This window comes from Trachemys scripta, chromosome 13 (genome assembly GCF_013100865.1).
Source record: "Trachemys scripta elegans isolate TJP31775 chromosome 13, CAS_Tse_1.0, whole genome shotgun sequence".
Classification (NCBI taxonomy): domain Eukaryota; kingdom Metazoa; phylum Chordata; order Testudines; family Emydidae; genus Trachemys; species Trachemys scripta.
Window position 1 is genome coordinate 41,219,211 of NC_048310.1, and position 126,900 is coordinate 41,346,110.

The 126,900-nt window shown below is 52.3% G+C and overlaps 3 protein-coding genes and 2 non-coding genes across 8 annotated transcripts; 1 reads left to right on the top strand and 4 right to left on the bottom strand.

Moving 5' to 3' along the window:
* Positions 1-7,569: 7,569 nt before the first annotated feature.
* On the bottom strand, positions 7,570-62,962 carry SF3B3 (splicing factor 3b subunit 3). Of its 2 annotated transcripts, none has more exons than XM_034788924.1 (26): positions 62,817-62,962; positions 59,540-59,655; positions 57,980-58,306; positions 56,663-56,835; positions 55,471-55,612; positions 54,187-54,299; positions 52,646-52,783; positions 51,266-51,369; positions 47,537-47,702; positions 46,613-46,708; positions 45,438-45,510; positions 39,412-39,563; positions 38,737-38,892; positions 38,151-38,306; positions 34,106-34,249; positions 33,106-33,228; positions 31,265-31,419; positions 27,157-27,331; positions 26,013-26,218; positions 24,977-25,133; positions 22,856-22,981; positions 20,844-21,056; positions 18,663-18,761; positions 17,490-17,633; positions 16,612-16,716; positions 7,570-8,606 (listed from the first exon to the last, which is right to left on the bottom strand). In XM_034788924.1, exons 2-26 carry the CDS (start codon positions 59,607-59,609, stop codon positions 8,466-8,468), a joined length of 3,654 nt encoding a protein of 1,217 aa, XP_034644815.1. In that variant the 5' UTR covers positions 59,610-59,655; positions 62,817-62,962; the 3' UTR covers positions 7,570-8,465. The 2 variants fall into 2 exon arrangements, with proteins under 2 accessions (XP_034644815.1, XP_034644816.1); XM_034788925.1 differs by having other exon boundaries at positions 62,851-62,950.
* LOC117886876 lies at positions 55,203-55,279 on the bottom strand. The gene has a single exon (XR_004648080.1). It is a non-coding gene; the product is annotated as a small nucleolar RNA SNORD111 (small nucleolar RNA).
* LOC117886875 lies at positions 57,513-57,592 on the bottom strand. Its single transcript, XR_004648079.1, has one exon. It is a non-coding gene; the product is annotated as a small nucleolar RNA SNORD111 (small nucleolar RNA).
* A 222-nt stretch (positions 62,963-63,184) lies between the features above and the next one.
* Positions 63,185-94,047, top strand: COG4 (component of oligomeric golgi complex 4). 2 transcript variants are annotated; one of them, XM_034788926.1, is made up of 19 exons: positions 63,185-63,366; positions 64,267-64,349; positions 65,471-65,585; positions 66,822-66,996; positions 69,930-70,123; positions 72,372-72,477; positions 74,159-74,316; positions 75,171-75,229; positions 78,647-78,780; positions 80,252-80,370; positions 81,817-81,983; positions 83,513-83,678; positions 85,149-85,211; positions 87,958-88,074; positions 89,509-89,601; positions 91,467-91,550; positions 91,953-92,054; positions 92,556-92,684; positions 93,009-94,047. In XM_034788926.1, the coding sequence occupies exons 1-19, from the start codon at positions 63,226-63,228 to the stop codon at positions 93,141-93,143; spliced, it is 2,340 nt and encodes a 779-aa protein (XP_034644817.1). In that variant the 5' UTR covers positions 63,185-63,225; the 3' UTR covers positions 93,144-94,047. The 2 variants fall into 2 exon arrangements, with proteins under 2 accessions (XP_034644817.1, XP_034644818.1); XM_034788927.1 differs by lacking the exon at positions 63,185-63,366 and adding an exon at positions 63,404-63,707.
* Positions 94,048-95,663: 1,616 nt separating this feature from the next.
* On the bottom strand, positions 95,664-121,309 carry FCSK (fucose kinase). Of its 2 annotated transcripts, XM_034788323.1 has the most exons (23): positions 120,695-121,308; positions 120,154-120,305; positions 119,517-119,567; positions 117,591-117,716; positions 117,120-117,192; positions 115,552-115,649; positions 113,551-113,631; positions 111,503-111,622; positions 110,378-110,549; positions 109,202-109,329; positions 108,594-108,695; positions 107,874-108,044; positions 107,406-107,476; positions 106,188-106,552; positions 104,836-105,046; positions 103,851-104,017; positions 103,325-103,552; positions 102,633-102,776; positions 101,851-101,970; positions 100,197-100,384; positions 98,455-98,554; positions 96,799-97,022; positions 95,664-96,545 (listed from the first exon to the last, which is right to left on the bottom strand). In XM_034788323.1, the coding sequence occupies exons 1-23, from the start codon at positions 120,771-120,773 to the stop codon at positions 96,420-96,422; spliced, it is 3,297 nt and encodes a 1,098-aa protein (XP_034644214.1). In that variant the 5' UTR covers positions 120,774-121,308; the 3' UTR covers positions 95,664-96,419. The 2 variants fall into 2 exon arrangements, with proteins under 2 accessions (XP_034644214.1, XP_034644215.1); XM_034788324.1 differs by lacking the exons at positions 95,664-96,545; positions 98,455-98,554 and having other exon boundaries at positions 96,845-97,022; positions 120,695-121,309.
* Between the last annotated feature and the right edge of the window lie 5,591 nt (positions 121,310-126,900).

Sequence of the window (126,900 nt, forward strand, 5' to 3'; positions counted from 1 at the left end):
TGCAAACCCAGGCTCCAGTGCTTTAACCCACTTAACAGAATGGGGGGATACAAGACCCCAACCCCACTTCCAGCTCAGGTGCTCCACAGATGTGCAAGTCAGAGCTCAACCAGCTGAGATGGGCAGTTGCCATGGCCTGGGCAGGACATGCAGAGTCGGCAGGTTAAAGATGCCTCCCTCCCGTTTTCTACAGGGGGTGCAACTCATGGGGCAAATGCCAGCAGAAAGAGCCACATTTACGCTGTGACGTCACCCCTTTCCTGCGGGGTGACGCCGGGGTAACGGGAAGAGAACCGAATACAAGAGAGCATCAAGCACCGGGATGCATTAGACACCGGTGGAGAGGGGGAGTGGGGGGGACGGACAGCAGTGGAATCAGGTGTGCAAATAAGGCAGGGAAAATTCCTTCCCCTGTCCTTGTAGCAACAGCCAGATGATAAAGGAGAGTCACCAGCCAGATGTGCTGGGTCTGAGTTGGTTCTATTAATTCCTTGTGGAGATGGGGTGTGGTGTGGTGCATTCTGCTTGCAGGCCAGACAGCCTCCTAGTTACCCTAATTGTTGCTAACAGCAATGATCAATGTGTAGTGTTGGGGAGGAGCCGGTGGTCGTGGTACATGTAGGTACCAATGACATAGGGAAGGGTAGGAGAGATGTCCTGGAGGCCAAATTTCCTAGACTGCTAGGGAAGAGACTGAAATCCAGGACCTCTATGTTGGCATTCTCAGAAATGCTCCCAGTTCCACGCGTAGGGCCAGGTAGGCAGGCAGAGCTTCAGAGTCTCCATGCGTGGATGAGACGATGGTGTAGAGAGGAGGGGTTTACATTCATTAGGAACTGGGGAAACTTTTGGGATGGGGGGAGCCTATACAGGAGAGATGGGCTCCACCTAAACCAAAGTGGAACCAGACTGCTGGCACTAAACATTAAAAAAGGTTGTAGAGCAGTTTTTAAACTAGGAGATGGGGGAAAGCCGATTGCTGCAGAGGAGCACGTGGATCGGACAGAGACTTCTCTTAGAGGAGAGTCTATTGATCGAGATTCTCTAGGTTCTAGTCAGGAGCAGAGGATGGAGGAAGATAAAGGATGGGCCAGATCAGATGAGAAACATTCACATAAAAAAGAATCTGACACATCAGAAAAGGGCAGACAAATTAACAGTGACAAGTTTTTAAAGTGCTTGTACACAAATGCTAGAAGTCTAAATAATAAGATGTGTGAACTAGAGTGCCTCATGTTGAAGGAGGATATTGATATAATAGGCATCACAGAAACCTGGTGAAGGGGGGACAATCAATGGGACACAATCATTCCGAGGTACAAAATATATCGGAAGGACAGAACAGGTCGTGCAGGGGGGGAGTGGCACTATATGTGAAAGAAAATGTAGAATCAAATGAAGTAAAAATCTTAAGTGAATCCACATGTTCCATAGAATCTCTATGGATAGAAATTTCATGCTCTAATAAGAATATAACATTAGGGATCTATTATTGACCACCTGACCAGGACGGTGATAGTGATGATGAAATGCTAAGGGAAATTAGAGAGGCTATCAAAATTAAGAATCCAATAATAGTGGAGGATTTCAATTATCCACATATTGACTGGGAACATTTCATTTTAGGACGAAATGCAGAGATAAAATTTCTCGATACTTTAAATGACTGCTTCATGGAGCAGCTGGTACAGGAACCCACAAGGGGAGAGGCTACTCTAGATTTAGTCCTGAGTGGAGTGCAGGAGCTGGTCCAAGAGGTAACTATAACAGGACCGCTTGGAAATAGTGACCATAATACAATAACATTCAACATCCCTGTGGTGGGAAGAACATCTCAATAGCCCAACACTGGCATTTAATTTCAAAAGGGGGAACTATGCAAAAATGAGGTGGTTAGTTAAACAGAAGTTAAAAAGTACAGTGACTAAAGTGAAATCCCTGCAAGCTGCATGGGTGCTTTTTAAAAAGACACCGTAATAGAGGCCCAACTTCAATGTATCCTCCAAATTAAGAAACACAGTAAAAGAACTAAAAAAGAGCCACTGTGGCTTAACAACCATGTAAAAGAAGCAGCGAGAGATAAAAAGACTTCCTTTAAAAAGTGGAAGTCAAATCCTAGTGAGGCAAACAGAAAGGAGCATAAACACTGCCAAATTAAGTGCAAGAATGTAATAAGACAAGCCAAAGAGGAGTTTGAAGAACGGCTAGCCAAAAACTCCAAAGGTAATAACAAAATGTTTTTTAAGTACATCAGAAGCAGGAAGCCTACTAAACAACCAGTGGGGCCCCTGGATGACCAAGATACAAAAGGAGCGCTTAAAGACGATAAAGTTATTGCGGAGAAATTAAATGAATTCTTTGCTTCAGTCTTCATGGCTGAGAATGTTAGGGAGATTCCCAAATCTGAGGAACTGTCACAGATTGAAGTGTCACTAGAGAAGGTTTTGGAATTAATTGATAAACTGAACATTAACAAGTCACCGGGACCAGATGGCATTCACCCAAGAGTTCTGAAAGAACTCAAATGTGAAGTTGCGGAACTATTAACTAAGGTTTGTAACCTGTCCTTTAAATCAGCTTCTGTACCCAATGACTGGAAGTTAGCTAATGTAACGCCAATATTTACTCTAGAGGTGATCCCGGCAATTACAGCCCGGTAAGTCTAACGTCGGTACCGGGCAAATTAGTCGAAACAATAGTTAAGAATCAAATTGTCAGACACATAGAAAAACAAACTGTTGAGCAATAGTCAACATGGTTTCTGTAAAGGGAAATCGTGTCTTACTAATCTATTAGAGTTCTTTGAAGGGGTCAACAAACATGTGGACAAGGAGGATCCAATGGACATAGTGTACTTAGATTTCCAGAAAGCCTTTGACAAGGTCCCTCACCAAAGCCTCTTACGTAAATTAAGCTGTCATGGTATAAAAGGGAAGGGCCTTTCATGGATTGAGAATTGGTTAAAAGACAGGGAACAAAGGGTAGGAATTAATGGTAAATTCTCAGAATGGAGAGGGGTAACTAGTGCTGTTCCACAAGGGTCAGTTCTCGGACCAATCCTATTGAACTTATTCATAAATGATTTGGAGAAAGGGATAAACAGTGAGGTGGCAAAGTTTGCAGATGATACTAAACTGCTCAAGATAGTTAAGACCAAAGCAGACTGTGACGAACTTCAAAAAGATCTCACAAAACTAAGTGATTGGGCAACAAAATGGCAAATGAAATTTAATGTGGATAAATGTAAAGTAATGCACATTGGAAAAAATAATCCCAGCTATACATACAATATGAAGGGGGCTAATTTAGCTACAAGTCAGGAAAAAGATCTTGGAGTCATCGTGGATAGTTCTCTGAAGATGTCCACGCAGCGTGCAGAGGCGGTCAAAAAAGCAAACAGGATGTTAGGGATCATTAAAAAGGGGATAGAGAATAAGACTGAGAATATATTATTGCCCTTATATAAATCGATGGTACGCCCTCATCTCGAATACTGCGTACAGATGTGGTCTCCTCGTCTCAAAATAGATATACTGGCACAAGAAAAGGTTCAGAAAAGGGCAACTAAAATGATTAGGGGTTTGGAACAGGTCCCATATGAGGAGAGATTAAAGAGGTAGGACTCTTCAGCTTGGAAAAGAGGAGACTAAGGGGGGATATGATAGAGGTATATAAAATCATGAGTGATGTGGAGAAAGTGGATAAGGAAAAGTTATCTTGTATGATGGGAATATTACTTATTCCCATAATACAAGAACTAGGGGTCACCAAATTAAATTAATAGGCAGCAGGTTTAAAACAAATACAAGGAAGTTCTTCTTCACGCAGCGCACAGTCAACTTGTGGAACTCCTTACCTGAGGAGGTTGTGAAGGCTAGGACTATAACAGCGTTTAAAAGAGAACTGGATAAATTCATGGTGGTGAAGTCCATTAATGGCTATTAGCCAGGATGGGTAAGGAATGGTGTCCCTAGCCCGTTTATCAGAGGATGGAGATGGATGGCAGGAGAAAGATCACTTGATCATTGCCTGTTAGGTCCACTCCCTCTGAGGCACCTGGCATTGGCCACTGTCAGTAGACAGGATACTGGGCTAGATGGACCTTTGGTCTGACCTGGTCCGGCCGTTCTTATGTTCTTACGGCATCTGAGACCCTGTTCCAGAGAAGAGAACGAGGGTATGGTAAAACAGATGCTGGATTCAACAGCTCATGAGGACCACAAGGGGTTTGATCCAGCTCCCAAAGTGCGCCCTCCTTTGTACCCGCACTGCAAACACATTCCTCACCTGTCTGAGTTCCCTTCGGCCGCCCAGTTCTTTACCCCAGTGCATTGCGAACATGCTCTGGCTGCCAGCCTCGGGGCGCTGGAGATCTTCCATGCACATGTCACAGGAGGGTGCAGCCTGGCTGACCTACAGCGCTGGATTAGATGAAGCAACAGAAGAAATGGACTGGGACGGGTCTGGCTTTGGACATGGGTAGCAAGAGAAGATAGTTCAGCTATCTGCTTTGGCACAGTAGGGAGTTTGTACCACTGTTCTACAGTGATGAAGTGTAGAAACCCCCCAGGGAGGTCAAACCCTTCCCTAGGGTAAGACATCTCCAGTCTATCCACTGCCTTCCCCCATCACCAGAGCCTTCCAGCAACAGCATCGCTGTTGTGATGTGTTCTCTCCCCAGCCAGTCCACGGGGAGATTGGCTGAGCAGTTCGTTTATTCCATGTGCTTTCTGCTAGGTGGAAGGAGAGCACCTCACATCCATCCTGTTTCCCTCCCCACTGGGGACAGAGACCAGTCCCAGAGGCAAAGGAGCGCAGCAGCGAGGGGATCTGCTGGGAATCACTAAGGCAGAGGTGGAGGTAGTTTCCCGTCTCTCCTCAGTGCTTCACCACATGGCAGGTCCCCCAAGGACGTCCAGATGGAGCATGGGCGCTCTGGCTCCCGGTCCATCACTCATGTTTGTTGTGTTGGATTTGATATGGATTTTTGTTTGTTTATAGTGGGGGGAGGCGGCATTTGGGGGTGTCAGTCTCAGTGCCTGGGCCATGCGTTTGTTGAAAAGGCTGGTTGGATGCTACCCTCCAATCCTCTGCCTGGGTAGTGGCTGAATTTCAGCAGTGCTGCACGCCTAGTTTGGGGGACCCTCCAGCACAAGCTGTAATTTCTACCTGCCAAGGGAGCTCTCGGCCCCAGAATCACCACCTGCTCGCAGAGGAGAGGTAAGTACCGAGCCCTGACAGGAGGTCAGACCAATGCTCCTGGGAGGAGAATCCTAAGGCTGGAGGAGGGGTGAGGAAACAGACAGCATACAGTGCCGCAGCCAGAGGTCTGACTGCTCTCCACATCCAATTCTGAAGGATAAGCAACGTTCAAGCCCTCAGCTAATGAGGATAATGCAGCTGGGGCTGCAGCGATCCTACAGGAATCCTTCTGGCCGAAAGGCATCCCAGGGAAATCAGAACAGCTGCCGATCTCTGCTCCATCTCAGCCTCCAAACATCCTCATGCCAGATCCTGATGTCCCTCTCAAACCCATTCCCATCAGCCAGGAGCACTGAGCCCGCTTCCAGCTGCAGGAGCGTGGCAGAAGCAGCCATCACACCCAGAGCTCCCAGAAAAACAGGAGACCCCCTGGAAGCAATGTTGTCAAATGGTCCTTGTTCAGATGGGAGCCTAACGGGGCTGTGGCCAAGCCAAGCCCCACAGCCAAGGTGAGACAGGCCTCAGCAGCCATGCTTTCAATTCCTGTGCAGCGCAATCGAACCGAGGGCCCACTGCAAAGTGCAGAGGTCAGGGTATCGTGTCACTAGCCACAGCTTTGTCCTACTAGCAGAGGGGGAGTCGTGTTAGTCTGGATCTGTAAAAGCAGCAAAGAGTCCTGTGGCACCTTATAGACTAACAGACGTATTGGAGCATGAGCTTTCCACCTCATTTCATCTGATGAAGTGGGTATTCACCCACGAAAGCTTATGCTCCAATACGTCTGTTAGTCTCTAAGGTGCCACAGGACTCTCTGCAGCTTTGTCCTAGTTGACCTGCCAACTCTCCTTTTACGGACTAGACTCCCAGGCCCTTCACCCGGGCCAACAAGAGTGGGAGGGATTTGCTACTGTGATAAAGAACATCTGTAGCACAGAACAAAGTCCTTGCGGCCCTGACCAAGAGCCTAGCAGTGTCAGCAGCAAACCTGAGCCTGCTGGAAGAAGTTGTTGCTCAGTTCTGAAGCAGAGCAAAGCATTCACCCCTCAGCCTTGATCCGCTGCTTCCCCCCGGCTTGCCACTAGGAGAAATCCTGGAAATGGGATGAAGGAATCAGGAAAACTGAAGGGGCACAAGAGGGGTGATCTACCTCAGTACTCACCACCAGAGCACCTCCCAGCCGTGACCAGTTCACCCTCGCTACGCTCCAGTGAGGTCAGGAAGTAATACCCCTCTTTAGCAGGTAGAGGGCTGGGGCATGACATGGATTGTGACTTGCCCAAGGTGATGGAAGAATCAAACTCAAAATGCTGGTCTAGTGCCATATCCACTAATCATCTTTCTGACTCTGGAATACAGATCAGGAGATAGTCCGGGGACTCTGCAGAGAGTGTCCCCGTCACAATACTGCATCGATACCCGAGATGCAGATCCATACATCCGCTACTGATGGCTGAGGCTATGATTTCGTCACGGATTCCATGATTTTAAGAGATGTCCATGAGTTCGGGCTTCTGCCCCGGGTGGTGGGGCTCAGGAAGGGAATGCCCCTTTCATCCCGTGACTCCCTCAGAGGGTCACGCAGCCTGTGGGTCACTGTCAATGCCGCCGCGTCACACAGCAATACTTCATTGCTAAACTGTTACACGTTTTTTCGTTGCCACGACCGCCCCGATTTTGTACATTTTCAATGTGACGGTTCCGTGAATTCTGCCTAGTTTTACTGTGACAAAATCAGATCCATGCTGATGGCTGACTAGGGCTCTGCTGGCCTCTGCTTTAGCCCTCCAAAGCTGGAGTGGAAGCCAGGGAGCAAGAAGTTGTGCTTCGGCAAAACAGGCAAGAACTTTATTTGTAAATCCTGGGAAGCATCTAACTCCACACCCGGCAGCTGGCTGCAGAGCAAGGCAGCTTACAAAATAAAGCTGCGAAAAGGAGCCCGGGAGGTGTTTAGCTCTACTGACAAACCAGCACAGCCAATCAGCAAGCAGATGGGAGGCAGCCCGTCTCATTTCTCCAGTCTGTTCTCTCACCTTTCCTCTACTCATTTCTGCCATTTCACAAGCTTTTGCTGACATCCACCCCAGCTCCTTGTTGGTAGCTGGGGATTGCGGCACCGTAGGAGAAGCATAGGCTGGTGGCCAACTGCCTGAACCTGCAGCCCTGTGGATGCAAGTGGCCCCTGTTGCCAACTATATCAGGGCCAAAGGAGAAGCCGGGAGGGTGGCTGGCTTTCAGGTGTAGGGGAGGTAGATCTAGGACATGCCGCATTCCCCATGTTCAATGACCCTGTCCCCTGCCCTGGGCCTGGCCCCCCCCGGCTGGGAGACACTGTTTGGGAGTAAAGACCAGAGGTGGTCAGCACTCAAATCAATTTAAAAACCAGGTTTTTATTCTTTCTGTGCTGCTCCCAATCACAGCTCAGAGACAGGGCACCGCTCGTGCAAAAGCTGTTACAAAACAAATATAGCCCCAGCTCAACCTCTGCCCACGCCCCACCAGAGTCAACATTGTACAAAACTATATTTACAGGGAAACCAGTTAAAAACGAAGAGTGCAGGAATCCAGGCTGGCCCCAGCCTTTCCAGTGGGGGTTCAGGCCATGTCCCCTTTGCAGAGCTTCATGTGCTGGGACTTCCACACACTGGCCATGGGGCTCCTGGAACCCCAATCCCTAGCACGGGGTATGTGTATGTGGGGGCAGGGCTATTTCAATTAGCATCTCAGAGTCACAGCCCAGCAAAGGGCTGGGCAGCTCCAGACCCCCATCTGAGCGCTCCTGACCCAGCTGCCATCAGTGGGGAGAGGGCTCTGCCAAGCACGGCCTTGCCCAGCTCGCTTCATGAGGCCATTCGGGGTCTAGCCCCAACGGGCCTCAGAAAATGGGTCTGGGCTCTGGTCTTAGACAAAGAGAGGGGCAGCAAGGCAGGGACAACTGACAGCCATGTGCCCCTGACCCCAGGGATGGAGGGCAGGCCTGGAGAGCTTCCCTGCTCTTCTCGCAGGCAGTTACGAACACTAGATGGGTTTACAGGGTGTCCAGGCCTCCAGCAGCACCTTGCCATGTTGGAAAGCCCAACTGCTGGTACCGAGTTTATGGGAAATGCTCGTGACTTTGGATTTTAAGTTTACAAACCCAGCCCCAGGGGGCAGAGCAAGACGAGCAAACTGAAGTAAAAAAGGGGGAAAAAAAAAAAGCACACATTCTTCCTTCCAACCCAGCTGGGAGCAGCGTCCTTGGCATGTCCCAGGAGGGGCTCTGCTGCTCAGAAGGCGTAGCGTGTGCGGATATCCTCCAGCTTCTTGGACACCTCGGGGGGGGTCCTGTCCAGCTCTTCCGAGACGTTCTTCTGTTTGTTGGGTTCCATGGAGTTGAACTGTTCACAAAGGTCCCCGTCAATCACGTTCTAGTGAGAGGACATGGGAACACGTTAGAATCTGGGCATCAAACGGGCTCGAACAGACGAAAAGGACAAAAGGGCAGCACGGCAAATAGCTCTTTGCCAGGAGTTTCTTAATCCCGCTTTGGAAACAGGCCCACGCTCAGTAACCTCATCTGCTGGAAAACAGCTGCTGGAGTCAAAGTAATTAACAACAAGCAAACCCAGACCACGTGAGGGAAGGACAAGGCTGATCTCACTTCAGCCGACAAGTTCTGGCTGGCACGGGGTCTCTAGATGGTATGTGCTGGAGGCGGTTGAAGGAGAAGATTCTGAGTGAGGAATCGGAGAAGGGGAAAGTCTCCAGTCAGGTTTCAAAGGTCTCTGAGGTCTTGGGACTCAGCCCCAAGCCATCAATAATAGGTCTGACTTATCTCTAGGCAATTCCTCAGTACCTGGAACATGTATCTGCTTATATGCCCTCTTAACAGCTCCAGGGACACTACAAGAGCTGCAGCGATAAACATCCTGCAAGCTGTAAAAATGCTTTGTGGCACAGCGACTGCTCACAGCTAACACGACGGCCAGAACAGCAAGGCAAAGCCATGCAGGCACCCAAGGGTGGGGGACAAAGCAGGACCGGGGGAGGGTGCAACAGGCAGGCGCCTGTGCAGGGTGTAGATCCAACACTCTGCGCCACGGCCTAGTTTTAGATCTTCCTAATTGTTAATATGGGGCTCTGGGGAGACAGCAGTGTCACCTAGTGGAGAGAGCACTGGGCTGGAACTCAGGAGACCTGGGTTCTGTTCCCGACTCCACCACTGGCCTGCTGGGTGACCTTGGGCAAATCACTGCACCACTCTGTGCCTCAGCTTCCCCACCTGTAATGATACTGATCTCCTCTGCAAAGCGGAGGATGAAAAGTACTAGACAGAAGCCAGGTATTACAGGACAGTCCCATTTATCTGAAACCCTGTTATCCAAACCTCCGCATTACCCTAATCCCTTCTTTGTCCCACAGCAGGCAGTACATGGCTCATGCTGGGGGACCAGGGTTTGGTTCAGCTAACAGAGCACAGACTCATGGCCAGAACTACGAGAAGGACGAGCCCCTGGCTATGGGGGATGCCCCGCTGCTGCTGAATGGCTCCTACGGCCGCGCAGGGAGCCCTTTGCAGCCCCGCTGTCACGGGAGTGAGTGAGCGGGGCCAGGACAGCAGGCTTGCTGTGCTGCTGCAGGGCTGGGGACACGTGATCCCTGCAGGCACAAGGTGCAGGGAAGGCTGCAGTCCTGGCTGGGGAGGGTGTGTGCGGGGTGTCTCTGCTCTGCCAGGACCGCAGCCTCCCCGTCCATACCTTGAGCCTGCAGGGATGGGCTGTCCCCGGCCCTGCGCCAGTGCAGGGAACCCTCTGCGGCCCCGCAGTCTTGGGAGGGAATGAATGAGGTGAAGCGAGACCCCGGGACCGGACTATGAGGAGACCCCAGCCACGGGGAGGCCACCCCACTGGTGAATGCCGCCTGCCCTATTGATTATCTGAAAAAACAATTACTCACCTTTGTAACTGTTGTTCTCCGAGATGTGTTGCTCATATCCATTCCAATTAGGTGTGCGCGCGCCGCGTGCACGATCGTCGGAGAATTTTCTACCCTAGCAACACCCAGTGGGTTGGCTGTGGAGCCCCCTGGAGTGGCGCCTTCACGGCGCTGGATATATACCCCAGCCGACCCAGCGCCCCCTCAGTACCTTCTTGCCGGCTACTCCGAAAGTGGGGAAGGGGGGGCGGGTTTGGAATGGATATGAGCAACACATCTCGAAGAACAACAGTTACAAAGGTGAGTAACCGTTTTTTCTTCTTCGAGTGCTTGCTCATATCGATTCCAATTAGGTGACTACCAAGCCTTACCTAGGCGGTGGGGTCGGAGTGAGACATCGCTGTGTGCAAAACCGCTGATCCGAATGCAGCATCATCTCTGGACTGCTGTACAAGCGCATAGTGAGTGGCGAAGGTGCGAACCGATGACCAAACTGCCGCTCTACAAATGTCCTGGATCGGGACGTGAGCCAGGAAGGCAGTTGAGGAGGCTTGGGCCCTCGTGGAGTGGGTGGTGAGGCGTGGCGTCGGGGCACCGGCCAGGTCGTAGCAAGCACGAATGCAGGACGTGATCCAAGAGGAGAGACGTTGCGAGGAGACTGGTAAACCTTTCATCCGGTCGGCCACTGCAACGAAGAGTTGCGTCGTCTTCCCTAAACAGTTTCATACTCTCAATATAGAAAGCAAGGGCCCTGCGTACGTCCAAGGAATTTATACGCTGGTCTTGACGGGTGGCGTGCGGCTTAGGATGGAAGACCGGGAGAAATATATCTTGGTTCACATGAAAAGCTGATACCACCTTGGGAAGAAAGGCAGGGTGAGGGCGAAGCTGCACCTTGTCTTTATGGAAGACTGTGTATGGAGGCTCAGATGTGAGCGCCCTGATTTCAGAAACATGCCTCGCTGAAGTGATGGCTATCAGGAAGGCTGTCTTCCAAGATAGGTACAGGAGTGAGCAGGTAGCCAAGGGCTCGAACGGGGGCCCTGTGAGCTTGGAGAGAACCAGGTTAAGATCCCATGCCGGAACGGGTTGACGTTGCTGTGGGTAGGTCCGGTCTAAGCCCTTGAGGAATCTAACGACCACTGGGTTAGAAAAGACCGAGGAAGTGAGTTCTCCGGGGTGGAACGCCGATATAGTGGCCAGGTGAACCTTGATTGAAGATATCGCCAAGCCCTGCTGTTTCAGGGATAGGAGATATTCGAGTATAAAGGGAATTGACGCCTGCAAGGGGAGCGTAGCCCGCTGTGCGCACCAACAGGAGAACTGTTTCCACTTGGCTAAGTAAGTGGTCCATGTAGAGGGCTTTCTACTTCCCAGTAGAATCTGTTGCACGGGATGTGAGCATTGTAGCTCTGTCTGATTCAGCCATGGAGCATCCACACTGTAAGGTGGAGCGATTGCAGGTCGGGGTGACAGAGTTGGCCGGGGTCCTGAGAGATCAAGTCTGGGCACAAGGGAAGCATGATCGGAGTTTGAACCCATAGCTCCAGAAGCGTGGTGTACCAGTGCTGTCTTGGCCAAGCTGGAGCGACTAGAATCACATGTGCCTTGTCTCTGCGTAGCTTGAGCAGTACCCTATGGACCAGTGGAAATGGAGGGAAAGCGTAGAACAGCTGGTCTCTCCATGATAGGAGGAAAGCGTCCGACAGGGAACCCGGAAAATGCCCTTGGAGGGAGCAGAACACGTGGCACTTCCTGTTGGCTCATGAGGCGAACAGGTCGACCTGGGGAAATCCCCACCTCTGGAAGATGGAATGGATGATATCCGGGCGAATCGACCACTCGTGCGTCTGGATGGATCTGCTGAGACGGTCTGCTAGAGTGTTCTGGACTCCAGGGAGGAACGATGCCATGAGATGTATCGAGTGGGCAATGCAGAACTCCCACAGGCGAATGGCCTCTTGGCATAGGAGAGACGACCGGGCTCCTCCTTGCTTGTTGGATGTAGAACATGGCCGTGGTGTTGTCTGTGAGGACTGACACGCAACGGCCATGTAGGAGACCGAGAAATGCTAGGCGCACGGCCATCAGCTCTCGAACATTGATGTGCAGAGCTAGTTGGGATGCGGTCCACAGGCCCTGGGTGTGGTGTTCTCCGAGGTGAGCGCCCCAACCTAGAGATGAAGCGTCCGTGACCAGGTGCAGGGAGGGTTGTGGGGCGTGAAACGGCACTCCTGCACAAACCGCCTTGTGATCCAGCCACCAGGTGAGAGACGTCAAGACCGAGTTCGGAACCGTGACCACCATGTTCAGGTTGTCCCGATAAGGATGGTACACCGATGATACCCAGGCCTGAAGTGGGCGAAGTCTGGCATGCCTGGTTACGTAAGTGCAAGAGGTCATGTGTCCCAACAGGCTGAGGCACGTACTTATTGTAGTGATCGGGAAGATCTGGAGTCCGTGGATAATGTTTGTGATGGTGTGAAACCGAGCATCTGGCAGAAGAGCTCGGGCGAGTCTGGAGTCTAAGACTGCCCCAATAACTCTATTCTCTGGGTTGGCTCCAGAGTGGACTTTTCTTTGTTGAGTAAAATGCCTAACTCGTGGAATGTTTGTAGTATTATCTGGACGTGAGTTTGAACTTGCTCCCTGGTGCGGCCGCGCACCAGCCAGTCGTCTAGATACGGGAACACCTGTATCCTTTGTCGACGAAGGTATGCTGCCACGACAACCATACATTTGGTGAACACTCTCGGAGCCACGGACAAGCCGAAGGGAAGGATGGCAAATTGGTAGTGCACATTGTCTACTACAAATCAAAGGAAGCGCCTGTGTGGGGGGTAGATTGCTATATGAAAATATGCATCCTTCATGTCGAGGGCGGTGTACCAGTCTCCAGGAAAGGGATGATGGTCCCCAAGGAGACCATGCGGAACTTCAACTTTACTATGAATTTGTTGAGTCCGCGTAAATCTAAAATGAGTCGCAGACCCCCTTTTGCTTTGGGGATCAGGAAGTAGCGGGAGTAAAACCCCCTGCCCCTTAACTCTGACGGAATCTCCTCTATGGCCCCCATAGAGAGAAGCCCAAAAACCTCCTGTATAAGGAGATGCTCGTGAGAAGGGTCCCTGAAGAGGGACGGGGAGGGATGGTGGGAGGGGGGAACGAAGAAAACTGGAGAGCGTATCCCCTCTCCACCGTGCGAACGACCCAACGGTCCGAGGTTATAAGAGACTAAGCATGGTGGAAACGGGAGAGGCGCTCCCGAAAGAAAGGGAATGGATCCTGGGTAGTGGCTGGCACGCCGTCCTCGAGCGCACCTTCAAAAATTTTGCCTAGATCCTGAAGGTGATCTAGGAGGGCCTTGGTTCTGACCGGGCTGGGGGCCGGTCGACCTCCGTCTACTACCTCGCCCCCGCCTTCTGGGGAAGTCCTGTCTTGGACGAGGAGGAGGGTAGAACCTTTGTGGCTGGGGCCTAAAGGGCCTGTGCTGGGGTCCTGGGACATGCATCCCCAGGGAGCGCATGATGGTTTTGGAGTCCTTGAGGCTCTTCAACAGAGAGTCTGTCTTGTCCAAGAACAACCCCTGGCCCTCGAGTGGCAGATCCTGCAGAGTCTGCTGCAGTTCTGGCGGTAACCCCGATATCTGGAGCCAGGAGACGCGTCCAGGTGCTATCCCAGATGCTAGTGTCCTGGCGGCAGAGTCCGCTATGTCCAGGGAGGCCTGCAAGGAGGTCCTAACCACCTTTTTACCTTCCTCCACTAGGGCCCCGAACTCTTCTCTTGAGTTCTGGGGGACCAACTCTTTAAATTTACCCATGGAATTCCATGAGTTGTAATCGTACCGACTCAAGAGCGCCTGTTGGTTTGCGGCTCTGAGCTGCAGACCCCCCACCAAGTACACCTTACGCCCAAACAAATCGAAGCGTTTGGCGTCCTTCGATTTGGGCACTGCCGCCTGCTGACCATGACGCTCTCTTGCGTTCACTGAGGAGACTACTAGTGAACATGGCGGAGGGTGTGTATAGAGGTACTCATGGTCTTTAGAGGGGACAAAGTACTTCCTCTCTACACCTCTGGCAGTGGGAGGGATGGAGGCCAGGGTTTGCCATATGGCATTAGGGTTAGCCTGGATCGTACGAATAATGGGCAACGCCACCCGGGATGGGGCATCAGCTGAGAGGATGCTCACCACCGGGTCCTCCACCTCCACTATCTCCTCAGCCTGTAGGTCCGTGTTCCGTGCCACCCTACGCAACAAGTCTTGGTGGGCACGGAGATCTATTGGAGGTGGGCTTGTGGCTGTTGTACCCGCCACCGCCTCATCTGGGGAGGATGAGGAGGACGCCTCAGGGGGTAAAGGATCCAGATGAGGGTCCGGCTCCAAGGGTCCCTGATGTGCAGGATCCCCTGCATCGGGGTCTGGGGCCTGCGTGGGTGTCAGCACTGGAGCCTCCATGCCCCCTGGGGGAGGACGGGAGATGGTGGCCTCAGGAACCCTGGGCTCAGAGTGTGCCGAGCGAGAGGCCGCTGGTGGAGCCCCTTGAGCTTGGTGATATGCCCACGGGGTCCAGAAAGACCAATGTGCAGGGTCCTGTCTAGGGTCCTCTGCCCCCTCCTGCCAATGACGCAAGTCATCTGCAGCTGACCCTGAGCAGGGTATGCTGATCGGGAAGCCCCTTCCAACGAGCGAGACGCCGATCTTGAGGGCAAGGGCAGTGCCGAGCGTGATTGCAGGGGCTCGTCCTCGTACGGTGCCGAGCAGCGCCGGTCCACAGGCAAGCAGTCTCTGCGTGGTGCCGGTGAGCAGTACCGGGATCGAGAATGGTGCCGATGACCATGCCGGTGCCGGGATCCAGATCCGGATCGCAAAGACGAAGACCGTCTGTAGACTCGGTGCCGGGAGCGGCCTCGCGAACGGGAGCGGCGTTCATACCGGTGCCAGGAACTGCGTCTGGACTCCGACCGGTACCGATGCTCAGGTCGATGGCGAGAAGTAGACCGGTGCCGGGAGGAAGATCTGTGCCGCGAGTACGACTGGTGCTGAGATGAAGATCGGTGCCGGGACTGCGAGCGGCGTCGGGACCTGCTCCGAGACCGGGAGCGGTGCCGCGAGTCCACGCTCGGAGATGGAGGGCATATCAGGGCAGGCTTGCCCCTGGATTGCACCGTGTGAAGGGGATGCGGTGCCGCGGGCTGAGATGGCGCCAGCTCCGTGAGGACGATAAGGTCTTTCGCCGTTGCAAAAGTCTCCGGCGTAGAAGGGAAACAGGGCTCAACCACAGGATGAGGCAGTGAGCCAGTCCGCACCGGACTCAAGGGCCCTACACCCGGTGCCGGAGTCAATGGTGTTGACGATGCCTGCACCCTCTGGCGCTCCGAAGCCGGACGCGGCTTTACCACCGGTGCAGGGGGAGCCGGTGCCTGTTGGACGGCAACGTCCTGGGTCTTGCGGGGTCTTTTACGGCCCGGAGACAGGGAACCGCGCCGAGGGGCTTGCGGCGGACGCGGTGCCGAGGGAGGACGGTGCCGTGGGGCCTTATCCGTGTCTGTTCGCAGTGCAGTACCGGAGGGTGCCGCTGGGGCGCTGCGCACCGAGGCGCTCGGTGCCGGAACTTGGCGCGCCGAATGGAGATCTGGGCTAAGTGCCGCCTCCATAAGGAGCTGCTTAAGTCTAAAGTCCCGCTCCTTTTTGGTCCTGGGCCTGAAAGCCTTGCAGATCTTACACTTGTCCGTCTGGTGAGACTCCCCTAAACACTTCAGACAAGAGTCGTGAGGGTCTCCTGTTGGCATAGGCTTAGCACAGGTCCCACACAGCTTAAAGCCAGGAGCCTTGGGCATGAGCCCGGCTGCGCGCCGGGGGGGAAAAGGGGGGATAATAGCCCCCTTAACCCCCGCTAACTATTAATAACTACTCTACAAAACTATTAACAACAAACTACTAATCTAAAAGTATATAACCAACAACTACCTACAAGAATGAACAAGTAAAGCTAGGGAGAGTGGAGAACAGCTATTTCGCGGTCCACAGTTCCAACGACCGTCACGGGCGGTAAGAAGGAACTGAGGGGGCGCTGGGTCGGCTGGGGTATATATCCAGCACCATGACGGCGCCACTCCAGGGGGCTCCACAGCCGACCCACTGGGTGTTGCTAGGGTAGAAAATTCTCTGACGATCGTGCATGCGGTGCGTGCACACCTAATTGGAATCGATATGAGCAAGCACTCGAAGAAGCACTCTCCATTAGTTGAATAAAATCCATGTCCCCCCACTACTCGTATAACTGGGAGTATTCTGTATTATGCCATTCAATAGTGGCTCTGTGACATCAGCTTCACACTCTCGTAGTTTATGCTGTCACAAGCTCCCTGGAGGGAGTTGTGGGCCTGTTATTCCATGACACGCTCACATGATATATTGGAACAGTTAACGTGTCCGGTGTCAGACCTGCCAACCTTGGCTACCACTGCCAGGGCGGATCTAGACTCCTGACCTACCTTAACTGGGAAGTAGTAGGAGCGGAAGCTCAAGTGGTCCCGTCCACAGAGAGGGGGATGCTCCGATCTCAGATGCATCTCCACGTGCTGGAAGAAGTCATGATCCTGAAGGGACAGAAGTAGTTGAGAGGTAGAACAATTTGCTCCTCCCACCCACGTGACGCTGGAGTAACATCAGGACATGGTCACACTATATTAGCAGCCTGTGCCCTGCACAGCGCAGTTAATTCCTGGCCACAAAGGCCCCCCACCACTTCCAGACACTGATTTTCTTTTTCACTGGGACAGGAGCATCCAAAACTGGCCTACCCAGGGCCATGCTGCCAGCCTGCCACAAACACAACGGGCTCCCCAAACTTGCGTAAATCCAAACAAGTGGCAGCTGCTCTCACGTGTAGGATGGAAGTGTGGCCAAAGTAGTACAGCTCCCAGCATGCAATGCTCCAGCAGCCTCTGCTTGAATCAAGATGGAGCATCAAGCACTGGAGCTAGCTGCTACAAGCTGCACGTTCCTATTACCATATAGGGCTTCAGGTTGTCCCAAGCCATATAACTCAGTGGGCCACACTTTAGCTAACCCTTTAACATGTGCACCACTATTTAAATCCATCCCAGACAGCAAAGCACCTGTGATTCATTCCTAAGGAAGCAGTCACAGGGAAGACCAGTTAGTGGGCTCTGTCTCTTCCCACCCTCCTTCCATATGCCCTGATCTCACCAGCTCCCTTTCGCAGGAGCTTTGTTGCACACTTAACTTTCACAAACTGCAGTCCCCTATAGTCTACGACCAACACACACAAGCCAATAGAGGAGGCTGACACAGGAGCTGGGTGTGGCTGGGCAGTCATGCAGTGCTTCTGCAGCAGGATGGCTCTTACCTCGTGGGACGTGAAGGGGACCAGGATACCAATGCCCCCTGACAAGGTGGTGTACACGAGAGACTCAGACCCTCCAGGAATCAGCGTGGTCTTCTGTAACGACAGCACCGTCTCTCCCACGTGGTAATTCATAATCACTTCAGCCTGCAAACAAGTCACGGGTCAGTATTTTCCTCTGGAGTTCATCCACAACAGACGGACTCACAAAAGGGGCCGGCAGCTAGTGCCCTGCGTGAATACACAAATGTGTATCCGCATCTGAGCCGCAAACCCCGCGGATCTGCAGGGCTCTACACCAGGGGTTGGACTGAGACTCCGAGACGGCACCCCCGTCCCCACTCTGAGCCTGGTCGGGGAGAGACGTGCTGGCAGCTGTGGGGAGCCGCGGCAGACCTTCCACCTGCCCTGGGTGGGGGGCCCGAGCAGCCCCTCTCCCAGTGTCCCAGCCCCACACCCAGGGCAGCTGGAGGGACCCAGGCTCCCCACTGCTGCCAGCACGGCTCTCCCCGACCCAGCTCTGGCTGGGGAGGGGGGCAGCTCAGAGCCGCAGCCTGGCCACAGTAAGAGCTGGGCGGGCAGCTGTGTGGAGCAGTGGCGGACCCTCCACCTGCCCTGGGCATGGGGCCCGAGCAGCCCCCGGCCCCTGTCCCTACCCCCAGGCTCTCTGCCCAGGGCAGGTGGAGGATCCGCGCCGCAGTTCCTCACAGCTGCCTGCCCGCTCTTACCAGCAGAGCTCTGTGCAGATCCAAAATTTGTATCCGCGTCAATGGTCCACACATATCAAGCGGATACCGGCGGATTTGCATGGCTCTACCGGCAGGAGCAGGAGTGGGGAATGGAACAAGCTCTTCCACCGGAGAGTATGTGGCAAAATCCAGCACTTTACCCAATGGCTTAGAGCTCTTCACACACATGGATGTGGCTGATAAGAGGGCAGGGGAATGAAGGAGAAATGTAACCTGGGGGCCCCTGCCCCATTCCCAGAGACTCACTTCTCTGTAGGTGTTCGCCAGTGCTCTCAGAACTGGAAGGTGCTTGGCTGTGGTCATTCTGCTTACAGACCTTTACCCGGCAGGATTCATCTCCCCCGCAGGATGGATCCCCAAAGATGCACTCGCATTCACTCTGCACAGCTCCACAGAGGAGCTGATTGCCTCCCCCCCCAAAGGTTACCTTCTGCGACGCTCCATTGAGAAGCCCTCTGTCCCACAAAGCCTTGTTGCCTGTCGGATCCTCGTCTACCTCATCGTTTGTGTTGGGAGGCAGCCTCACCTGTATTGACAAAGCAGGACACAGTCAGCGTGCTGGTCTGTTGCCAGCACCGTACGGAGAAGAGAAGGACACTGCCAGCACTGGGGCATTGAGTTTGCATTACATCAAGTGCTCTGGTCTGGTGGGAATGCAACACAGACCCTCGCTGGCATGCGTGTGGGGCACTAGGAAGGCTGGATGCGTGAGTGTTTGGGGAAATCCTTAGGCCCCTGGAATGACCCATCTCTTGTCATTCACAGCAGCGGGTCTGGCTACACCAGAAACGCTGCTGCAGCTGTGGCCCTGTAGCATGGGCACTTATTACAGCGACAGAAGAGGGTTTTCCACCACTGCAGTGAATCCACCTCTCTGAGAGGCAGTAGCCAGGGTGAGGGATCTGGCGGTGTCGACACTGGGGTTTAGGTTGGCTTTGTTACGTCACACAGGGCAAGACATTTTTCACAGCCCTGAGTGATGTAGTTAAGGCAGTCTAACTTCCTAGAGTAGAGCAGTGTTAACTGGCTGTACAGGAACAGGAAGATAGAAAGGGGACTAATAATGCAGCTCCTTCACCAAAGAGGCCAGCCTGGAGGTTTATCCTCACCCTAAACTAAATGCATCTCTTGGCACCAGTGTAATTAAAAACAGCGTGCACCATTTTATACTGTCAAGTCCAGAAAGTGGCCAGTGCCAGGATATAAAGGGAAGAATGTATGCATCAGTGCAGAGAGTAAGAACACAGGATACAGCACCCACAACATAAGAACAGTCGTATTGGGTCAGACCAAAGGTCCATCTAGCCCAATATCCTGTCTACTGACAGTGGCCAATGCCAGGTGCCCCAGAGGGAGTGAACCTGACAGGTAATGATCAAGTGAGCTCTCTCCTGCCATCCATCTCCACCCTCTGACAAACAGAGGCTAGGGACACCATTCCTTACCCATCCTGGCTAATAGCCATTAATGGACTTAACCTCCATGAATTTAGCTAGTTGTCTTTTAAACCCTGTTATAGACCTAGCCTTCACAACTTCCTCAGGCAAGGAGTTCCACAGGTTGACTGTGCGCATTAATTTTATTTCGTGGCCCCTAGTTCTTGTATTATGGGAATAAGTAAATAACTTTTCCTTATTCACTTTCTCCACACCACTCATGATTTTATAGACCTCTATCATATCCCCCCTTAGTCTCCTCTTTTCCAAGCTGAAGAGTCCTAGCCTCTTTAATCTCTCCTCATATGGGACCCGTTCCAAACCCCTAATCATTTTAGTTGCCCTTCTCTGAACCTTTCCTCTGAACATACGGGGAAATAAGATAAAACTCATGATAATTAAGAGTTAAGTCCCCAGGGCGGAACTGGTCACATGGCACAGGTCTCTGGCTGCCTTAGCACCGGCATTCACAGAGTGCGTTCACAGAGGTGAAGCTAGGCTGGTCTGGCACAACTTGACAGAGGCTGGGGCGTAATGACAGACAAGGACGGGCTTGTGCCTCAGCCAAATACTAGCTGAGTAACATTAGACACGTCTAGAACTCAGGCTTCGAAACCCGCACCGTGTGCACTTTAGAAACTGATCAGACTACCACCAGGAGACACTGTCCACGTGCCACTGAAATTCAGCCCCCCGTGGGGGGAAGAACAGGTCAGGAAGCAGCATGGAATTCTGTAACCAACCCAAACTGCGCAGGGAATTTCTGGAGGCAGAGCTAAACACCAGAGCTGGGATTTGGCCAATACAAAGGGTAAACACCCTTGCTCTTGACAAAAGCATCAGGGAATGCTCAGTGGCTACCAAAGGTCAAGAGCACATCTGCCCTGAAAGTTTTTATTTTTAAGTAAGTTCAGTGAACTTTTGAGTATGGTGGTTTCTGATGCCAATGCTTTAACTTGTTTGCTTTGAATAATATGCTGTGAAACTACAACAGCCAGCCATCTCACTGACGAATAACTGTCCCAAGGGGCACTTGTAACAAGTGAACGCTAGCGATAGGGCGTTGGCTCTAACTAACATACATTTTCTCATTTCTGTAGACACACGTGGCTGTTCCCAGTGAGTACTTGCGGTCTCTGGGGTGTCCTGACGGTTCAGACACACGTACTCACCACACAGATGTTGCCAAACTTGTCTGCTCCGGCCACAGTGTCATAGTCAAGGAGGGTGGCGGTGGTGACCCACCGGGGGTAGGTGTCATCGGCAAAGATGATCAGCTGGTTCTCATTCCTCTTGTAGCGCACCCAAATGAAGCTCTCCTGGACGTCCGACACGATCACTCTGTGCCCAATGGTTTGGATGCCGGAGATGTAGTTGGCAATGTGCTTTTAGAAAGGGAATTACAACAGTAAGTTGCCCTGATAAAGAACTCAAATGGGCTTCATTCCAACTCAGAAAATCCACCCGACTCAATTCATTTTAAATGCCTTTTCTTCCTTGCTCCATCGACTAGTCCCCAATTTTACACCCTGGCTCCGACACCACAGCTGCAGTTCTGACCCACCATGGCTCCAGAACACGGACAATGGAAGTGGTGTTAGTGCATATCTGAACTACAGTGGCCGCTGTGCACAGTTCTTGACCCCATAAATAACCCTGTCTGGAGCAGAACTAGCCTGACCGGGGTGTGTGTAGGGGCACAGATGCCAGCTCTATATCTACAGATGTGTGGACTATGCCCCCTGACCTCCAGGCCAGGCAATGCCCCTTCACAGCTCCGGTCACAAAGCATCCGAGAAGAAAACTTTGCAAGTTGTGATGGGAGCCAAAACCTAGGCAAAATCTGTCCTCTCCATGTTCCCTTTTTACCCTGTGGATTTCTGGTGTGTCTATGTGCAGTGGACAACCAGAGGTTGGCCTAAGACCTGCAGCTTGCAGGGGAAGGAAATGGGAAGAGAAGCAGCCAGCTAAAGCACTAGAAAAAGTGCTTTGCAGTTTCTTTAACTGCTTTCGTGCTGTATAACGTATCAGCCATGCAGAGCAAAACACCCCCCACCATATGCCTAGAGCTTAAAGGAATGCAGTTTCCTCGGCAGTCCTAATGGAACCTAATGAGCCTCTCTAGGTATGTGTACACTGCACACTAAGGCTGGGCTCTGACTCAGGTCTGAGCCCAACTCTTTCTAATGTCCACACACAAGTCAGTCTGACTCGGGTCAGCAAGCACTCAGGACCCAGGTCCTAGGACACTAATACGGCGGTGGCTCAGAGCCCAAGTCCCACTGAGACTTGGGTCTGAGGCCTCTCATTTTGCAGTGTGGATGCAGCTCAAGCCGCAGGCCTGAGTCAGAAGATCTGCGTAGTGCAGTACGGACCCATCAGCATGGCTGAGACACCCAGGCCCAGCAATTGTAAACCCAGGTTTACAACACAGTGTGGCTGCTCAAGCGCAAACTTGGAAACACCGAGTCCACAAGCCCAGGTCCCACAGACCCGGGCTTAGTGTGCAGTGTAGACACAGCCTTTGACTTCTGTCCTGGCACACAGCACCTTCTCTGGCCGTAAAAGAGTGACGAGTTTAACACCTGCCCACTGTAGCTCTCCAGTGTGTCCAGATCAAATGGCACTTCAGAGTCTCATCATTCCGTTGTTTCTGCCTATGCTCTGCTGGGCTGCTGGAAGAATCTACTGTCCTCTAGTGTAAGCGGTGAAAGTGTCTCCCATATAGTCAAATGAGAAATGTTACCAGACCCTCAATTTGTATTTAGAGGAGAGGTGACCCACATATCATACAGCAGTACTGGAGGGACTGTGCATTTCATTAGAACAAGTGTGTGAAAAAACCACTGACATTTCTGTCTAGAAGCGAAGCGTGGCAGAGTTTTAAAGTGTATTGCTCACATGACTGGTGATCAAATGATAGACGTGGCATGGGAGAGAAGCAGTTGCTGCTGTGGTTGATTTTTACTTGGTATTTCCTATGTTATTCTGTTTTGGGGTGTATGTACAGGGCACCCAGAACTTTGGATGGGGCCCTCTGGTGTGGAGTTTATATAGGACAAACACACTCACACTGAACGCACCACACCTAAAACCCTGCTTTGAAAACGTATCCCCAAGCGTTACTCTTTACTCGTACCCCTCACCCCAAGAAATGGCACCCATCAAGAACCAAAGCCAATACCTTGTTCTCACACTTCCGAAGCAGCTTCTTCTTGCCCAGGTCGTATACACGTAAAAGTTTTCCAACTCCAATTAAGACTCGGCCTTGGAATGGGGCAATGGCTGCAGGTACCTCCTCCACAGGGGTCTACGCAGGGAGGTGAAAGGAACCCACATTAGAAAGTCCAGTGAGACAAACAAACCCCCCCCGAAGACAACTGACTGTACTTGCACCTTTACTGAAAAATAAAGCAGAGCTGGAGAATGGACTTTATCCAGTGGTTCTGCTGAAGCTTTAAAGCCTTGATACTGGCAATGGAGTTCTCAATGCCAAGGTTAATCAGAGTCCTTGATGTGTCCTGCAGAATTCCTAACCCCCATGCCAGCAGTACTCTATATGCTGGAACACCATGTTTTATTGGTGCTATTGCACTCCTGGATAGGATTCTCCCACGCCACTGAATATCAGACATAGCACTTAAATGAGAGTTGGAGTTGAGTGTGGAGATCATTCTACGAGCAATTGAGCAGAATATGCAGCAAGGCAGAAAAGGCACTGTCACCCCAATCAGGGGCTTTACTGTTTCCCCAGCATGAACAAGATTTTACTTTTTGCTAAATCCAGTTCAGATTACAATCAGCAATCCTTCGGTCTCAGAAATCTCGATCCGATTCAGTGCTTGCAGTAAGAGTTCTGGATCAGCCAGTGGAGAAGACGTTAAATCTGAAAGAGCTCAAGATGTCCTTGGCAGCTCTAATGCAGGCAAATTTTCCTAAGGATAATGCCATGTTCTTGTTAATCCAAAAGGACCCATCAGCCATCACAATGGAAAAAATTAATTCCACTGGCGTTTTTGGTGCTGACAGTCATCAGCACATTTTTCCAGGTTTGGTCACACTGGCTAACAAGAGCCAGTCCACCCAGCTAGCTCTGTGAGCTACACGGGGGGCGTTAAAACGCATCATAGCGGCCCTCGCCCAGGACAGAACCCTCTTGATGAACTTGGAAATGTGGGAAGAGAGAAGAAAGCCACTACGTTCTTTAGCACATCCCCATTTCTCAACTATACTTGGTGCTGCTGAAACCCTGGAGGTCCATCAAGTGATCTATGCTACTATGAGCAGTCAAATCACTTATGCATGTAACCAAAGGAAGGTGCACAGGGTCATGCTACTAAACCTGGGTATCAGGGAACCTTCATCATCAAGACAAGTGACCTGAGTGCAGGTCAGCTTTGTAGAGAAATAGCCACCATGAAAACTCAAGCGTGGAAATACTGCATTTTAAAATGGCAGCATTTCCCCCTTCTAACCTCACTAACTGTTCTCTGGGAGTGGGAATAGAGTCCTTACCTGTCAATCCGGCACATGGCAATGCAGACATGGCACTGGCCTGGCCTCAGGAGACCCAGGGTCAATCTCCAGTTCTATCACTGACTTCCCAGGTGACCTTGGGCAGGTCAATTTCTCTGAGTCTCAGCTCCCCACCGGTAAGGGGGGATAATCCTTCCCTGTCGCCTACGGGGGTTGCGAGAATAAACATGCTGATATTTGTGAGGGGCTGATACTATGGGGTTGGGGCCAAACAAGCAGCTAGATAGACAATAACTCTGGATGCAGAATTTTCCTGCCAGTTCCTCCTGGAAAGCAGCCAGACTTCTCCCTCCTTCAAAGTTTCCAGAGCAGGAGAAAAATGATGGTTAGTCTACAGTCTCCCCAAATATCTAGTCACTTTGCCAGAGCCCAACCAGTGCCAGTGAGGTGCCCTGGAAAATTAGTAGTGAGATTTGGAGCTACTGCCAGTTGTGCAAAGTTCCTGCATCTGCATTGACTATCACCTGCCTGGGACAGCTCAGGGCTTGTCCATTTACCTATACTGGCAGTAGCCACACGAAGGAATGTGGGGCTGACAGCTGACACAGTCTATCTGGTATATGCTTTGGAACAAGATTCTCTCAAGGGGACTCAAAGTGTAGTTTAGTGTGGTCAGTTTTCCAAACCCATCTGAAGATTGTCTGGGCCTCTCATGCACTCAGTGAGCTTCAATGTGGATTTGCCTGGTTCCCTTCCTCCTCTCTTGGTCTGTACCTCCCCCAACGTTAGCACAAGAGAGGTCAGCCCACTCCACGCAGGGCACGCTCACCTTGTGTAGGAACTCCAGCTTCTCGCCATTATTCACCAGCTTGTATGTGTAGATAAACCCACCAGCCACCGACCGGGGGTTCAGAATCAGGTCCTTGGCCACTCCCACCAGCACATGCCAGTCGTCACTGGCGTTGGCGAATCGGCACACTGCCACACTGGGGACAACACAGACAGGTGCCCAGAGGCTAGTGTGAGCAAAGCACAGAAACCAAAGCCAGAGCTGCCTCGGGATAGGCTCTGCATGTCACACCCGGATGGTAAAGCTGGGTGACAGCTTTGGAAGCCTGACTTCACATTGCTGATTTTATTCATCTATCCCCTCCACTCAGCTCCCCCCAAACACACCCTGAGTTGTCCTTTTTAGACAGCAATATAGGCAGGGAATAGTCACTGTGCCCAGACAGGAAGTGAGAATCTGGGCTGCTGCTTTTTCTTTTGAGAGGGAATTTACGTTTTGGACATTTATAAGCAACTGCTTCTCTCTCCTTTCATCTTTCTCCTCCCCCGAGTGATGCTCAGCCCATCAGCACAAGGGTCAGGCGGCTCGAGGACCGATTACACAAAGCAAAATGGACAGTCTGCGGGTCAGTCGGCTGGACTCATCTTCCTTGCTGTGATTTCTCTCTGATACACAGTAACTGCCCTTTTAAATGCACCCACAACACTGCTTGGCAGTTTAATCTATGCAGAAAGGATGCTAAGGAAGGGAGGGGGAAAGAAGGGAGGGGAACACAAGGACAACTGCTCCTATCATCTGCACCCCATAGGGCCTTTTTAGAATACTGTCCTTCAACTGCTTGTTTAAAGGTCCAGTGAACATGTTGGCATTCAGAGCTAGTGCCTATGCCCACCTTGCATGACTGGGCTGGGCGATGGGAAGATAAGAGCTTCGGCGTGCAGGGAGGCGTCTACTGGGGTTTAGTAGCCAGCCTCCCAACAATGTGGCCTTTCAACTCAATCGATGTCTGGGCAAAATAAGCAGCAATGTATTAAGCACAAGACAGCCAGAAACTGTGTCTGGCACTGTTCCTTACCTGAAGGCAGCTTCGTTCTGCTCTAGTTGGACCAGATCTAAAGTATTGCCCTGGATGGGGTTCATCACTCGGACAACAGAGGCCCACTGGCCATTGCCTGCCTTGGGAGCACCGAAGATGGACTCGGGAAGGTTCTCATTCAGAAAGGCGGCTGCCATCTCTGCGGCCAGTTCCCTCTCGTCCTCACCTGCAGCCTCCACCATTTCCTGCAGCACACATTACAGCAGGAAGAGAAAGAACTCAGCACAAGAGGGGTTCATTTCGAGACAGGCCGATACCCAAGCTGCTTGGCGTGGTGGTGATTTAGAAGATGAGCTTCAATGGAGAGAGATCCCCAAGGCAAAGTGCTACTAATATGAAAGCCAAGTGAATGTTAAAGCCTCTGTTTTACAAAGTCAGAGAGCCAAGAGCTCAACACCTACAAGAAACCTACAAGGCCATGATGCCGCTCGCCTTGCTACAATACAGCCTGTTGCTATGGAGCTCAAAAGCATGGCACCGTTGATTCCTCACTGCCCATGGGGCCATTGCTTTGGGGAGACAGCCTCCAAAACACCAGCTGATGCCACAGAGAAATCTTTGAGGAAAACAATCTATTCAACTCCAAGTAACCTCCGCAATAACAACAACAAATTCTAGAGAACGTGTGATACACAAGCAGGATCATTGCTCAGCGGAAAGGTCTGCAATGTCTGTCAAGGCACCAGGGTAGTGCATGCTGTGAACGGCAGCACTTGGACTGCGATTTATCTGCTGAAATTATGATTATGTGGAAGCGCCTCAACTGAACTAGAAAACCAACCACTAGTCATTTGGCAATGTGGAGTCTGAGGCCGCTATTAAGAAAACAACAGCAGCAAACCGTAAAGAACAATTTGTCCTTATACAGGCTCCTTCAGAGGAGCTCAAGTGGATTTTCAAACATTCAGTGTCACAGGGTCACCTGCTGAGCATTAAGTTTTACACGTGGAGACTGAGGAAGAGGTGAAGTGACTAGCCCAAGCCCAAACCGTAAGTGGAATGCAGTTCTCAATGCAGGACTCTGAGCAACCTCTCCTGCCATCCCCACAGGCCTGCACTGCACTCCATCCATCCCGCCCTTCGTGCTCAGGACACATGTGCATGTATGAGCTGTCCTGATTACCTCAGCCATCTGCTGCTTCCTCTGGGCCTTCGTGGCCTCGGTGTAAGCATTGTGGTCTGTCTCGATGATGATCAGGTTGCTGCTCTCAGGGTGAATGACGAACCTCCTGGGGGTGTACTGCAGCGGGAAGGCAACCTGGTTGAAGACTGCCCCCAGCTTTTCCAACGCCAAAATCCTACATGGACAGAGAAAGGCCACATTTAGCAACTCCCAACACAAGCCACTCCCCAGAGACAGCGAGGATGGAGCTCAGTCTTCAGCTATCATCTCATGAATCAATGTTCTCTCAGCAGCCCAGGCCAGATGCGAGAGCGCTAATCGCTCTTTCCCAACCCTCAGAGCAATGTCCTTTCTTCAGAGCACAAACCCAAGGAGTTCTCAATAGCACTGTAGCTTTTTGGAGTGGATGCTGTATCGGAGCTACGTGAGAGATCAGCAATGGACTGGGTAATAGTTTCCTGGCAGAGGCCAATATCTGATGCCTCAGAGGAAAGTGAATGTTCCTGCCTCCAAGACACCCGGCCAACTGTGCAGTGTTGTGTGCGAGGGGGAAGAAGGGAACTTTCTTTGTAATCCCTTACAGGTGATCACACTAATCTCATGCATTTGGTTTGATGACCCCACTCTGCAGGCTGGAAACTGAACTACAGGGAAGGGATGAGACTGGCTCAATCAGTGGGTGAACTGAGCACGGAATTCAAGTCTCCTATGACTCCCACTTCCGTGTTTTATATATGAGACCATGCTATATCTATGCCAGAGATGACCGAATGAGTGGTGGGTGATCAACAGCCTTTTGCAAATGGTGCAGTTATGCAAAAGAAATCATATTTCATGAGGGGGGAAAAAGGTTAACAAATGGAATTGGGGAATCTTGTGAATACGGCATCTGAGTCCAAATGTGGTTTAGAGGCTACAGCTGGCCCCAAAAGTTTCTTCGATGAAAATCAGGCCAGTCACAAGACAAGAAAAATATCAGTGTCTGAATGACTGGTCTTTCTGTAGCTCGCCTGCTCAAATGCCAGTTCATCTGGAGCCAGAATAACCATGAGTCCCTTCAGAAAGATTCCTTTAAAAAACCATCGAATGCTTTAATATGCCAAAAAGGACAGACAAGAAGAAAGTGCCTGTTTGTAGTCACATAAAGCAGGGCTCCTGAATTTAAGCTTCCCCTTTATTTTCACTTATCTTCCTAATTATCCCCCCACTGCCCCGGGCTGAGAGATGAACAGGCAACACAAAAAACATGGTCATTCCTCTGATTTTCAAGCCAAAAACTTACTCCATTTCCTACAGAGCAGCCTTTTCAGTTCATGAAGCACTTTCCCTTTTCTGTATTTTTACAGCATACAGCCAAATTACAATAGGCCAGCCACAGAACTCCCCATACTGAGAAAAACTAAATTCCTTCTCTCTCCTGGTAAGAGCCAGAGTCATTTTTAAATCTGTTTGTAGTTGAATTACTTTACTTTTGTTATAAAATACATCTAACTGTACAGCAATTCATGGACCACTAATGGACCTTTCTGGTGGCCTACAGAATGAGGTATTTTGGGAACCAAGCAATGGGGGACTGAGGAAAGACATTCCATGAGAAAACGTTTGGCATTGGCCAGGGCAAACAATGGCTCAGAACAAAATCACAGTGGTGAGCTAGAAGTGGAGTTGCATTTTCTAAACAGAGGCCTATAAAACAGCTTTGCACTATCGTTGTGGATCAGTAGTTGTATTTTCGACCACTTGGTTGGACTTTTTTTTGGGCACATATTAGAAATGTCATCTCCTAGCTATAAGGGGATTGTATACGATACTCCTACAGTGTCTGATCCCAGACCTGAAATACTCCAAATGCTGAAACCACCATAGATGTACTCATTTCCCCAGGGCCCCATTGCTGGGGCCAGCCTACCTGAGCTAGCTTGAATCCAGGTAACAATAGCAATGAAGACAGCACAGCATGGGCTTCAAAGCAGGCAGTACAAAGCTAGCACAGAGCCTGAATACACAGTCAGCTCGTGAGTCTGCTGCAAAGCCCATGCTGCCTTCACTGCTATTGTTACCCAGCTAGCTGGATTTAAGCTAGGTCAGGGAGGCCAGCCCATGCACAGCTCTTGCTGGGTAGACCAGCCTTCACATGTAGTAGTTCATTGCCTTTTCGTAATACACAAACGAGCCACACCATGAGCAAAACCCAAACCAAACATTAAAGCCGTCCTACCTAGTGCTCTGAAAGCTGCTAAACAAACTCTGGGAGCCCTGCTAAAAAGGGCAGCATGGCTGTTCCACCGAATGGGGAGCTGTCCCCATCGTGGCCCTTTTCACAATGTTGCTATCCCACGCTGCACTTTCCAGTGATGAAATCCAAGAGAGCTACTCGACATGCCCTTCAATCACTCCTCCTGCAGCTTGGCCAGATGCATTTAAATTCCCCTATTTCCAGTTTATTGTGTACTTTCCCACTCAACGACTGTGTATCCTGTTTCTCAGTGGTGTTTCAGAGTAGCAGCCGTGTTAGTCTGTATCCTCAAAAAGAACAGGAGTACCTGTGGCACCTTAGAGACTAACAAATTTGTTAGTCTCTAAGGTGCCACAAGTACTCCTGTTCTTTTTCAGTGGTCTTGTAATCTCCTCTCATTTAGAGGCATGAGAATCAGAACTATTGCAAATAATGCCTCTCAACTACAACTTGCTGAAATACAAGCACAGTATGCAGGGGACAAGTTCCTGTAATAAACATTTCCGCTGTGCATTCTTGTGCATTTCCAAATAAACCAATTGCTCAGTCTGTCTGTGTTCCTATTGGTCTAACACAGCTACCGACCTTGAGAACCGTATACAATTCTAAAATCTTGAGGTGACCAAGCTGGACGCTAAGAACAAATGTTTTGAAACATGCACAAGAACTCAGCCTTGTTAGAAAAGTACTGCTCTGTAAATAAAACTGATCTGTGATTATAATTGCCCAAATATGGTTATCTTCCACCTCACCTTAATATAGTGCCACTAAAAGCATACAAGGTGCTTTCAGGCTTAAGTATTCTTATGTCCTGCCCTGATGAGCTTACAATCTAATCAGAACAGAGAAACCATACCTGAATACGGTAGGTATGGAGAAAGGAACAGGATTATAGACAATGTTACTTGGTAGCTCTACTTGATTCTTGTAGAACAAAAGGAAGCTGTTATCTCCTTTTTCTATTCCTCCACACTCCTGCCCCCAAAACTTCTCCATTGGGAGTGTGGCTATTAGCTTAAATAATATCAGACTGTTACTGAACAAAATACACCTAAAACTACACCCATTTTATTCAATGACCTAAAAACTCAAGGTCAGAAGCACCAATCACCATAAAAAATTTTCCTTTTACAAATTAACTACAAGTTGCATTTTATGAGCCTAGTGCTGGAGTCTGCATCTTGCTATCAGCTGATAGACACTGTTGCAATGGATTTTAAAATATATTAATAAGAATATGAATTGGTAAACCAGTTCCAAAGTTGAAAACTATCCCAATTATTACAAACATGGAGCAACCCTGCCCCACGGGAACGCCATGGATTACTAATCTTGGTAGGAGAAGAATTAACAACATTTGGACAATTTAATAAAACAGAATATCTGGAGCAAAACTGGCTTCTAGTCATGGCTTGAAACCCTAAATGGGGCTGTTGAGTATATTGCAGAATTCCCTTTGTAGGCCGAGCGGCAGATCCACTGGTAGAAACAGATTAAAAATGATGAGGTGGTGAAATATTTGAACCAACTGTGCATCCAACTGGCTTGTGCTCAAAGATGCCTGACCATCATCTCCCAGTGGGGGACAAAGCTCAAAGATCTTTTGATCCCAATGAGGTGGGATTTTTACTGCAAATTCTCCCAAACACTATAAATTAGCTTGGTGCAAAACTGCCAGATGTTGAATATGAACAAATGTGTCTGCAGTGAAAGAGTGCTTTTAGGGAGAGGCAGGTGATGTTAAAAACTTTCTTTATCCAGGCATCATACCAGGAGATCCCAACAAACTGAAACGTCTCTACAGCCCTCTCCTCCCTCCTGAGAGCTACCAGCACCTCTGGTTCAGAAGCATGAGAGTTTCATCAACCTTACCTCAATGTGTTTGTGGAAATAGCAACAATGCCCTCAGGACACTGCTCAGAAGCGAAGCCGGATGCAAACTCTAGAGTCTCATAGGACAGGGGGGTTAGATGAAAGCGGGACTGATAAGAATAACTCAGCCATGAGCGACTGGACATGGCCAGCACCTGGGGAAGGAAGAGAGACAGCAATTTCACCAATCTGGACATGAGGGGCAAGTTAATTCCCTGCAGCATTAAACAGAGTGTGCACATTCCAGCAATTACACTCTTAGTCACTGGAAAATCCAATCAATCACTGTGGGCATAATTTCACTCTGCCCAGAGACTGACTTCAAAACCACGCCCCCTCTAAGGAGCAACTTCCAAGGGAGCAACCTCCTGGTTCAGACATCACTGATTACAAGAACGGTGTCATGGCAACCTGGTCCCAAACGGAGTTTTGGAAAATCCAATTTTCTCTACAAAAGCCAATATCAACAGAAATGCTTACATGGCTTTTCTTTTTAAACAACTTTGTTTTTCAAAGGAAGTAGGTTTCTTTAAACAAACATTCCCTGTCATGTTGCAAGCTGAATATTGCAGTATTGTGCTAGTGCATGAAAAGTGACACTGATTAGAAACATAAATGGAGCTAATTAGTGTATTTGCAGTCAACCTAAGAGGAGTGCAGAAAGCAAACAAATGGCATAAACAGTGCAAAGTAAAAAGAACAGGAGTACTTGTGGCACCTTAGAGACTAACAAATTTATTAGAGCATAAAAATTAGACTTAAAACTCCTTCAGCTTTAACCTAAAGGATTATTTATATCTCAATTATTAGTTAAAATGATTTGGAGATGACCATGTTCTTGGCTGGGCAGCCAGCCAGAGTTATACTAAATAATGTACATTAGACTCAGGGGGTGTCACTTGATCTCAGAACAGAGGGGAATGCAAGAGTTTGGCCTCTAAATAGAAAATGTATTGCTCTATTTTAACACTTCTCTTTCAAGGATCTAAAAGAGCTTTACAGGTATTAATGAATTAAGCCTCAAATCCTCCATAATACACGTTATCCCCATTTTACAGATGAGGGGACTGTGTACAGCAAGATGAGACTTACCCAATGTACCACAACCTAGAGCAGAATCCAGACCCCCCTCACCCCGTCCCCTGCACTGGCCATCACTAACCCAGCACTTCTCAACCCATGAGGTGTGATCCAAAAACGGGTGAACCCAAGGCTGGCTGCTTTCCCCAGTGCCACAACAGAAGGGCTGCAAATACGATTCTAAAGGACTGGATCCTCAACTCCAAATGTTTTGCTTCAGCCACAGATGAAGGCAGCTGACTAGTCCCTGGCTAAACACCTCCAGCCCTCTTAACACAGACGGGAGGAGACCGTAACTTGCTTTGGGTCAAAGCAAAATAAATGCCACTACACATCAGGCAGCCGGAGACTGTGTGGATGCTCATGCAGAGCTTTCAGCCTTCGTATCCGGGCAGGAGAGGTCAGCTAAGAGACACTGAACGTGCCTAACAGAATCTGCTTAGAGCTTTTACACGTACAGCAGTGGAGTGGCCTGCCAGTTAGCACAGTCCCAGCACAAAGAGGGCAGTCCAACAAGCATTGCAGTGCATCATCGCTTAAGAACCAAGGCAAGACTGACCCAAACCAGGGTGGTTATGTCAAGCACGAGCTATGTCCCAAGCAGCTCCAGAATGAAGCCACCCGGCTCTTCCTCCTGTACAGTAAGCTGGTCCTGTTGTGCAGCAGAGGCTTGTTCTCCACCCTTCCCACCAACGCAGGGAGCTGGCACACTGCACAGTGACCAATACTGACACTACACCGTGACATCTTGCTTTACTTACCGCCTCTTGGCCTTGCATTCGGACTCTGAAGAGTTTCACGGGGCGTGAGCCAAGGTACCTGGTTCTGGTATCAGAAAGATCTCCAGTGACTGGATCCAGGACAGTTCGCAGCAGCACACCGTTCTTTCATTTAGGCGAGAGAGAAAACTCACTTAGTTCATGATCACAGAGACAATACTGGCCGAGGCAATTATACTTAATGAAAGAAGATGCAGTTTTTAACTAATTAGTCTTTTTTTCCCCTCTCTCTTTTTTTAAGAACTGAGGCACAAAGCGACTTCCAAAGTCACAAGGGCAGTCTATGGTAGAACTGGTCATTGACCCCAGATTCCAAGTGCAGTGCCTTACAGTTCCTCTCACCCAAACCCTCTTCCCTAATGATCAAAGAGTTTACAGTCTGGCAACAAACAAGATGCCCAAGTAAAGATCCTGGGCTAGACTATTTAGAAGAGCCCGATAATTTTTACCCCACGTAGGACTTATCAAAACAACATTTCTATCACACCATCACCTAGCTCTGCTCGTACAAAAGGCTGGACAACAGGGAGATTACTGGAGCAGACCCTGGGGTGACATGCATGCTGCACCCGGGCTCTGTCCTCAAGGCGCTCTCTGCACAGCTGCCCAAGAACATTTCATGGAGGGAATAGTTTCTTTATAATCATCCTCTTCTCAAAAGGGAGCCAAAGCATAAAAATGCAGGATTAGTGCTAGGCAACGTCTCAAAGAATTTGCTTTCTTTTGATCAGTGGGGGTAATTCACTTAAAATCTAATTACATATGGGGACTTGCTTAACAGCTGGAGCAACTGGGGTATTCCAGACAGGCCCATATACAAAGGGGAATTAACTGCATGACTCAGACGTTATATCCTGACAGGGGATGTCCACATGGAAAGTCTCAGGATGCTGCAATGGACAATATAATGAGCATTTAATAAAGTCTTTCAGGCTGAATGTCTCTCGGAAGGCCTTGTAGGAACCAGGCAAGTACGCCTCACCTGTAATCCAATGTTCAGGTACAGGAAGCCAATGGAGCCCCTCTCGCCCAGCTCATCCTGTTTTTCTGCCCCACCCATCTCCACGATACACAGTGATTCTGGCTGTGCAGGGAGGGCCTGCATACTCAAGGGCTGTAAGCAATCCTGTAAGAGACAGAAAGGGACACGAACATGCAATTACCACAAGAGATCCAGCTTTCTATCTAAGGAGCCTAAAGGTCACCTTTCAAAATTTGTAAAGAACAGTGTTCAATCACATAGGAAACCCTAAGAGAATTATTTATGGTTTCCTAGTGCACAAGAGTTTTGGATCCATCTGCCTCACCTCCTGGCTTTCCCCAAATGATGTTGCATTTGCACTTGAGCAGTCTGGCACAATGGGTAGTGGTCCTGAACTTAACTGCTGAGCACTCTAGCTAGAGGCTGGTGGCCTAATGTAAGCAGTCAGAAGTGTCAGAAAAAGTTAGCAATCAGTTCAGGCACAAAACCTATGGGTCTAATATTTACTGGGGCTGTCAAGCGACTAAAAAAATGTATCGCGATTAATAGCACTGCTAAACAATAACAGAATATCATTTATTTAAATATTTTTGGATGTTGTCTACATTTTCAAATATATTGATTTAAATTACCACACAGAATACGAAGTGCACAGTGCTCACTTCATATTTAGTTTTGATTACAAATATTTGCACTGTAAAAAAACAGAAGAAATAGTATTTTTCAATTTACCTCATACAGGTACTGTAGTGAAATCCCTGTCATGAAAGTTGAACTTACACATGTAGAATTATGTACAAAAATAGCTGCACTCAAAAACAAAACAATGTAAAACTTTAGCGCCTACAAGTCCACTCAGTCCTGCTTCTTGTTCAGCCAATCGCTAAGACAGACGAGTTTGTTTACATTTACAGGAGATAATGCTGCCCCCTTCTTGTTTACAATGTCACCTGAAAGTGAGGACAGGCGTTCACATGGCATTGTTGTAGCTTGTGTCGCAAGATATTTACGTGCCAGATGCACTAAATATTCTTATGTCCCTTCATGTGTCAACCACCATTCCAAAGGACATGCTTCCATGCCTATGATGGGTTCTGTTCAACAACGATCCAATGCAGTGTGGAGCAATGCAGGTTCATTTCCATCACCTGAGTCAGATGCCACCAGCAGAAGGTTGATTTTTTTTGGTGGTGGTTCGGGTTCTGTAGTTTCCGCATCGGAATGTTGCTCTTTTAAGACATCTGAAAGCATTTTCAACACCTCGTCCCTCTCAGATTTTGGAAGGCACTTCAGATTCTTAAACCTTAAATTGAGTGTTGTCACTATCGTGAGAAATCTCACATTGGTACCTTCTTTGCGTTTTGTCAAATCTGCAGTAAAAGTGTTTTTGAAAAGAACATGTGCTGGGCCATCATCTGAGACTGTCATAAAATTAAATATATGGCAGAATGCGGGTAACACAGAGCTGGAGACATACAATTCTCCCCCAAGGAATTCATTCACAAATTTCATTAAAGCTGGATTTTTTTCAACGAGCATCATCAGCATGGAAGCATGTCCTCTGGAATGATGGTTGAAGCATGAAGGGGCATACAAATCTTTAGCATATCTGGCATGTAAATACCTTGCAATGCCTGCTACAAAAGTGCCACGTGAATGCCTGTTCTCACGTTCAGCTGACATTGTAAATAAGAAGCAGGCAGCATTATCTACTGCCAATGTAAACAAACCTGTTTGTCTGAGCGATTTGCTGAACAAGAAGTAGGACTGAGTGGATTTGTAGGCTCTAAAGTTTTACATTGTTTTGTTTTTGAGTGCAGTTATGTAACAAAAAAAATTCTACATTGGTAAGTTGCACTTTCATGATAAAGAGATTGCACTACAGTATTTGTATGAGATGAACTGAAAAATACTATTTCTTTTGTTGTTCACTTTTACAGTGCAAATATTTGTAATAAAAATAACAATATAAAATACACTTTGTATTGTGTTGTAATTGAAATCAATATATTTGAAAATATAGAAAAACACCCAACAAGATTTAATAAATTTCAGTTGGTATTCTACTGTTTAGCAGTGCAATTAAAACTGCGATTAATCGCTATTAATCTTTTTGAGTTAATCTCATGAGTTAACTGCGATTGACAGCCCTAATATTTACCATGAAAAGGTAACGCAAAACCAAGCCTATTTTAACTATCCATTAAAAAAAGGCTCTCTTTGCCTCAGGTAAATGGATGAGTAGAAGTCTGCAAGGGGACCATCAGCAACCATGCTTGAGAAACCAGTCTGTGCCTACTGGAAACTGAGAGTTTATGATGGAGGCAGGGTGTAGCCTCCTATGCCTTTAGACCAGGGGTGGCCAACTTGAGCCTGAGAAGGAGCCAGAATTTACCAATGTACATTGCCAAAGAGCCACAGTAATATGGCAGCAGCCCCGCATCAGCTCCACCCCCACTCCCAGTGCCTCCCACCCACTGGCAGCCCCACCCATCAGCGCCTCCCCCTCCCTCCCCACACCTCCCGATCAGCTGTTTTGTGGCATGCAGGAGGCTTGGGGGGGGGGCATTGGTAGGCTCAGAGAAGGGGGTGGGAAGGGGTGGAGTGGGGGCAGGGCCTGTGGCAGAGCCAGGGGTTGAGCAATGATCACTGCCCGGCACATTGGAAAGGTGGCACCTGTAGCTCCAGCCCCGGAGTCGGTGTCTATACAAGGAACCGCATATTAACTTCTGAAGAGCCGCATGTGGCTCCGGAGCCACAGGTTGGCCACCCTTGCTTTAGACCCTACTGATTGTGGACATCAAGGGGTAGCTGTGATGGGGGAGTCTGCCAAGGGTTCAACATCAAACACTGCACTCAGTCCTGATTCAGCAGGGGGACAAAACACACTCAATTTTACTCATTCCCCATCACTGGCTAAAAACTCTGGTTTGTATTGGACCATCAAACTTTCCTTGTAAAGGAAATTCTGGAACTCACAGGAAGAGCGTTCACAGGCTGCACTATGTTTAGCTGAAGAAACAGACTGTTCTAATTACAAGGGTGCAGTAGCAAAGAATGACAAACTTTAATTTTACAGACTTCTATGTCTGCAGCGTGTTGGTGCCGTACCACTGATGGGCAACTTTCCCAAAGAACCCCAAAGCAGAAGCAAACTCCCCAAACATCCAATCCTGAGCTCCATTCTATAGCTGCTCCCACTAGATTCAACAGCAGCTCTCTGGGTGGAGTGGCTTGAGAATCAGGCCCAAAGTAAACAGAGTAAGGAGTTTACTAAAGGCACACCACAAGTGTCTTCCCTAAAGGCACACCACAAGTTTTACCCTCAGAGCTAGGGCGGGCGACAGCAGTGCAGCTGGGAGGTGTACGTCCCAGCATCGGTAAACAGACACGTGTTAGCTCGGCTTGGGCTAGTGTCTAAATACAGCAGCGTGGCTGCAGCGGCACGGGCGGTGGCTCGGGCTAGCTGTCCAAATATGTATCCAGAGAGCCTGGTGGGATTGTCCTCAGGTGGCTAGCCCGAGCTGCCATGACCATACTGTTATTTTTAAGCGCTAACTCAAGCGTGTGCACGTCTACCTGTGCTGGGGGATTACACCACCCAGCTGCTGTGCAGAAACACCCTAATCTTAATTTCACAGAATGCCTGGATAAACCTAGGACCATTGGTACAGCCAAATCTGAGGCAGAAGAAAATATGGCAACACTATTGTACTGTCTGCAACGGATGACTATATGGAAGGTATCTTGGTATTGGTTCGATAACACGACACAATCCCAAATGAAGCATTCATGTAATAAGGACATGGCAGCACAGGAAGCAAACAAAGCTGGATGTTCTTCTAAAACATCTGCTCTAGGAATTATTTAGGGAAAGTTCTCTGGCCTGTGTTCTACATGAGGCCAGACTAGATGATCACAATGGTTCTTTCTGGTCTTAAGCCTCTACAAAAGCTCTAAAGCCAAAGTGTCTGAAGACTTTAGACCAGTTGCAAGGAGCAAAGAAAAAGCACAAAGAAAAAAGCAGATCTCAGGATGTGCTCACCGAAGGGTCAAGGGAAATAATTCTGACAGTGTTGTCCACCAACCCGACAGCAAGAAAGCGGGAACGCTGCTCCCCAGGAGGAACGTTGGCCAAGCTCATGCACACCACATCGGCCGACATCTCCTTCCTCTCCGTGTATTCATTCAGCTGTCCTGACTGAGAAGAAAGGCACAAAAGGATTATCAACTAGGCAATGGGCAAACTAGGTCAGACACAACCACCCACCTCAACCTTCAACCATTGCTCAAGACAAGGCTCTGGATTTCAAATTTAGTTCACATAACACTGGAAGCACCAGAACACAAGACAGAACTAAGAGAAAGCACATAATTTTGAGCCTGAGATCCAGACTTGGGGGGTTGGGTTGCTCCATCCAAAACAAGCCTTTGAAGATTTGTCCATTTGTATTATCTCATCCAATGACATTCTACGGGCTTTATGGAGTCCCGCCCAGGGCCCAATCTAAAAGGCCACTTCCCTACTGAATCTTACTCTGAGGACACGTCAGAGGTTCAATCCTCACTGAGGCTGTAACCCAGCCTCAGGTCCCTACATCAAAACTCTCTGCAGTTTTAAATCCACGTACTGGGTCCATCTCAAAGTAGACTAATTCTCCTCCAGTCAGTGCTATCACCACTTGTCTCTGGTTCACAGCACACTTTACGATGGTTTTCTTTCCTGGTGTCTTCCATTCATTAACCCTTTTGTCTGCTCGGATGTGCCGAATGCCGTCTGGATAAACCTAAAGCAGAAAAATAAAACAGAAATAAAATTCAACTTATCCACCCATTACGGGACCCAGTTCCCTTGTTTTTCTGACACAGGAGCTCCAGTGGCTCTAGACAGTGTCCAGTACCAGAGGTCATTCTAGGCAATTCTCGACCTATTGACTATACAATACACAGACTTGTACAACAAAGCAACCTACAAGCTGGAGACTTCTCTCCAGTGGGCTCATGGCAGGGACCCTCTGAAAACCTCTGTGGGCACAGGACTGGGAGCCTGTCATCCCTGAGTTTTAACCAGCTCTGGAGGAACTTGGGACAACAGATTCCAGTAGGTCCAACCTTACTGATAAGGCGAACAAGGAGAGAAGCCTGGATAACAGGGTCATGTTCCCAGAAGTCCACACTGGCCAAGCTTGTGGAACTTCTGGCAGAGCCTTTTCAGCATGGACATCAGGAGAGCGAAGAAGCCATGGTCCTGCACCAAGTAGAGAATGGCAGATACAGGTGGACAGGATGTCTGAGGGTAACCTTACCTGTACCAAAGCATCATCCCCCAACAAGGAACAGGACAAAGTGGGGGTGGTACCCAGGAATCCAGAGTCAGTCACTTCCTCTACAGTCTCTCCGATAGACAGCACCAGCGTGGCATTTACGAAGGACACGATAATATAGGCATCAAATTCATCTGGTCAGGAAGAGAGAGAGAGAGGGAAAAGGGCTGCTGATTAGATACAAGGTCTCTAAACAAAAGGGAGGAGACTGTCAAATGACTAACAGTTATTCCTCAAAAATATTACAACAGTAGCTCCTTCATCCACTAGCAGCACTACGCAGAAGTTCGTTTCAGGAAACACCACAGAAGAGAATTAGCCAGCACTGTACCTCAGACCCTCTAAGGTTCAAGATCTAGCCAGTGATTCAGGTGATGGCTCAGAATACAAAGTCAACTTGTGATATGCTGGGTTCTAGAAGACCGTACCACCTACAGCTGCCCTTTAACTGAAAAGAAGAGAGGCAGAAACCTTGAAGTCTATGCTTGCTCCACTCAACTCTGGAAATTTAAGGGCCCAATGCAACTCCCACTGAAGGCACTGGAAAGACTCCGCTTCAGTGGCCCCATCCTAGAGACCTTTACGCACCCAAGCAATTCTGTCGACTTCACTAGGATTACTCACATGAATAAGGGCTTCTAATGGACTTGGGCGGATGGAGTTATTTAGTATTAATGCAAAAGGAAGTTTGAATATAGACAATGTCAGAAGAGCATTGTCTTGGAGGCCCTTATCACTACCCCTCGCTCCAGCCTTGTCCAGGAGTTGCTAAACAACCTTACATTTATGTAGCCATCTTTATGGGCTCTATGGGTGAATGAGTGGTGGCTGTTAAGGGCTCTCGATAAACACCTGCCTCTGCTCTCACTAGAACACGGTAGGAATGTTGCATTTAGCCTTCATTGCCCGCCTCTTCCACTGGGTGCAGCTGCAGGCACAGTGCTTTGGAGGTGGAGGAGCTACATCATTCCCAGCCTCTGCTAGTAGGACTCAGAAGAAAAAGCAAGGGAGTGCAGGCAGGAGGTTTGGATGGGGAGAAGAGGAAGCTCACATCTGCTCCAGTCCCAGGCTTTCCCAGCACTTGTCATGGTAGGAAACTAACAGGAAGTTTTTAAACAAATGTATTAAATAAAACAAGAAATCTTCCTACAATGAAATACAGCTGGATAAATATAAAACTCATCAATCCCACCAGGGAAATGGAGCCAGGAGCTTTGATGTAGAAACCAGACTGTCCCAGATAAACAACTCAACTCCTCTAGAGTGCTGACACTGCTGGTAGTAAGTGCCATTTCTTACCTATGAAAAATCTGTTTCGCTCAGCACACTGCAAAGTGTTTACAGACCTATTTATCACAGTATGACACAAGAACACTTCGAGAGAGCCAAGAGTTTTCTCTCTGTTCTGATCTTTATCCATTGATCAGTATTTCCCATGATTAGCATGTGAACAGGAGATGGATAAGTAGCAGGTCAATTCTTAAACATGCAATAAAATACAGGACACTGCCATTCTTAGATTTAATTCAGGATGCCAGCAAATGCTGGGCAGTGGCTTACAGGGGCCAGTCCCGAACATGTTGTCAATCTACAGCTAGGCCACATGTTATTTTTGAAGGCCCGACTGGTTAGTTGAAATGGTTCAGCAAGTGGTCACTCCTCCCCCCATCTGTTCAGACAGACAGGTGTTGCAAAACCTGTTGTATCGCACTTGGGGGAGAAAAGTCTCTTACATACAGCTTAAAATATGCACATTTTACTGGCCAATACCCGGCACAGAGACCACAGCCTTGTCATCACCATACTGAAGGTCTTAATAGAACTAAAGCCATCCCATCTTGGGCTGCAAGATTACTAACATCAATTACTAGTCTATTAGGTGACTCTGGCTCTGATCCTGCAATGTGACTCCCGGAGGTAGACTCTGCAGATCTCCACTGCCTTCAGGGAGACTCCGTGTGTGTATAAGTCCCCACTGGGATAGATCACATTGCAGGGTCAGACCCTAAGGATGGAATTCTTTGACAGTGAATGGCAATTAAAAGATTAAAATCCTTTTCAGGTATGCAATGGTCTAATAATAGCACTGTTATTCTGATCTTTAAAAGTAGACGTTACTGGTTTTACAGAACCCTCGTTAGTATATGCTGGTTACTTCCACTAGAGTGGACACCATCACCTGAAAGTCTTATTCATTCTTAATCACTGGAAACCTAGACCAACTTCCTTCAAAGGAAGTTCCAGAAGCCAGCCATCATTCAGACTGCTGAATAGTTACCGATCTATACAAACACTGTCAAAGGATAAACTGAAACATGCATTTTCAAGAGCAAATTTTGAAAATCCCTGTCACTTTTTAGCCACCTACAGGGCTGTTGCTTTTTGCAAGGGGGCTACCAGTGAGACACATGACTATCTCCCAGCAGCTGTGTGATTAGGAGCAAGACAGAAAGAACTCTGCTCCCATCTGAAAGCAACAGCTGAAAGAGAGTCCTGTTCGAAATCGAATTCCTGTTTGATCATTATTACTTACTTATAGATTTTTCTGTGTACTTATTTACTCTATAATTTGATGAAGTAACTAGAATCTCACATTATACTGGAGTGTTCAATGAATTCATATTCCATTACAGCCAAAATGTTTTTGCCTGAACTTTTGTATGGCTGTTTATTATCCCTCCATTGGAACCTTTGAAATAAAGGGCATGATTTAGCAGCATGAAATAAATGAATAAAATGCATTCATCAGGATTCCTGCTGATCAATTTTGCTTTAGACTGTACAGAAGTTAACTGAAACTAGGTTTCTGAGGCACATGGAAAAATACAGTATTAGAATAAAGGGCTTTTTTTTCCCCCCATAAGAAAAATTTCTATTTAACACAGTACAATCCAGTGTAGAGAAAATCCTACTGGCTGGAGTTCTAACTGGAGAAGTATTATTCTGTATGCATATATAAAAGGTCAGAGATGCCTACTACTGCTATAATTATCTCAGTTGCCTCCTTTCAAGAACAGGACTAGTAAACAGAGAAAAATATTTTGATATTTCAGAAGAGTCACAGCTGGAGTCCATCTCCAGTTTCCAGATAGCATATTTTCTGTAGCTTCATGAATCTGACTTATAAAAAATGGCAGACTTTAGGCACAGTACTTTCTACTACGATCTTATACATTATTAATAAAATATTCTATTTGAGTTTGTCTATTAAAATTCCTTCCTAGCAAACCAATCTGTGCCTTTAATCTAACTTCTACACACTGCCACTAAGCTCAGTATAAACGCTAGAAGGAAGTGGGGAGATCAGCGAGCGTGTGAATGGATGAGCACAACAACACAGCACAGCAGTACGCCGATTTTTAGGAGGTGCAGATGGAACAGTAGTAAAAAGGAAGCCCCAGAGTACATGCAATTTCATGGAGACTCTGGGATCAAGTCCCAATACACCACATTTCCCTGGGAAGCCCCACTCATAGGTTAGAGATCAGGGATATTTCTGTGGTAGGAATTATAGGCTACCTTGTTCTCTGAATCCCTGGACCTTCATATTGATTCAGTTAAAAAGGAGTGTCCAGTTTGCCTCAGGTCTACCTCGCCATTCAAATACATAGATACACTCCCTTATTTACATGGCAACTCCTGTGTCAAAGCAGTCTCTAAATATACACACTCAACGTTGCTCATCTTTCACTGGCCTCCTCTTGGGGTTTAGAAGGCCTGAAGTGATTAGATTTAGTGAAAGCTGACAAAGATTTTAAAGTTACAGTCACTACTTGTTCCCAAAGGATCCTGGGAGGGGACGGGGATTCAAAGAGCTGCTTTCTGATCCCCAGCCATACAATGAAGGTTTGGGGCAGACAGTACAAATATAAAGATTTCCAACTGCACAAATACTTCTGGAATTCATTTACTGTAAAGCTCAGCATAAAAGTAGCCTCAAGACTGCATTTCTCTCTGGGTAACCTGCGAGACAGCACAGTAGCCCCTAGCAGTAGGTACACACCTGTGGTGATCAGCACCTCCACCACCAGCCACCTGTGGAAGAGAAAAAGAGGCTTGGTATTGGTAGTGTGTATCACCACGTACCAGCCAGGGTTAGTATTTGCCTTGAAGGCTGCAAACCAGTATGTGCTTGCAGAAACCTCCCAGCATGTGCATGTTGTGGCAGAGAGATTCAATTTGGTACCTGGTCAAAGCCAGATAACAGGCATTACAGACAAACCGAAAGCCCTCAGACAGCGACACTTCTGTACAGTTTCAAGAGAAGATGCACATTTTAAAGGGTGCTGCGTTCTCTTTGGTTAAACCCAGTAAAACTAGCTGAAAAGACAAATTGCTACAATTTGGGGATCCGTTTTATAGACTGTTGAACGAACAATTGTGCCCAAATGTGGCTGCTCTCATCTTTAAAAGAGAAATGCTGCTCATGGAGCCCACAGAGTCCAGCCTTGTTTGCATGGATCAAGAGGAATTATTGTAAACTGGAACCGGCAGGATCTCTGGCCTACAGTTCTGGAGTAAGAGTGGGGGCTGGGGTGGGGTGGGTGGTATTCTGGTCCATTGTATGTAAACGTAGCCATGACCCATAGTCTCCTGACAAGTAGCTAACGTGATCCTCTGGTTGCCCCAGATACGGAAGATGCATTCAAGAGCAGTCAACGTGGTAGGATGAGGCACCAGCTATCCATTACTCTGTGGAGTGTTTGTGCATTCTAGAGACACCTAATTTGCTAGAGCATCCAGTAGCTTGGGTTTGTGGTAGCCAAACTGGAATCTTTCTTGGTTTCCAATTTCTGAGGATGAGCAAGACCGGTATCAACAGCACTCTGGAGACCTGAAATGCTCTATCCTTGACCTGATTATCACTGGGAAGCTTGCAGGCATTTCCTGTTTAGTTCTTTTCATGTTGCTCAACTTAAGCTGTATTCCAAAGTCCTGAAGAGTCGGGGAAATAAACTGGAACCAGTTCCAACAGGAAGTGAATTCCATAGCCAGGGCAGAAGTTCCTAAAGAACGACGAGCCCAATGCAAGAGACATGCCACTCACTAAGGCTGCTTACATGAGAGGCTGTGTCACAGCAGCAGAGTGATGCCTCCATTCCAGCATGCTGGCTCTGCTAGGCACTGCAACACAGAACTCATGTAAGCAGCGCTAGTGAAATCCTCTACAAATAATCTAGAAGGGAGTCTATCAGCACTTGCAATAGCTTCACTTCAGGCCTTCAAGGGGGTAGTGCTAGCAACCTAGGTATTTCTGAAGAGCTCTAATCTCATCCCAAAGAGGGGGTTGTATTCCTCTGCTTTAATAAAATGAGTCCATTGTTTCAGCTGAATGAAAAACTTATGCTTTGTGCTGCTGTTTGCATCTAGCCCTCCCTTGGCACTGGTCCCCCTGCACACTCTGCTGGGTGTCTGGCTGGGAAATGCTGCCTACCCCAGAGCATTAGCCACCTTTTGCAGATTAGCAGGTGCAGAAGTATTACAAATCAAAGCCTTAGGCAGGTGTATTCTTATCTGCCTTTTTCTGGATAGGCTTCCTACAGAGACAAACCTACTGCAGTTACCACTAAATGTGTGTAAAACACAACTGTGCACCACACCCCTCTCTCCACCACGAGCAGGTGTGCTGCCATTGACACTAATTAAAGCCAGAACCCCTGGAACTCAGATTGGTTTCATTTGCACCTGGCACTGAGTCCAGCTGCATCCTACTGGGAATGCATACCAGGAGCAGCACGCTGGAGATGGATGCTGCTGCCTACCACACATATTGGATGCTTCCTTTCCAATGAAATGGGAAGAGTAATGATTTTGGGGAAGCCAAAGGTAGTTTCTAGACACGGAGCATGTCTGGGTCTTTGCACACACCTTGCACCATGCAGACAGAGCAGCTGGATCAGAACAGCTAGCTGTTATGGAGAGCACACTGCAGCATTACTTAGCACCCTTTCCGTGCCCTTGGACAATACAGATTATTTTAGTCTGTGCTTGAGGGAAGGATGATGTACCTTCAATGTGTCTCCTCACAGTCCAAACAGCATTGGGGTTACCAGGCAGCTCTGAGACGGCCATTTCAGACACCTAATAGGAAATAAGAGCAGGGTTCCTTTGAAAACAGGTTCAGATGAACAGATGTTTACCCCAGTCAAACACTGAAGCATTACAGTGACTAGCGGTTAATGGTCTGCACAGCTACCCAGGGCAGTTCTCAGTTCCCACTCTCACTCCCTGGACTAGAAATGTTGTTGAGGCAAAGTCTTCAGCACACCAGACACAGAGAGAAAAGTGACTCATGTCATCTCATGGAGTGATACCGCAGGCTGAGCGGCTTGGTCCATCCATTCTTGGCCAGGACAGCGGCTGTGACCTGGGTTCCACCAGATGGGGAGTTAGGGATCAGAGAAGGACCCAGAGAATCTCTGGGGAAGAATATCAATTCCATACATTGTTTGCATGCTAGGGTAGCTGGGTTGGTCCCAAGATACGGGAGACACAAGGTGGGTATGTTGGTGAGAAAGGCTTTCGAGCTACACAGAGCAATTCTTCAACTCTGCGAAAGGTGCTCAGAGCGTCACAGCTACATACAAGGTGGGAGTTAAGACATGTTGCACCTTACAACACTCTGTAACCCACTAACTCTCCTTTGTCCTAGGTCTGCAGAGATGTTAATTGCCTACTTCATTTTAAATAGTTGCCAGCAAAAAGCGTTAACCCCTTATGCTTAACAGTCTGTCCCACTTTGTATATAGCTGTGGCACTCTGAGCACCTCTCTCAGACCTAAAGAACGCTGCAAAGCTCGAAAGCTTCTCTCTCTCACCAGCCGAAGTTGGTCCCCCACCTAGCTTGACTCTCTTAATTCCATTTGTTCACACACCTAAAATGATCACATTCAGGGATTACAGGGTAGCAGGTCAATGGAAAACCTATGGGTATCACTCCTGTACATTCCAGCACCACAACCCTCATGACTGGACAACAGGGACTGATTGTAGAGTCTGAAGAAGAAATTATATTTACACAGGGACTTTGGTAGAAAAGGGTAAAAGAACAAAGCCCTTCAAGAGTTGCACCAAGGACAGATTGTTTAATTACAGTGCCATCATGAGCACCCCGCCATAAATTCAAGAAGGGCAACTCCACATTCCTGTTGTGGATTTCTGGAGCTGCCTCTGGGGATCTTACCTCAAGTCCGTGCCTTAGGACCCTCAGAGATGACCGAGGTCCCCGTCCACAGGCCACATATAACTGGGGCGTATCTTCGTTCGCCAGATCCGCTATCTGCACAGAGGAACGGTGGGTCACACAACATGTACAAGGAGACAAACTAAAACCCTCAAACGTTTGCCCTGTAATCTGCTTTCTGAACGAAGTTTCAGCAGTTTAACGTAACTGACGCTGCCACAGAACATCCCGTCTGCTGCACTGGAGAACCACAAAATTTAGGTCAAGTTTGCTGCAGAATACACAAGGCCTTGTTTAACAGTCATGCTAGAGGGCAAGCACTGGGCTGGTGCATTGCACCCCATTTCCAAACACCAGGTACACCTCTACCCCGATATAACGCTGTCCTTGGGAGCCAAAAAATCTTACCGCGTTATAGGTGAAACCGCGTTATATCGAACTTGCTTTGATCCGACGGAGTGCGCAGCCCCCCGGAGCACTGCTTTACCACGTTCTATCCAAACGCGTGTTCTAGCGGGGTTGAGGTGTATATATGTACCCGATGGAGCTGATGAATGGTAATAACCCTTTCAGCAAACACCCGTATCCTGAGATTTAGCTTTACACCTTGTCATTTTCCCCCAGGGTTCAGGATTTAGCGAACCCACCTTTCTGTCAGTGCTTGCAGCACTGTCACACCCAGGCAAATAACCAGAGCAAGACTGAAATGAGATCATTACTTGTGCTTTTCTTTCTCCATTTTAAGCGGATTCTCTGAAAAGAGTTTCCACTTCTGTAAGGCACCTCAAAGACCAACTGACTTAGCAGCACAATGGATGATACACTGATCTGCTTCTGTGGTTACACAATTGTAACGGCCCTACATCTCCAGAGGGCAGGTTGGTGGGAAAGGGGAGGACCATGTGTTCACAGATGATGACATACCTGACAAAACAAGATAGGAGACAGACTGTCCAGCTCATCCACCAACACCAGGTTCTTGAGTGGTCGTGGCTGGAAAAAGAAAGTGTCTCCTTCCTCCAGGGGCATGGCGGAGGAGAACTCCGGCTCCTCGTCATCATCTCCCAGATGGGCTATCTGGTACAGGTAACTTCAGACACAAGGCAAGAACAACAGCATAGTCAGAGCAAACTACAGCTACAGTTCAGCCATGCATTCAGTGTGGGTGAAGGGTGAGTGAGAATTAGTACTGTTTCCACAGAACACTTAGCTATTTCAACTCTCACCTGGAGGGATTGTTTTCTTGGGGAGAGGAAGGAGTGGCAAAGAGTTAGGGGCTATTTTTAAAGCTCTTGCCCGGTTCTGACTTCCTGACTTTATCATTGTTTTTGGCAGAAGACTCTGGACAGCTCAGTGCTCACCCCACTCCTGGCTCCTAGATTTTCCTGTCTCATAGCAAGAAGAGCTAAATGATTAAATCTTTGAAGACCAAGACCCCTGGCTAACACCGGAGTCTGAATGTTTTAGGGAGGAACAAATGCTATTTTCTAGGTGTTCAAAAATCACCTGCTACCCTGTCTTATAAGCTAGAGTATTAAAATAAGCAAGTTTTGCACACATAAGGAAAACAGATCCATAAAGACAGATTGAATTGTTTCTTGTGTTCTTTTTACTCTGGTTTGCTCTGTTCAGAGCTAACGGCTAGACTTTTGTTAGTTGCCTAGAGCTCCACCTGCTGGCTGGCTCTACAGGAGCTTGCAAGACATGTTTGGAAACTCAGGTACTAAACTACATGAACGCTAACCCCAAATTTGCATACACAACTCTGGTAACTGTGTGGAAATGCACAGAATTTTGTGTGTGCAACTTAGGATCACTTGTAAAACTCTGGACCAAGAGAGGTTACAGCAAACGAAACTTTGAAACAAAACCTTTAATCGGCCACACAGAGAAACAAAACCTAAATACTCAAGACATCAGAGAACATGCCCCTACAGGTTATAACATCTGTAAAGGCTGATCAAAACATGAAACAAAAGTGCTTGACAGCACTTCTACTATGCAAGAATAACTAGTGTCGTTATTGAAAAAGAAAACCAGTCATGGTAAAATGTCACATTTGCTTCTGAGAGTGGGCCACAAAGACACTAGAGACTATTTCCAAGCTCACATGGTTTGGTCCTTTGACAGGCGTACACTGGTCTAACAAATAGGATTGCCGGGTGTCTGATTTTCGATGGAAAGCCCGGACGAAAAGGGACCCTGGCGACTCCGATAAGCACCACTGACCGGGCCATTAAAAGTCCGGTTGGCGGGGCTGGCAGGCTCCATACCTGGCTCAGTATGGCTGCCGGAAGTGGTGACACGTCCCTCTGGCTCTGAGTCAGAGGGACGGCCAGGGGACTCCGTGTGCTGGCCCCGCCCTGAGTGCTGGTTCTGCAGCTCCCATTGGATGGGAACCGCGGTCAATGGGAGCTGAAGGGGCAGTGCGCGCACTGCACAGAGCTGCCTGGCCGCCCCCATGTCTAGGAGCCGAGGGAGATGTCGCTGCTTCCAGGGAGCCCCCCCAAGGTAAGCGCCGTCTGAAGCCCGCTGCCCGCACCCCCTCCTGCATCCCAACCTCCTGCCCCATCCCAGAGCCTGCACTCCAACCCCCTGCCCCAAACTCCCTCCTGGAGCCCGCATGCCACACACCTCCGCACCCCAACTCCCTGCCCCAGCCCAGAGCCTCCTCCCACACCCTGAACACATCATTACTAGCCCCACCTTGGAACCTACACCCCGAGTCCAGAGCCCACACTCCCTTCCACAGCTGAACCCCCTGCCTCAGCCTGGAGCCCCCTCCCACACTTCGAACCCCTCGGCTCCACCCCCCAGCTCAGAGCCCCCTCCTGCATTCCAAACCCCTCATCCCTGGGCCCACCCCAGAGACCACACCCAGCCCTCTGCCCCAGCCCAGTGAACATGAGTGAGGCTGGGGGAGAGTGAGCGACAGAGGGAAGGGGGATGGAGTGGGCAGGGACTGGGCCTCGGAGAAGGAGCAGGGAAAGGGTGTTCAGTTTTTGTGCGATTAGAAAGTAGACAAACCTAAACACCAATGAAAGGGAGTTAAGGTAAAAATTCACTACCATGAGCAATGACAAAAACAGTTAATTGATGGACACGTGTCTGATGGTAGCATCTGGTAGCAGCAAAATCTAAACTGATCAGACACCTGCTTAAACAAGCTTCCAATTCCCTTCACTGTCTGCCCAGGCATTTGCTCTTGGCAATACATGTGGAACAGCTTCTCACTTCCTATGCACCAACATCCATCCTTCAAAATCCCCAATTGGTCCAGGAACCCATGGCACTGGGTGCTCTACAGACAGTCCCTGCCTGTGATCTCTTGGTGTCAACTGGCTGAGGGTATAGAGGGGATGCATAGGGGGTACAGGACCCCCACCCCCCTGGTCTGGTATGTGCAAATTCATTCACCAAAGGGTGGCACGTACGGTGTCTACCAAAAGCCAATAGCTCAGTAGTCATCATCATCATCACAGTGAAATGCCTGAAGGGATAATATTTAAGGAGTTTTGTACAGATGCTGGAAATTCTGTTCTTAAGATCTGAGAGTTAGGATAAAGAGGTTCCTTTCAAGCAAGATGAAAGAGACACTTCTCTCTCGGTCTGGCGATGTGTATGTATGCCTCACAATGCAAATCTATTTGCATACTGAGCCTCCAGGCTAATCAAGATTGCAAAATCTCAAGAGAGGAAAAGCTGCAGGAAAACAAGAACAGTATGGGTGTGTGTGTGTGCGTGTCTCCTGTCTAGGAGTGAAGACAATGGACTTTAGGGGTCTATGTGGGGGTACTAAGGTATGCCTTGGATCCTTCACCAAGGGGACATGCTGCCAAGTGCATGTCTTACGAATGGAGGATCATAGCCAACCAGGGCTGTGAAGCGCTGTGACAAAGACATGGGGTGAGCTAAACTTTATTAGACAGGAAAGTACCTTATTCACTAACTCTAGGTTCCAGAATGCAGGTTGATTTTATTTGATGTGTAACCAATTGTTTCCAATACTTCTATTCCCTTAACCTCTGTTCTTTCTTAAATAAACTTATCCTTCTTTCCGCTATAACAAAATCTAAGTGCTGTGAATTAAGCAGAACAGTCTAAAGTGAAGTTGGGGTGTACTGTTCCTTTGGGAACAGTGGATCTGGTAATTGCACGAGTGCCCAGTGGCTGGACACTCTAGGGAGACGCGCAGAGGGCTCAGGGGGTGGAGTTTGCCTATTGCTAATCTGCCGAGAGACAGTGGAGTCTGTGTAGGCTGAGAGGAGAGTGATTATGTTGCCTGTGGAAGGTGGAGTCAGGGAGCTGACCCCTGGCATGCACAGACAAGGCTCCCTGGTGCTAAAGGCAGGTGGTAGAGAGAGGCCTCACAATCCTGGGTATCCTGGGGTAGCACCACAACACTGCCCCAAAGATCTGACAATCTACGAGTACTTCCACAAAGCCGATCAATACCGAGGAGGTTCTCCGGGATACATGAATGGGCTTAAAAGCTGTGGTCAATGCACTTGGACAAGTTAGACCATCAACTCGTTAAGGGAGAGCCCCTGTCTTTTTACACAGCCTACCAACGGCCACAGCACTCTGTCATGCTAATGAGAGTACCAGTAACATTCAGCAGGGCACATGAAGGAAATGAAATGATTTACTCACTGGTTTCCAAACTCAGATGCCACAAAGAGGAACCCTGTTTTCAGCACACACATGGCAGCAGCCCCAGGAACAGTATCAAAATACTTCAGTCGGATCTCTGTCACCTGAAAGCACCGGAGAGGTAGGAGTAACGGTGAGTGAGACAGCTCAGTTCAGTCCCTCTCTGGAGATGGGCTATGTCCCCTCACACACAAAAGCGCAGCCCACTTTCCCATTCAGAGATACAGGAACTGATGCATTTGGGATTGTAGTTTATTACAAGACTGCCTTGGAGTTACCTTCAGAGGAAGGAAATGAGCAGTGACTGAGCACAGTCAAGAGCGCTCGCCTTATCGATAGTTTAGGGCAGCTGCCTTCACTCCCCAAGTTCAGACTGGATGGCATTCTGAGCGTAAACACAACCCAGGCTTTCTGCTTTACTCTTGAGGCTATTTTGCATGGGAATCTGAGTTCAAGGCTTACGAGAGACATGAAAAAGTTCAGCAGTCCTACCGAGAAAGAGAGAACTCCCACCTGGCATCCACGTCATTCACTCAGAGGATTGGGGAGATGTCTCTTAGAATGGCCACTTACAGTTTGGACAGACCTGAAGTTGCCGTAATGGTTCCTATGAAAGGCCTGAGGCCAGTCTTAAACTACTAAACCAACACAGTCTTCTATCATGACACTTTTGGGAAGAGTTTGTCACGTTAAAGGCAATGGGGGTTAGTGACATTTCAGACGTTTTTTCCCCGAGACCACAAATGGGATCACTGCAGCACAGAGATGCGGCGGGATGGCCAGGGGAGCAGTGACTGGCAGCACAAAGCAATTCTCATTTTTTCCTATTAGTTTCAGAAGGAGAGTTTGTTATCTCAGCTGAAAAAGCTGTGTGACATGGGATGGCCAAACTCTGCCCAACTGACTGCACCTAGTTTGCATAAAACTGAACAGATTGCAGGCACCCCCATATTCAATCCATAGGTGCAGCCAAGTATGGCTGCTCAGATCAAGACGGATCATTGCACTCTGGAATCTGTTGTCCTAGGGAACTGTGTGGTAGAATCTCCCGGGCCATGTTTTGGAATAAGCCATTTGGAGCAGGGACCACGGGTAACATTTTTAAAAGTGCCCATGTGACTTAGCAACCTAAGTCTTGTCACCTTCTGTCTGTGTGTTGCGCACGTGGTAACTAGCAAGTTACGGCAGCTGTCAGCTAATAGGATAGATGCAGAGTCATTCGTCTCTACACACAGCTAGAGACTAACTTAAAAATCATTTGAATTAGGGGAAAATGCTTTAAACTAAGTATCATCACAGTGGGAAAATGCAGCATGATGGGAAAGCTTCTCAAGGACATATTTCAAGAAGTAAAAGTAGCTTCCTCCTCAATCAACCTACCATGTCTTCATCAGTCTCTAGGGTGATTTTGAAGATATCTCCCTGCTCTGTCTGGGCCAGGAAGAAGAACATGGATTTGGTCTTGTGTGTAGCAGAGCAGACAAAAATCATACCCCTCTCTGGGTCATCCAAGTCATTCTGTCACAGGGAAGATAAATCAGAGGTTTATAAATGTTGGAGGTGGAAAGATCACCTTTCAGCAAAGCCATTCCCCTGCAAGGCAGGATATACTCCCCTTGATCAATGGTCCTAGCAAAAGGGAAAGCTTGAGGGACTATAGCATCTGGAAAGGGTTTTGTGCATAGCATACCCCTTCCCAATGTTCTCCTGACTCATCCGTAATGCTCTCAGGAAAGCTGATTCTTCCTGACAGACGTTTTTCAGAAGAGCCAAAACTGTGAGGTATTCTCCCTCCTACCCCTTTCCCCCCCAGATGGACAATCTCACACATTGCAAAACCAATTGTGGTACACAAGGGTCACTAGCCATATAGAACTGACCTGTGGCATCTGCTGTGTGTGGGCTTTGGTCATACTTGCCCAATGCGACACAGTGTCAGCTAGCTACAGCCTACTTTGTTTAAAACAGTGGTTCTCAAACTTGTGTCCTGGTGACCCCTTTCACATAGCAAGCCTCTCAGTGCAACCCCCCCTAATAAATTAAAAACACTTTTTTATATACTTAACACCATTATGGATGCTGGAGAACAAGCGGGGTTTGGGGTGGAGGCTGACAGCACGCGACCCCCCCTGAGGGGTCCCAACCCCCAGTTTGAGAACCCGTGGTTTAAAACAAACAAAAGGAAGTACTTCTTCATACAACGCACAGTTAAACTGGGGATCTCGTTGCCAGGGATATTGTGAAGGCCAAAAGAATAACGGGTTCAAAAAAAGAATTAGTAAGTTCATGGAGGACAGGTCCATCAGTGGCTATTAGCCGAGATGGTGAGGGATGGAACCCCATTCTCTGGGTGTCCCAAAACCTCCAACTGCGAGAATCTGGGACTGGATAACAAGGGATGGATCACTTTATAATTGCCCTGTTCTGTTCATTCCCTCTGAAGTAACTGGCACTGGCCACTGTCAGAAGACAGGACACTGGGCTAGATGGACCTTTGGTCTGACCCAGTATGGCTATTTTTATGCACTCCTCTAAAAGGAAACAGCACAAAGTGGAACAGAGCAGCTGTGGAATTCATCTTCATGTACTAGGGTGAATATTTCCCACCATGCCATATAAATCATGGTTCATACTACCAGTGCTGCCATCTCAGAGCCTGGTAAGAGAGAAAGGACTATCTCAAGGGTAAACCTCAGAGACAAGATGAACTCAACCCATCACGTCAGACTACAGGCAAACTCCAAAACCTTCCCGTACAGATGACATGACTGGCTGGTAAGGCAGGCTTTCCCTCCACAGCTTTTCAATCACTACGTACCGCCTTCCTCAAAAGTGTCCCTCCAAATAAGCTGATATTAAGTGTCCATGTGGAACATTTAAAGAAAAGGCCTATAAAGCAGGGCATGAGATGAAATTCTCACCCTTCTCCTAGGAATGGGACATCTGATATCAGGCTGGTCACCGAAGTTTTTGTAGGTGATGTAGTTTTCAGAACAGATCAGCACCCCGCTGGGACCATCGGAGCCACCAGGAACTAAGGGATGAGATGGAAACTTCATTAAGAGAAGAGAAAAAGCCCTGTTGCTCAAAAGAAATCTGGATAATCTCCACTCCATATTCTCAGATGTATCTACACCTGCTTCAGTTTATGGTGGAGAAGACCCAGGGTTGCAAGCATAGGCTTCTCTATCTGCATAAGGCAGAGTTTGGGATGGAGAATGAAACTTTGGGGGTCATAAACAACTGCCTAATATTTCGTTTTTACACCTCTCACCCAGTCCCATAAATGAACCCAAACCTTTGAGATGCTCAGGCACCATACTGGCAACCCCAGTCACCCCATGTATCTGACATGCATTTATCTGCTATTGCAAATCACAAGAAGCAGGTTCCCACATGATCTCCTGGTACTTCCTTCTCAGAAACTGAAATTACCAGCAATAAAAACCACAAACTGAGTGTTCAGAGCCCTGGAGCCCACTAGCCTACAGTATCCACAGGACACATATAAGATACAGTGAACTGCAGAATAGCCCAGTCAGCATTAAGCCTTTGGGACACCCTTTGGGTATCTGTACCATAAATCACGGTCTTCAAATGAATCTGGATTCTAAAACTCCAAACTAACCTCTGCAATGAGCAGAGCAGGCCAAAGTCCCACCCCCAAAATCAAACCTTAAGGTTAGCCCATAACTGCTCTTGAAATCAAGTTGTGATCACATGGAGCTACCACTCTGTTTGTATTTCCATTTGTTTATTTTGTCAGCTGGCAAACTCATTCTCCAGCTTTTTTTTTTTTTTTTTTTTAAACCACACCCTTTCCCAATGGAAGCCTTCAAATACTTCCATCTCAGAGCCCAATCAGAGTGAAATGCTATCTCCAGGATCCACCTCAGAGCCCAATCAGAGTGAAATGCTATCTCCAGGATCCACCTCAGAGCCCAATCAGAGTGAAATGCTATCTCCAGGATACATCTCAGAGAAGAGACATGAAAAACTCATCACTTCAGGCTGCAAGAAAATCAAACTCTTCAAAATTCCATGTAGCACATGAGAATTTTTAGTTTTCACCTGACTTCCAGGCCCAACGAAGAGCAGGAAAACAGCTCAGGTTATGACACCCCCCTCCCCAAATGTGCAATATGTTCTCCCCTGTCTTTTTGCTGGGAGAACGGGCAGTGACTTGGCAATGGGGAGGGTAGTACCTGTTATAAGGAAGTTGCCATGCTCCTCCAAAGGTTCACTGTATTTCCTAACTACGTGGTTCAAACCCAGGTCTAACTCATAAAATGTCAGGGTCTGTTGGGTGTTAGCTGCTGCTTCTCCCGTTGGATCGTTGTCAGCTTCCTGGAAAAATAGTGCACAAATATTTTGTCTACAGCCAGCAACATTATCTGTACATTTAAAGGAAAAGAAATCTTATGAAGTCTCTGGAATGGTGTTATACTCATTAACAACCACAACAGCAATTCAAAGATAACACAGGACTCGATCTTGAAAAGCATTCAGCATCCACCACTGCCACTGAAGTCAATGGAAGCTGAAGGCACAGCACCTCAAAGGATCAAGACCACAGGCAGCAAATGGGAAGTAACTGGGTAGAATTATTGTCAGAGGCAGACACATAGGCAGCGCTGGTTAGTTGCAACACGTAACTGTAAAAACAGCTGCCTTTGCAGCTAGATATGCTGAGAAACACCTTACACTGATTTTCAATGTTCCCCTAGCTGCCAGCTATGGTATCACTAGCCCCCTGGCGGGACGGAAGAGATTCTAGGGCACATTTGAAACCACAATGCATAGTTGTTACACTATGACACGCAATTTTATTTTGCATAAAATCATTCATGCACATTCTCTCCCAAAATGCACCACCATTATTAATTTCCTGAACACCAGAAATATGCTCAGTGCTGTAACAACTTAAAGAGAGAGGACTCCCGATTCAATGAGTTTACAGACAATGCCGCTATACCTGGGGCGGTAATTCTGGTGGATCGCTAACTGAAAGCTTGAGAGGGGAAGTGTGTTTGGAAGAGAAATGCGAGTGAAGGGCGGGGTACTGCTGCAGCAGAGGGAGGCAGTTCTAAACATGAACAGTAGCACTGGAATGAAGTGCAAAGGCCAGAGTGAGACGAAAATACAAAACGAGCATTGAGGGCTGTAGTTCACAGTTTAGTAACAGAAGGACCAAGCAATTAAGAGGATTTCAGCTAATACTGGCACTGAGACTGACAGTCAATGCGCAGAGACCCAGGGAGGTTGTCCCAGACAGCTAGCACGGCAGAGAAGGCTTGACATAAGTGGACACACTAGGTGAAGGGACAGAGAGGAAGGAGACCGAACTAGCTGAGCAGAGAGAGTAGGGTAAGAGACAAGAACCTCGTCCCTGGTTACCTCATAGTCCATCTCCAGACAAGCAAACATTGGGTTTTCAAACCCCACATCTACTCCCACCACGTGGTAGACCAAGGTGTTGGCCTTGTGGGCTTCCAGTGGGGAAGAAATGGTGAGCCGGGCAGCTGCATCTCTGTTCAGGATGTATACCAGCTTCTGTTTCTCAATGGCACCTGCAGGGAACAACAATGCATAAAATACCTAGATTGGGGACGCAAAGCTGAAGACAACTGCACCGGCACCAGCCTTTGCACAAAAACTGCCAACTGACAGCCTTGCAGGGTTACAGAAACGTAACATCTTGTCCCATAATTTCCCTATCACACTTAAGTTTATGTCAACTTCCTAACTGCAGTATTTAAAATCTTTCAGAATGACTCAGTGACTCAGGCACAGGTTAACCGTGCAGGTGACCTTCTTAAGCTCCACTCACGCAAACCGCAACTCAAGGTATGTTCAGTTCGCAGGCGAAAATCTGCAGCAGTATCTGCCTGAGGAGCCCAACTCCTTGGCAAAACATGCAGCCACAGTAGCTAACAGATGAGGAAAGAGTAGCAGCTATGAAACGAAAGGGAAACAGTCCCATGGAAACCCTCCCAAATTGCACTGTAATTGAGGTATGCGTTTCTTTGCTGATACACAGCGCACACAGTCATTTACTGAGCAAGTCCTGCTCTCAGCTGTCACCCTGAATAACAGGTGAATTGTACTATGCTACCTTCAGGTTAAAAGGAAGCAAGCAGCTTCCGTCCAAGCCAGTCTTGTCATTATTTTCACTAGAATAGAGTTGTTGAGCTGCCTGGTAATGCAAACCCTGAAAGGTGGAATAATCTAAGCGTTTATACCTGTAGGGCCTGATCAGAAATGCACAGCTGTCTCCATAGGTAATCTCAGAGAAGAGACATGAATTCATATCATCATTTCAGGCAGAGGACGCTGGCTGCACCATGACTGGGCTGTCTGCATCCCAACTTCCCTTTTTCCAATCATCGTCCTCAAATGGGTTCTTTGCTGACCACTACCTGAGCAGGTTTCTTTCCAACACTGTTTTGGCCCAATTTTTGGTACTCATTTGTGCAATCATGACAATAGGTAGGAACAATTCCAAACACCTGGACGTTTCATTCCAAAGGCTGGAATTGAATGAAATGCCTGCATGAAAAGCACTTGAGACTACAGCTGAGAAGCAGGCTGCAAAAACGGTCATCCTTGAAGTAAGGAAAAGGCAAAGCAACAATTCCAAGGAGAATCAGCTTCCCCCACTCATTTCTTTAACTGCTACAACTAAGGGGCCAGTACAGATCCCCACTGACTTACTGATCATGACAGCACGGCCCTTTGGGTCCACAGCCAAGAACTGGCCAGGAACGATTCTGCGACAGCCACTCTTGCCAAAGGTTTCCTGGTGAATCTTCTCAAACATGTTCTTGGAAGGCTGGTACTCCAGGATAACGATGCGACCCGAATCACTACCCACCACGATATAATCTTTGGTTCCACCTGTCAGTCTGAAGGCCATGAGGGAACGAATGACTCCAAACACTTCCACTGTCAGCAAGGTGTGTACTTTCCCTGTGTTTGGATCAGGGCGGAGCAACTCCAGGATCTTCCCCCGGGAAACAACAATTTCCTGTTGTTTGGTTCCTAAGAAGCCAAAGTCATGAGAAACTTATCACCAACTATAAGTTAGGAGATGTAAAAACCAGGAAATTCAAAGTGCCTTTCAAACATTAATCACCAAAGCAAGTCTCACAACCTCCAGAGTATTCCAAGTATCCAGTTTATAGATCAGAAAACTGAGGCACAGAGAACATAAGAACGGCCGTACTGGGTTCATCTAGCCCAGTATCCTGTGACAGTGGCCAATGCCAGGTGCCCCAGAGGGAGTGAACCTGACAGGTAATGATCAAGTGATCTCTCTCCTGCCATCCATCTTCACCCTCTGACAAACAGAGGCTAGGGACACCATTCCTTACCCATCCTGGCTAATAGCCATTAATGGACTTAACCTCCATGAATTTATACAGTTCTCTTTTAAACCCTGTTATAGTCCTAGCCTTCACAACCTCCTCAGGCAAGGAGTTCCACAGGTTGACTGTGCGCTGTGTGAAGAAGAACTTCCTTGTATTTGTTTTAAACCTGCAGCCTATTCATTTCATTTGGTGGCCCCTAGTTCTTGTATTATGGGAATAAGTAAATAACTTTTCCTTATCTACTTTCTCCACATCGCTCATGATTTTATAGACCTCTATCATATCCCCCTTAGTCTCCTCTTTTCCAAGCTGAAAAGTCCTACCTCTAATCTCTCCTCATATGGGACCCGTTCCAAACCCCTAATCATTTTAGTTGCCCTTCTCTGAAGCTTTTCTAGTGCCAGATGAGGAGACAACTGTACGCAGTATTCGAGATGTGGGCGTACCATCGATTTATATAAGGGCAATAATATATTCTCCATCTTATTCTCTATCTCCTTTTTAATGATTCCTAACATTCTGTTTGCTTTTTTGACTGCCTCTGTACACTGCGTGGACATCTTCAGAGAACTATCCACGATGACTCCAAGATCTTTTTCCTGATTCGTTGTAGCTAAATTAGCCCCCATCATATATATATGGGGTTATTTTTTTTAATGGTTTAATTAAGGCCCCACAAATTCAGTGAGAAAACCAGGATCTGAACTTGTAAGTTCCTGGATCCAAGTTCTTTCTCAAGACCAAATCTTTCCTTCAAATTGCAGCTTCTTAGTCAACCCAGGTAGCAGCACTAATAGGAGCGGAACCTCGATGAAAAACTAATACTGTAGCTAAGTAGCTTATAACTGAAAAGATCTTCTTTGCTTCAGCCTGAAAGTCCCCTAGTCAGGGGAGCAGAGATTACCTGAGAAATTGCCATGGATGGCATAGCTGATGCCAGTGGCTCGCTGCAACGTTAAATTGTAAAGGAACATGGTGGCGACAGATCACTTCACTCATGCGTCTCACTTATTGAGTCGGCTGTGAACAAAACAGCAACAAAAATTAAGAATATGCCTTATGCAAAACAGGATCTACATTAAAAAAGTACATTGTGTCAGCCCAAAGGAACAGCATTAACAGCCTGTGTTTCTGTGCCCCAGACACAATTTTGAGATTGCATGAATCATCTTATTCTAACTGGCCAACATTCACGGACCTTACAAACACTGATGAATCAGGACTCCCCCCTCCGCCCAGCCTTCTCTGTACTCATGAGATTATCCCTATTTTAACAATAGGAAAACTTGCTCAAAGCCACAAACTTCCAAGTCAGAGCCAAGATTAGAACTTGGGTGTTCCTGGTTCTTCATTCCATGGCTCAGTCCACTAGATCAAGTCAGCTATTCACTGAAAGCCCTAGCTTCCTACTCTAGTTATTTAGGGATTTCACTTTAAAAGACATTTAGTTCCTTTTTAAACAAAGATAGCAGGTCAGCTTTTTTTTTTTTTTTTTGGTCCTTTAGGCTGACTCTGACGTTTCCATCCATGTCACACTCATTTAGAAGGAACGAAGGATAAACCTGGTAATTTGTTGCAGAAATTATTAGCCTAAAGTGATTTTTTAATGCAATTTACAATCTAAGTTTAGGACAGACTAGGAGCTGCATAAAAACTGACATACTAGCTTTGTTTGATTCTGCAGGCACCTGACTTGAGTGACAAGCACAAATTGCACAGGCCCTTGGCTACGCTCTTGCAAGGACAAGCTGTCAAAAGTGACTTCAGTCCTGGTTCCCTGTGTATTTTTACTCCATTCCTGCTTCTGGGGATTTAATAATACCACTAATAATGCCACATCAGTAGCAATCCAAGCACTTTACAGAGGAAGCAAGTGTTATTCTCATGTTACACGTGGAGAAACTAAGACACAGAGAGGTGAAGTGACTTGTCCAAGATCAAGAGATAAGGAAAGAACCCAGGCCTCCTGACTTTCAGTTCAGTGCTCCATTCTCTAGGTCCCTGGGTTTATAGGTAATGGACAAGAATACTGCAGCTCTTGTTTGGAAGTGCTGACAGGAAGGAAAGACTAAATCTGGGCTTCATTTAAAAAAAATTAAAAATAGGTTAGGTTTAATGTTAAGCTCATCAACCTCGATGGCATCATTTTAAATGAGACACTGGTTACAGATCACAGCCATCAGTGGCCAGCTGGCAATACAACACAAACTCCTAGCATAGACAAGCAAAGCTGCTATGTTCATCAGTGGAGTTCACCCTTTGCTTGAAACTGGGGTAAGCTGTACCAGTGAAAATTGTGGCTTAGAGCAGTTTACCCTGGCTGCCCTGTACTGTAGAAACCCAGCCTGAAATTCTTATTTCTACCGGTAGATAAGGGGAAAGGGGCAGCAGCTTCCATCTAAATTAAAGAGACAACATAAAGATTGTGGATGGCTCTGTGGATATGGGGAAAGTGGTGGATGTGATATATCTTGACTTGAGCAAAGCTTCTGATATTGTCTCCCACAGTATTCTTGCCAGCAAGTTAAAGTATGGATTGGATGAATGGACTATAAGGTGGATAGAAAGCTGGCTAGATTGTCAGGCTCAACGGGTAGGGATCAATGGCTCGATGTCTAGTTGGCAGCCGGTATCAAGCGGAGTGCCCCAGGGCTCAGTCCTGGGGCCAGTTTTGTTCAACATATTTATTAATGATCTGGATGACAGGATTAATTGCACTCTCAACAAGTTCGCAGATGACACTAAACTGGGAGGAGAAGTAGATACGCTGGAGGGTAGGGACAGGGTCCAGAGTGACCTAGACAAATTGGAGGATTGGGCCAAAAGAAATCGGATGAGGTTCAACAAGGACAAGTGCAGAGTCCTGCACTTTGGAAGGAAGAATCCCATGCACTGCTACAGACTAGGGACCGAGTGACTATTGGAATGGGTTACCTAGGGAGATGGTGGAATCTCCTTCTTTAGAGGTTTTTAAGTCCCAGCTTGACAAAGCCCTGGCTGGGATGATTTATTTGGTGTTGGTTCTACTTTGAGCAGGGGGTGGGACTAGATGACCTCCTGAGGTATCTTCCAACCCTAATATTCTATGATTCTATGATTACAATCTTGTTGGGAAGTCTGTAACCTATGATAGTTACAAGCAGCACCTAAGACATTACAACTAAAAACACAGAGATTTTTAAAAATTATTTTCCGGTTGTGCATTTCAGCACCCTTTGTGTGGTCAGTTCCACTTCCCCAGGGGAGACCAAGATTCCACTGTGTGTGGGTCTTTCACACAGCAACAGAGGAAAGAAAAACGTTTAGAACAACAACAAAATAGTTCCCAGCGATAATAAAACCACAAAACACAGCAGTGACTCAGCGCCTGCAGCTATTCTTAAAAGCAGACTCGATTTTCAAGCTACTAGGGACCCTTTAATAAAGCCCTGGAGGAACAAGGGCACCCTCCCACGGAAATATTTGTCTTCAGGCACCTCCAGGGAGTCACCCTGTTTATGGAGGAGGCCTGGCTTCTCCCGGGGAACACAAAAGTCAGGCAAGATTGGTCACCTCTTCACTGTGAGGCAGCACACACAGGAACAGCACCAGGCAGACACATGCAATCAAAGCACCCAAAGGCCATTCAAAAAGGGAGGGAGGGAAGGAAGGAAGGAAGGGGGGAGGGATAGCGCAGGAAGGTTTGAGCATTGGCCTGCTAAACCCAGGGTTGTGAGTTCAATCCTTGAGGGGGCCACTTAGGGATCTGGGGCAAAATCAGTACTTGGTCCTGCTAGTGAAGGCAGGGGGCTGGACTCGATGACCTTTCGGGGTCCCTTCCAGCTCTAGGACAGAGGTATCTCTCCATATATTTAAGGCTCGCCGCTTCCCCACCCCAGCCCCGTCTTGCTTCCTTTCCCCACCGGTGTTCAATGCTCAGCTCCCCTCTTCCCCATTGTTCCGCGCGCACTCCCCCCACTTGCCCCCTCCCCTTCCCACGTGCGGCTCCCGCCGGTACAGCCTGCGCTCACCTCCGTCTGCACGACCTGACCTCCCCTCCCCTCCCGCGAGGGCTCCCCGCGCTCCCCTCCCCCGCCCGGAGCGGAAGGGGCCGCAGAACCAGGACGGTTACAGGGCGCGCTCGCGGAGCCCAGCGCGGCCGATACCCCGCCCCACAGTCACCGCACGTCGCGCTCCCCTACCCGGCGCTACGGCGCAGGCTGCGGCGGCTCTCACCGCGCGGGATGGCGGCGGATTCGCTCGCTCCCCCTAGGCCGCCAGCCTGCCAACCCGCTCCGCCATCGATCCAGCGCGCGCCCTGCCGTGCCCCGCCCCCAGGGGCTTCCGACGGGCCCGGCGCGCGCGACGCGAGGCTGTCCGCTCAACGCCTGAACGAACCCAACACAAGGACGAAGCAATTCCAGCCGGGCTCCTATCCCGCCGCTTTCGGCCCCCCGGAGACCTTCGCTCCGCGTCGCCAACCCAAACCGAGAGGCCTCGCGAGCATGCGCCACTCAGGCACCAATTAGGACAGCCCTAACCGCCGAACGGACCGCACCGCCGGGGCCTCGGCGGCTCTTCCGGAAGTGACGGTGTCACCCGGAACCAAAGATGGCGGCGGCTGGCTCGGGCCTGAGGTTGCCAGTGGGGGAAGGAGGCGGCGGCGCCTCGTCACTGTCTATGGAGCGGATCCGCTCGCTCACCGACCTGCCAGAGCTGGAGGCCGCCTACAGCCGCCTGTGCGGGGAGGAGGTGGGGCAGCTCCGCCCAGCGCCGGGTCCCGGGTCTGCCCCGCGCCCCCTCCGGGAGTCGGGTCCCTGGGACAGGAGAAGAGGTCCCGATCTGATTCCTTTTCCTTTGCGGGAGAACCGCGAGGTGTTCTTCGAAACGCTCGCGAGAAGTGCAGCTCGGTGTCCTGGCTGCCTCGCCCTGTCACTGACCTCCTCTGACGGCGCTTTGAGATCTGCTGAGACGCCTCGCTAAAGCGCTGCAGGGAATCACCTGCATCTCGTTTGGAGGGAAAACATCAGTGTCTCTGGCTTACCTGAGGGGGGGGAGGTGACTTTCCAAAATTAACACACAGCCGTTTCTATGTAGGTGACTTTAGTGCCGCTGTCGTCATGTTATTCAAGTATTCCCACTCCCTCTGCCCCCGATGTGGTGGTGATGTAGCCTCTGACCAGAAAGACTGGATGTCTCTTTGCCAGAACTTCATTAGATGGCCAGGAAAGATTGCTACAATGTTAACTGCTTCTTTGACCACCTGTTACAGCCCTGACAGGCTGATTCTATTGCCTCTGCAGCAATCACATCCTCTAAGCCCCGGAGCACATTGCTGAACTCTGATTCCCTCATGTAGGCAGCTTGGTCACCTGTACCTTGGGCAGAGGTGATCTTTTTTTAAAAGTTGTATGATAGAGACCCCCCCGCCTGCCCCAGAATTGGCCTTGGAAAAGAGACTGGGGTGTAAGCGTAGTCCGATGAGGATGGATTGCTGGGCTTTTGAAGGATTGCACTGTGAGTTGAACTCTCAGAAGCTTTAGTGCCCTGCTCGGCTCATGCTCCTGGTTTGAGAGTTTGGTTCTTAGCTAGTGGCGTTGATGATCGGTCTGAAAGGGGCATGAAGTGACGTGGGGCTGCTTTCTTTTTCAGAAAGGGGTGGAGGAAGAGCTGGAGGCACTCCTGGAACAACAGAGTACCATAGAGAGCAAGATAGTCGCCCTTCATCGCCTGGGGTGAGTAGTTCACCACTTTAATCCTGCTTGTGTGAAGCTAGTACCATGTGATCTGATGCTTTGATTTGAAAAGAAAAAGAAAGTAAGCAAGCTGTAGTGTCAACTGGATCTCAAATTCTTCCTTGTAGTGTTACCTTACGCTGTTCAGCAGCTGCTTCGTTCTACCACAGATGAAGCTGCATGTCAGTGTGGGGAAGTATCAGGGGTTTCTCCTCCCTTGGTGTTCACACCTCAACGGCTAGCAGAGCACCTCGCCCTCCCTGACTGAACTAACCTCGTTATCTCCACACTGATTTATACCTGCCTCTGAAAATTTCCATTACATGCATCTAACAAAGTGGGTATTCACCCATGAAAGTTTATGCTCCAATACATCGGTTAGTCTTAAAGGTGCCACAGGACCCTCTGTTGCTTTTTAGTGTGGGGAAGCAATTTCTGTCTGGAAAGCACTTTGAAATGAAAGGTACATGAAAAAGAATTATACAGCATTAGTTTGGGGTGAGAAAAAATAGTGATACTCTCTTGTGATGTGACCACAAAATGAGCTGCCAATTCACAATAGATTGTGAAGTTCTTCATAATCATCTAACTCTTCTTTGATCAGTAGTGAAATGGTAAACAAAGATTACATTCAGATTGTTAACAGTAGGCTTAAGAGTTAACCATCAATTTATCTGAATGGAAATAGCATGCCTCTTGAGCTCTGTTGTTTCAGGCTGTCTGTAGACATGTGCAGACTTCACTGCATCTACTTACCTCTAGTTCATTTTGTAAGTTATTTTTATGACCATAAGAGCTAGATTCTCAATTCTATTTAATAAAAGCTTGGATTCTGGAATACGAGATGGCAGTTCCACAAAACACAAGGCCAGCACATCAATCCGACTCCACACACCCTTTTACTGCAAGGGAGACGGCCATTGGTCAGGCCTGGATGTGCTGCTGTCTTCTAGATCTCACTCTTGGATTTGGCCTCTTGCCTCAGTGAAAGTACGCAGCAGTTCATGAGGGGTGGTGCTGGCAGATGCAAGTGCCTGTGTGGGGAGATACATTGCAGAATGTACTGCTACTTCATATCCGCTTTCATATGTATGACCAATGTTCCCTGCATCTGTTTCCAGTCCTAACCTGCAGCTGATTGAGGGGGATGCCAGACAGTTATCTGGGATGATCACCTTCACTTGTAACCTGGCTGAGAACGTCAGCAGTAAAGTTCGGCAGCTTGATCTTGCCAAGGTAACGAGACAATGTGGGAGCTCTGTGCTGAGCTCTCTTTCTGCTGTGTGTGGGTGAGCAGATGAGCAAGTACTGCATTTAACAGATAGCGGAGCATGTGACGAACTGGGACTGTTCTTAATGTGGTCTTTGAATGCTGAGTGGGGAGTGTTGGCCTGGGAAGGCAGGGGGGTTTGGCTGGGACGGTCTGCATTGGGGGATGGGAGACTGGCCTTGAAGGAAGATACCTGAGCATGTAATGTGAGAACCCAGGAAGGGGGTTGGAGGCGAGGTGACACCTTTGCCTGGGAAACTGGACAAAGGCTGGAGAAGGAGCTGGGGGGTGGCTGGGTGAGAGACGCTGGAGGGAGTTGGAGTTTCAGGAGCTGGCTGGTGTAATGGAGGGGAGACCGGACGGGGCTCTGACCCCCCAATGGGGCGGTGGTTCCCCTGGGACTCCAAGGTGGACCTAATTGGGGGGGATCCTGTTGTCTGTGCCTGCAAGACCTGTCTTGGACGTGTTCCTGTGATCTAAATAAACCTGCTGCTTTACTGGCTGGCTGAGAGTCATGGTGAATCGCAGGAAACCGGGGGTGCAGGGCCTTGCATCCCCCACACTCCGTGACAGAGCATGAGCTCTTCACCTGCATGTGGGAAGAGAGGAGCCGAAGCTGAGCCCTGATTTGTTCTGGGTTTGTACTGCACCTAGCATTGCAGGGTCCTGGTACCTCCTTTGGGCTCCTAGGCAGTACCAATGTACAAGTAATATAATAGGAAAACTGTTTATCAGAGCTGGTCAGATATCGTTCCTCCCTTTCTCACTCCTCATAGGTTGAGACAATGGAGGTAGACATGGACCTCAGAGGTCCATGCTGTAGTCTGGACCTGCCATATTCTTTGTACAGAGGTAGATTTAAAGATTGCACGCTGACACCTGTAATCTGCAGATCAGCCTCTCGGCTAAAGGTGTGTGAGCTGTCATCTGCTCTGTTCTGTGCAAATTAGGGGTGGCTCTTGAGTACAATCCAGATTTTGGGTGGACAGACTTGGGGCCCTTCTTCCTTTAAGGTCATCCATCACAATTCTCCAAGCAGCTCAAGCTTCTCATCCAACTAGTTGCTGACCTGATAGCGAAGTAGCCCCTCCATCTCTGGCAGCCGTCTCTCCTTCCCCTCCTGCTGTACTCTCTCCTCTCTCGAGTTCTGTTTCTCTGGCCCAGTCACGGAAGGGGAGTCTTAACTGCTGTTTGTCTTGCAGAACCGCCTCTATCAGGCCATCCAGAGAGCTGATGATATCTTGGACTTGAAGTTCTGCATGGATGGGGTTCAAACAGCATTGAGAAATGAAGACTATGAACAAGCAGCTGCTCATATCCACCGCTACTTGTCTTTGGACAAATCGGTCATTGAGCTGAGCCGGCAGGGCCAGGAAGGTAGGTGCTGTCCAGGTGTAGCTGTTTAGTAAAATAACCTGAGTACTCTTGCTTTTTGAGGCTCTAACTTTGTCCAGTGCTAAAGAAACTTTGAAGCCAACGGGTGTGTTGGCAGCTCCTGCAGGTAGCTGTTTACATGGAAATGTCTGAATACTTCTGAGATATAGTTAGGTTAAAATATTACCGGGGGGAAAGCTGACGTGCTGAGGCGGCTAGTTACTGAAAAGGCCACTGAAGTCAGACTAGATAATCATAATGGCCCCTTCTGGCCCTAAATCTATGCAGACTGCCACACACGTAGAGTTACTGACTTGGGGCTTGACGAGCTTGGCAGCCACTTACTAACCAGCGGGCTAAATGCACTAATCAGTGGTGCATGAGAGAAAAGAGGGGAGGAAGGATGCTCATCAGTGAGGGCCCAGTGCAGCATCATGGTGTGATGCCCTGGGGCTGCTGGAATACCTGTTAGGAGCTTGTCCCTGAATTCTGCTCTATAGTTTAATTTCTTATGTTAAATCACTGGTTTGTAGGTGTCTGATAAAGTTGAATTGTGTGCGGTGACCCAGCTAGGCTATGCTAACAGTGAGGCAAGGCAGATGCAAACCAAGACAAAAGGGATCATTTAAAATGTTTAGAACTTAATAAAGGAAAACCCCCCAAATTGTCCCAAGTACTTACTACATATAGTAATAACTTATAGGTTACCAGCATGTTAATCTTTGTGAGCTTGTACATGCTACTCTTCCTTACTCTGCAGTTAATATTAAATGCATTGTTATTAACAAGAACAAAAGAATCACTCAACAATAGACTGTGTCACTTCAGGGAAGAATCAACTTTTCTTCTCCTTGGCTGTAAGTTCAGCTCCACTCTTGCTGTCCTGTTCTTTGCTTCTCTTCGACTTTTAGTGCTCTGTAGATTCAATGTTCTTGAGGGTGTACCTCTTTCCACTGAGTTTATGCACAAATTGAGTTTCTTTACCTTGTGGGCCCTCACTTGTCCATTAGGCCCCTTTGAACTGTATCCTTCAACAGATGTTCAAACAGTCCCTCTCTCTATTCATGTCCTTTAGGGCCCTTGAGGGTGGGCTTCTCACTTACTGTTTTCGGGATCTGTTTTCATCTAATACAGCTTTTTGATCAATTATCTTGTCTCAGAACCCACTCAATGTCAACCCAGGTTTGATTTACCACGAAGGCAACGTACCAGACATGGAATTTGTGCTGCAGCTGAATTTCAGTGGCATTTTAGAGACAGTCCACTAGGTCAGTGTGGGCAGTCACAAACCATGACACACATTGTTGAGGACTACAAAATGTGGCTTGGCTTGAACATACACCTAATACATTTGATCAGTTCCCTTTTTACCAATTCCTATTTCCTTTCAGGTTTTTCCCAGATCTGGTTTTTTTCCTGCTTCTTTTGATCCTGAAATCTTTCCTATTTTTCTTTCTTTTCTCCTTCTCACTTCCCAGTCCCCTGTTTTTATTCTCCTGTTCCTTTCTTTTGCCCCCTCACGTCCTACCCCAGCGCCAGTTCATCTGCTTGCTCAGCGTCTAGCTGCTTCTCCTTCCCTCCTTATCTAACTGCTTTTTCCAACTGCCCCTGTTGGGCAGATTCCAAGCCCCCTCCCCGGCTCAAGCTGCCCTCTCATTGGCTGTCTCTCCAGGACAGCATTCTGTGCTGTTGCACCACAGATGCAGCAGGTGGTAGTGCCAAGCTCAGGGTGACTCCTTGCCCTCTGGCTTCTGGAAGGGGGGGACGCTCTTTCTCCTCTCCCTGCCCTCTATTATTCAGACTTTCCTATGTGCTGCTTTTGAAGAGGGCCCTGTCTCTTCTGCTCCCCTCTCTTGCATTTCTGGGGTCCTTGTGAATAGCTCCAGTGTCTGCCGGGGCTGCAGCTCTGAGTTTTTCCCCAAGCGGCAGCAGAATAAGACTGATTGTTTTCAGTTTCCCGGCTGCCCACAAGGTGCTGAATAGCAGCAGCAAAATCTAGCGGAGTCTTGCCAATCTCCTGCTGCTGCTAGTTGGGGAGGCTCTGAGCTGTGGGGACGCTGCAGCTGTCTGGGTGCAGTCTCAGGCAGCACTTGGCAATGAAAGCTTTCCGGGTGTGCCGCGGATGAGCCGAATGGCTTGTAAATCCTCTTGTCGCCTTTTGTTTTTTAAATTGTGCAGCAGTTGATGCGTTAGTGCTCTGCCCCATCCAGTCTCACCGAGAGAAATTTCTTACTGGCTGGAGAGTGCATTTGTAAAGCCCTTTCTGTACAGCATCCTGCCAGAGCGCTGATTGGCAGACACCATTCCATGTCTCTGTAATTAGCTGGTCCTAACCCTCTCCACCGCCCTCTGCTCCCATCTGCTATGCCTGGGCATTGGTGGGTTGGGGGGCATGCATTCTGCCCTCTTGCTAAACGTGTGGGGTGCTCATTGGGTGGGGGGGGGGGACTTCCTAAAGAACCAGGATAAACATGGCCAGCAATGTTCCAGTTCACAGCACCTCTGCTGACCCAGGATTAGGCATGTCATGGTATTTCATTGGGATATCAATGGAACATCTGATTGGCCATGCACCGCGGATACGGGGGTGTGGGCCAATAGCGAGAGAGGGAGGGATTAATGATGTTCATCTGAGTTGCTAATGTGTTTTAATCATAATTAGGTTTTCTCTCCAGGCCTTAGGGCACAGGGATTTGATGATCTCAGGGATTTGTGAGCCCCCCGAGCTGGAAGAGTCTGTGTATACACACACCCTTCTCGCCCTTCTTTTTACCTCTAAGCTAAAGGTCCTGGGTGGTTTGGGGGGAGAAATGAATATGAGCCAGGGACCTGTCTCCTTTCAGGCTTTGATGGCTCCTGACTGCCAGCTTGGAGCTGTAGCTACATGGTCCTGGTCCTGAACCTGGTACTAATGCAGTGCTGTGCCCTCTGAACAGGCAGCATAATTGATGCCAACCTGAAGCTCCTGCAGGAGGCAGAGCAGCGCCTGAAGATCATAGTGACTGAGAAATTTGACGTGGCTACGAAGCAGGGAGACCTGCCTCAGGTGGAACGTTTCTTCAAGATCTTCCCCCTGTTGGGCTTACACGAGGAGGGGCTGAGCAAGTTCTCAGAGTATCTCTGCAAACAGGTAATGGGCGCTGCAGGACCCGCCGTGGCCCCTGGGCTGGCCAGAGCACCTCAGAGGAGAGTAAAATCGGGCCTCTGCCAACATGGGTGTTGAGGAATGAGATCTTGGCTCCTGTGCATCTACTAATGGTTGAATCTCTGAGACAAGATTGGGCCTGGTCAGCACTTTCCCTGCTCTTTGTGCTACCAGGTAGGGCTTTTGGGTGACCAGTCACAGATCCCAGGCCCTCACTCTGGCCTTTCTTTCCCCCTCCTTATCTCACTTAGAGACAGCACCGTGCTGCTTGCACTCAGCCTATGGCCAGCGTGGCCCCTCTGCTCCCAGCCCTACTGCACTGCCACATCAGTCAGTTTCTCCGGTGCCATTATATGCCGCGATCTGATTAAATGAGCCCTCGTGGTTAGGCAGATTTCTCCCAGAAAATGAGAACTTAGCATGAGGGGCTCCATCTCCTGCTCCCCGGTTCTAGGTGCTGCTGCGTGGGGCTGTGCCTAGTGCTGTTGCCTGTGGTGGTTCTAGGGAAAAGGAACCAGACTGGATGGGTGGTGGGCGATTATGAAAACCGTGAGGAAGTGGAAAGAGCCCCAACGGGGGAAGACCTGGGAAGGCCTGTGGGGAGAATTGGAAGGAGAGGGAGAACTGGGATGGGGCAGAATGGGGAGGGAAGGGTGAAGAGTGTCTGGAAGGAGGCCACAGTGCATAGAACAGTAGTTCTCAAACTTTTGTCCTGGTGACCCCTTTCACATAGCAGGCCTCTGAGTGCGACCCCCCCCCATATAAATTAAAAACACTTTTTTATATGTTTAACACCATTATAAATGCTGGAGGCAAAGCAGGGTTTGGGGTGGAGGCTGACAGCTCGTGACCCCCCAAGTAATAACCTCGCGACCCCCTCAGGGGTCCCGACCCCCAGTTTAAGAACCCGTGGCATAGAACAAGGTCAGAGGTACAGTTAGGTCAGTCGTTCCCAAACTGGGGTTCGCGAAATGTTACAGGAGGTTCTCGGGGAAAAAATTCCCTACTGGTGCACAAAGCTGTCCTTAGGGACCCTGGGCAGCACAGGGCCAGCAGCCCGGGGCCCCTGAACTTCCAAGAGCTAAGCAGATCAAAGCAAGCGTGTCTATCACACTGAGGAGATTTAAACTTCAAGACTCCTTATAAGAAATGGAAAGGGAGGTGGCTATTTTTTGCTGTTTTTTAAATTAAATAGGCAGCTAGTATTGTTTTTAAAATTATTAAGAAGAACAAGTTTAAGCTTTGTTGTAACGTGCACTGTTTGCCTGAACTGCTCAAGACCTGAATGCTTGTGTAGGAGGAACTCTGAGTTGGCTTCTTAGATACCTTCCTGCTGTTTCACATCTGATACTCCTTGATGAAACATAGGAGCCTCGTCTTAGAACAGGCTTATTCAAAGTGATACAAGCTACAAAAGTGAGATCTTGGAAGAGCATTGCCATCTTCATAGTGTAATAAAAATACTGTAATGATAAATAATAAATAGTGTGTAATAAGCATGTCATAAAAACAACTTTTATATTTCCAAAATCACTGCTTTTATAATTTATACTCAGGTAAAGGAGAAAATCCCTGGAAATATTCTTTTTTTAGGAGGGGGTTCGTGAGACTTGACACTTTGGTGAAAGGGGTTCACAGGTTGTTAACGTTTGGGAACCACTGAGTTAGGTGCATTAGAGATTCCCATGGCCCTTCTCTTTGACCTTCTAGTCTTGGGGGCGAGAGACAGGAAGGGCCTTGCTGCTACTTTCTCTTCACAGAAAGCACTTGGGGTGCCCCCCAGTGGTGTAAAGGGGAATTACAGTCAGGTACCCAGGTGCTGAAGGAAGCCAGGCTGTACAACAATCATTTCATGTCCTGCAGCTCTCTGCACGGGGCGTAAGAGCCCTAGTGAACGGCGTTGGGGGTATTTGCTAGGCTGCCTGTAGCTGAGTTTTCTAGAGGTGAGAAGCTAGGATTTGTCTGCTCTTTTAATAGTGGTTCCTGTTTGCATGGCACAGCCAAATACACCTGTCTCTGCTAGAGATGTAGACTGCCTTACCCCTGGGGTCCCCTCTGCCATCAGACCCAAAGCATTGACACCTGCTCTGTAAGGTCCATGTGTCTTTTCCTGCTGGTGGCAGCAGCAGATGTGGGTAGAGGGAAGGGCTGCATGGGGCAGGAGGGCAAAAGTCTCCCTTGTGGGGGGGCTCTGCCAGAACCATATTGACCCACTCCTTCCCCTGGAGTTTAGGTCGCTAACAAAGCCAAGGAGAACCTGTTACTGGTGATGGAGACGGACATGAGTGACCGTAGGGCTGCAGTCATCTTTGCAGATACACTGACGCTCCTCTTTGAAGGTAATTCCTCCCTGCACTGTTTGTCGGCTGGAAATCTTCCCCGATGGAAGGTGCCCAGACAATGTCAAAGCTCTCATTTCTGGCTGCAGGAGGGCAGAGCAGTGCCGTTTTCCTCTTGTGGTGCTGGAATAAAGTACAAGGGTTGTCAGCCTGGTGACCCAGCTAGGTTGGAGTGCCGTCTGTTTCTGGCCAGCAGGGGGCACTGGGTCTGGAGCTCGCTCTTTGTTCAGTTTTGGCTGGCAGGAGAGGGACTTGTAAAGGACCAGTTGGCTTCCTCCCCCAGGCCCGACTTCTCCTGGAATTTATCCTTCGCAGTCTCTCTCAGCCTAAGGGACTGAACCAGAGCCGGACTGGAAGAGTTGTAGATCTCTGCCTTAGATAGTCAGCTGGATGTGAAGGGGCTTGGCGAACGGGGCGTGGAAGCTGCCCTTTTCTCTTCCTGCTCCCCCGAACAAATTGGTTAGTTGCTGAAGAGTTTTCCAGACACACAGCTCCCCTGCCTCACCTGGCCAGATGAACAAATCCAGCCCATAAGGCCAAAGAGCTGCTGTCCCTCCTGGGCTGATCTCTTGGGTTGGGCTAAGGCAGCTCTTGCCCTCCTTGAGAGTGGAGGGCAAGGGAGTGGGATGTGTGCTGTGCTGTGGGCATCCCAGCGAGGAAAGGACTAGAGTGCTCTGCTGTCATCCCACACTGCGCTGCTGCCAAGCCACTCTCCTGTGTTCGCAGTCTTTGCTGCTGCTGACAGCCCAGCGTGTATCTTCTAGGCTTGCCTGGCAGTGGGGCGAGGTGCAGGAGAACGCAGGGCTGGCTATTCGAGGGGCTGTCTGGGGAAGAAGAGCAGAGTTTGCCTTGAGATGAGTTGCCCAGAGCTAGAACTGTTCTCTTGTAGCATTACAGGTGTGTAGGTGATTGGACTGAGTCTTTGGCATTCAGGATCTGCTTTGGTGCTGGCTGTGGGAAGAGGTTTCCTCTCCAGTTGGCTTAGCTGGTGATTAGGGAGCTGCAGGCAAAGCTTTATACCTGGCGAGTGCGCTTGGTGGCCCACCTGCATCCAGTGCTGGCTGCATTGGCTGGCAGCAAGCGCAACATGCCCTGCTGCTGGGGCTGGGGGTGCATTGAGGCTGGCAGCATGGTTGAGGGGCTGGCCTGTCAGTCTCTGGGGAGGGGGTGGCTTGCCTCCCGTGAAGCGCTGCCTGCGAGTGGCTGCAAGGTATCCGCGGCAGCCCCCAGACGCACGTACTGCAGTGGCTCGGTGAGAGCTAGTGCGAGTAGAAATAGCACCGTAGCCTGGACAGCGGCGGCACGGCTGAGCCATGCCGGGTACCTACCCTCTGCTGCTGATGCCCAGCTGTGACAGTGCTGTTTATACTCCTCCTGGCTCTCGCCGAGCTACCGTCACGTGTATATCCGAGCAGGGGAATCGCAGACCTAGATTGCAAAGGGAGAGAAGGTGGAGGGTTGAACATTGGGGAGGGAGAAGGGCACCCCAGGATGTAGGGGGGTGATGTGAGGATCCCGCCAGCCTGGATTCTGAGCTGCACTTGGGAAGGGGAGGGCCCTTCCTACGCCCTAGATCAGGATGCCACGGCCCAGGTCTTAGTCAGGATTGGGCAATTGCCGTGCCCGGGGCTTCCTACCACCATTAAAGCCACGGAAAATTGCCACCGCTGTCTTCTGGCAGGAATCGCTCGCATCGTGGAGACCCACCAGCCCATAGTGGAGACGTACTATGGGCCAGGGAAGCTGTACACCCTGATCAAGCACTTGCAGGTGGAGTGCGACCGGCAGGTGGAGAAGGTGGTGGACAAGTTCATGACGCAGAGGGACTATCACAGGCAGGTGAGAGCGATGTACAGTGCAGACTGACTGGGCTGCGGCCTAGAGCCAGCTCTGAGCCTCATCCCCAGTGATTCTCTAGCATCCCGTAATCCTTTGCGAATGGATATGCTCCACGGGCCTCGTTGCTGGGCTCTGCATGGCCACGTGGGAAGCCTGGGCTTGGTACCTCACTTTCCAGGCCAGCAGGTTTGAGGCGGCACGCTCAGCCTTGTGAGGAGGGTGCCAACCCTCCAGGATTGAGTTTCCCAGAATTGGCATCGAGCTCCCAGTGACTGTTGAAAGCAATCCAGGAGATTTCAATGGGATATTTTAAGAACATGACGTTATGTCATGTTGGGGGGGGGGAGGGAATCTCCCGGAAGAGCTTCAGTCAGAGTTGGCAACCCCACTTGTGAGTGGGTGGAAGGGACCTGGCTTTACTCCATCACTGCCCTGATGGATGACAGAGTGTCAGGAAGTGGGCATCCGCTCTTTGCCCTGAAGGGCAGCGGCCATGGGACATGAGTGAGGGAAGTGAAGCTGATCCTTTGAGGTTTGACTGGGTGAGCAGGAGAAATCCGGTGGGCGTTCTGAGCTAGACTGTCTCTCTGACTCTTTCAGTGATCCTCCTGCCAGCTACAGCCTGCTGCTAGCTCTCATAGGCACACACCTTTAGAGGCCATCTGCACTCGCTCTGCCTGGCCTAAGTCCTCACTGAGCCCCACAGTGAGTTCAGTTGCTGGGGAACGGGGCATGCAGGTGGGTTGGTTTTCCAGCTGCCCCTCAGCAGGATAGGTCCTATGGGGAACCTAGCATGGGGTTAAGGGCGATGGCGGGCGGAGATGGTGATGGCTCTCCTCTTCTCACAATTGCAGTTCCAGCACGTTCAAAACAGCATGGTGAGAAGTTCAGCTACAGAAAAGATTGAACCAAGGTACAGAAAGTAAAACACTAGCTGCTCTCTTCCTCCACGTTGTTCATCTGGCATTAATGCTGCTTCGCAGGTAGCTAGCACGTTCCATCAACCACCAAAGCATAAAATCCCCTTTGGTGTGTGTCCTTATTGCCCTTTTAGGGTCCGTGCTTCTTTGTTCTGCTTGTTCATTACCTGAAGTATCAGACCTTGACTTCCCTGAAGGCCTCGGGATAGCACAGCACAGGAGGCTGATGCCCGATCTGCCGCTCTGCCGGCCCTCTCTGGTGACTCTTACAGCTGGGGTTAGTGAGCCACCATGGGGTGCTGTGACTTCCCACACGGCAAGTCCATGGCAGAGCCGGAAGCAGAACTCTGGGCTCTGCACAGCGAGATTCTATTGCATCAGTTTCTCTCGAATGAACTGAAATATTTAGTTTCCCCGCTCATTATGGTCTTAAACTTGTCAGTTGCCCCAGATTAAAGCCATTGGCAGTGTACCCAGATACCACGCTGGTGCATGCCCTGTAAATACAGCTGAATCCTTCCCGTGCAGTCGGACATCACTTAGAGCACACACCAAGCTCTGCCATCTCTGAACAGCACACCTACCTTGGTGTGTTTCTATAACTTAACTTCTTTATGAGGGTAGTTTGTTGGCCTATGTCTCAGCGAGGCTAGATTGGCCTGAGGCTCAGTTCCCAACCTGGAGGAGCAGATGTTTGTCCAGTCCCTCCCCTTGGGTGGCCCTCAGGAGTTTAGGCTCCCACCGGCGGAGTTCTCAGGAGCACTGGAAAACACAAGCCTTCCCACCATGTCAAGGTGCAGTCCCTGGGGAAGGCTAGAAATGCATGTAAAAAAAAAACTACAAACATTTTTGTTTTTCAAACAATTTCTTTTTGTGATTGTATATGAGGATTTATTACACTCGCTGTGTGTAACCTTCTTCAGCAAGTCGCTGTGGAACTCGTTGCCAGGGGATGTTGAAGGCCAAAACTATACCTGGGTTCAAAAAAGAATTAGACAAGTTCATCATTGGGATAAGGTCCAGCAATGGCTATTAGCCAAGATGGTCTGGGACACAACCCCGTGCTCTGGGTGTCCCTAAACCTCTGACTGCCAGATGCTGGGACTAGACAACAAAAGATGGAACACCTGCTAATTGCCATATTCTGCCCATTCCCTTTGAAGCATCTGGCATTGGCTACTGTCAGAAGACAGGATACTGGGCTAGATGGACCATTGGTCTGACCCAGCATGGCCATCATGTTCTTCTTTTCTCTGGGCTTTAGCTTTCCCATCTGTAAAATGGGATGATAATATTTCCCGCCCATCAGGTTGGTGGTGAGGCTTTGGGTAAGGCACTGTCTACATTTACGGTGGTGTATAGAGAACATATACTGCACCTCCCTCCAGCAGGGGTAAAAACAGCAGTGTAGGTAGTGAGGCACGGCTTAGGTGAGTGAAGACATGCCAGACCCTTAGGGCACGGACCCATGACAGCTCTCCACATGCCCAAGCGGTGCCTCCCATGGCTACCCTGCTATGTTTAGCAGTGTAGCATCCCTGCTGCAGTGAAAGGCTCTGGCAGAGGGGGCAGCAGGGAAAGACTCCGGCAGCTCCCCGTGCCAGAGCCTTTCACTGCCATGTGTCGTACACACCAGCATGGCTGCAGCCTGCTTTTCGCTGCAGTATGTAGCTACACATCCCCGACGTGCTGCTGCCAGCGTAGACAAGGCTAAAGTAATGTTTGCACGGAGATTTGGATTAGTGATGAAAGGCTCAAGGAGTATCAATTTCCTTTTAAATTACACAAGAAGCTACCTTTTCTTTGCACACTCAATGTGCTGCTCTTTGCATGCAAGTACCATTGTGTGTTTCCTCACCTGCTGAATCCAGACAAACCCCTTGTTATTTGCAGGTGCAGACTAGCTCTTGCCAAGGGTTTGTAAGGCATGTTTGCATACCAGAGCATACATGGAGGGAGCAGTGTCCAGGAGATTCCAGCCCTGGCCGGGCAGAGATCACACCTACTGCTAGGTTTCAGAGTAGCAGCCGTGTTAGTCTGTATCCGCAAAAAGAACAGGAGTACTTGTGGCACCTTAGAGACTAACAAATTTATTAGAGCATAAGCTTTCGTGGACTACAGCCCACTTCTTCGGATGCATATAGAATGGAACATATATTGAGGAGAAATATATACACACATACAGAGAGCATAAACAGGTGGGAGTTGCCCCTCTGCCATGTACATTGGCCAAACCGGACAGTCTCTCCGCAAAAGAATTAATGGACACAAATCTGACATCAGGAATCAAAATACTCAAAAACCAGTGGGAGAACACTTTAACCTGTCTGGTCATTCAGTGACAGACCTGCGGGTGGCTATATTACAACAGAAAAACTTCAAAAACAGACTCCAACGAGAGACTGCTGAGCTAGAATTGATATGCAAACTAGACACAATCAACTCCGGTTTGAATAAGGACTGGGAATGGCTGAGCCATTACAAACATTGACTCTATCTCCCCTTGTAAGTATGCTCACACTTCTTATCAAACTGTCTGTACTGGGCTATCTTGATTATCACTTCAAAAGTTTTTTTTTCTCTTAATTAATTGGCCTCTCAGAGTTGGTAAGACAACTCCCATCTGTTTATGCTCTCTGTATGTGTGTATATATATCTCCTCAATACATGTTCCATTCTATATGCATCCGAAGAAGTGGGCTGTAGTCCACGAAAGCTTATGCTCTAATAAATTTGTTAGTCTCTAAGGTGCCACAAGTACTCCTGTTCTTCTACCTACTGCTAGCTGGGTCTAGTATGACTTCTGTCCCAGCCTATCAATGTTAGTCGCAGCCACCACCATGAAGAACGCTGTTCTTTAATTTTTTTTGCAGAGCTTTTTGATAAATCCATCCTTTGCTCCTTTTGTGCATTATACGTCAGGGTGGTTATTTTGCATGTAAACTGCTTGGTGACCCTGAATTTAATACCGATCAGAATCCCTTTTGCTTCAGGACACAAGAAGTCTCTAACTGCTTGGGGATAGGAGAAACTTCCTCCTTGGGCCCGGCCACTGTAGGTGTCTTGCACCTTTCTCTGAACTATCTGGTGCTGGCCACTCTCAGGTGGCACTCTGGACTGGCTGGACTCCTGGCCTGCTCCAGGCTGGCAGGTCCTGTGTGTTACTACCCATGATAAAGTGGCCAGAAGCAGGTCTCTGCAGTCCTGAGCTCAGCGATGCATTTGAAAGTAAAGGGAATGGCGGGCTGTTCTGAGCCTCCTGCAGACAGCCATCTTGCAGCGCGTTGGCTCTCCCGGCTCCCGCGGGATGAGCATTCATGCTTCTATAGCGTGTGCTGCCTTTGGTTTAGGAAACCAGTGCCCTTCCTTTCCTGGGCTTGCTACATTGTTTCTCACTGTGCCCCTTGCAGGGAACTGGACCCCATTTTAACCGAGGTCACCTTGATGAACGCCCGCAGCGAGCTGTACCTCAGATTTATCAAGAGACGGATTGTCTCGGACTTTGAGGTGGGAGACTCCATGGCCTCGGAGGAGGTAAAGCAAGGTAATCCCTGGAATGCCAGTGCTTCTCTGGCTCCGTCTTTACAGCTCCTCAGTGGGGAGCTGGCTGGGTGAGAGCAGGCACTGCTGTGCAGCGGCTCGTTGAAGGCAGCTTCTGGGATAGCGCTTTGGAGGGCTGGACTGTGCGGCATGGGGACCCCCATTTTCACAACAGCGTTTCATGCTTCCAACCTCCTGCACAGTCTGACCCCTCAGTAGCGCGTCTCTTGGAGCTTGTCATCCTCCTTCACTGTTGGGAGACCGGAAGAGTGGTGTGCACAGGCAACCTGCCCCTCCTCTTCTGCTAGCTGGTTTGGAGTCGAGCTTTGACCTTCTGCTACTTGGTCTCCTTTCCCACAGCTAGCGGGGTTGCATGTCGGACTTAACAAATGCAAAGGATGGACTCTCTCCGCCGCCCACCCAATGCAGGCGGATAGTGCCGTTGTTGAAATTTGGAGGTGACATCACATCGTGGTGTTGCCCTGGACCTCCTTTGGTGGGGGCTTGTCTTCTATCTCTCTCCCTCGCTGGCAGGTGCCTGGCATGCTTTGCATGCACTTCCTTAGTTCTCTAAAACCGGGTTCTTAAATATTTTTGTAGCATGGACGGCAGCTGAAAGAGGGGAGAGCGTCTCCTGGACGCCACCGCTTTCTTTCATGGCTGCATGGGCCAGCTCCCGCTCGCATGTCTGTCTGTTGCGTAGTAGCTGGAAACGGAGGTGAGCCAGCAGCACGTGACCCACTCGCTCGCCGCAAACCCCAGTTTCGGAGCCATGGCACTAAAGCAAACAGCCCCCTTTTCAGTGTAGAATCCTTAAGGTAAAGAAATCTCTCTCTGAGCAGAGCCAACATCAATACACGTGGGCTGGAGAGCTGGGGAAGGGAGCAGGAGCCGGGGAAGGGGTGAGGAATTTAAATGACGAGCTCGTCTGGTGTCTTAATCAAGGTCATGGCTAGCTTTGATTTCCGCTCCTATCCCACTGGGTGCTTAGTGTCACTGCTGGAGACCTAAGGAGCCCGTCATTGACACCTTGCGCTTTCGAGGCCCCACGGCCATAGCTGTCATCTTCCCTGCTGCCGTTGGGCTGGGCCTCCCGTTGGAGCTCATCTCTCCCTCCGGACGAGCAGCTGACGGATGAGTTCCGTGGTTGTCCTTTGCCCAGTAACTAAATACGCTGCTTCTGCGCTGGCCCAGCTTCTCTCCGCTCGGGCAGTGCGACTGCAGTTGGCATGCCAAGGGGCCTGGCCGGGTGCTGGTACAGGATCCATCCAGCGTCCGCTTGGCAGGGCTCTCAGCTGCTGTTTGCTGCATGGTTCCGACACGCGCTTCGTTCAAGGCAGCAGGGATTGTACAGTGTGGGCCCCTCGGGTGCCATCCAGGCAGGTAGCTGCCGCCCCTCTAAGGAGCTGAGGCGGCCATGGGCAGTGCTTTCGGATGCTCAGACACTGGTGGTGATTCTGCCTTGCACTCTGTAGCGCATCAAAAGTCTTTGGACAAGCTCCTGAACAACTGCCTGCTGAGCCGCACCATGCAAGAGCTGATTGGCTATTACATCACCATGGAGGAGTACTTCATGCGGGAGACTGTCAACAAGGTAGGGCCTGCGGTACTGTAGCCTGGGGTGGGGACCGGGCCTTGAAATCCACAGGGGATTCAGGAGGTGGAAGCCTGTGGTTCATGCTGCTCCACGGTCCTGCTGAGCTCCCTGCCACAAGTGGTGTAAGGGGATTCCATTCGTTCCCCTGCCCCCTTTCAGCAAGCGACCTCTGGGGCGCTCACTGGGAACAATGTCACATGAACAACGTACAGAATTAATTGAAAAACTCCTTTCTGCGCTTCCCAGCCCAATGTCCCCTAAGGGCGAGCTGTCTAGCTGAGGCTTGCAACCGGACACCCCCACGCACATGGGCTGGTCAGACTCGGTAGGCTTCGCAGAGTTGCACCTGGCCACAGCCTCCGAAGGAAACCCCAGAGCACTGCTGGAGGTGCTGTTGGGGGCAGTCTTTCCTTGGAGGCAGTAGGAGTCCAAGGGTGGCTTAAGGCGTTGATGGGGTGTAGAACCAGGGTCCTGCCCACCTGGGGCTGTTAATCCCCTGGCACCTCTTGCTAGAGTAGGAGTGTTAACTTTGTTGTCCTGGCCAAGTTCTAACTTGGGGGATGACTCCACTGACCTGGATATCCTGCAGTGTCAGCCACGCTCGGATCCTTAGCTTCCTGTGCTAAGCGCTCGCTGTGTGCTGTTGAACAGCTCCGGGCAGCACGGGGGTGGATGAAGTGACTCCTGTGTGCAGAGCTTGTGATGGGCTGGATCTGTGTGTAGAAAGCCATTCTAGCCGTGTGCAGCGCTGCTCCCCAGGCTGCCTTCCCACGCGCCGCCATGGAGCATGCCGCGCCAAAGGGCCCTTAGCCGGGAATGGACGTTAGATGCTTGCTAATGTGACATAACAATGAGTTTCAGGTACCCCAAGCTCCTTTCACGGCCCGTGCAGTGCAAGAGACTCTTCCGTCACACGGTCACAAGCATGTATCTGGAGGGGGATGATGTGAGCAGGTTGGGTTTGATCCCTATGAGACAGATTGTGTTAATAGGTAGACCCCCAGCCTGGCTCTGAGTTTTATCAGCAGCGTATTGTGTTGCCGTGTGGATGATTGACAGCCAGGCTCGAGGTCCCTGGCTGGGTGTGCTGCCTGGGGAGTGGAGCTCTCTGAGCCCATGGGGTGGGGGTGGAAGAAGGGTGATCTGGTGATCTTCCCTGTTCCACCATTGAATATTGAGAACTAACAAATGGGGCTGTACCCACAGACATTCTGCTGCTTAAGCTTGGAGATGTGCTGCTCGAGTGGGGCTGGGAGGGCTCGTTGCCCCAGGAAGGTGGGTGGCAGCCTGCAGGAAGGGGGAGTGTGCTTGGGGCTGGATGTGTCTTTGAGCCGTGCAGCCAAAGGTGAACCTGATCCGCTCAGCGAGCCTATCTCAGTCGCTTCCGGACCTGCTGGTCCTTTACCCGCTGCACTCATTGCTGTGAGTTTTCTTTCCCTTCAGGCCGTTGCTATGGACATGTGTGAGAAGGGTCAACTGACCTCCAGCATGGTGGATGACGTCTTCTACATAGTGAAGAAGTGCATCGGGCGCGCCCTGTCCAGCTCCAGCATAGATTGTCTCTGTGCCATGATCAATCACTCCACCACCGAGCTGGAGTCCGACTTCAGGTAATGGGGCAGGCTGCCTGCAGGCATCTCTGGGGCTGAGTGCTGTCTCTGAGTCCCCCAAAGGGCACATGGAAGGATGGGGGGATGAGAGAAAATATACACTATTTATCAGAAATGGCCATAACTGATTTCCCCCCTTATTCGGATCTAGTTTTGTTGCGTATTTAGCAAACACAGCGTTTGTAATAGGATGCTGTTTCCTGCATGTAGAACCTCTGGGTTTCCATGCTTCTGACCTCAAGCATATCTCTTCTCTGGGATATGCCATGTGAAAACAGATCCCCTTGGATCTGGCCAGGGCCTGGTAGCCTTGGTGGGGCCAATGGGTGCAAGAGCCTCAGACCAAAAGTCCTCCAAAGGGCTGAGAGGAAATCTGTGTAGTACTTATACCTGTTTACCTGCATGACTTGTACAGTCTGTGCTTGGCCACTCGCAGGCATTCACCTTAGAGCTCCACATGGCAGGTGAGGTTCCCTGCCATGACTTGAGTGGCTGCCTGATGCTTTTGAACAAGGGGCATGTGGGTACAGAAATCAACCTGTGCCTGTTTTGCATCCCAAGATGGCAATAGCCAGAGTGAACACAGAAGTGACTGCTCTCAACAAGCTACTGCAACCAGCCCGTGTGGGTGAGGCTGGATCCCTGGATGCTGGGCAGTGGACTTTGTGAGGAGCAGAGCGATTTGGCAGGGTTCTGTTTGCTATGCCTAGATCCCGGCTCCTGACTTGAGCAGAAGAGAACTGTTGACCAATATTTGCTAGGCTAATTGTTCTATATCTGTGTCTATCACTTTATTCACACCAGGTATGGTAATAAGCACTGAGCACATAATATCAATATAACGTTCTATATCTCTTTCTTGTGGTTACGTGGCCTGACTTCGTCTGTGTTCTCTAATCCTGTTCACTTCTGCTATGTATCCCATAATGCTTTTGCAAAGCTGAAGTCCACTTTGGCTTTAGAAAATAAGAAAGTTGTCAAAGGCAAAACACATGAATGTTCTGCCCAGTACAAGCTAGGGAGGTACCTTCTTGGACCAGTACCTGGAATGCTGGTGTCCACAACAAAGCTAAGGAAGGAACAGAACTACAAGTGAAGGAACCGGGAGGAACTGGTGGGCTGGATTTTAGTGACATATAAAGAGTTTTGTAACTTGTAAAATCATCCTAGAAATACTCCTAGCTGAACTGTGCAACTTTGGAAGCAAGCCTTCTGTGTAAGTGACTTCAACAATGCTGCATGAGTTGGCGTCCCAGAAATTGGTAGCGTATTGAACCTTTTTTCCGGTACTAAAGTATCATTGACTCTTAGCAGTTAACCTGTCCTGATATTGGTCTGTTGAGTGCATTTTATAGCGAACCAAAGCGTGGTCAAGCAGCGGACTATACCATTTCCCAGCAGAACTGGGCCATGTTAATTCTCCTATGTTGTTCCCAGGGTGAGTCGTGGCCAGAGGGCTGGGCTTGTGCAACTGGGCCTGGCCTGATGCTTCTCTGTCCGCCTGATTGGCTTGCTCTGTCCATCCCCAGGGAGGTTCTGTGCACCAAGCTGAAGCTGGGCTTCCCGGCCACCACCTTCCAAGACATCCAGAGGGGGGTAACCAGTGCGGTGAACATCATGCACAGCAGCCTGCAGCAGGGCAAGTTTGACACCAAAGGCATCGAAAGCACCGATGAGGCCAAGCAGTCCTTTCTGGTGGGTTTTGTGCAGGCTTGGATGGAGGGCAGGGCAGGCGGCGAGGCCGGAGGGCCTGGAGAATGTGAGGAAAGGGAGATGCTTGAATATCTAGTGTTCCAGGAACAGGAAAGACTGTCTCTTGGGCTTGAGTGATATGACCATGGCCTGAGAGCCAGGATGGGGGCAGGGTGACCTCTGACTCCTGGTAGAAGGTTGATGCTGCATCTCCCAAACCATTCCTCCCTGGATACTTAGCCAGGCAAGATTCTCCAGTCATCCCACAAGCTGCGTGTTCCCCTTGGAAAGTGGGTCTGCTCTGCGCTGAGCTTATCATCGATGCCCCTCAGAGAGGCACTGGGAGGGGGCCACTTCCCCCGGGGGGAACTCTTGCACGGAAGAATTGCATGGGATGAATGAGCTCTGCTGATATGCCGAAAAGGTTTTCATCACTGGTGGCCACTGCGCTTGGAGCATGAGAGCCGCTCCGTTGTCTTCTCTTCACATAGTGCTACAGCCGGCCGTGTTCAGGGGTCAGAGCCTGGAAGTCAGCTTTACAGAGCAAGAAATGTGAGCCCACCTCTGTCGCCTCTGTGGCTCTCTGCTGCTTCCCTCCCTCTGGAGGAGCACTGGCTAGATCTCAGGACACCTCTGCACCCACCCACGCATGCCCTACACATGCATATGGGAGACTGCACTGTTTGACTGGTTTCCTGATCCAGCACTGAAAGGGTTTCCCACTGATGGGACATCCTTGATGCCAAGCAGACCTCAAGTGAAGTCCCTTGACTGGCAGCAGTGGTGATGGCTGGCACGGACCTGTGTGCTCTGTCTGCCCCCGGCAGCACTATGAATGCATAGCAATGAGGAGGCTATGCGGGTGGTTCATTGTGCTTGGAGGAGAGAAATCAAAGGCGTGAGTGAAGGGAGGGTGCAGGGCCGATCGCTTTATTTCATTACGCTCTTGGTGACAGGGCTCTGGATTTCCTGAAGCAAAGTACTTAAAATGTCAGCGCTCCTGCCGGAGTCCCTCATTCACCTGTCAGCCTGGCTCGTTTTCCTGTCTCCAGGAAATCTCAGCATCGCACTGACGTTTACTTCAACAGGTGAAGAGCAAAATGTCACCACTGCTGATGTTTTAATGAGGATTGTCACAGGGCAGGAGAATTTCTGCGCTCTCCTGCCTGCCCATCAGTGACTTGCTTTTCACCACCGCTTTCCTGGACTTACTTGTGTGTAAGCAGCTGGCTCTGGGCGTTCCCAACCCAGAGTGTTCTCAGTGATGCTGCCGCAAAAGCAGTGCAAAACTCAAGGGTGGGACTTCCTGCAGGAATGAGGCAGAGAGCTGTCACTCAAACACTTCTATATATAAAACAGTAGTGGGGGGAGGGTAGATCGGACATCACTGGAAACGTATGGTGTCTTCTACACTTACCTATTTGCAGTTGACTTACTGTGCAGTTCCATTATGCTCCTTCCTCTTTGTTCCAGGTAACCTTAAACAATGTGGAGGTCTGCAGCGAAAACATCATGACCCTGAAGAAGACTTTGGAGGTAATGTCTGGCATCTTTATTGGCTTCCTATAACCAGCCTTACAATCAACTCCCGTCCAGCTGGGTACATTTTAGGGGTTTCTGTTGTGGAATGAATGCTCCTAGCCTCCTGTGGTCTTGGCCTTACTTGACTTTTAGGGATCCTATTTAACCTCGGGTGACCTGTCCTGCTAGTTCAAATAGATTGGTAGAAAAAAATGGGCTGGATGGGACCACTATCAATACTTGAGTCCATCCACCTACCTCCTGGCAGAATGGATGTAATTATCCCTAGTGAATTTCCAAATTTTCTGTGAGGCTGAAACCTTCGTTGTTTACAGGGACGGCGATTTGTTTCCTGTTTTCGTTTAATACCTAAATCTTCCTGTGGTGGGGCCAGTACTGCACATTCGATCTGTATCTAATGAGAACATGCTCATTCGCATACAGCTTTTACGTCTGGACCTCTTTCCTTTTGACTGACTGACTTCTGGTTTTAACCTTTCTTTATCGCTCTCATTTTCCAAGGCCAGGTCTACACTACAGACCCAGCTGTGTCGCTCGGGGATGTGAAAACACCACACTCCTGAATGACATAATTATATCGATCTAACCTCTTGTGTAGACAGTGCTGTGTCTGAGAGCTGCTCCCGTCTCTCGGCGAGATGGCTTAACTACACCAGGGGGTCTCAACCTTCATTGCACCGCGACCCCCTTCTCACAACAAAAATTACTACACGACCCCAGGAGGGGGGGGGCAAAGCCTGAGCCCGCTCAAGCCCCACGACCCTGGGCAGGGGGGCCAAAGCCTGAGCCCCACAACCCCTGGCAGGGGAGAGGGGGCACAGCCAAAGCTCAAAGGCTTCAGCCCCAGGCAGGGGGCCTGTAACCTGAGCCCCGCCGCCAACGGCTCGGACTTTAGCACTGGGCCCCAGCAAGTCTAAGCCAGCCCTGGCAACCCCATTAAAATGGGGTCACGACCTACTTCGAGGTCCCAGCCCACAGTTTGAGAAGCCCTGAACTACACTGATGGGAGACGCTTCCCTTGTCTTCCGCTGTAGCTCTGTACATGTAGACCAGCCCCAAATCTCCAATACCATTTCTGCTGATCACCTTTGAACTTTGTTCAGTTTACCTCGTTATTTTTAATAATGACTTATCTCCAAACTCATTTTGTCCTGGCTACCTATATGTGGTAGCCCAGTGGACTAACCAGAAGAAAATACTGTCCATACACACACAGACTTGGAAAAAATAAAACCCCACCAGTCATGAGAACCTGATTTTTTTTTAAAGGGGATTCAGCTCAGCTGCTAAATTAATACCTAGTGTCAAACCAGCGTGACTGCTGTCTGAAGCATGTAGAAGACCTAGCCCCTGCCTTGCAGAGCTTATAGTCTAAATAGATGTGATCCAACCAGCTGATGCCAGAAAGACTGTGGGTGGGGCCGTGGGAAGGGGGACAAGTTACGAAAAACTTGTGGTTGGTTAGAGTTGAGCAGGTATCTTAATGATTCTTAAATTAGCAGGGGGTTATTTTCAGTAGGTGTTAATACTAATCCGTATTTTTATTATTGGGGTGCGTGTGGGGTTGCAGTTGGGGAGGGAAGTAGTGGAAAAGGGCAGTGATTGAGGGCGTAGAGTGGGGAAGTAGAAGCTGGGGGGTGGAGGGGGGGAAGAAGGTGGTCGAAAAACCTGATTTGCGCAAACAATTGAGTAACTGGATTTGCCAGTGCAAACAAAGCACATGCAGACTTGTGCCTGCCCAAATCCAGAGACTGGTGCTGCAGATTGGGTGCTGAGACTCTGCCAGCTGGGGAAGACCGAACTTCTCCATCTGTTACGCCATTTGGGGCAGGGACTGTCTTTGTTACGTCTGTACAGCTCCTAGCACAGTGAGGTGCTGCTCCATGATGGGTTCCAGGGTGCAACTGCAAAATAAATAAATATTAGTGCTCATCCCATTTCCGGTAATGTTGGGCTGTTGATGTTCAGCCCAGTAAAAGAGACTTTCACGCTGGGACTTGTCCTTTTCCGAAACCACGTTGAATGGACTGAAATCTCTCCTCTGGCCAGGCCAAGGGCTAGCTTGTCAGCGTTCGGTTAGACCTTGTGAAAATGCTAAAAGAACCTCCAGCCCTTGTTTCTCCATCTGTGACACGGAGATCATTTCCCTAGGGCTTGGATTAGAGATAGCCAGGTGGTTCCAACTCTGTCTAGTGCCATGTTTCCTGCTCCATTGTAGTCTGTTTCCATGGCAGTGGCATCGTTCTTAATGGTTTTCTTGTGACATCTGTTGTCCTCCCCTTTCCCATTTTCCACCAAGTCCAGTCAAGGGCTTGTCTGGGAATACGGCTTTTGACACCCGTACAACATGTCCAATCCCCTTCAGCCTCTCTCCTCGAATCACTCAATGCCTCTCTGGCCTCTTGGCCGGTCCTTTGTAATACAGCTGCGTTAGTTACGTTATGGCACCAAGTGTTCTCCGCAAGCATCGGGGGGAGAGGGGGGGGTTTCTTTGTATGACCGTAACAGGGTCCCGTTGTGCTGTGTGCTGTACAAACACAGAGTAAACGCTGATCCCTGCCCCCAAGAGCTGACAATCTGCTAGGCCAGTGCAGAGCGCTCCAAGTGTCCCATAGCACTTACAGCCTGCGTACGGGGGTGTTACAGCCTGCGTACGGGGGTGTTACAGCCTGCGTACGGGGGTGTTACAGCCTGCGTACGGGGGTGTTACAGCCTGCGTACGGGTGTGTCTTTCCCACAGAGCGACTGTGCCAAGCTACTCAGCCAAGGCTTTGGGGGCGAACAAGCCGAAGCCAAGCTCGACAGCTGCCTCGCCGACATGGCTGCCGTGTCGAACAAGTTCAGAGATCTGCTGCAGGTGAGCTGCTTGCCGTGCGTGTGGTGCACTCCGGCTGACGCAGCCACTCGGCTGGCTCTGAGATGCACCCAGAAATGGGAGATCATCAGCCCAGGGCCTGTGCTAGCTCTGGCTGTGAGTCCAGCCCAGATGGTGTGGAGGGGGGGTAAGCATTGATCGTACGCTGAGTAACAGTGATGCCTCCTGGCTGGGGAGGGAGGAGCTCTAAAGGCGAGCTGCGGAGCAGAAGGAATGTGGTTCCCCTTGCTGCTTTGTGCTGAGTGAAGGTGCTCTCGCCAGGGAAAGGTGCAATATTAGAACCATGAGTTCTCAGATCTTCCCTTCTCCCTCTTTGGGGGGAACCTTGGCAAGGCCTTCAGCGGGTATGTGTAAGGATGGCATCTGAGGAGCTCTTGCCATCCCACAGGTGTAATCCAAGAACCAGCATCTCTCTTCCCCTAGCGAAATATCCAGCTTCTCCTTCTCTCAGTGGGTAGCTGCTGCTAAGGCTACAATCTCGTGTCCTCCAGCGAGTTTGCCAAAGAGAGGACGAGGAAGGTTTAATGTTTGGGGTATGGAAGCCAAGCAGCAGAGAACTTGGTTTGAGCAAACCCTGAGACCATCTTCCTCCTTGAGAGGAGCGGGGAGAGCAAACGCGTTTTCTCTTGCTTTGCCATGCACCATCCCCGGCTTGCGTTGAGCCTCTCCTGCAGGTGGGTTCCTTGGCCCATGGCTAATGCTGAAACCCTGCAGGAAAGTCGTCTTTCGTCTACTGCTAACCCAGTCTTGTTAAAGCTGGGTGGGAAGCAATTGGGCTCCCATGCAGCCTGAGTCACAGGCATCCCCTTTCAGTGGAAAAGGGCAGCTGCCGGCAGCGGACTCAGAGATGCCAGTTGTAATTAAAAACTTCCACCAACTGCCTGGTGAGAAGCTTCTTGCAGAGCGACCCCTCGTGTCCCCTGAGCCAGGCAGGGAGACCCTTCACGAGCGTGCTAGCCTTGCCGCTACATAGGACTTACCTCGGCCACCACTCACAAGCTGCTGCGTGGTGACGTGGAACTACTGCTCCCCGGGAAAGCAGAGTCCCTGCGACGACAGCTAGCTCTTCTCGGAGCTTTTCCTTTGGAATCTGGCCATGGCTGCCTCCTTGCCCTATCTGGCCCTGACAAGCAGAAGGCTGCGTCAGTCAGTGGCCTTCCCCCTCTCACCTTGGGGCTAGAGCCTCACCTGGCTCCTGTGCACGGCGCTTGGCATCCAGACTCCTGGGTTCCATTCCCATCTCGACTTGCTACCTGATCCTGCACCAGTCTCTCTCCAGGCTTCGTCCCCCCCCCGGGGGTCATACTCCCCTGGCTCACGGGGCAGACTCCGGGGAGGGTGAGAAGAGCAGGTGCATGTTCGTTGGAAACAAGGCGTGCTCAGTCATTTGCTGGGTCCTCTTCCTCTTCTCCCCAGGAAGGACTCAGTGAGCTGAACAGCACAGCTGTCAAACCACAGGTGAAACCCTGGATCAACCTCTTCCTTTCGGTCTCCCATAATATCGAGGAGGTAAGCCTCACCTTTCTCTGCTCCCCAAGTGTCCAGCTCCATAGGGCTCTGCACCTGTAACGGCGGGGAGGGGTCAGAGGGAGAGGCCTGGCTCACTTCCCAAAGATCTTCCCTGCTGTTACCTCAGCATGGCCAGGCAATGAACTCCTTGGCCGTCCAAGGACCACCCGTCGGACTGAAACCTAGAAGATGGGACCCCAGGAAAACGTGGTGAGGGGTGCAGAATGCTGCCCTGTCAGGGACCGTTCCTATCCCAGTATCACAACTCAAGACTTCTCATGCCAGTGACACAGTTCTGAAAAGCATCATACTAGCTGGTTTGTGTGGGACGGGTACATTTTGGTATGAAGGAATATCTGCTCCCCACCCCTGGAACGTCCCTTAGGATGCTCTACACTGGTGCCCGAGGGGCTAACTCTGCGGGTTGTTGCTTTAAGTAGCTGTACTGGATTAGACCATTGGTCCAGGTAGTCCTGCATCCTTGCCTTGTATCTGATACTTCAGAGCAAGGAAGAAATGCCTTGCTAGTAACACACCTGGTCAAGTTGTGCATTGGAGTACATGCAGATTATGGCATAGAGAGTACACTTATAAAGTTTGCGGATGGTACCAAGCTGGGAGGATTTGCAAGTGCTTTGGAGGATAGGATTAAAATTCAAAATGATCTGGACAAACTGGAGAAATGGCCTGAAATTCAAGGACAAATGCAAAGTCCTCCACTTAGGAACAATCAGTTGCACACATACAAAATGGGAAATGACTGCTTAGGAAGGAGTACAGCGGAAAGGGATCTGGGGATCATAGTGGACCACAAGCTAAATATGAGTCAACAGTGTAACACTGTTGCAAAAAAAAAAAAGCAAACATCATTCTGGGATGTATTAGCAGGAGTGTTGTAAAAAAGACACAAGAAGCAATTCTTCCACTCTACTCCACGCTGATTAGGCCTCACCTGGAGTATTGTGTCCAGTTCTGAGTTTTCAGGAAAGATGTGGACAAATTAGAGAAAGTCCAGAGAAGAACAACAAAAATCATTAAAGGTCTAGAAAACATGACCTGTGAGGAAAGATTGAAAGAATTGGGTTTGTTTAGTCAGGAGAAGAGAAGTCTGAGAGGGGACATAAGTTTTCAAGTACATAAAAGGTTGTTACAAGGAGGAGGGAGAAGAATTGTTCTCTTTAACCTCTAAGGATAGGACAAGAAGCAATGGGCTTAAATTGCAGCAAGGGAGGTTTAGGTTGGACATTTGGAAAAACTTCCTAATTGTCAGGGTGGTTAAGCACTGGAATAAATTGTCCAGGGAGGTTGTGGAATCTCCATCATTGGAAGTTTTTAAGAGTGAGTTAGACACACCTGTCGGATGGTTTAGATAAGAGTTAGTCCTGCCGTTAGTGCAGGGCTGGGCTAGACAACCTCTGGAGGTGCCTTCCAGTCCGACGATTCTGTGATTCTACGTGGAGGGAGGGGGGAATCCCAGGCAATCCGTTTATCCCCCGAAGCATGGCCTTAAATCATCTTGAGCGTACACAGCTACTATCTACCTAGCCATCTGCGAGTGATGGGCCCAGGTCAGGCATGTCCTTGTCCTTTCTCCTGGCCTCTCCCAAGCGGAGGGACAGATGAGCACGAAAAGACTCTTCCTTTAGTGCAAATAACTTGGGCATCGTGGGGCCTGCTAAACCTTGCAGGCCAGATAAAGCTAAGCAGAGAAACTGTGGAGGACTTGATGCAGTGCAGCAGGGACGTCAGACCCATTAGGACTGCTGTAGCTAAAGCAGGTTCTCCCAGTCCTGCCAGAGTGCGGCTCTTCACAAGCCAGGGGTGCTGGGGATAAGTAATTAGCCCTCGTTCTGCTCCAATGGTAGGAAGAGTTCAATGATTATGAAGCCAACGACCCATGGGTGCAGCAGTTCATCATCAACCTGGAACAGCAAATGGCAGAGTTCAAGGTGAGTTGTCCTGAGCACCAATAACCTAACTGAGGCTTTGGGCCAGTCGTGCCCAGCGGCATGGCCTGACTGACTCCCTGCTCGGGCGGGTGATGGACACAGCCCTCCCCTCATTGCTCCTGCTGTTTACAAGAACCCAAAGAACCCCCTTCGCGTTGATTCTCCAGCGCTGAGCCCTCCCCGAGAGGTCAGTGAGCCTCACATCTGCGGGTCTTCCCAAGCCCCGGCGCCCCAGGCCTGAGCGCTGAGCCGTTGTGGTTTGGTTTGGCTCTGCTCTTTAAGCACGGCCATTAGCACCGTACATGCGGCTGTTCTCGCTGACTCCAGGCCTTTCACTGGCGCTGGTTTCGGTTGACTTCTGCCCAGTGGCTGCAGGACAATGACGTGGTTTTCTGTCCCCAGGCTGGGCTCTCGCCCGTGATCTACGACAGCCTCAGCAGCCTGACCACCAGTCTCATTGCCATTGAGCTGGAGAAGGTGGTTCTCAAGTCTACCTTCAGCCGGGTAAGCAGACAGCTGTGTCCTCCCTCCCTTGCGCAGCAGCCGCCGGATGCACGGCAGGCCCGGGAGAGTCCTGCTTTGCCCCTCTCCTACCTTAAGAGGGGTGGGGAGGCTGGGCTAGAACTCGCCGTACAGCCGTTCCCCCGCCGGCAGCGCCACTGAGCTTCCGGCTACCCTGCAATTCCAGCCTTCGAAGCTAAAACTTTGGGTTTCCTCCCCACTCAGTGACCCCAGTGCTTGTGTCTAGACTTAGCCAGCTCAAAAGAGTCCCAATTGGAGCGAACTGTCAGGGGAAGCTTTGGCAGTGGGGCTAGGGAGACCTTGCAGAGAAACAGGCGTTGGCCCGTGAAGTGTCCGGCTATAAGCCACTGCCTACTTTCCAGCCCCAGAGCACCATGTTCCATGGAATTCTTCCCTCTCCTCACCCATCATGACATCTGTGAAATGCAAAGCCATGTGCCCATGGAATGTGGAAGGGTAACACGGTTTTCTTGGTGCGCTCAGCTTGGCGGCCTGCAGTTCGATAAGGAGCTGAGATCGCTGATAGCCTATCTCACCACTGTGACCACATGGACCATCCGGGACAAGTTTGCTCGTCTTTCCCAGATGGCGACCATCCTCAATCTGGAAAGGGTGAGCTCTCCTCTGACTCTCCGTGCTGGGGGCGGTAGAATGAACAGCAACAGCTTCTTCCTAAGCCAGCCTCCACAGAGGTCTCCTAGGCTCAGCCTGGATTTGCAGCCCCCAACGCGCTCCCCCCATGCCTGCTGTTCCTGCAGCACTTGTTGCTGGGGGAGGGGGAGGGGGGTAGTTGCAGGAGCTTAGACCTTCTGCCCACCCATCACTCCCACCCCATGCTCTGGAGTGTCTGATCTTCCATGTAGTTGGAGCTGGGGAGTAGAATGGCATATTCATGTGTTGTCGTTTCCCACAGCCTGACTTTCTTTCTTTCTCCAGGTGACAGAGATCCTGGATTATTGGGGCCCCAACTCAGGCCCCCTGACCTGGCGCCTCACTCCAGCAGAGGTCCGTCAGGTGCTGGCCCTCCGAATCGACTTCCGCAGCGAGGACATTAAGAGGCTGCGCCTGTAGCCGTCACTATCTGCAGCGCCTGACTGTCCTCGGATGCGCTTCATAGCGTGAACGTAGCAACCCCTGGGGCCCGTCCTTGTGCTTCCAGCACTTGCTGCAGCAGGACTGTGACAGGCCCAGGTGTGGCCGGCTGGCTCTGTCAGCCACCAGCCCAGTGATGACTCTAGTGCTTCTCCCCAGTGCCCCACACACGGCTTTCCTGGTATGGGAGACCTGGACTCGAGAAGGCCCAGTGCAGCCCATTGCCCTTCAGGGAGCAGAGATACGGCGGCCGTGCAATCGCCCATGTTTTCGAGCAGTGGCGTTCCAGCAGGGCTCCTCACTGAGGTGCCTCCCCCATGACACTAACACTAAAGGATCAGGCTGTTCTGACAGAGGTTTAGAGCTTGCTCATGCCTTCCTCTGCGCGCCTTCCTGTCTCATGACTGGTTCTGTGGAGTACGTGGTTGCAGTTCCCGATGCTGCCCTAGGCGGTGACTCAAGCACCGGTGACCTTGTGCAGCCCTCCACAAACCATTGGCTCCGAGTCCATGGCTGCCCTGGCCCACCAGGGGTGTAATCCTGGCGTTCTTCCCCCTGCAGTGGTGCCAGTTCACAGCTCAGTTGCTGGAGTTCCAGGGGAGGCCCTGCCCTGGAGAGGAGCTGTCTCCTGGGCTAGTTCTTTGGGCTGGGGCCTAAGTGGGGATTGTCTGAACTTCACCCTGGGGCTGCTGAGGGTCAAGTCCCTGCCGGAATCAGGGCTCTGGCTCCTCTTGTACCTGTCTACACGGTGCGGCGAGGCGGTGAATAAAGATGGAGGAGTGGGGAGTAACGTTCCTCCGGTGACGTGTGTTCCGGGCTGGGCGAGTGCATGGCCAATGGGAGCTAAGGCCGGAACCTGCTGCAGGCTCCTTCCCTACCTACAGTGTGGTGTACGCGTGTCTTGTCCGTCTGCCTGGTGCCCTGAGAGCACAGAGGTGGCACTGGGCTAGTCTAAGTGATGCTGAATTTGCACTGCTTAGCCTAGTACCATGCTAGCTTCGTCTCCCTACCGTGCAGCTAGGCCGTGTGATGCTCTCAGCCCTCCCTGGGTGCAGATGAGCTCTGCCTAGCCTTGGTCTCCAGCTGGGTGGGCTGAGCTGCCTCCAGCCCAGGGCTCTGCTGGGAGGGAAGAGTGACAGCACACTGGCGGGGGGGGGACGGGGGGGACGGACAGTGGATTCCCACAGAGGAAACTCTCAGCTCTTGGTAGTCAGAGAAGGGCGGGGGGAGCAATGACTCACCACACACTCAAAGCTTTCTGTAGTGTTCAGGGACTTGGCTGCTGCTGGAAGCCAGGCCCGCCCTCCCAGGCAGCACTGGCAGGTCGCAGAGGATCCCACGTGATTTGGGCTGCCCCAGGGAATGTTCAGCTAGAAGGTGGAGGCTGGGCTTGGCTCCTGCATGGCTATGAACACGTCTCAAAGCATGCGGGACCATTCACCGTCCTGCTCGACCGGGCATGAGTCATCCAACGGGCTTTGTGGTCTGATCCTACTGGCAATAGGAAAAGCGGCTACGCTACCCTGTTCTCAGGAGAAGGCTCAGTGCAGGAGCTACCTGCAAACCAAGCCTTAGTCACCATTCCCATGGCCCCAGTTACTGATCCATCTGCAGAAAGTCCATATAAAAATACAGGCGCATGACCCAAGCAACTGCGGTGGTCATCTCCGCTGTACAGAGGCTTCGGAGGATTAGTTTTTTATTGGCAAATGTTGAAACATTGATTTCATTGTACACACAAATAGATGAAAAACAATTTCAGTCCATGATTGAAATGTACGGATAGGCCAAGGGTGGGCAGACTACGGCCTGTGGGCCAGATCCAGCCCACCAGCTGTTTTAATCTGGCCCTCAAGCTCCCGCTGGGGAGAGAGATCTGGGACTTGCCCTGCCCCGGCACTCCAGCCAGGGAGCAGGGTCAGGGGCCACTCCACGCAGATCCCAGAAGCAGCGGCATGGCCCCTCTCCAGCTTCTATGCGTAGGGGCAGCCAGGAGGCTTTGCTCTGCATGCTGCCCCCACCTCAAGTGCCACCCTTGCAGCTCCCATTGGCCGGGAACAATGGCCAATGGGAGCTGCAGGGGCGGTGCCTGCGGATGGGGCAGTGTGTAGAGCCGCCTGACCCTGCCTTCGCATGGGAGCCAGAGAGGGACATGCCGCTGCTTCTGGGAGCTGCTTGATGTAAGCACCGCCCGGAGCCTGCACCCCTGAGCCTCCCCCCGTGCCCCAGCCTTGATCCCACTCCCACCCTCCAAATCCCTTGATCCCAGTCCGGAGCACCCTCCAGCACTCCAAACCTCTCATCCCCAGCTGGAGCCCTCCCCCCTCACCCCCGTGCCCCAAACCCCTGCCCTAGCCCTGATCCCCTTCCCACCCTCCAAACCCCTTGGTCCCAGCCCAGAACACCCTCCTGTATCCTGAACTCCTCATTTCTGGCCCCACCCCAGATCCTGCACCCCCAACCAGAGCCCTCACCCTCTCCCACACCTAAACACCAATTTTGAGAGCATTCATGGCCCGCCATACAATTTCTATTCCCAGATGTGGCCCTTGGGTCAAAACGTTTGCCCACCCCTCAGAAAGGCAAAGTAAGACAGACTGCTGCTTGAAGCCTTGGAGGTGTGATGTAAGGTTACTTGCAGAGTTTGACGTGATGTTCACAATTTGTTTTAACGGTTACAGCTTTAACTTTCGGACTCAGTGTCTCATTAAATAACACGGCTGACCCCTCCAGAATTTCCCACACTTATGAACATTTTAATTGATGAACAGAAAAAATGCTTAAAAATGAACAGTTTCATAGTAGCAGCCGTGTTAGTCTGTATCCGCAAAAAGAACAGGTGCCACAAGTACTCCTGTTCTTTTTAAAAATGAACGTCGATAGTCGAAATGATAAAAAGTACAAATTGTGCCAAGTCTATTTCTCCAGCACAGTGACGCTGTCAAACAGCGAGGGGCCTTTCTTCCCTCTGCCGGCCTGTGAACCTGGCCTGGTTCTGTTGTAGGCACTAGCCCAGGCTGCTGTAGGGCCGAGGGCTTCCCAGCGCCATCAGCCCAATGGTAGAGGCACGTACTCTACAGCGACGATCATGCAACCTGTGCAGCTGCTGCTGCTGAAACCAGAAGTCACTCTGAATTGAAACCAAACCAGGACAGATTCACCCGACGCTCCTGTGAGTGGCAAATTACGCCAGCGTGGGAGGTTGGCTGTCTGAACATTCACTGGCAGTGCACAAAGACCAGGGCCCATTGGCCTTCACATGATTGGTTGGGCCCTCTCATTCCCTGTGTCGCCTCTTGCTTTAGGGTCGCTCCCCACTAGCTGCAGAGAGAAGCCAGCTGTGTCCACTTCAACAGTGTGGATGCTGAAATTCCCCAGGCCCTATAATGAAAGATTATGGTTAGTAACGCGTCAGCAGGGGCCTTGCTGCTACGTGGTAATAGCTGTGGGTGTAGCACTGGGGGGCTGTTTGCTTAGTTCTAACCCCTTCCCCACTGCCTGGCCGACATGCCACGTGGCACAGGCTGCTGTAGTCTGCACCCCTCTCGCAGTGCCTGGGACACGCAAGGCCCTGCAGAGCCATCCGCTGCCCTGATCACTCAGAGATGGGTGGGAGCGAACGTGCAGGGCTCACCTCTGTGTTTGCTAGAATTTGCTGTATAAAGTCTTTCTGGCTGGGCTCTTTGGTTAAGATGTAGAGGAACCCGCCGCCTCCAGCTCCAGCCAAGCTCTGCCCATAGACATACGGCTGGAGAGCATCCATCATGCGTCTGACAGCCAGAGGCTCACAACCCGGGGCCATGCACTTCTTCTGCTGCCAGTAGCGGGTCAGGCACTCTCCAAGGAGAGGCAGGTTACCTAGAGCAGACAAAGAGAATGCCAAGAATTGGTCTATGCCCAGGAGAGCTACAGCTGTTCTCTCAGGGTTCCCCACCCCTGGTCTCGCAGGGGCCGTGGGCAGGGTCGGCTCTGCCAGTGCTATCAGAACTAAATGATCCGCTTGGCTGGCCTGATACCCCAGCATTGCACCCGCTTGGTGGTGAACGCCATAGCCCCCCTTGCTAGCCAAGTCTGCATATCTGTAATGCTCCACTGGGGAAAGGGGGGTGGAGTCTGGCTCTTTCCCTGTTCTTAGCACAGATGTAGTCAGAAAAGGGACACTGCAAATACGGTGCAGCTCCCTCTTTCTCCAACCTGCCCCTTGGCTCAGGCTGCGGTGAGACGAGGCAGCTTCTGAGCTGTAGAAGCTCCATCGACTTGGAAAAGCTGCTGAGTTCTGCCTCTATCAGCGCCAGCCGCGCTGCAGACCAGCCGTCGGGGGGCTGGCGCTTGGTGGCTAGTCGTGGATTAAGGGCAGAAGGGGCCATTCGATCAGACCAGCAGCTCATCAGGGAAATGCTGCATCAAGCCTAGATCTCAAGCTTGCTTTATAGCAAGGCGTCCACCTCGATGTAAAGAGCCCAGAGGTACGGTCACTCGCCCGCTGGTTCCTACTGATCTATGTGCTGCTCCTGCGCTCTGGGGGGGTTACACAAGCTCCTGCCTCTGACGCCCCAGTAACAAGCCGCCAGCTGCTCTTTTTTCCAACGTTTCAACCCAGCTGCAGTTGCACCCCAGCAAGAGCAGGGCTCGCCTTGGGGGGGCGCTGGCCTGTACATCTGCTACATGGTGGGGGGGACGGACTGGGAAAGCCATTTGCTCTGCTGATGCGGTGTTAGGGCTCATCGACATGCAGCGGCTGGAAACGACTGACCAAACCCGTAGTTTAACCAGGCCGTAAGCACAGTGCCCCAGCAGGAGCAGCCCTGGAGCCAGCTCTTGGGTGCACCTGTGGGGTTCTGGGGCTCCCTGTGAAGGCATGGCCCTGTGGCACCCTGATCACATCCTAGCCAGCACTGCGGCTCCAGCCCACCTTGACAGAGCTGTTCTGTTTCCTAAGCACAAGTGGGAACTGCGCTAAAGGCATCGGAGCAGGGCTGCCTTGGCAGGAGGCGTCCATGGAATTGGCATGAAATGGAGCAGACGGCAGCTGCCTTCCTCTTCAATGTCCCAGCAGGCAATGCAGGCCAGCCACTGTGCTTAGGCTGGAGCTGGGCTCCTAGGGGACAAGTCCCATCGCCGCTAGGCCTGGGCCAGCCAAGGGATCTGTACAGCCCAGGAGCCGTGGTGCCTTTCCTGCCTGCTAGCCCCAGCAGCACTAGCATGTACGCCCTTAGCCACAAGAGCAGGGGCACCCCCTCTCCAGGCCGTAGGGCCACGCACTCAGGAGCTGAGCGTGTGGCTGCTTTACCTTGCCGAAAGGCCCGGGCGCACTGCTCCGCGTTGCTCACCAGGGCGTCGGCGTTCTGCACGATAGCTGGCAGCCTGGCATACCAGTTCCTGAGCACGTCCTGCAAGGGGAGGCCAGCCATGAACTGCATCACCTTCACCTGGCCTTCCCAGCCCGAGGGGCCCTGCCCTGCTGCTGACACAAACCCCGGCACTTGGGGTGCACAAGGAAAGCAGGAGCGTGCCTGTTTCACACCTGTTCAGTGCAGCTCCCGGCAGCTTTGCTGGGCCAGGGATCCTAAGGGGGGGAGGGGTCGTGTGATGGCCAGAGGGCGGCTCCTCCGTGCTGGGAGGCAGGAACTGGAGCCGGGACTTAACCCCCGAGGCTGGGCTACTGGCCCTGGATCTAGCTGTGACCCGGCCCCAGCACCTGAACCAGCTCAGGACTGAACAGGGAGCAGCAGCACGTGTAACTGAAGGGAAATGGGCAGAGGTGCCACAGTCGGCTCTGCAGGGCCCCTGGCTCAGACGTTCTCTGGGGACGCAGCCAGGCCTGGGGTGGCAGCGAGCCTCACCCCCTACTGCGGAGGGCAAGGCAAGGCCAACCCCTTGCTCCTCTGAGAGCTTTAATACCTCCTCCCTCCCCCAGCGCAGGCAGGAGCTCAGGTTAAGGCCCGTCTCCACTACGCTGCATGGACTCCCTCTGCCTCAGAGCCCCCCGCCGTGACTCGAGCGAGAGAGGCAGGGCGCTGGGTACTTTAGGCCCCTGCTGGGTGACCCCCAACTCTCGCTTCCAGCAGCTACGTTCCACGCACTGTAACCAATCGTCGGGCAGGGCTCTGCCGCTAGAGGTGGGAGCTGCTGTCCGACAGCCCTGCACTCTGTTCCTGCTGATGTGCACCTGGCTGTCCTGGGCTGGGCACAGAGTCCTGCAGGCTGGCACTGGGCCCAGATTCTGCTGTTCCCCTGCCTACGGCTCCCCGGCTGCTGGAGCTGCGCCCTGCTAGCAGGGAGTGTGGGGCAGGGGGCCCCATGGGGAGCCCAATTGCTGAGCGGGATCGTGAGGTGGTGTGTGAGAATGATTTGCAGCCTGGCCTCTATGCGGAGCAGTTTAGGGGAAACCCCCGTCCTGCGGGCGCTGTGAGCTGGTCTCCAGAGCATGGGAATGCGGCGCCCAGGTTGTTTCTATGAGTTACAAATAAAGAAAATCCCAGAGTGACTCAGTATCCCCGCCCAGCCCTGGGCACTGTCCCCTTGTACTGGGCATGTCTGACCAGCCACCTTCCCACTGAGCATTGGACAGCTGCTCCTGGGAGCCAGCGTTCACTTTCACTGCAGCGGGGACAGAGCCAAGGGAGGGACGCAGCCAATCCCCTGCAATGAGCCACTACAACTGTGCGGCATGGGGCCGTCTGGCTGTCCTGTGTCTGTACAGCACCTAGCGCAGCAGGGGCTGGGTCCATGGCTGGGCACCTGGGTCCTAGAGTAACGTCTCTAATAAAGCTGGGGCCAATGAACTAAGCAGGGGGCTGGGAGCAGGGTACTAGGCTCAGCTCAGCTGCATGGGACAGGAGCAGGTCATTTCCCAGCTCTGGCCCTCAGCTGTGGACCAGAGAGAGGAGTGACCCTGCTCTGTAGAGCACTGGGAGAGCTATGGCTGAACTGGTGTTGGAGAGGGCTGCTAGATCTGCCCACGCCTGCTGTGGCCTTGCTGGGGGCTGGGTGGGGAGTGCCCCCTGAGGCATGGAGGGGCACATGCTTTACCTGGAGCAGGTTGCGGGCCAGCCGAGTCTTCCCTGTGTAAATCAGGAGCAGGTGCTGGTTCAGGGTCTGGGGAAAGCCCTCCGGCACGGGGATCTGCTCCACCTCCACCTTCAGGGGCAGCAGGGCCTTCGACCTCCCGATCTTGATGCCTGGCACAAGCCCGCCAACCTGGTCCTGCCATCCTCCTCCTGCCAGCAACAGGGCCCGTTACACAGCAGCAGGCCACAAGGACGCTAATGGTTTCAGTCCCAGCCCTGCAGCTGAGGGGAATTTTGCACCGTTGTGCAAGCGCAGACTTAATGCCCCCCACAGATTTTTCTTTCCTCCGCAGAATAATTGATTCTGACGGGGAGGTGAAGGGAAGCTGCAATTACACCTTCAGCCCCACGGGGCTGATGTGACGCCTGAAGAGAGGGCAGCAGGCTCATGGGTTGGAGCAGCCAGCCATGGAGGGGGAGGGGGCAGAGGCGTGGCCAGGTGAGGAGACGTGGGCTATGGGGACTGGACAGAGCGGGGCACATGCGGCTGCTGGGGGGGGGGTGTCACATGAGTTCAGAAGGGCTAATGAGGGGGACAGACTGAGGCGGCGGCATGGGAGCTAGTGGGGTGGCAGCATTGAGCCAGGGGCTGAATGGGAGGGGGTGCAGGGCCACCTGGGGACAGGGAGGAGTGTGGGGTGCAGGGACACTTGGGGACAGGGGCAGATGTGCCTGACTGAATGGGAGAGGCTACAGGTCAGCCAGGGTCTGCATGAGGGAGGCTCTCCAACTCCCAAACAATTCCTCCCCCACAAATCTATTCCATACTTCTCCCACCCACACCCAGCAACCCTCCAGGTTCACTCCCAGGCTCCTTCCCTCTCCCTCAGCTCCTCTGCTACCCCTGACGCCCACGAGCCCTTGCGCTGCTTTTGAACAGAGCGGGAAATACGTTTCTGAATTACAGTTTAAATGAATTATTACTCGAAGTTCTGAATTAATAAGCCTAGTGAGGAATCTATTTGTCAAAAAACATTTCCTGAATCTTTTTTGTTGTCTGGATTGTTACCGACAGACTTGCTGACAGGTATTTTGAAATAAATTGAAACTGGCATGATTATATTGTGTTATTTTGACAAATAACATTTTCAGAATTTTAAAATATTGGGTGCAGAATTTTGAATGTGCAGGTGCAGAAGTCCCCCAGGAGTCCAACAGGCAGGATATTGGGGCAGGCCCTGGCAGCGTGGTGCTGAGGGGCCGGCTGTGGGGGAGAGGAAGGCGGGCTGCTTGGTTGGGGACAGGGAACTGATCAAACAGCCCCTGTGGGGGCTAGCAGGGGGACAGGCAGCGTGCACCACGAGGGTTAACACCGCCTGTTGCAGAGACAGCCTGAACCAGCAGGGCAGAATAATGGGCCCGAGCAGCCGGGGCCATGGGGCCGTCGGGACAGTTCAAACCTCCAGCTGTGTGGCGAGGCTGGGCCCCTAGGCAGGGCAGCAGGAATGGCAGAGAGGCAGTGGGTCTGACAGGCCAGGGCTGGGCAGCGCATAGGCAGCCTGGGATGGCGTACCCCAGCTGCCACAGACTCATGCCGCACACCTGGTCAGGGGGTCCATTCAGGCGGCCGGGCCAGGCCATGGCAGGCCCCCCGCCACTGGTCTCTGTGCCGTTACCTGTGGTGAGCACCTGCTCCAGGTGCAGCACGGCATGGATGAGGGACTCTGCGTTGGCGGATTTCCCAGCCGCTCGGTACAGCGCTGCCATCACCGCCCCAGCCAGGATGCTGCTGGTGCCTGGAGGAGCCAAAGATGGGTCAGGGAGGTGAGGCAGAGGGTGCATGGGGACAACATCTCAGCCATGGCCCATGAAACAACCCAGCACCCCGCAGGGCAGGGCAAGGCCGTGGGGGCCATAGCTAGGTTACGTCCCCACCTCCCAGAGCAGCTGTAGAGATGCAAGAGGACATAAGCAGCTCTCTGTGCTGGGTGCCCCTGCAATCCCCATGCTCTGCATTGCCCGGCCCGAGGGGACTGGCCCGCAGAGCCCAGCAAGGAAGCCACAGAAAGAAGCTTGGATCCCTCCCCAGCGGCCGAGCCCCTGGCCCCTCCTGCAGGGCGTCCAGTGTGCTCTGCCCAAGCAGGAGGCCGGGAGCCAGCCTGTTCTCAGTGCAGACCTTGCAGTGCTGTGGGAGAGCGAGTTTCTCCTGAGGGCCTGAGTGCCCGGCTGGGGGCGCCCCAGCCCCAGCCCCACTGCTGTTCAATGTCCCTCACTCTGTTAGGAGAGACCCGCCAGCCCCGAGAACGTGACCAGGGTGGGCCTGGCTGCTTATGGCTGAGAACGACTTTCCTGTAGCCTCCTACGGACCTGAGGCCGAGGCCCAGAGCTCTCCTGGTCTAGGGATACCTACGCTCGCTGCCCAGACTGTGCCCTGTGCAAACGGGGGCCACGAACATACCCAGACCGGATCCGTGGGGCAAGCTGGACCAGCTGTGCACTTCAAACCCTCCGCCAGAGCACTCCAGCAGCTGGGCCTGCAAGGGTTTCTGGGAAGCGAGGGTGACAATCTGGGTGCAGATGAAAGCCGCTTTCAGCAAGGCACCTGGAAAGGAGAGGGGAAGCCCTGAAAGGCTGGTCAGCACAGCCATGCCCTGGCCACCAGCCCCTGCTGGTTTAACCCCTTCACTGCCAGCAGACTAACATGGTGCCCCGGCCAGGTCACGGCTGTTGGATCACCCATTAACCCAAGCTCCTGACAGGCGGGTGCTCATAGCGACCCTACCCAGGCCAGCAGGGCGAGGGCAGAGCCGCAGCCCCAGCTGTCCAGGCTCGGAGGCCTGCTCTCCCTGCAGCACGGAACAGCAGGTCCTGGAGGAGGGGGCAGGGGGACTTGCTGGCTCATTGTGGGGGGGCTGCTGGCAGGGAAAGGTGCCAATGGCCTCACTGTCCGGAACAAGCAGCAACAGGACGAGCGTCTCCATCCCCCGCTACGCAGGCCTCCAGCCTGGGCCTCTCTTATCACCGCCCCCCCCCCCCCCGGGGGGGGGGGGGGCAGGGCAGGGCTGTCACCCATTGCACAGGGGGGAGTGGAGGCCCAGACCAGCGGAGCAGCTGGTGAGCCCTGATCCTGAGCAGCGGGGTGGGTCTTACCTGGCGCGTGGGGCTGGCAGTAATCCTGCAGGTCCTCCAGGTCCTGGCACACCAGCTCCAGCACCACCTCGCCCTCCAGCGCGCCGCTAGCACTGACCAGCCGGAGCTCCGGCTCGGCGATGCGCCGGGCCCGGGCCCCGATTGGTCGGTGCCCGTCCACCAGGATGGCAATGTCCACCACGGCTCCCCCGTGCTCGTAAGTGATTGGAGGAGTGTCACTCCAGCCACCTGCAAGGCAGAGGGGTGTGCACTCAACGGAGCCTCATGCAGGACGGCCACCCACAAACCAGCCCTCATCTCCTGTCCTCTCCATGCTGCCAAACTGTGCCCCTTTACAGCCAGTGCTGTCCACCCCCTGGGCGCTGCTCCCTTTGCACCAGGGCTCCCCGTGGCCCCGGCCCTGCACTGCCTCATCCACCCCAGCACTGGGACAGAGCCTAGGGCCAGCCCCAATGATGGCCAGGCTAGAAGAGAAAGCCCTTTGAACTGGGGCCTGTGGAAGCAGCTCCCACCCAGAGGTGCTCACCAGAGACGTCTATCCGGGCAGGGCACTCCACCAGCACCCAGTGACCGACGGGAGGGGGCTCCTCCTGCCCGACATTGATGAACCGGCACGCCGACATCACAGCCTGGCGGATCAGGATCTGCTCGGCCCCCTCGTAGTGCCGGGCGGCCCTCACCAGCAGCGCCGGCCTGAAACGGCAGGGGGAAACAGGCACCGCTCACCAGCTGGCAGAGGGCACCATCAGAGCCGTCTTTCTCCTGGGATGCCAGTGGCACGGCCAGTTAGCGGCTCTGGCAACACTGAGCAGAAACACGCTCGACTGGCCACAGGACGGCAGTGGTGCCCGTGTCGGCCTTTGGCACAGGTTGTCATGGTTACTGACCACCTGGTGTGTGGCCGGGTCCTTAGCCAATCTCCCAGCCACAGTCCAGGGCTGCAGAGACGGAGATGCCTGGAACATCAGCCAGCCCAGCGCAAAGCCCCCTGCAGAGACACGGGGCTCGGGCCCAGCAGCGTCCTTAGCATCTGCTGGAGAGTTGATGGGTTTCCAGCAGGACCTGGGACTAGGGTGACCAGATGTCCCGATTTTATAGGGACAGTCCCGATTTGGGGTCTTCTTCTTATATAGGCTCCTATTACCCCCACCCCGTCCCGATTTTTCACATTTGCCGTCTGGTCACCCTACCTGGGACCCAAGCTGCTGGTGGGGAGGGGCAATCAGTCCACCACCTACGGGGCGGGGGGGGGGGGGGAAAATCAGGCCAGTCTGTCAGTGGATGGCTGACAGCCCTGGGACCTCACAGCAAACCCCGCTGCTCGCTGCAGAAAGGCCATGAGACGGCTGGAAATGCGGCAAAATGGAAATGATATCCCTGCAGACCCTGTGGGGAACCCCGGTCCATTGAGGGAGGCAAGCCCAGCGCCCCGGCCCCCAACACAACATCTCTGCCACCCCCGCTGGCCCCCGGGCACCAAGGGCCCAGCAGCCCAGTGCGTCCAGCCATACCTGCCCAGCCATTTCCTCCTCTCTGTGGCGAGCGCCTTCACTCCCTCAGCAATGTCGCCTCTCTCCAGCTGCTGGAAGGCCGGGGCCCACTCCCGGTTGGCGGCCGGCCCGCTCCGTAAGCCCCCATCCCCTTTGGCCATGCAGCCCAGCACATCGGCGATGCAGGCGAGAGCCCGGGCTGCCACCCCAGGGTCAGCGGCAACAGATGCCACTGGGAAGCAAAGGGAAGCCATCAGAGCGGCAGCCAGTCATGGCCCAGCAGGCTGGAGCCTTAGAGAGCCACTGTCCACGGCAGGATTTCATCCCTCCTCATCTAGCACGACAGTTACCTTCTTCCTCTACCCCCTAAGCCCCTCCAGCCACTTATCTACAGTTGTCCTGAACCAGAGCATGCCCCCGTGGTCCCTGAGTGGAATGAGTTTGCTGGGTCTCAGCCCAGTGCCCACAGCCCATGACCCACCATCATCATCATCAACTCTCTCGTTGACTATCTTCGGTGGATCCAAGGGCTGAATGAGGCCTGGAGTGAACTCCTCCCTCGTGCTAACCGGGGGTGGGGCACTGAGCTGGGGCAGCCGACAGAAGCTGGCACCGCCAATGCCAGTGCAGTGCCTGTTCTGGAGATAGAGGCGCTCAAGCCGGCACCTTCCTGCAGCACACCGAGAATGAACCTAGGCTCTGGTAGCCCACCTAGCCGGGGCAAGCCCAGCTCCACTTTTCAAAGCCCGCAAGGCCTGGCAATTCCAGGAGCAGAAGAGAGTTGCTTGGCGCTACTTATTTGCATGTTGTTACCCAGCATGCTCCACCCGCTCAGGGTAGCTGGAAACCTGCTGTCTGCCACAACGGAAAGTGCGCTCAGGCTTTGGCTTCCACACGGCTTCGCTAGCGAGAACGGGAGGAAACTGCCCTCCGGCAGCCTCCGTAAGCCACGTGCCTGAGGGATGTTCAAAGTGGCCACGTTCCTCTCCAGAGGTGAGTGCATGGCGGGGCGAGGACTGTGACATAGTCCGTACAGCTGTTTGGGACCCAGCATTACACAGGGGCCGAAGAACGCCCTGTAGCCAACTGCAAAGACAGTAGGAGGGACTCAGAGATGCACAATGTGATCTGCAAAGATGGAATCCGGTGGGCCTCTGGGCTGACATCCCAGTGATAGTCCCCTGGCCGCTGTACGGACTGGACAGCCTGCTTAGCAAGGGAGAGGGACTGGCCGTGTTCAAGGGCCCCCCCAGCACTCGTGGGCCTGCACGGGGGCTAAATCACTGCAGGGCTGGAGTCTGCATCCGGACGCCCCCGAGCAGCACGTGTGGCTGACCTGAAGGTCACAGGCAGCTGCCCCGCCCAGCTCTCACCCTGGTCCAGAGTGCTCAGCACGGCCTCCTGGTAGCCCTCGCTGACGGCGGTGCGGATCAGTGGCAGGAGGCTGCAGTCCCTGTGCTCCAGCAGCACCCTGCGTAGCTTGCCCTGGGCCTGGCGGAAGAAGAGCGCCCGGCGGGACGCCAGCTCCGCCTCCTGGTCTAGGCACATCAGCAGCTGCTCCCAGGACATGCGCCACGAGGCTCGCCACCGCCCCAGCCCCTCGCCCTCCTGGGAGCCCAGGAACCACAGCACGTCCTGGACCCCCAGGGGCTCGGCAGCGTGCAGAACGGGGAAGAGGCGGGCGTTCAGCAGGCAGCGGCTCCTCTGGGGGACCTCGGAGCCCCAGATATCCCCCTCCCTGCCGGAATGAGAAGCAGCCTCAGAGATCGGGCACCACGCGGCCATGTGCAATGGGGGCAGGAGGCCTAGGCAGTGAGCACCTGCTCCTCTGGCCTCCCCACCTACAAAGAGAGCCTCATTTCTGCCCCAGGGAAAGCAGATCCTGAGAGGCCTGCACCTCCCTAAGGCACGGGGAGAAGGGAGCATGGAGCTGAAGCTCCTGCCAGCTCTCTGCTGCCTCCTCACCAGCTGGACAGCCCCGTGCCCAGGCTGATAGCCGCTGCACCGCCCTGCCCCCATTCTGCACAGCTGGGATGGAGCCTCCTCCACCCAGACTGAAAGCAGGAGTTAGCAGAACCACTGTAGTCTCTTCCTCGGCCAGCTGGAGGGAAATGCGCTAAGGAGACCAGCTGTGAGGGGCTCACAGCTGCAGCCCTGCTAGCCTCTCCCAGCAGGAGGCGCCATGTGCACCCCTATAAGGACAGTGAGGGGCTCACAGCTGCAGCCCTGCTAGCCTCTCCCAGCAGGAGGCGCTGTAGATACACGTGCTGGTTATGCGGGGAAGCTCCCAGTGATCTCGTCCCAGCCTCTTGCAGCACAGGTTGCTTTAGGGTGCTGGCTTCATGTAGGCCTCGCTCTACCCCACTGGGCCCCAGGAGCTGGCTCAGCGCTCTGGAGGCCAGTGCATCAGGCAGCTCCTCTCTGCCCCTTTCCATTTGCACCGAGGCATTTCCAGGCAGCATTACAGAGCGAGTTTCCCAGGTCTCAGCCGAGCAGAGTCCAGGCGCAATGCAGGGGAGGAAAGCAGTTGCTCTTGGCTCACTCTGTGCCCTATCCGGGACCCTTCTCTGCCCAGCTTGTTTGGCACATACCGTATCCCCGTCCTGTGGAAGAACTCAGCCCAGGGCACGTTCAGGTAGGTGCCGGCCTCCCCGGCAGGGCTCTGTGAGGGGGGAGAGAGGAGACAGTGAGAAGTGGGGCTAGAAGGGGCAGGACTCGCACCACCGCTGTGGGGTGATCTCTGCCCTCTCCTGGTGGCAGGCCCGATGTTAACCCCACCCTGGCTCTCAGGGAGGCAGGGCAGAGTCCCTGGCCTTCGCTCCTCCCCCAGAGCACTCAGTCCCCACGGGTGGCCCCCTGTGCCCAGTTTCCTTGGCAGATGGTCCCCTCTGCACCCCCATAGGGGAACGTTCCTCCCCCCAGGCACCCCCATCAGGGCCCCGCAGCGGGTGAAACACAGACGGCGGGCAGCCCGTAGGTGTGACTGGTCACCTAAGAGGTCACATGACCCTCGGAGCTCTATCCCCAGGTTCTCCCCCCGGCCCGATCTCAGACAGCACCTGCCAGTCGTCGTGGCGCCCAGTCAGGGTGAACACCTGGCGCAGCATGTCCCGCAGCCGGATGGCGTGCCCCTGCAGGACCACGTCGTGCAGCCGGCAGCGCTGCAGGGCAGGCGAGGAGGAGACGTCCAGCCCCGTGAGGAGGCAGCCGGAGCCTATCTGCAAGGGTCCCTGGAAGGGCGACAAAACGGGCCGCTCCAGAAACGCGGGGCGGTGCCGGAGATCCCCACCCCCATCAGAGCTCTGGGAAGCCCCCCCTCTAATCTAGTCACAACCAGCCCGTCATGGTGGTCTGTGGTCACCCTTCAGCACCGGGGACCCCCAGAGGGAGCTGAAGGCTCAGAAAGACTTTCAATTCCACGTACCATATACAGCCGTGCTTTGAATAGTGGCACGGCCGAAGGGCGGGGGGCAGAGATGGTCACTGGTAAAATCTAGCAATGGGGGATATTGTGGGAGTCCTGCATTCACTCCCTAGAGCTCCTGGACACAAGGTCAGGAATCGGGAGAGGAGCTGGGACAGGTGTGCTGAAGCACCTGGGGGAAGAGACTCAGGATCCACCTGGGCCTGAACATGCAGAGAGAGGGGGCCCCAGCAGCCAGGCCCCAGGCTGGGTTAGAGCGAGAGTCCAAAGCCATAGGGCGATCCAGCCCTGTGCCTGGGAAGCGCGTGACCCCCAGGGACCCAGCCGAGTGAGCGGGATGGGGAGGGAGCTGTACCTGCAGGTGGCAGTGCTGGAGAACGCTTCCGGGCTCCACCCGCACGGCTCCTTCCAGCAGGCTGTTGGTGACGGAGCAGCCGTCCTCCAGGAGCTGGGGCTGCTGCGGGAACAGAAGGAACCGGCGCTCAGCAGTGGGGGAGAGGAGCCCGGCGGGGCAGAGGGGGAAGGGCAGAAAGGGAGCTGGGGAGGAGTACTGAGCACTCTCTGAAGGTCCCGCATGGAGGTGGCACTGATGGAGGGTTAGGGGAGCACCAGAGGCCCCGTTGTCCTAGGCTCCCAGCCCTGCGCCAAACAGCTGACAGCAGCCCACACAGACGGGGGGGGGGGGGGGGGGAGGGGAACTGAGGCCCAGCGAAGAGCAATGCCTTGCCCAAGGCTACCCAGCAGGTCCAAGACCAGGCTGGGAACACAGCCCAGGTCTCCCAACCCGCAGGCCACACTGCCTCTCCCACAGGGATGGGGTAGTAGTGTACACGGTGCTGGTGTCTTTCCCACTATGCTGTCTCAGAGCAGGCCCAGATGCCACTGCTGCCCCAGGGCAGTGGGGGCAGGAAAGAAGATGCCAGGGGGAGGGGCACGTTGGGGGCTGGGACAGGAGGTACCTACAGCTATGTGGGAATGCGCCACTTTGCGGAAATGGAGGGCGTTGGCGGAGCTGGTGCGAAGCGTCAGGTTGTGGATGTGGTCGCTAGCGGCCATAGTCATGTAGTCATAGCAACCGTCAGGTATACACACTGCCAGGAAACAGGAGAGAAGCAACACCGTTAATGCACTGCCAGCAGATCTCTGGGGTGGCAGCCAGGCTGCAAGGGATGGGGGCCTGGCTGGCGCCAGGGGTCCATCAAGGTGGGGAGGGCAGGGGAGTGGAGGGGTAGGAGCACTCTGTCTCTGGCAGAGGGCCATCCCCTCCCCTCTGGGCGCCATGAGCCGGGCACCACCCAGCAGGGTGGATGCTGGACTGAACCCAGGCCAGAGTGCAGGGAGGGCCTCGCCCAGCGGGAGACCGAAGGGGTCGGCCCTGGCACCTGGCTGTGATTGGCAGCTGACGCCCACCAACGAGATCCCAAGGAGCAAACTCGGTGTCACGCACGAGCTGAGAGAGGAGGTCGGGGGGAGACATCGAGTGCAGTCCAAACACCTCCGTGCGGCAGCCAGCCAGGGCACGGCAGGGACATGAGCAGCCCCTCGCGCCCCCAGTGGGTTAGATGACAAGGCACTGAAGTGATACAAGCCAAGCAGCCAGTTCTTGCTTACCCTTCTGAGGCTCTTTTAATAACTCCTGGCAGACCGGGGCCCTATTTTTCCTTACAGAGGGCGGCCGGCGACGCCAGCGACACACTGCCGGGGCATGCACTCGGGGCACAGCGCCCCCTAGCCCCATGTGGGACTGACGGAAACATGCCAAAATCCTCAATACACTAACAAAGCGCCCCTTGACAGCCCGCGTCTCCCCAGCAACCGTAGAGTCTTTGGGACCAGCCATGTCCTGTTTCTAATGAGCACAGTTGCCAGCTCCACTGTGGTGGCTCCTTTGAGGCCTCCCCTCCACACACCGACCAGAACTAAACCTGCCTGGCTTCTGAGTTGTAACAGTCCTCGGAGGAACGGCGGGGGAGGAAACAGGCCGCTGGTGTCTTTAGAGACTATCCCCAATTCCTCGGCAAGATACCAGCCAAGGAACATCTGCTGGGACACGCGGTGGCTACCAAGGCCCCAGAGAACTCTAGCCAGAGTGGGCAGGCATGAGGGGCTGGGGCAGCGCTCAGAGGCGGTCGCACTCACCCATGCTGAGAGGGATGGCATGGAGGGCCTTCCACAGCACGGAGCGGGCGCTCCTCAGGGCCGCCGTCCCCTTGGCATGGCCGCTGCCCACCTCCCGGATCCTGCCAGTCACAAAGTCCTCCTCAGTCACCCCGTCGGCCATGCACAGCACGATATCGAAGAACAGGGACAGCTGGAGGGAGGCAGAGAACCGGAAATGCTCAGTCTGTGCAACCCCCCCAGCCCTGCCGAGCAGTGCCCTCCAGCTCTGACCCACAGGCTGGAGACTGTGACTGTAGTGTGTCTACACTGGGTGGGCTTCACACTGGATACAGCGGTGACAGCACTGCCGGGGGTGTGTGTGTGTGTGTGTGCCAGGGAGGGGCAGGGCTCCTGGAGTTGGGGATTCCAAGGGAGGACAAAAGAAAAGGGGTGACAGACCCTGAGGCTGTGCGAATGAGCAGGGTTTGGGACGGAGCAGCACCTGGCCCTTGGAATGGCAAGAGAAGCCAGCACTGGCTGGTTCGGGAGCTGTGTGACTGGAGCAAGATGGCTGCCACAGACAGTTGGCATCTCTCTGCCCTGCCCCTCCCTGGGCAAAGGGCAAGTAGGATGACTTCCGTCCTCAGCCCCAGGGATGGAGGGCAGGGTAGGGGGCTGTCCCAGGGGCAGCCCCATGGGGAGGAGGTGGCAGGGGGAGCTCGTGCTGCTGCATGGGGTCTGGAGGACAGGATGTGGGGTAATAAAATGGGCCCCAGAGCTGTGTGTTGCCCCCGCAGCACTCCCAGAGACTCGGCTCCCTGCACGGCAGACAACAGAGCCCTGTCCAGGGGACACCCTGCTGCTCAGCTGGGGAGTGGGGTGCAGAGAAGTTTCCACCACGGGGAGTTGGGGAGGTACGATCAGCCATGATCCTGCACGTGCACAGAGTGCCCCCTGCTGGTCACCTGACGCCAGCATGGGCTGATTTAACCCTTGGTTCCAGGGTTTCCCCCTGCCCCCATCAGACCCATCTGCTGGGGGGAGGGGGGAAGGAAGGGCTGATTGGCCTGGCAGTGCTTTAGACAGCTATGGAGAGGTGAGGGCGGCTCTCCTTGTGGCTGGCACCCTTCAGCACCGCCACTGGCGAACGGCTGAGAGCATCACCTGGATGGTCTGGGCCCCCGAATCCAGGCCCAGGTAGGTGCAGGCATCCAGAGGAGGGATGACGTGCGTGGCCAGGAGCTGCTCTGCGGTCTCCGAGGAGAAGAAGACGACCCCGCACACCTGAAACCACAGAGCCGGCTGGGTGGGGTGTCACTGCAATTTACGCCTGGGGGCCATGTAGAGCATTCCTGCTGCTCACTGCTGCCTCTAGTGGGCAGACTCAGGCCTGCGCGCTGGTGTGTGATTATGTCACCCCCTAGAGTTACCGATGCTAACCCCTTCTGCTGGTGGTGGCTGGTGGCCAGGGCCGGACTAACTCTCCTGTGAGCCCAGGGCTATTAAATTTTGTGAGGCCTCTGTATACAAGTCTTTTTCCTGGGAGGGAATTTGGTGCAGGAGGGGGATTCTGATCTGGGGCAGGGGACTGTGGTGCAGGAGGGGGTGCATGGTCTGGGAGGGAGCTTGAGTGCAGGAGGAGCTCCGGGCTGGTGCAGAGTGTTGGGGTACAGGAGAGTGAGAGTGGTCTGGGAGGGAGTTTGGGTGCAGTTCGGGGCGTGGGGTGCAGGAGGGGGTGTGGGGTGCAGGCTTTGGCCGGGAGGTGCTTACCACAGGTGGCTCCCAGCCGGTGGCGCAACAGGGCTCAGGCAGGCTGCCTGCCTGCCCTGGCGCCATGCTGCTCCCAGAAGTGGCTGGCTGCTGGCACGTCTCTGTACGCCCCTGCAGGGAGGGGGACAGCGTGTCTCTGTGCGCTGCCTGCGCCCGCAAGCGCCACCCCTGGTTCCCGGCCAATGGGAGCTGCGGGGACAGTGGTGGGAGCGGGGACAGTGCATGGAGCTGCCTCCCCTCGCCAGTGGTCACAGAGATGTGAGCAGCCAGCTGCTTCTGGGAGTGGTGTGGGGCCAGGGCAGGCAGCCTGCGCACCCCAGAGAGCACTGCCTGTGATTTGGTTTTGCGGGGCCACCCTTGAGCCGATGCAGCCCCTAAAGTCCCTGCCTTAATCCGACCCTGCTGATGGCGACTCCCCTTTGGCTCATGGGACAGCACAAGCCCGTGGTGTCTTCAGCTTGGGAGGAGGCTGTGAGGTAGATCCTGCCCCAGGCCAGGAGCAGCCGCTCCCCTGTCTGGGCTGCGGACTGTCTCTAAAAGGGCTGGTGCTGTGTCTCCCTGCGGGAGTGACCAGATGTCCTGATTTTATAGGGACAGTCCCGATATTCAGGGCTTTGTCTTATATAGGCGCCTATTACCCCCCCACACCCCTCTCCCACTTTCTCACTCTTGCTGTCTGGTCCCCCTACCCTGGGGTGGCATGGCTCGGTCAGGTCAGGCAGCAGGCACCCCGTGGTACCCTAGCCTGTAACATCGGCTCTCTGTCCTGTCCCCAGCAGGAGCAGGATTAGCTCGCCTGCTATAGCAGGTACCCTAGCTGGGACGACAGTCAGGCTTAGTGAGTAGAGCACTGGACTGGAAGGACCTGGGTTCTAGTCACAGAGCTGCTACTGACTGTGGGGCAAATCACTTCACTCGGCCTCATGCCTCAGTTTCCCCATCTGTAAAAGGAGGACAATGGTATTGCTCTGTGCTGTGAGGGCTACGGGTGAAAGGAGCCAGATGCTGTTCTCCTTCCTCCTCACCAGCCACTGTCTGAGGAGGCTGGCAGTGGAACATACTGAATCAAGCCCTGCTCTGGGTCCTAGTCCTCGCTCTGCCACTGACCTCCTGGGCAAGTCCCCACCCCTCTCTGGGCCTGTTCGCCCCACGTCCGCCTTGTCGAGTTAGGTGGGAAGGGCTTCGGGGCAGGGACCGTCTCTTGCTGTGTGTTTGTACGAGGACTTGTTCTTGGTTGAGGTCTCTAGGGACGAGTGCAATCATTACCCCTAGCCAGCATCTACGGCAGCCAGGATCTGCCGATGCTCGTTAACCCAGAGACTTCCTGCTTCATGCAGCACCCCCACCCCAGCTACACCCCTTCACCTGGCCGAGTTACACAGCCCTTCCTCCCAGTCTGCAGCCCTGGCACGAGCTCCTCATTAACCAACCAGGGGACGTACCAGCGGCACTTTCCCGTCCGGCCCAGCGCACTCCTGGATCCGGGCCTCCGGGCCTTGGTAGATGATGTCACGCACGAACCCCTGCAAGAGGAAAGGCCCCGTTAACTCCGGGCAGCAGTTCCCAGGTGCCTTGTACAATTCAGCAAAGCAGCCAGGGAATGGCCAGGGCTGGTTAATGGATCCTGCACCTTGGGGGCCACCAGTCTAGAGGCCTGGCCATCTGCCTCCCAGCCTCTCCCGATACTGGGAGCAGCCCGAGCTCCGGGGCAGGGTACCGTGTGTCAGAGATGGGCCCCACACACAGCAGGGCTGTTAAGGGGATGGGCGGGCCTAGCATGCCAGTCCCCAAAGCACCCCGTGGGCAGGACCCAGCTGCCTCAGTTCCCTGTGGGGTAGCTGGTTCACTTAGAGCTCTGTGTCCTTCCCTTCTTGGAGTGCTGCTGCCATCCTGCATCCTGGTAACTCCTCACACATGCCAGCTTGGGGATAAGGTGCCACCTCGGATGTGGTGCTGAGGCAGCAAAGTGGAGATCTGGCTGGCCCTGCCTCTCCCCGCAGCACCCATGGTGCCTGGGAGCCCATTCGCTCTGCCCCCGGCTCTGTGCCCACGACTGCTGCTCCCCAGCACTCCAGGGCTCCTGCTCGAACCTCGCAGCAGATCCCATGTGCAGGAGCCAGGGGAATCGGCAATGGAGAACGGAGCCTTCCCCCCGGCTCAGTGGCACACCCCTCCGGCACGGCCCTCCCAGGCTTCTAGGCACATCCTGAACTCACTGCTGAGCGCGGTCCAGAGGCCTGCGCCCGAGTGCGATGCTGGGCCGGGCGCCCTCGGGGAGCCGCAGAGAAGCCTGCTTGGGAGGCTGTTCCCCAAGGGCTGCATGGGAAGTCTGCATTGGCAGAGCTGGAGGGGGCCAGGCAGTGGCTGGCTCAGCTCACAGGCCGCTAGTGAGCAGCAGCGGGTGCAATCTGGGCCTGGCTGAAGGGCAGAGCCAGGGACCCAGCCATGGGCTCACCAGTGCCTGCACCTCTCCCGGCAGCTGTAGAGCCCCATTCAGAAAGGCTCAGGGTACCCACATTAGTGATAACCCCACGGGAAAGCCCTGGGGCAGGCCAGCCCCCCTCCTGCCTCAGATCCTGAGTGTGGCCCCCCTGCCCAAGGGACACAGGTCCCAGAGACGGGGTGCTGGAGGACAGCCCCAGGGCCCAGTGGGGGATGCTGGAGGACAGCCCCAGGGGAGAGGCCCAGGGCCCAGTGGGGGATGCTGGAGGACAGCCCCAGGGGAGAGGCCCAGGGCCCAGAGGGGGATGCTGGAGGACAGCCCCAGGGGAGAGGCCCAGGGCCCAGAGGGGGGACGCTGGAGGACAGCCCCAGGGGAGAGGCCCAGGGCCCAGAGGGGGGACGCTGGAGGACAGCCCCAGGGGAGAGGCCCAGGGCCCAGAGGCGGGACGCTGGAGGACAGCCCCAGGGGAGAGGCCCAGGGCCCAGAGGGGGATGCTGGAGGACAGCCCCAGGGGAAGGCATTAGACGCAGGGCCCTGACACCACCGCAGTGCAGAGCCAGGGAGCCAGCTGCCACGGAGACTGAGGGGCTTCTCGAGGGCCCCCCTGCAGCTCAGGGCAGAATGTTTCAGTGGGCACTGCCCCCCACGCTGTGCCACCCCTCGGCACGTGCTGTCCGACAGCCTAGTCTCGCAAAGGGCAAGGCAGATCACAGCTCTCTCCCCACTGCTTGTGGCCTGGGAACGGGCAGGCTGGCCCTCTGTCCTGGGCCCCTCGACCCGGACGCTCCTGGCGCTGCACAGGAGGAATCACAGAGCTAGAGATCTCCAGGTGAACATTGACAAACAGAATTTGGCTAGTTCGCTGCCCCAAGCTCAGCGCCCCTTTAACAGAGGCGTCAGCACAGCCTGGGCTCAGCGCCCCTTTAAGAGAGGTGGATGGGAGCTCGGCCAGCGCATTGTCTGGGGCTCGGCGCCCCTTTAAGTGTTGGGCTCGGTGTACCTGCTGGTTGGCGAGGTAGACGCCGTGGTTTCTGGCGTACGAGACGCTCCCCGGCACGGAGATCACTTTGGCACCTTGGAACCCTTCCCAGTGGATCTCTGAGAGAGAGGAGCAGACACCAGTGCACGCCTTGCCCGGAGACCTCCCACCCACCGTGAGGCTGGACTGGGGGCTCGTCGCTAAGGGAGCGGCACCGAAGCAAGGCTCCCATGTTAGCTGGAGGGTTCGAGCGCCGTTTGTTTAGCTGTGGGCACAATGGATGCTCCACAATGCATGTGCCCCACTGCACTCCAGGCATGTGCAGCTGGGCCGCTGGGCACCCAGCTCAGAAACGCCCACCCCTGCCCACGGCTTCCTGACCAACCCTGGAAGCACTGGGCACTTCTAGCTCCGCTGGCTTGCATGGGCACTGGGCGCTCAGCTGTGGCAGGCCTGAGCCTGGGCAGTTTGCAGACAGACTTGCTGGACGAGAAGGGGATGCAGGACAAGCCCAGCCTCAGGGTGCACTGGGAACCCAGACCACACTGAGCTGAGAGCCCCAGCCTCCCAGGGGGCAGAGTCACTTGCCCTTCCCCATATGGGGGATCCCCTTTGTTAACACCAATACCCCTGCCCCAGGCCGCTGCAGCGATGGATGGGGGACTCCAGTTCCTGCCCCAAAGACACTTTGCCAGCCGGGGGGAGCTGACTGCAGCCCAGACCCCACAACACAGGCTTCAGGGGCACTTGTTTCACCCTTCCCAGTGCCAGCCACCCACCAAGAGCCCCTGCTGTGGGTCAGTGGGTGGAAAGCGCCAGGGTCAGGCCTGCTGGGACAGAGGCAGGGGGAGGACTGGAGCTGGGCCCCAGTAGGTACAGGGTGGCTGTCACAACCCTGCTTTGCCTGCGGTGGACCCATCGCATCAGGCTGCCCTGACGCACCCACAAGGTGCTCAGAGCTCACCTGGGCACCGCCTGGCCCTCCGTGGTGTGCAGACATGGGCCATCACTCCGGCCAGTCCCCAGGCCGACAGCACCTGCCCCTGCAAGGCGGAGAGCCCTGGCTGCGGGGATCAGAGCACTGGGTCCTACCTCGCGTACAGCCAGGGGCTGAGTGGCACCAGGGCACGCCCAGAGCTCATAGGAACAAGGGCTTCAAGCTGCCTCCTGCTCTTAGCCACAGGCCTGAGGGGCAGAGGCGCCCATCAGACACAGCCTCCCGAGGGGTTCTGCCCCATGCTCCGTGGGGCCGCGCAGAGAGGCCAGGACAGCCGTCGGCCAAGCCTCTTCTCTCGGCAGCTACTGCCACCCAATGCAAGCCCTCCGGGGACAGCTGAGGCCCCCAGCAGGGAGAAGTGAAGGACCCATGGAGCACTGAATTCTCTGACCCCCCTCTACACTGCCCCCCAAAGTCTCCCCTGGCTCACTGGTTCAACTGCCGGGGTCCCTGTGGGGTGCCAGAGGCCGGATTTACCCCACCTTGGCGCCCCACGGAGCCCTCCCTCACACCCTGCCCAGGCTGGGTTTGGCTATTGGGTTGTGCCCTGCTCTGATTCAGATCCCCTCCCCGGCGCAGGGCGAGCCCGTACCTGCTGCCAAGGGAACGGTGAGGAGCATGTCGGTGCTGCAGACCCACACTCCCGGCGGGGAGCCCCTGCACAGCTACAGAGGGACACACAAGAGGTCAGGACAGTCGCCTGGGCCAGGAGATCAGCACAGGGACGGAGTACGTGCCCTCCCCACCCCAGAACGCTGTAGGGCTGGGCGGAAGGGAGCTGGGCAGCCATTTACTGTCTGGCCTTCCTCACCTCACCAGCAGGGGGTGCCCACACTTTGCCCGGCTGGATCTCATCGTTGCCCCTGGGCAAGGGGCCCAGGGGCCCCTCTCTAGGAGACCCCAGGCCCCCACGTGCTATGTGACCTGGCCGTGGGGATGGGGATGGAGGGAAAGCAGTGCAGGCTGGGACCAGAATGAGATGGTCTTGGGCTGAATGGGGCCCAGTCTTGCCCTCCTAAAGGAACCCGGCCGGCGCTTCCTCCCGCCCCCGCCTGGCACTGACCTGCTGTGTCATGGTCCCCAGCAGGCTGTCCAGATTGCAGGTCAGCGCTTCGGCCGGGGCGTCGGGGTCCTCCACGGGGAGGCAGGTGAAGGCCCGGCTGCAGTCATCGAAGGGGAAGTCGCGGCCCTGATGGGAGAAAGAGCCGGAGCACTGGTCAGCAGGAGACAGGGCAGAGAGGGGGACAGGCTCCGTCCTGCGAGAGGCCTTGTGGAGAAAAGACTTGGCACCAAGCCCTGCTTTGACCCAGGAGCTGTGGCCTCTGGGCCTTTTGGCTCTCACTCCCAGCAATGTCACCCCCCATCAGATGCCCCCTGGGTGCTCTGCCTGGAACCCCATGAGCAGGTGAGCCCCTTCCTGGGCTGAGTGCTGGGGCGGGGGCTGGTCAGACAGGCATGGACAGCTGCAGCTGCAGCCAGGCTGCGGATAGGACAGTCCAGGGCTGGGGATCGGGGCAGCACTGAAACGCGTGGTGGCTTTGAGAGGTGCCATGGAAAGGACAGCAGACGCCAGCCCTAGTAGGAGATTATCGCCCTGCTGCTCTGAGAGGGCAGGGGAGACCCAGGGGTGGAATGTGTGGGAGTGGAATAAAGCTGGGGCCCTCGCAACTTAGGGGGATGTCATCCAGCAGCCAGTGGGTCCACATGGATTGTGTGAGCCGTCTGCCCAGGGGTCCCATGGCTCCACCCACATCCCGTGGAAGGCAGGGGATGGCAGCACTGGGACCTCAGCAGCTGCCACAGGAAAGCAGAGCCGTGGCACCGATTGGGTACCTGCCTTGGAGTGGCAGGAGATCAGGGGAGGAGCTCCTCAGATAGAGTCCCAGATTGCAAGGCCAGGAGGGACCATTGTGATCAGCTAGTCTGACCTCCTGTAGAGCCCAGGCCAGACACCTGCCCCCCGATAATCCCTAGAGCAGGGCCTTGAGAAAAGCAGCCGAGCTTGAGCTAAAACTGGTCAGTGACGGAGAATCCACCACGCCCCTCAGTAAATTGCTACAATGGAGAATTACCATCACTGTCAAAAATATACACCTTCTTCCCAGTCGGAATTCGTCTAGCTTCAACTTCCAGCCCTTGGGTCATGTTAGACCTTTCCCTGCTAGACTGAAGAATCTTTGTTCCCCATGCAGGTATTACAGACTGTGATCAAGTCACCCCTTAACCTTCTCTTCCTTAAGCTAAACAGACTGAGCTCCTGGGGTGTGGCACTATACGGAAGATTTTCTAACTCTTTAGACATTCTCGTGGCTCTTCTCTGACCCTCTCCAATTGATCACCATCCTCCTTGAATTGCGGACACCGGAGCTGGACACAGGATCCCAGGCGCGGTCGCACCAGTGCCGAATACAGAGGTGAAATAACAGCTCTGCTCCTCCTCAAGATTCCCAGCATCGCGTTAGCCCTTTTGGCCGCAGCGTCGCACTGGGAGCTCGTGTTCAGCTGATTATGCACCAGGAGGCTTTGATTTTATCAATGAGGGGTGCAGCCGCGCTGGTCCCAGCCTCTTTGGGGTTCACCCCCCCCCAACCTACCTGGGACTAATGTTACCTGCAGTGGCCCGTGCACATGCAGTGCAGTGGCATTTAGCAATGGTTTGCACAGCCCTTGGTACCAACGTGCTCCGAGGTTCGGGGGGTAGAGCCAGGGTGTCACTCCCCTCTCAGTGCCAGGTGGGCTGGGTTTGATGCCAGAGAGGCTGATGGTGGGAGGTAACGTGACATGCGCCCTGGAGGTAGGAGCTTTGGATGAGGGAGGTGGCAGCTGGATGGGACAGCCCAACATCCCATCCCCCCCAGGTGGAGACTCACCACCGGCAGCCAGGCTGGGGTTCACGATGCCCCCAGGCTGGCAGCCCCAGAGGAGGGGCAGGGTGAACGCTGCCCTCCACTGCAGAGCAGGCCTGTGCCCTGCCCCACCGGGCTCTCACCATGTGCAGGATGAGGATCCGGGCCTCACGCAGGACATCAGCGGTGACCACCTGGAGGAGCGCAGACAGAACCCATTAGCCGAGCTGGGGAACCAGCCCCAAGGAAGGGCAGTTCTGACCAGCGTCCCCTTCTCCAGCAAATGCTATAACCCAGAACAGCCTGTGCCAGCTTTATGGGGCCACAGATCTGAGGGCACCCTACCAGCCAGGCCTCAGTGCCTCCTGCCATCGCCATCTGGGCACACGGCTGCAGGCCCTTCCCCACAGCAGTTACATGCTGCAGGCTGGCCTGGGCTCTTGTCTGGAGCAAGGCTCTTCTGGATCTTGGTCCGGAGCCGCCCCTGCTCCCCAGATATGGCCCCCAAGAGCGGGCAGGCAGGGAGCTGGGGTCATTGTAGCCCACCTGGGTCGCTACAGTGCATTAGTGAAGGGTATTATAGTTCTGCTTTGCAACAGCTCCCTGTACCTGGGGGTGGAAGGGAGGCACCTCCAGGGTGGGCAAAGCCAGCAGAGCCTTGGACAGGGAGACGGGGGCATTGGAGCTGCCCAGCCAGCTCATCTGGGTGCACACCCGGCAGCTACTCAGTACAGGTGCCACCGGGATGCGGTCCGGAGCCCGTCGTGCCACGCCACTCACCGTGCAGCCTGCCCTGGCGCTCAGGTGCTCGGCTGCCACCAGCAGGGCGTTGAGGGTGGCGCCACCGCTGCCCACGCATGCTGCAGGGTCCTCGACAGTCAGCAGGAGGGGGTGTGGGCCCAGCGCACCCCGCCGCCATCGGATCTCAAGCTCTAGCAAACGAGAGCAGAGGCATTTGGTGGCGCTGAGTGACCGGGGGGAGCAGGGATGTGCTGAGTGACCAGGATGGGGGGAGGGGAAGCAGGGGTGCACTAACACAGCCATGGCAGGCGGGAGCCCAGGGCTGGGATACACGTGGCTGCAGGTGGGGACTGTGGGGCACCAGCAGAGCTGCATGTAGGACTGGCTGCAGATAGGGATCAGTGAGCTACGGGAGGGGGAAGCTTGCAGAAAATCGGCCCAGGCTACACGTGGCGTTGGCCAGCGCTTTGTCCCGCACAAAGCCCACGTCCATCCCCAGTTTGGCAAACAGCTCTGAGAGCTGGGAACCGCCCCCAGCCGGGATGCGTCCGTGTCAGCACCGGGTCCCTGCCCCACTTGCCTTTCTGGAAGGCACACACGCTGTCCTTGTGCCGGCAGGTCAGGATGATGACGGTCCACTCCACCCCTCTCGGCGCCATCCAGGTGCACTGGACGTCTCTGCCTGGCACCCGCCGCTAGCTCTGTACAAGGGACGCAAAGGCTGCAGCACTTGCCCATCACCGACCCACCCCTCACGAGGCACCGGCACCCCCAGGATGGGGCCCTTGTGTAACAGGCTCAGGGCCTGGCTGTGATCGGGGACCCCTCTGTGCTGTGCGGCTGGTGAACGAGGGCTGCGTGAGGCTGGCGAGTTGCAGCCAAACAGGGCTAAGTTCAGTTCCCAACAGCGTTAGCCAGATAAACCTTATCCGAGGAGGAGACGTCAAAGTCCCCGGCTGGCGCAGCAGCCTTGATGCAACAGGTCTGCACAGGGGAGGCCGTTCTACACACAGCTGGTCTCACAGAATGGTGCCCCCAGCTGGACACTTTGTGACTGGCTCCGCTGGGGGCTCAGGAGGGTTACGATCTGAGCAGAAACTGGGGCAGGAGCTTTAAATCATAGAATCATAGAATCTCAGGGTTGGAAGGGACCTCAGGAGGTCATCTAGTCCCACCTCCTGCTCAAAGCAGGACCAATCCTCAACTAAATCATCCCAGCCAGGGCTTTGTCAAGCCTGACCTTAAAAACCTCTAAGGTAGGAGATTCTACCACCTCCCTAGGTAACCCATTCTAGGGCTTCACCACCCTCCTAGTGAAAAAGTTTTTCCTAATATCCAACCTAAACCTCCCCCACTGCAACTTGAGACCATTACTCCTTGTTCTGTCATCTGCTACCACTAGATCCATCCTCTTTGGAACCCCCTTTCAGGTAGCTGAAAGCAGCTATCGAATCCCCCCTCATTCTTCTCTTCTGCAGACTAAACAATCCCAGTTCCCTCAGCCTCTCCTCATAAGTCATGTGCTCCAGCCCCCTAATTGTTTTTGTTGCCCTCCGCTGGACTCTTTCCAATTTTTCCACATCCTTCTTGTAGTGTGGGGCCCAAAACTGGACACAGTACTCCAGATGAGGCCTCACCAATGCCGAATAGAGGGGAATGATCACGCCCCTCAATCTGCTGGCGATGCTCCTACTTATACAGCCCAAAATGCCGTTAGCTTCTTGGCAACAAGGGCACACTGTTGACTCATATCCAGCTTCTCGGCCACTGTAACCTCTAGGTCCTTTTCTGCAGAACTGCTGCCTAGCCATTCGGTCCCTAGTCTGTAGCAGTGCATAGGATTCTTCCGTCCTAAGGGCAGGACCCTGCACTTGTCCTTGTTGAACCTCATCAGATTTATTTTGGCCCAATCCTCTAATTTGTCTCTGTATCCTATCCCTACCCTCCAGCGTATCTACCATGCCTCCCAGTTTAGGGTTATCTGCAAACTTGCTGAGGGTGCAATCCACGCCATCCTCCACATCATTAATGAAGATATTGAACAAAACCAGCCCCAGGACCGACCCTTGGGGCACTCCGCTTGATACCGGCTGCCAACTAGAAATGTAGCCATTGATCACTACCCGTTGAGCCCGACGATCTAGCCAACTTTCTATCCACCTTATAGTCCATTCATCGAGCCCGTAGTTCTTTAACTTGCTGGCAAGAATACTGTGGGAGATCGTATCAAAAACTTTGCTAAAGTCAAGGAAAAACATATCCACTGCTTTCCCCTCATCCACAGAGCCAGTTATCTCGTCATAGAAGGCAATTAGGTTAGTCAGGCATGACTTGCCCTTGGTGAATCCATGCTGACTGTTCCTGATCACTTTCCTCTCCTCTAAGTGCTTCAAAATTGATTCCTTGAGGACCTGTTCCATGGTTTTTCCAGGGACTGAAGTGAGGCTGACTGGCCTGTAGTTCCCCAGATCCTCCTTTTTCCCTTTTTTAAAGATGGGCACTACATTAGCCTTTTTCCAGTCATCCGGGACCTCCCCCGATTGCCATGAGTTTTCAAAGATAATGGCCAGTGGCTCTGCAATCACATCCGCCAACTCCTTTAGCACCCTCAGATGCAGCCCCATGGACTTGTGCTTGTCCAGCTTTTCTAAATAGTCCCGAACCACCTCTTTCTCCCCAGAGGGCTGGTTACCTCCTCCCCATACTGTGCTGCCCAATGCAGTAATCTGGGAGCTGACCTTGTTCGTGAAGACAGAGGCAAAAAAAAGCATTGAGTACGTTAGCTTTTTCCACATCCTCTGTCACTAGGTTGCCTCCCCCATTCAGTAAGGGGCCCACACTTTCCCTGACCCTCTTCTTGTTGCTAACATACCTGAAGAAACCCTTCTTGTTACTCTTAACATCCCTTGCTAGTTGCAACTCCAAGTGTGATTTGGCCTTCCTGATTTCACTCCTGCATGCCTGAGCAATATTTTTATACTCCTCCCTGGTCATTTGTCCAATCTTCCACTTCTTGTAAACTTCTTTTTTGTGTTTAAGATCAGCAAGGATTTCGCTGTTAAGCCAAGCTGGTCGCCTGCCATATTTACTATTCTTTCTACACGTCGGGATGGTTTGTTCTCCAACCTCAATAAGGATTCCTTAAAATACAGCCAGCTCTCCTGGACTCCTTTCCCTCTCATGTTATTCTCCCAGGGGATCCTGCCCATCACTTCCCTGAGGGAGTCAAAGTCTGCTTTTCTGAAGTCCTGGGTCCGTATTCTGCTGCTCTCCTTTCTTCCTTGTGTAAGGATCCTGAAACATCTCATGGTCACTGCCTCCCAGGTTCCCATCTACTTTTGCTTCCCCTACTAATTCTTCCGTTTGTGAGCATCAGGTCAAGAAGAGCTCTGCTCCTAGTTGGTTCCTCCAGCACTTGCACCAGGAAATTGTCCCCTACACTTTCCATATTTAATAAATATGCTAGTCGATGAAATAGACGGGGATGGCATGGCTCAGGTGATGGGAACCCAGTCTTTCATGTCTGGGCGCTGTTCATAGCCAGGTCAGGAGAGACTCAAAGCTGTTTGCATCCGATGGTAGTTTGTGAAATAAACTGGCCCTGTAGCTGTGCCTCCAGCCCAGTTCTCATCCACCAGCTCCTCTCTGAATGGACGCAGTGGCCTGGACAATGGATGCTCTTATCTAGGCTTCAAAAGTGACCATCGTTGGTGGCGGATACATCTGAACCAGTGCGGGACTAAGCTTAGCTGTGAGCACAGCCAAAGACACTGGATAAAACCTGTTCTGAGGCTGCAAGTGTCTGTCCAAACTGCAACTCAGGCTCAGATCCAATGTGAGCCCAGCTTCCCGTCCTGCCCACACACCGATTGGTCTGACTCAGCTCAGCAAACACGCAGGACCCAGGTCCTAGGACCTTCTAAGGAGGGGGGTCAGAGCCCAAGTTCTCCAAGCCCTTTCATGCTGCCGTGTGGATGCAGCTCACACCGCAGACCCAAGACAGGTCTGCGTAGCGCTGTATGGACGTGTTAGCACCGCTGGGAACTGTAAACCCAGGTTTACAATGCAGTGTGGATGCTTAAGTGCGGGGTTGGCAATGCCAAGTCCACAAGCCTGGATCCTACAGACCTGGGTTTACAATGCAGTGTAGACGCACCCTGAGGATCTCTTTGGGGCAGGCAGGAAAACTCACCCGCTGACTGGAGAACAGGAGCAAACTGCAGGCAGGAGGGGAAAACTGCCAATTCCAAGCTGTCATTATTTTAGCTCTATCAATGGATTTGCTTGTAAATTCTAGAAATTTGCTGTACATTCGGGAAGGAGACGCTGTGTTCTTCATACAGAACAAGCCCGGCTTTAAGCGCCAACCTTAACTATGCTCTCTAATGTGCCTCCTTCCACTGGGGGCAAGTGAAAACTCCCAGGGAGCATGCAATGGCACCTAGCGTCAGGAATCAGAAACGCTGCAGTCTGGTCTCACTGCAGCTCCCACCTGCTTGATGGGCTCTGCTCTGTGCCCTGAGCAGTCACATGCGAAGACCTGCTTGTCCACTCACATAAGTTGACTATGCCGGAAGAGTTAAAACTGGACAACCCCTAGTGTGGACACAGTTAGACCAGTACGTGCGCTTATGGCAGCAGAGCTATTCCCGTTTGGGAAGGGGAATGAGATATGCTGGTATAAGGCACCTTGGTGCTATTATAATGGTGTCCACACTTGGGCCAGTGACAGTATAGCCACGTCGGTTAAAAAAAACCTGGAATATTTATAAGAATCTGTGTGCAAATCAGGTGTAATGGGGTGTACTGGCCCTTTAAGGCGAGAGGGGGAAATCTGGGAGGCCACGCTACTCTGTTCCAGGGGTTTAGGAACAGACAAGTTTCTAGGGAATGGCAGAGGCAGGTGCTGGGAGAAAGGAAGTGATCCCTGGGAAATGTCAGGCTACTGTTTCTTTAAGGGCCTGGAAACAGGAGTCTTGGAGTGTAGGGTGGGGCAGGGCTCCCCTCCGTCTCAGCCAATCAAGATGAGCTTGGGGAAAGTGGTCAGTATATAAGCTGCCTCTTTCCTTGCAATGGGGAAGATGTTAGCAGGGCAAGGTCTGCTGACCTCTCCCAACCCAGGGGAAAGGACTGAGGGGTGACCTGGCCTCCATGCCAGGGATAAAGGCTGTGCCCCAGCAGAGATGCTTGCGAGGAAAAGACTTCTGTCAGGAGGGGTTTTTGGTCCAAGTTCTGTTCGGGTTCTGTTGAAAGACTTTGTTGCCAGCGTCGGGGAACCTGCTGAGGGCAACTTAATGGGGCCAGCTGGGAGGAGCTGCCTTAAAGAGCTGCAGCCTGCTCCACTGGGTATCACCCAAACCACTGGCACTGAAAGTGTTGCAAGTGGCTTTTTTCTGCTCTTTATCTTGTCTGTCTAGACTGTGAGCTCTTTGGGGCACACACTGCTTCTCTGTGTTTGTACCGCACCTAGCACAGTGGGCCCTGACGACTGCAGCCTCACAACAGGGGGACGCAGCTTTTGCCCAGCCCAGGGCCACACTGGCAGCTTGCCAGGGAGTCCGCTGATGAAGCAGACTGCCCCAGCTCTCATCAAGAATATGGGTCACACTTGGGACAAGATGGGACGTTGCCTATTGGGATGTGCAGGCTCCAGCTGCTTGGTTCCAGGCTGGGACGGGCAGTCTCCATGGGCCAGCTACGAGGTGTAGAATTGCATACTGGGATATTTAGTCCCCAGTGGCTGGCTGCTTGACACAAAATGTAGCATGGGTATGTGTGGGCATGTGACCCCGAACCCCACTTTGCTATTGAAGAGAAGGGCAACCACAAGCTACAGCACAGAATTCCATCCAGCCCACAGCCTGCATTTCCACTATCCCCGTCTTACAGGCTATTGAGACCCTAAGATGCTGCAGTGAAACTAGGAAATCTGTCCATCCGCCTGGCCTGCAAATGCCATCTCAAGGCAGGACAGATAATGTCTTATCCTTGCAGCTTCCAGGAAAAACCCTCTTTCCTACAGAGCCCCTATGAATGCCAGACACCAATCGAAAGCTCCTAATCACTGCAGGTCAAATGTGGTTTTGCTTCTTCCTGGTGACCAACACCACACCTATCCTGTGGCTTACTCGCCAGGAACAGGCTCTGCAATGTACATGAGCGCACATTCCCTTGGTCAAAGCATAGACAGCAGAAAGTGGTGGTGGAGTTTTGGCCGATTCCTTTTGGGGGAACTTGATGGCATCTGACTCTCTTGCAATAACCGAGGACGGTTAAAAAGCTGCAGCGGTGCAGATGCGCTGTAGCACTTAGTGAAGACGCTACCTATGTTGAGGGGAGAGCATCTCCCATGGGTGAAGGTGCTCCACCTCCCCGAGAGGCGGCAGCTGTGGCGACAGGAGACGCGTCCCATCGACGGAGCGCTGTCTACACTAGGTCGGTATAACTGCGTCACTCCGGGATGTGGATTTTTTCATACCCCTGAGCGATGCAGTTAGACCAGTGTGAGCTACAGACACCTAGCTACGTATTTACAGAGTCCCATCTGCCATACAAGCTAGGTGCTGGAGACCAGGGTCAAATAGTGTCAGCATGATCATACCTCTTAAATTAGAGCTGCGGCGGCGAACGGCACAACAAAGACACTAGTCACTAAAATGCAGACATAGGACTTGTTTACAGTGCTGTTGTAGCTGTGAGGATTTGAGTCAGACGAGGTAGGTGAGGTAACATGTTTTTTTTGGACCAACTTCTGTAAGGTGGAAGGAACAAGCTTTTGAGCTACAC

Bases quoted from the DNA above. Each gene is read 5' to 3' on its own strand.
- FCSK (XM_034788323.1), bottom strand. From the start codon at position 120,773: ATGGCGCCGAGAGGGGTGGAGTGGACCGTCATCATCCTGACCTGCCGG. The intron at 110,550-111,502 runs GTGATGCTCTCA...GCCTCCCTCCAG, and splicing joins CGGGGGCCCAGACCATCCAG to CTGTCCCTGTTCTTCGATAT. The intron at 106,553-107,405 runs GTATGTGCCAAA...TCATTCCGGCAG, and splicing joins TTCCACAGGACGGGGATACG to GGAGGGGGATATCTGGGGCT.
- SF3B3 (XM_034788924.1), bottom strand. From the start codon at position 59,609: ATGTTCCTTTACAATTTAACGTTGCAGCGAGCCACTGGCATCAGCTAT. The intron at 33,229-34,105 runs GTGAGGCGTACT...CCTAAATGAAAG, and splicing joins ACCTGAACATTGGATTACAG to AACGGTGTGCTGCTGCGAAC. The intron at 8,607-16,611 runs GTAGGTCAGGAG...TCCTCTCACTAG, and splicing joins CCTACTACTTCCCAGTTAAG to AACGTGATTGACGGGGACCT.
- COG4 (XM_034788926.1), top strand. From the start codon at position 63,226: ATGGCGGCGGCTGGCTCGGGCCTGAGGTTGCCAGTGGGGGAAGGAGGC. The intron at 74,317-75,170 runs GTGAGAGCGATG...TCACAATTGCAG, and splicing joins AGAGGGACTATCACAGGCAG to TTCCAGCACGTTCAAAACAG. The intron at 88,075-89,508 runs GTGAGCTGCTTG...TCTTCTCCCCAG, and splicing joins AGTTCAGAGATCTGCTGCAG to GAAGGACTCAGTGAGCTGAA.